Source organism: Hippocampus zosterae, chromosome 8 (assembly GCF_025434085.1).
Source record: "Hippocampus zosterae strain Florida chromosome 8, ASM2543408v3, whole genome shotgun sequence".
NCBI lineage: Eukaryota > Metazoa > Chordata > Actinopteri > Syngnathiformes > Syngnathidae > Hippocampus > Hippocampus zosterae.
In genome coordinates this window covers 24709420-24839619 of record NC_067458.1, presented here as the reverse complement: position 1 = coordinate 24839619, position 130200 = coordinate 24709420, and the positions used below count along the sequence as shown (strand labels likewise).

The window sequence follows — 130200 nt, the reverse complement described above, 5'->3', positions numbered from 1 at the left end:
ATGGATAACTCCGTTTGGCCGTGCCAGTGATAACTTGCCCCCCCCCCCCCCCCCCCCCTTGGAGCCAGGGGAGGACAGGGCGAGCGGACGCCTGGCTTTCGACCAGCGACCAAGCGCCGCTTTCCGGCTTCCGCGTCCACTTCCCATTCCATCACTTCCACCCTGGCGCCTGCGCTCGCCTGCGCTCTCCATCGGCAACCATCGCACCCGATCGCCCGCTTCCGTGCCCGCTCTTTGGGTATTTTAGTCAATCGTCCCGCTCCAATTTCTGCAGATGTTGGAATTTGTTCCTCATCCTCGATGCGCCCGAGAGGAATCTCACGGGCCGACCCTGGCTGACGCCAATGCTTAGCTAACGCGGCGGCGGTAATCCATCACGGCGGAGATCGCGCTTGTTCCGCCATTGTTTTACAAGCTGTTGAGGACTCGCCAAGATAAGCTTGATCCCGCCCTCGCTTTTCTGCGTGAGCCCTTGAAATCCGTCCGTCAATAAGATGGCAACTGCGGCTCATCGTTTGGACCCAACGCCAACGAGCCTTTTCAAGTGGACCCGTTTGATTTCTGCGCACGTGGCAGTCAAAGAGGGAACAAAATACACGAGGAATAGACATACGGCGTGTGTAACTCGCGGACACTCGGGGCTTATTTTTTCCGTCTGCGTACGAGCTGTGCGAATATTGAATGATTGCCAAACGACCATGTACGTAAGACAGCTGGGGGCGTCAAGCCGGTCCGAGTAAACACATTTCTCATCATTAGAGCGCTATCGGGGAGCCCGTCATGCTGAGGGAAGCACTCGGGTCGGCTTCCAACGCTCTGGAAGCGCCTTCACTCCACTCATAGTATCAAGTGCAATCAAAGAATCAAGACTGCGCTAGCAGTCCGTGCGCCGGTGCTTTGTTCACAGGCAGAAATCAGTGTCGCCCCCGCCGCCGCCGCCGCCAAACTCCGATTGGCTGACTGGCCGTTGATGTTTTTGCTTCCGGTGGCCGAGTGATATGAAGGAGCTGTCAGCCGAGGCTGCCCTTTGCTTGGCGCAAAGGCCAGAATTCGGAGGCTATGCAAATCAAAGCTGAGCTGTCAAAAATGAAGCAATGTCCAACACGAAGGGGACAAAAGGAGTCGGCTTCGATGCTGCCGTGTTGTGGCTTGTGAAAATCCCAATCATGACCCATATACAGTGTTGTGGGGGGGAAAAAAAGGTTCTGCCCCCTTCCTGATCTCTGTTCTTTGCAGACTTATCTCTCTCTCAAACACACACGCATTCGCGTTTTTATGTTTTCTGGGGACCGTTTTTTTTTTTTTTAAATTTCATCACTTGCGGGGACCACCCTTTCCAAATGACATGCAGCTACAAAAAAAAAACTCGCTGTTGGGAGTTGGCTCATCATTTTCCCTTCAATGTCATCCAGTGTTTCGCTCGCTGCCAAATGCCTCCCATTTACAATTCCCATGTTCCTTTTTTTTTTGTTCCTGTCCAATTAGCTCGACTTTCACAAAGCGCAAGACTAAAGCTGTCATATCGCGCAGAGCGCGGGCATTGTTCCGGCGATTCCCAAACAGATCGACTTGACGTTCGGGAAATGAGATTGGCCAGGTAAGACATTTCATCAGCGAGTCATCAACCGTCGGACCGGAACGTCACATTGCCACGCGGGAATGCAGGACGCGGCACGATTTTGAAAGCTGCCGCATGTCGGGATTCAAATTCGCTGCGAGGATCTTCATCCGGCTTTGACGGTTCTGTTTGTAAGTATCATCAGAGATCATTTTGGAGTCCTGCTCGTAGTCCAAAGTAGAAATAGGAGATCATGTGATCACAGATGCAGAAATATGGAGAGGCTGGAAATTATAGGTCGCTTCATCTCCAGTGGGGGCGCAATGAAGTCCAATCAATTTACTGTTTTGCAGAGTTTTTTTTAGTTGGAGTCACGCATCTGGTAGGAGGAGAGCTAATGTCTCAACCAAGGAGAGGGGGTGCAGGACAAAGGCTTTTGCAAGGACAGAAAGGAGATGTCGTCTGTGTGAGTTGCTGGTGTGCCAAAATGAAAAATGGAGACGAGGAGCGTCTCGGCACACCATCTGCAGTCATCCCACCGCTGGGATTACGTTTGATGAGAGAGTGAACGCGCGGGGATGGGCGTGGAGGCTTTACCTTACCCAACAAAAAGAAATTAAAACTTGAAATCTTCCTCACCTCCGTTTTATTTCATCCAGTGATTGCCCAAAATGAAGTCCCTTGAACGCAGATCCAGTTTTTCAGCGGACTACTTCAAAATGATTTGATTTGGGGGACAACCACTGAATGAAACAAAAAGGAGGCAATTTAACACCCCATTTCTTATCCAGTGTATCAGGCACAACCTGCACCCAAGTAGACTTCACCCCCCACCCCCTCCCTGCCCCCCCCCCCCATGTCCACTGCACCGAGCGATTGCCAAAAAGGATGAGGAGAGGCTAACGGTCTGTGGACGGCACCTGCCAAAACATTCCTTCATACTGCGCCAGTCCCGTCGTCGGAGGCGTTCACGCAACAGAAGGCGGAGGAATTGATTGATTGAATTGATTGGCTGCGAGGGGGGGGGTGTTCAACTCTTTATTTCCATTAGTTTAATTGCACTCAAAGAGAATTGATGTTTTCTTTTTCTAATTGATTTGCACAGTCAGCAGATTGTTTCCCTTGTGAAAGTAACTCTGTGACAGGATCTCCTGACTCACATGGAACCCCCCCCCCCCAAAAAAAAAAACATTTGACAACTATAATGGACCCTTTTTGTCTCCTCCTTTTTCTTTCTTAGCCCGATTTTCGTACACATCAACGGTTTGAATTTCGTTGTTATTTATCGTCATCATGTCACTTTTTTTTTACATGGTTTTGGACGGCTCACGCGCATGGAAAATGAGATGTTCCCCACGTTGCTAACTAACTACCTCATCAGCCCCGAGCCCAAACGTTGAGCGGCCTCCATTTAATCTATGGAGCAGATCGTTTGGATTCCTTTTGAGGATTTTTCATGTGCAATATGGCTTTCGGGCATACGCCGTGTCAAGCCACAATTCTTTCCTAGCTACGGCCATAATGTGTTTGCGGGACGCACTCAACCGAAGCGGAAGGCGGGCCGCCAAGGCCAACGAGGTCTGCCTTTTGGTCAAACCAGCAGTTTGCGTGGGAAGGCTTTTGAAGTTCATCATTGGCAGTCATGAGCGGAAAACGGCGTCTAATAGAATTGCCTGGTGAGCGAGCGTCCTGCGGGAGATCGTGCGCAGTGCAGCCTTTTAGTCCTGAGCAGCATCGTGCCACAATTACAGCAGCACTTAACATTTGCCCACCACTGGTAATGTGCGCATTCCCTTTTCTCATTAGCGGCAGCTACTTGCACAAATGTATATACATACATATATATATATACAAATATATACAAATACTCGACTCAATGGACGGAGCATTTTCTGTCCTTTTGCTCGAAACAGTGTGGCTGGGAATTCCCCCCCCCCCCCCCTCCATATTCAAGTCTTGCTAACTTTTGTCACGGTCTCTCGCGTATCCACGACTGGGGCTGCAGAGTCCCCGCGGCTCAAAGGCACACTCGTTTTCATCGGCAGTGAACCGCGGATGGCGGTGCGTCGCCTCCCGCCCGGTCACGCTCCGATGCCGTCCCTCACGTTTAGTCGAATGAAGCTCGTAGCCTGGCCTTTCCAGAATATGAATTTTCATTCAACTACTTCACTAATCCATCTTTTGCGCGCTGCGCTTGCATTCTCTCTCTCTCTCTGTCATGCATCAAATATTAGTAAACATAATCAAGTATGCCATGACGGCCACTTGAAGTGAATTAAACATAAAGGGCTACCTTTAGAAAAGTTCTTGGCATCTAAAATTACACGCGGGGTCCCCCAAGGCTGCATCCTGGGACCACTGCAGTTTAACATCGACATGCTTCCACTTACCCGAATAATGAAAAATAATAAGACAGATCACTGCAGCTATGCAACTCTACATTTGAAATGTCCCCAGGTGATCAGATCAATGGCTGAATGGATGGGACAAATAATTGACAGGATGTGCCAAAGTTTTCCACAGCTAGACAGAGGAAAAAAACTCAAGTAAGGATGAATGTCTTCCAATCTGCATGTCACTCCAGTCCCTTCAGATAAAGTCTAGGAATCCGGTCATTGTCTCAGACTGGAATTTCGTAAACCACATCAAAAAAATCACCAAGTCGGCCCACTATCGCATGTCAAATATTTCGCTCTCTATCATGCTAGAGAGGAACGAGTTTCTAAAATCAAGTGGTGAAATATTCATTTGAGCAGTGGGGTCTCTGTTGCTCGGGTCATCATTCTTTACGACTTTCTCCAAAATGGACGCCGTCGCGCCCCGCCGAGCCGACACGATGGGGTCGAGCAAAAGGTGCAATTTTCATTCATCTCCCGCAGCGCTGCGACTTGAACGTGAGCACTCGGCAATCGGTTGATTGTGAGTGATGGATACAACAAGCGCTTCAAGGGTTTCGTGAAAAAGGGAAGGGGGGACACTCCTGGCTGTCGGAGCCTTTTAATAAGTTCATGCGGTGGTAGAGCGCCGCGTCATCACAACCGCCGACTGGCCAGATCATTCAACTCGGATTCAATTAAGCCATCTACGGTGTATTACAACCCGACCGAGGGAGGCAACGGAAGGAGTCAACGAGCACGCACAAACGCACGAACGTCCCCTAACGTGAACTGAAAAGGAAATCACTTCCTAGCCGAGTGGGGGGGACTTGACGCGGAGGCACGGGGCGGACATTTGCAGTGTGTCGAGTGCAGAAATGCTTCTAATGCTTCTTTTGGCAATGCGGACATTCATTCTGAGAGAGAATGAAAAAAAGAGTAAAAGGGTAAAGAGTAAGAGTAAAAGTAAAAAAAAAAAAGAAAAGAAAAATATCGCCCAACAGCTGCAATCGCTGACTGCTCACAACTTGCGCTGATGGAGGTCACGCGACACCGTCGGATAAAGTCGCCATCTTGCGTGGGTCATATTTATTGCTAATACGCTTTTTGTGAAAGTAAGACTGACAGGATGCTTAGGGTGCAATGCACACAAACAAAAAATATACACAATATTCATCACACGCAGCCCTGTGATTGGCCGGCAACCGATTCAGGGTGCCCCCCGCCTACTGCCCAAAGTCAGCTGGGATAGGCTCCAGCACCCCCCCCCCGCGACCGTAGTGAGGATCAAGCAGCTCGCAAGATGAATGAATGAATGAATAATCACACGCACACAATTTCCCCCCCCCCGCACATTTTCCTGGACACTCCCCGCAGTCGACGTGGGACCGGTCGGCGAGCTACCCGTTCATCACCATCAGCCCCCCCCCCCCCACACGCACAAACAATATTAATAATAGCCACGTGGCTATCAATTGGCATTCTCCGTCTTTCTCCGAGCGGTGGTAGAGTAGATGCTTTTTGGGAGGGGGGAGACAACTCAGGAGGCTTTGCGTTAAGAATGAAACTGCCATTCTAGTGTATGTTCAGATGTATCACCGCTGTCACCTGGATCAAGATTTTCTGCTGATGCAGAAAATGCTTTTCCTGCGAAAAGTGCACGCAGCATTTCAAATCCTTTCATTTCTAAAACGCAGCTAACGATCTCGCCAGCCAATTATCCAAACGCCAAAATGAATCATTGCGAGACTTGCCGAGAACATGTTTGGCATCAGTCTTTGGGAATAGAAAAAAAAAAAAAAAAAGAGTGCAAATTGCATCCTTTTTTTTTTCCCTTCAAATTCAGAGTTTGGAAATTGCTGAAGCCGCTGCTGTCGTTTATCTTTTATGCTCGCTCATCTCCTGTTGTGAGGAGGGGAAATCATTTTGCAGCAGCGGTAGATTTATTGGGCGGGAAGACCGAGTAATGACACTCTACTAATGTGTGTGTGTGTGTGTTGGGGTGGTTGATCACACACCTTGAACAGAAAGCTGAAAAAATGAACTCGACAATCCAAACTCAAAAAAAAGAACTTTAGCATGTTTCAAAACGGAGAAAAAAAGTTTGGACACCCCCCCCCCCCCCCCCCCCCCCCCCCCGGGCTCAAGCTCACCCACTCACCCTCACTGCGACAAATGGACTAAAATGCACTCGACTGGGCAGAGCTGACGTTGAAGAACCGACTTTTCGTTTGAAAATGGCAGCGCCCGTGAACAATTGATAGACATCACATCCACACACACACACACACACTCTCTTGCCCTCCGTCGATCTCACTTGCTCTCTTTTCTGCTCTCCCATCGGTAATGAGCTAAGCAGGAGAGTGCAAGCAGCTTCTTCGGTAATGAGGAACAATTCTCGGGGGGGGGTCGAGCCGGGCGCGGCAAATACTTTATCTTGCAAGTGCAAGTCATGAAAATCCAGGGAAGGAGGAGGGCTGAGATATCGCTCCCCCGAATCGAGCTGCAACTCAAGCCACCGTGGATTGATTTATTTTGGGAAACATGGCGAGAAAAAGGAGTCAGACCCCTTTTTCACCCGTCTTGCCTGGGGGGAGAGGGGGTGGGGGGGGGGGCAGGAAAAGTGTGAATCTTCCATTTGGAAATGAAGTCGCTCCGGGAAAGGATGCGGTCATGAAGGCATTGGCTCATCTGCTGCTGCTGCACGCCAGCTGCTCCGCTTGGGCTAATGGGAGGAATTGGAGGCCCGCCGTGCACTTCCACGGCGCTGCGCTCTTCTCGTTTATCGGCCATTTCCTGCCACCTTTGCTCCAACAAGGCAGCGCCACTTGCCTGCCTCTCTGTCCATAACCTCAGTCCAGTCATCGCCACAATCGTCTTTGGACAGAGACGACGAGTATTGAGGGTCTTTTTTCGATCATTGGCCACGACATCGCAAGTATGAGGTGACATGGCATCAGAGAATAATTGGGGGGTGGGGGGGGGAGTGGCGGCGACACACCTGTCTCGACAAGCCTGATCTGATTTGCTCCCGCCGATTACCGCACGGCATTCTTGTTTGTCGCCCGTGTGTGTCATTTCATTGTGTCAAATTGTACTGCCCCCTACCTGTCACACCGTGTCGAGACAACTTTGATCCTGTGAGTCGATGGCACTGAAACATCCGATCCAATCTTCTTTGCTCAGGCAGGATTGTGCGCCTTGATGACGCTCCGCATCATTTACGCAGCCGTCAGTCACTCCTCCGGTGGCATCCTTACCTGAGGGACAAGCGCTTTTGTTTGATAAAATGCTCCATCACAAACAATTTCTAAGATTGAAAAAAAAAGAGAATCATCAAGAGGCCGAATTGATTTGCAAACACGATGAAAATTAAACATGAACACAAAAGGTGTCCGGTGTTAAAGCAACATCATAAACATTTTGATGTCACGAACATCAAGAACAAAACAAGTCGAGCGTTCATCATCTCAGCTGATATGACAAAATGCGTCGGCTATGTTGTCCTCCGCGTCACTTCCGAACAACTCCGAGTGGAACTTCCTCCTAGACGCGGAATCGATTCCAGTCGCAATGATTCCGACCTTTCGCAATCCAGGCCGTATGGTCTTGATGTACACTGAAGCCTGCATTTTGTTTTATTCATGCAAATGGCGCTCCGGAATCAAAATCGCAGAGGTAGACGAGCAATGAAAAAAAAAAGGGCCGACTTATAACTCGGAAAAGGTGCTGGGTTTTTTTTTTTTTTTTGTTTTGGAGCTGCTCGTCATCATAATACAAGTCTGGCAAAGGCGCTTTGTGTGTTTTTACATAATTGCCTCGGTCAGAAGAAGAAGGCCTACTTCATTGTTTCATTTGGAAAGCGTGCTGGCAGCAGCGGCAGCATTTCATGCCGACCTTTCCGGGAGAGATCGTCTTCCGCCAGAGACGAGTCAAAAGGTCAACTGCCAGCTGACAATACGACCTGCGCGGGCGTGGATTGATGATTGGCAAGTTCATAAATGGAACAAGCTGGAGTGGGAGGAGGCCACTCGGGTTCGTGTATTCAGGCACACTTGAGAATCGCAACGAACATTTTCAAAAATCAAGTCATTGACTTGTTGTTGTTGTTGTTGTTGTTGAAGGATTGGCCTTCAATTCCATTTGGGACGTCACCCTGGAATTAGGGTCCCGCAAGTCGATTCACATTGATTTCTATCACCCTTCATCACCAAAAGAGTCTCCGAGGGGGGGGTTCACAGTTGGCAAATAGGAATCCCCTGACCTGAACCCCCAAGAGGGAAAGGGAAAAAAAAATCCGGGGGGGGGGGGGGGAAGCTTTCTCATTTTCTCCAAATGATCAGGGCCGCCCCCGCGCGCGTATTACTCGGAAATGGGACCTATGATGTCAAATGGGCGCTTAATCCCGTCAGCGATGTCATCTGTCAAACGACACGCATCTGTGCTCTGTAGATGATGCCTTGGGGATTTCAAAATAAAATAAAAATCTCTCCCCAAAGTAGATGGAAGCGCCTTTTCGTGTCATGCCAGCTGAGCAGCTGCGCAGCCTGCGCGACACGCCAGATGCTGTGAGCTCAGCGCGCCGTGGCAAAACGCAACGCTGAGCCTTGTTTGGCGCCATGCCGATTTGGCTTCGCGTTTACGGCAATTTTAGTTGAAAATGCCGTCGGCTCTCAATTGCGGTTTGATGTCGTCTCGATGTCTCCAATTGTGGGTTAGGAAAAAAAAAACATGAATTCATCCCAGTGACAGAAAAATGAAAGCGCTGACACAAGGTGGCCGCTTTGGCTATTGGCGGCGATGGCGGTGGGGGTGACGCCGCAACTCCAGTGGCACAAAACAGCTGCTGTGGAGTGAGGGGGGGGGGGGGGGGGGGGGAGTGCAGAGTTAGTAACAACCATTAATATGATATGAAAACGAACAGATGGAGAAGGGGGCAGGGAGGCGATTCCAATGCATCATGGGAAATTGCCCATTTGCCATTCTACTAACCTCAACAAAAGACACATGCAGTACCTCTGCACCGTGGGTGGGTGGGTCTTATAAAAAAATTTAAAAATCGATATTCTTTTTTTCTTTTGTTCCCAGTCTCAAGAATTGTCTGTCAAGTAAAAGAAGGAGGAGTCACCAAATCACGGCGTTAATGATGCGCAACGCTTCACTTGTTGCGTCGGCTGCGACGGACAACGCCCGCGGCTGCGTCAGAGGGACCCAAAGAGTCACGGAAAGACGTCCTGCCGGATGTTTGGTGCCAAGCCCATCCAACTGTAATAATAATTAATTATTATTAATTAATAATTAATCCATCAATCAATTAATTACTTATTACTCTTAATTAATTAATTGATTAATTAATCATTAATTAATTTCGACTTCATGAATTTATCCCTGATCACATTATTCCTTGTGCTCTAAATCCACAAAGCCCTCCGCAGTGATCAGGTGAGAGTTTGTAAGGGGGGGTGGTGGGTGAGGGGGGGGGGGGGGAGATTGATTAATTAAAAGCCCCGAAATGTGACATCAGAAATCCGAAGCGTGTTTGCGCTTCTCCACGGTGAGCGACTCGGAGGCGCTTTGACAAAAGGCCTCCATTGATTTTGACACCGTGAAGCCGCGCACGTTCACATACTTTGGAAACTTTTACTCCCACCTCATGTCTTTGATGCTCTTGCATCAGATCCAATGCGGCAAAAAAAAAAAAAAAATAGCACACCAGCAGAGACGCCATGTCAAAAGTGATCCCCCCCCCCCCTTCTCCCCCCCACTCCGCTTGTCTGAGGCTCCACTCAAGCACCTCGGTAAAGGGAATGCTGCACACTTTGAGACGGAGTCAACTTGAGCGCATCGCTCATGCAATCAGGTCACGGACGTGAGCCTGCGCCTGCGCCTGCGCCTCTTTGATCACAAAGCTTGAAAAATCTCAAGTCGGTCTGTTGGTGCGCGTGTGTTGCAATATTCGTAGCTACTCAGAAGTGCTTTGATGCAGCCGCCCCTGTTCGATGCGGCCTGGCCTCGCCGCTGTCTTTGCTTTGTCGGGGTTATCCGAGCTACCTTGTCACCAGTCGCCGTTTTTGATTAGCCATCCGCAACGCACTCTCAGGCCACATCTGAGCTCAGCGCTACGCCGGCGTCTCGGGCAACAAACGGCGAAACGTTCCCTGCGGGCGAATACGTCATGGCGGCGCAATGACGCGATGGCTTCAGGACTGAGCTGGGTGCTCGCGGGTGGGCTGAGATGGCGGCGGCGCCGCCGCGCGCTGTCACCAGCTATTTGCTACGCTTCTCCTTGCGGCTGGATTCGGTAGGCGGTCCGCTCGTCGCCTTTGTGCATCTTCCGCTCGTTCCGATGGCGTCCGGAGGAGGAAATAGCAAGCGGAAGAAAGGGCCTCTTTCAACAAAGACACGCCGGTCATTGCGAAATTAACGTTGTGCATATTTGATGGGATGACCGCCGGCGTTTTCAATTAATGAAGAAGAATTGGGCCGGTAGCGTGACCCGCGAGCCCGGCCACGCGAAAGCATTTTTTGTTTGCTTGTTTTTGTCCCCCCCCCCCCTCCAAATGACAAATGAATAACAGAGGTGGAAATTGACTGTGGCCAAGTGCCGTGGAGATGCGATCATCCAGCCCGAACACATCACTTTGCTCTCGGGCGGTGTAATAACGCTTGGTAGACGGCCGCCATGATGACCTTTCCGCCCAACGGCGGAACACGGTGAGCCGCGTGAAATCAAATTACCGCCGCCGAAGAGCTTCACTCTTCTCGCTCCGCTCTTTCCGGCTGCCTTGCCTTTTCTCATTTGGCCCTTTCGCCGCCTACCCCCCCCCCCCCCCCACCCCGTCCTTCCGAGCTTCAATCTCTTCTCCCCGTGACTCTGAACAAAGCGATCAGGAAATTACACGCCAGGGAGGGGGGGGGGGGGGTAGAGAACCGTAGATCTCATCAATTCCATGTATAGAATTCATCTGGACCAAAAGTGCTCGCAGTGCATTCGGGCGACTCCATAAGTCACCAGGTTGTCACACGGGCGACGGTGATGCACGAGGACGGCGGCGCTCGGTTCAATTCCGCAGCAGGTACTCTTTGTCAGATAAGCGCAACGTGAAATCCGCCGCTCGGCCTGATGCCTTTTTAATGCGGCTCGCGTGACTGATGTCGCCTGGTCGCAACGCTCGGATGCTCGCGGGCGGCAGACGGGGGTGCGGCCAAGGCGCCGAAGATCAATCGCGCCCCGGCGCAAGCGCGCCGCCGCCTTTTATCAGAGCCACGCCGACGGCTGAAGGGGCCGCTTGTGCAAACGCCGAATCCAAAACGTCCGAAGCCAAAGAGGAATGAGCCCAATTAGCATTGCGCATCCACGCGGCATTGATTTTTTTTTTAGTTCTCATGTGTCCGGCACCAACCGGAGCTAAATCATTTCAAAGTGCTCGAAAGAGTCAGCAGATGGGACAAAAACATTTTGAAGCGCCACGCTGCAGGGACGCGACTCGACTCGAGTGCATTCTCCAGGACCGTGTGCTGGACGGGAGTGCAAACAAATTCATACAACAGCAAAAAAAAAAATGAATCACCAGGACGGACGGTAGAAAGCACAAAAGGAGTCCGACTCAAGTCTCGAGTCCAAAGCCAAAGAGTGAAAAGACGAGTTTGAAAAGATGTCCAGCGAGGGGTCCTCCATGAAGCCTTTCCAGTTGCTCCGCAATGCTGCCGCTGGCCTCTTGATGCTACTCGCAAGAGGCATCAGATTTATTTTCTTTTTTTGCACTAAGTCAAAAAGATGTCAAAGCAAATCATTTTTGCTGTTTCAGTCATTGTCGATTTTTGTCCGCTGGCGCTCAACGATGCGATATTGATCCGTCCAAATGCAAAAGGACACGCTGTCGTCGCAGAAGGGACCCCGACGTGGTAAACAACTTGTCCGTGTGACTTTGCTGGAGGCGCTACGCCGCCTTCGCAAAATAGCTCCTCGTTATTTCCGGTTTGGCCACAAATCACATCACAAGTGCCTGCCTGGTGGCGGGGGGGGGGACGAATTGTCATGCGATCGGCGTGTGAAAATCATCGGCGAGGGGGAAGCGACAGACGCAAGACAAGGTCAGTCACCGCTCTGATGATTTCTGCTTGCAATTAGGAGGCGGGCCTTCAACGGGGGGAGCTCATCGATGGCGTAACGCCGGCGCAAGAGCGATCGTACAAAGTCACTGCTGCGTGAAGACAAACGATCATTCGGACTCACAAACGCCGGAAAGGGGGAAGAAGCCGGAGTGCAAGAGGTCGACACTCAAGCATTGAGGCTCCTCATCTGGACAACATGGCGCCGTTTCGCAACAACAACAACAACAAAAAATTTTAAAGCCCATACGACAGAGATGAGATTGTGTTTTGGACGGAGGGCGCCACGAATGCTAATAAAGGCCGTTTCTGTGGCGCCCGCCACTTGCCGTCGCCCCCGTGTTCTTGCTAATAAAAAAAAAAAATAAATCCCCATGTTTTATTAGCGCCATTCAAAGCGAAACGTAATTAGCGCAGACCTGGTTTGATGTTGCAACTGGGGCGCGTTAAAGCCTTGCTGTGGAATCACTGAGAGCAAAAGCAACTGGCTTCAAACCTCGTCATTTATTCATGGGAGGCTCATCAGCAGCAAGTGCGGTAGCTCAAAACTTGGCTTCTTTCATCCCCGCGCGTCCTCACGTCTCAAATTTAGCTGTCCTGATTATGCACTTTGAAATTTGGAAGACGGCCAGACTGAAACGGGCAAAGAAAAGTCAGTTTGCGCTCTTATTTTGTTACACGTATGCAAGGGGATCATTAGCACTAGCTTCCTCGCCAGAGCTACGAGGCATCAAAGTGGGACTTCGAACTTGACTTGGACTCCTTGGCATTTGAAGGGGCGCGGGGGGCGGTACTTGCCCTTCTCGGAGTTAAGGTCAGGGGATGTTGTTGATATTTGTCAACTGTGGGCACGTGAGGCCCTTTGGTACTTTCTTCGGATCGCTTCCTTGTTGCAGCGGAAAAAAAAAACCTCCGCATACAAATTTAGAACTTTTTGTGTTAACCTTTAAAAAGAAAAAACTAAATGACCTCTCCGGATATCGGTCCTGCTCTCTCAACTCCAAGGAAACATTTTCAAGAAGCAAGAAAATCATTTGGTGCGGCGACCGGGTCAACTTAGTCGCTTTTCAATGGCTTATAGGACGACTGCCCCCCCCCCCCGCACCCCGCAAGCTATTTTGCGTCGCTCGGAGCGGCGGCGATGCCTTAAAAGTAAAAAATGGGTGCTGGTGAAACAGAGCGGCGACTCTGCAAATGACAAACTATCCACAGAAGCGAGTCCAACGGCCGCTAGTCTTCACATGAACGGCCCATTAGCTTTCATAGTTCAACCGGCCAATCAAGCGCGAGGCCTTGGGATCGGCTCTTAAACGGACCGAGGGGGCCGCCTTCGGATGAAGGTTGAGTTTAACGGCCGCGTTCTAGCGCAAGGATAACGAGGCGTTACCGCCGACGCGCTCGGAAAAGGGAGCGTCCGGAGACGAGGCTCGATCCAAAACGCGTCGCAAGACGAGGGAAAACGCCGATGAAGAAATGGCGTACGATAGGCTACGCCAGTGTCGCCATAACAAGCGACGGTGAGAAAAACATCAAGGTAGCAAAAGACTTTCCGTGGTGTTTGGGTGCCATGGGGCAGTCGCGGCACCAGATGGCGCCAAAGCCATCCAGCAGAGATCGAGAGTTGCAGCTACAATTTATTGCGACGGCGTGCCACTCGGAAAATACCAATTTTATTTTTCAAATGCCGCGGGACACATACGCGGCACGCTATATACCTCGCCGGGGAAAAAAAAAAGTGCCGGAGCCAATCCCGGCGGTCTTCGGGGCGGTAGGCGGGGGAGGGGCACCCTGAACCGCTTGCTAGCCAATCGCCGGGGCACGCATCGGCAGGCAACTTCAATCAAGTCGATTATAAAGAGAGGGTGGGGGGGGGGGGTTGAGTGAAAACGCTCCGTTTATTTATCTTAATTAAATCGTTAAACAATTACCTTCATTATGCAAGCTCGATTGGGATGCCGGAATGTCCTTTGGGAATGGACTTTTCTCTCTTTTTGTTTGTCTTCCTTCTCCTCATTTTGTTGACCTTGCGTGGAAAATGCCCGCTTGTCCATCATTTGCAGTTAGCAGCTGTGGCTTTTTGGTTTTAGTTTTTTTCTTTAACCTTTTCTCTGAAGCCAGAGAATTAGTTGCGCTGCCTTGGCCTGCATCCTCGCCGTGGCCGTCTGGGAGCCGCTGGAGTTCCTCTCATTCTTTGCGAGAGCACTTGAGAGGTCCCGTCGCTCGGAGATGAAGTCCAATATACTTGGCGGAATCGCTGTCGCCGCAATACGCTCCGACTATCGTTTGTGTCGGGACAGCGACAAGGAGAAGCTGACTTTTTAATACCCCCGCTTTTTATTGGCTCGCAATTTCAAACTAAGTCCCAAAGTGTCTCGTTTTGTTTTTTTCTTTAGTTACGCGCTGAGCACTATTTGTTCTACGATCCACCAGTTAGCGCAAGATGACTTTTGAATGTCTTTTTTTTTTCCCGGACCGTTTTTGTGCTTTCTACTGCCCTCGTTATTCATTTATGGTCGTATGAATTTTTTTTTGGGGGGGGGGGGCTTCACGCACGGCACTTTGCATACAGCGCCGGTTGTTTTCAAGTGCTGGGGAAATACACTCGAGTTCTAATTACATATCCTCCGTCGTGAATATTTCATGCGACGTTCTCACTCACTTTTGAAAGGAAGCTAATTTGCTCCGTAAATATTGGATGCGGGCCTTTCGTATCGCTTCCGCCCACGTGTCGATGAACTGCAGAATGTATATTTGGGTTCACAACACCTCTGCTCGTTACCGTGTAACCCGCTCGCCTCATCATCCTGCATCTTATTTCTATATACTAACGCAAAACGTTGAACTTGAAATAATGCCGTGACGAGTCACCGCGGTTTTCTGCGTACGTTGTTTTCACTTCCTGCGGTGCCACTCGTATTGCTCCGACTGCGGCACCGAAGAGCGGGCGGCAACGGCACCTCATCGATCACACCGCGAGTAATCACACACACACACACACGCATATATTGCAGCAAATTGCCAAGGAGGAGCGCGATCAATGTACAGCAAGTTTAACCAAGGGACTGAAATGACAAAGATGAAGCAAGCGGCGCACAATTGGATCTTCATTTCGCAGAGGATAAGACGGCCTGGTTGAAATATTCCGCCTGGACGCAACGTGGCTCCTTATTAAAATAAGGAGCCGACGGTGTCCAATTTTTTGCTGCGAAACTGGACCGCGATTCGAAACGGCACCGGCTAATTGGTGCAGCGTTTCTTTCATCTTAGGCAGCGGGCTGAAGTGAAAAGCCTCGACTTTCTCCAGTCCTTCATGCCTTGGCCACATCATGGCCGGATAACCGTCACGCACTTGACTTTAGAGTCGGCCGATCCTCCATGAAGTAATTGCAGTTGGTCCCGAATGCCGCCGTTCATTTTTTGACCGCTACTCGGGCATCCCTTCACTGCCTCCAGTTTGACTTTGGTCCTGTTTTGGGTTTTCTTGCAATGGCCTGGTCCCAGCTGACCTCTCTGAGGTCACTGCTTGCTGCCTGAGGTCTGCGGCCCAGACGCTAGTCCGGGTACCGAGAACCAAGCGGAGGCTCCGAGTGGGCGGAGCCTTTTACGAGCGGTCAAAGTGATCTTTTCTGGCGCTCCTATCGGAGGGGGGAGGGGGGGGGAGTCCGCTGATGGGACTGCGTGGCCCTAATGAAGTTGGGGCCGCAGACGGCTGTCTTAGTGAGTGAGTGATCGCCCGAGGCCCTCCGCCAACACTCTCATTCATCATTGCGATGATGGCTCGCTCCAACCCGTCCGCCCCCCTCCCCCTCCCCGCCCCCATCCGTCGCCCTCTTTCTCTACTCCCGATTGCTGTACGCTATTTGCATTCCGACGCTTTGGGCTGTTCATTAACACTGGATGAAAATGCCGCTGTGTACAAAAAGGTTTCCTTCAAGTCATTCAAGTCAAATTCCCCCCCCCCCCCCCACACACACACACACACACACAGGCCCAGGAATTGTCAAAGCAAGCGAGATGTCAGACATGAAGGATTCTACGCCTTGGTAAATGTGACAAGGGGCAGCGTAATGGTCACCTTTCAGCACGGAGCCATGAAAGATTGAAAGGGGCCCCCCGCGGTGTTGTCACGGAATCGTTTCCCCAGACGACGCTTGGGCTCCGCTTACGCCACCCCGCCGTCATGTTACCATTCGCTCTGTTCTTCGACCGCGTTTTCTTGCTCAAACAAGCACATTTTGCACTTTGCGGGAGAAATTTGATGGATTACCGGCTCGGATTACGCTCGAGCGTTCTGGCGGCGCGTTTTGGGACGCGGAGGCCGTGAGCCCTTTGCTTCGGGTCGTTCCCGTGCGGTGCTGTTGGCGTCGCGCCTCCATGGTTCCAATACGAAGCTGCCGCAGAGGGACCGCGATCCCTGAAAATTCACGTCCCCCGAGTCAGCCGCCATGACGAAAAGGACAAGGAGAAGCGTTTAAGCTAACAGTTAGCCTAGCTTCTTTCATGAGCAATTCCACAACGTTTTCTTTTTCTTGGCACGTCCTGGCAGTCTGGATCGTTTTATTTTGACTTTGACTCGGGTACGCGGTTTGAGAGGAGTTTCTCGTCAAAGCGCCCACATTTCCATACCGTCTGAAATGAAAGCGCGGCAGGCGTCAAATCCGAGACGCTTTTAGCGCGTGAGATGGCGGCTTCTGCCGACCAGGGCCTCACTTTGAAGTCTTCCTTCATCGCAGCATTTTCATCGACTCGCCGCAAACACTGCGCGGCCTCAACCGCGTACTTCATGGCTGACATAAGGTGCAGATTTCTAAGCGCTTGCGAGCGACGAGGTTTGTTTTTCCAGAGACTAAAAGAGTCTCCGAGCTCCCCGGAGGACATTCGGGCTTGCACTCTTCTTGCCTTGACAGTGATGCAACTTGATGTTCGCATCTGTGTGTCCGGAAGGCATTTTTTAACTTTTTTTTCTTTCCATAGCTGGTTCCTTCCAGCAGCGCGATAAACTGGATACTGTACTTCAGTTTTTCTTCAGGTGCACATGTTGTCCATCCTCGGCTTCAGGGGGACACTCCGTCACATCGCTTGGTCAAGTCGCAGAATGAACTCCGAGACGATTTTACAACTGGCGTCTCGTCGATGTTCCCATTCGTCCGTCTGCCATCTGCCATCATCATCTCTCGCACTTTTTTGGGCGGAGCTTTTGTCTCTGGGTATTTACATCTGATTGTTTAGGGATGAAGGCTCCCTGATGCTTTCTCATTATCCATATTTGGACTATGAAGGGGGGGGGAAAGCAAGGCTGAACTGTGAAGCGCCCCCCCCCTTCCATTTCATCTCTGAATCATTCATGAGAAGAAAGAAGCAGTGGGAGGGAAAGCCGCACGGAAACAGAGTCCGATTGGAATGGCGCGCAGCGGCCTGGTGTATCAACACGGCTTTGTTTTCGTGACAGGCAGCTGGAAGGAAGCGTTCGCTTCAACGTCAAAGAAGAAGAAGCGCGGGAAGAAAGGAGGCAGTGAGATGATGAGGGGAGCAAAACAAGGCTGGCTTATGGATTTGTTCACGCGGGGGGGTTGTTTGTTTTGACGATTCCCCGGTTTTCCCTTCCCTCCCCCCCGTTTTTTGGTGGAATATATTTTTAAATGACACCTATGTGTAAGCGAACAGAGCTCACCTTCCGGCCAGCCCGCCCCCCATCCAAGCAGTATGGTGCAGATTTCTTGTGCTTTGTATTTGAATTGTGGATGTTTCCGACGACCTCCAGCATTCCAAAACGATGCATGCTAAACAGCCAGAAGACAGAAAAAGACCAGACTAATTAATCAAAACAAACATCGTATTGGCAGCTTTTCCATTTGTTGGGGTTTTATTTTCCACCCCCCAACACATCTGGTATGGCGGGCGTTGCTCTGCATTCATTTCCCTCACTATTCAATCAAAGTCCAGTCGGTGAGCAAAATAGCTTCAAGTCAGTTAAAAAAAAAAAAAGATTGATATAAAATTCAAAGAAAACAGTTTCCCGTCCAGCATAGCCAATTAGGGAATGATTCTCTTCTTTCGAATCGTGTCTCTCATTGTAGGCTCGCCAATTTGGCAAGGAGCACTTCTGCCCTCTGGTGGAAGACATTGGAAATGAAGGACCCGTTCAAACCTTCCAAGAGGGAATGGGATACTTTTGTTTTGGGTTTTTTTTTTGGGGGGGGGGGGTGCCTGGCGACTCGCTTTTCTTGAAAATATTTGTTTGTACGGCTCACTGTCGTTGTGCCACACATCCTCCGGATGTAAGTTAGCAATCGCCTCCACTTTTGAACGGCGCATCACACGCGATGAAGACTCGATACAGAGGACACGTCGCATGAACAGGACCGGTGTCGTTCCAGCCCTGATTGACTTCTCAACAGTTTGCGGTTCAGTGGTGACGTTTGTGTCTAATAATAATCAAGAAACGAGAGACAGAAACGTGCGTTCCGGCATCACTCACCGTCTTGTTCCGCTTACGTCACGTAGCCAGCTCCTCCCACCTGCTACTGGGGCATACAAGAAGGGGGAGCAAAAGCAAGAGCGGAATCCTTCTTGACAAGTGGCGTCGCATGAGAGCTGCCGCTGCCGCTGCCGCCGTGTGTCAACTTGCCCATCGCCTTTCGGGCCCGACCCGTTCATCAACCCGCCTCGTGTGCTGATCAATTGCAGGTTATCATTGACACGCGTATCTTGAAGCTTGTAGCCGTGCCTCGAACGAGCACCTTTGCTTCGTGAAACTTTGCTAAGAATTGACAATGTGACAATGGAAAATATCCCGCGGCACACCGAATGATCTCTTACGGCGCGCGCCGAAGTGCTGCGGCAGAATGGTTCGGGAATTCGAGAGAGAGAGAGCCATTCAAGCAGTTCTGGACTTTTTTTGGACTATTTCTGGGGATGGCAAAGCAAAGGAGTGCGATATCGTCCACTCCAAGGCTTCGGTTTGTCTCGGCCATCCTCGTGCGATGACGTCACGCAGGTGTGTTTGCGGCAGGATCCGACCCGCCACGTCGCTTTATGTGGCCCGGCAAAGCAAATCGTCCGCGTCAATTTCTGCGATCCTCGCTATAAATCTGCACTGAAATATCAAATTATCATGTCTAATAAATGCGTTGAGATTTATTTAAGATAAGATCAGGAAAGCTTTCTTTGTCCCATAATGGAGAAGTTCCCAATTTACAGCAGCAAAAATGATGAGAGGGAGAAGTAGAACAACAAAAAGTATAGAAGTGAATATACATTACGAAATACACATATAAGCATATTCAGACCTGGACAGCAGTCGGCAGGAACCAGCGGCGCTCCCCCTCCTTCTTATGTATCGGTCTCCTGGCTGAAGGAGCTGCCCTGGAGGGGGGTGGGACGGTCTGCCCATCACAGCTTTTGTATTGGCTAGCATCATCCTGTTGCCCACCTCCTCCAGAGTGTCCAGGGAGCAGCCCAGGACAGAGCGGGCCCTCCGGAGCAAGTTGCAATCATTTTGTTTACACTCCCCCCCAACGATAAGTGAACCAAATACTTGAGCGGTTTCAAAAATAGTAATGCGTCACTTTGTTGTGTACAATTAATAACACGATGTGATGATGAAACATTTATTTGGTTTTGTTGTGGTAACTCGGGCTCTCCAAGGGTCACCCCAAGGTGGCCCGCGGCAAAAATCCGCTGCAGCCACACGAGCAACAAAATGCTCTCTCTCTTGATCTACGACAGAGCCGCACTCCAATTTTTTTTTTTTTTTTTATAGACGGTCTTCGAATTGTTACGGATCACAAATTTCGGGATCCAGTAAAAAAAAAAAAAAAAAACAGCACAGTTTGTGGACTTTAAACCGCTTCGGGCAAATGACCTGCTAAACTCCCTCCACTGGGGTGCACCAACCCGTTTGAAAGCAACAGCCACTTCTTTGAGAACTGGGTCTTGCCACTTTACATGTTTTCGCCGATTTAAAAAAAAACAACAATTCTTGGGAAAAAAAAATACATCTAGAAAAAGTATACATCTCAAATTGTGTGCACTTTTTGCCATTACGAAACATTTCATGTTCTCCCCCGTCCCACCGCGACCGCTGAGTCAACAAAGCCTCTTGTTTGTTGGTTTGTGTCCTCCTCGGATTGATTTTCCTGCAACGCTTCCCACATGTGTCGTTGAAGGTTCAGAGCGCCCGACCACCTGACTCATTCGCTCTCCCGTGATTGGTCGGCAGAGTCCACTCGGACAAGCCGGTGAAAGTCTATGTTTGTTCGCGCCCCGGTTGGCCCTTCCCCTTGGCCGTCCGCCGCCGCCTCCTCCTCGTCGGCGGCCATAAAAGCGCGGCGGTGACTGGCCTGAATTGTGCCCGCTCCCGGTGGTCGTCTTCATGGTCATGGTGGCTCAACTCTTGGCCGTTCTGCTGTGCTGCCTCCTCGGGGCGCCGTCTTCGGCGGCGGTCACGTGCGACTCGGACGACGCGACGGCGGCGGCCAACTTTGCCGTCCATCACATCAATGGCGTCCACAAGCACGGCTTCAAATTCAAGCTGCACGAGGTCCAGAGCAGCGCTTATGAACTGGTGAGCCGGCGGCGCTTTGGGCAAATCTTGCTGCCAAAAGATCTGCTGGTCTCCTTTTTGTTTTCTTTTCTCATTTTGTTTGTCCACGCACGCAGGGAGAGGGAGCTTGCAACATTGACATCAACATGAAGCTGATCCAGAGCAATTGTCACATCACCAACCCCAAACACGAAGACCAATGTGAAGTCATGATGGCGTCCGAGCGGGTAAATGCTGCTCTATTCAGATCAGATCATGTAGCGCTCACATGCTAAGGGTGTGTGTGTGTGTGTGTATGTGTGTGTGTGTGTGTGTGTGCGCGCGCGCCTTTTAGCGCGCGGTCGCCACCTGCAACGCCAAGCTGTCCGTGATGGGAGTCGAGGCCAGAGTCGTCTCTCACAATTGCATCACCAAACCAGGTCAACACTTTTGAGCTCCCTCTGTCGGCAACGTATGGAACTGCGCGTTTGATTTCCAATCCACATTTCTTTCCAAAAGGCCTTGTCGCAAACCATAAGAGGTGCATCAAGGCAGGAGAATCTCCGTCTCGGTTAGATAGTTCCAAGTAGAGCCAAGAAGCTGTGTGGGATAGGTCGCACGAGTACTCCCGAGCGGACTGCGAACACGACCACGCCTCGGGTCTCCCACGCGACCTCAATGGGGAGACGCCCATTTGACTCCTTTCTTCGTTCGGCTCTCGTCAACAGAACTCACCAATGCGGAGATGGCGCGGACCTGTCCCGACTGCCCCGTCTTGTTGCCTCTCAATGACATGACGAGCGTCCAGGTGGTCCGGGAGGCCGTGAAGAAGTTCAACCGGGAGAGCAACCACCAGAATTACTTTGCCCTGATGGAAATCTCTCGACTGACGAGCGGGGTGACCACCGTCTTCTTTTCCGCGTCAGCGCGTACCACCGCCAACGTCCTTCTCAACGCCTTTTTGTGTGTGTGTGTGTGTGTGTGTGTGTGTTCTTTCTTCCTTCCTTCCTGCCTTCCCGCCGCAGTACATTCCCAGCAGCGGCATGGTCACCTGGCCCAAATTTGTTCTGGTGGAGACCACCTGCCCAAAACATTCCAGGATCGTGCCTGAGGCCTGCAGCCCTCGCTGCCCGGACCGAGCTGTGAGTTTGCTACGCGCTCCAATGTCGGAGTTCTCTGAGCGCTTGACGTACCTTGTTTGTTTTTTTTTTTCTCTCAAGCATCACGCCTTTTGCGAAACCTCCTACTCGCAAGGCACCGCAGAAGTGGGCCAACTCCAGTGCGAGTTGTATCTGCCAAAGGTAAGTCCGGGGAAAAACGCCAAACATCTCCTCAACGTGCGTGTGCGCGCAGCGACTCCTTATCCCTCTCTTTTGTCGTCGACAGAATACCGAGCCGCTCCCGATCGGCGCGCAGGAGCCCACGTGCACGTCGTTCCACGACAGTCCGGAAGATGCCGCCTGCGCAGAGCAGCTGACCACCCACGAGCCCGCCATCCACCAGATTTGTCCTTTCCCGCTCGCCGTGCCGCTTCAGCAAGCCTAAAGGCTCGACGACGTCAGCGTCGGCGCTCTGCAACTCCACCGGAATCAAACATTAAAAAAAAAAAATTTTAAAGGAATATGAAAACTTTTGTTTGGGCTATCTTTACCCGCGCTCATGCACAATGCAAGAATCACAGCCGCCGTTTAGCTTCACCTTCCTTAATTTTGGAGTTGACTTTGACGCCAATATTAATGCCGTCTTTTCAAATGTGATCGCCCCCGCCCCCTCCCCCCAAAAAAACATGCAAATACAAAAACCTGTTTGGGGTTCTTGACTCTCACACATGTTGCCAAGAAGGCTGACTCTGTTTGAGTGAACACCAACTCCATTTTGGAACTTATGTCATCAGAGGCTGGTCTTATTGTTGGGGTTTGCCATATTTTTGCTTTTTTTGGGGGGGGGGGGCATAAACCATTTGACATCTGGCTCTTGGCTTGATTTTTGATGGGGGGGGGTTGTTCCTTCCAAATACAGTACATGGTTGAAAGCCGATCCTTGTCATTTGGTTCTTGCACCGGTTGGAGAGCAGAGAGAGAAGGTGTAAAGGTCCTTGACGTTTTTTTTTCCACACGACTCTTGACTTGGTTCTTGGCTTGTCGTTTTGGAAACAGAAAAAAAAAAAAAAACACGTGATGGAGCAGCGCTGGTTATTCGGAGCCACTTGAGATGAAACGGCCACCAAAACGGAAGCGGCGGATGATCAACGGGCCGTTTGTCAAAGCACTTGCGGGCATTCTTCCGATTGGTTTGTCAGAAAGCAAAACGGGTTCCAAGCACATTTTGGACGAGAAAAACGGGTCGGTCGTGATTTGAACGGATAGAATCGTCGGCATCTCAGGTGGCGAGTGTGCGATGATTTGAAGTGTTTTTCAGTCCCCCCGTACATTGCCCAACAATCATCATCATCATCATCATCATCCAGCTGTGATATAGCTTCTTTATTGACGGGTTGTTGTTTTTTTTGTTGTTGTCGTTTTTGCATAGGCAATCATATTTAAAGTAAAGAATCTATCAGACTTGACTGAATGCGAGCATTGTCCTTGTTGGGATGACATCATCATCATCATCATGGTGTCAAGTCCAAGCATCTCATTTCTTTCTTACAACTGACACGTCATGCAAATAAAGCTTGATATGAAAGTTTTTGCATTTCTTTTTGTTTTTTTGCTCGTTTGTTTGTTAAGAAAGCCACAAAAAAAAAAGCATTTAAACTGCAGCCCTTTTCTCCAGAAGCGTATTGCTGCCACACCAGAAAAAAAAAACAATTCAGACAATTTAAAGGGGGATCGGGCATCTCGTTTTTGAAATCATTTTGGCCTGGTTTTTTTTAACAGGATCATAGAGAGCAGCGGAAGTGACATGGCATGGGAATTTGATTCATCAAACACACACGCACACACACAAAGGACCGTTGAGCAGAACAGGAAGTCACACTTATCAAAATTTAACGTGAGAACTCATCCCATCAAAAGTTGAACTTGTCATGAAAAAAAAAACTGACGTTATGATGCAGGACATGACCAAAGTGCACGCTGAACCACAAACGCGTTAGAACGCCGCACTTTTCAGGCAAAGACGCGCGAAACCTTTCACATGAAACATATCACATTCAAGTGAACTTTGTCACCTTAAATTGTGACAGTGGTTTGCATTCAGTTTTGGGGGGGTGGGGTGGGGGCGTGGCAGCAATAAACGAGTGCGTACTTTTTACCTTCGAGCCTCTCTTTCGCCACCGCTTCGCCACCGCTTGCCTGTACTTTTGCCGGCAACTCAAACGAGAATCCTTTTTTTTTTGTGGTGTGGAAAACAGCTCTCGGTGTTTCGCTCATTTATAGCGACACGCCACCCCTCTTCCCCCGCCCCCTTTTTTTTTTCCAATTTCTCGAGCACGCCGGTGCGAAGCTAACCCCCAAAAATCTTTCAGCGTTACGTTTGTTAGCATTGCTAGCTCACAAGCTAGTATTAGCATGGAAACTAGGCTAACTGCTGTCTCCAATGGATCGTCGCATTGAAAATACCGTATTGCTCATCGCAAAAACGCTTCCAAGGATTATTCTTATTGCAACCGGCATGAGACGCAATCATTAAAAACAATCAATAGCGAATTAAGCGTGCCTTGAGAGATTGAGGACAAAATGGACATTCTCGCCATCAATATGTGACTGATATTCAGTTGTTGATTTAAAAAAAAAGGAGTAAAAAATACATTTTATGTAAAAATGAATTTTACAATTAATTGATAACAAAAAAGACTAAACTGACCATTTCACTGATCAGTAAAATGTTCACCTAATCAACGTTCTTTTTTTCAAATTCATCATCAAAAAAAATCATAGATTTTCTTTGTAATTTCAATTCATTTAAAAATATGAACTAATCATATCATAAATCGCTAATTTACCCAACTAATTAATTTTGACTCAGCCAATTGACAAAGAAAACAACGGGTTGTTAGCCAATCGCGGGCCACACAGAGAGCAACAACCATCCGCGCTCACAATCACACCCTGGGACAATTTTCAATTCACCGACGGTGCATGTTTTTGGAATGCGGGAGGAAAGCTGGGTACCCGGAGAAAAGCCACTCCGCCACGGGCAAACTCCACCCAGGTGGGCCCCCGGGGCGAGGCAGACGCCTACCGTGGCGCTCCCTCGCACAGACGTTGCGGAAAGCAAATGAAGAGCATTGGGCTAAACGAAGAAAACGGTCAGCTTTGGTTTTCTGCTTGGCAAAGAAAAAGTTTATCCTCCCGACAGAGGTTAGCGTTAGCATCATTAGCATCACAATTGCGCAGGTGTGGCTCGGCCACCAGTCAAACGCTTCGCATACATTCAGAGTATTTAGACACACGTGTGTTTTCGTTATAGGATAAACTTGAGAAACGTACATGCAAAATAACATCGGGGGGGTGGGGGGGGGCAGTTCAAAACGATTATCTTTTGAAGAACAGGCACGGGAGAGTTTTCAAAAGTGTTTTTTTTTTACGGAGCTGCTGAAGCGTTTTACGCGGCTGATGGCTAAAAGCATTTTTAAAAAAGAATTTTGTTGGATGTGTGGATGGCAGATTTTCACCTATTGCGGGTCGGCGTGGAAAGTCAACTGGGGTCCGGATTACAAAGGGACGGTGGAGATATTGGCTTGAGCACGGATACATGATCCATCGCCAATGCAAAAGTCTGTACCGGCTGGGCTACTAAGCGTCAAGCATTCTGGCATGCAACCTTTTTTGGGGGGTGCGGGGGGGGGGGGGGGGGCTCTTGAAGCGGTACCATGAAAAGTTTTTGTTACGTTTCCAAAAGGTGTCATTATTATTCTTAGTTGAAGTGAAGGCAAGGCACGTACTGTGGTTTAGGACATTTCGTGCAAAAGAGACTTTCCAAAAAAAGGTCCAGTGAGCGGGGCTGGACGGATGGGATGGATTCCGAGCACAATTCTTGGGGGGGGGGGGGGGCACATTCCACATTCCTTCTCTGCGGGCCGGCGCTCGCGTACTTCTGAGCGTCCAACTTCATGTTTTCACACCGACAGCGATTGTCAGCCCCGGTCTTTTTTGCTTTTCCTCTTTTTTTTGTTTTCACTCTCTTTGGGGACGATTGGAGAAAGGAGAGGCAGGGGGGTGGAGTGCAAAAATTAGGTTTGAATGAAAAGATGGTGCGTCTCACTCTCTCTCTAGTTGGGAGTCTTTGGGGAAATACAGAAAGAAAAAAGAGCAAGGCTTATTTGCATATATGGTAAGCAGCACCTGCAGGGAGGGGCGGCGTTGACGGACATCCTTTCCCGGGAAATCCTTGCGGCGACCAGTCCCGAGAGCCGTTTGGAGTCCTGGTGGCTCACGGCCCGCCGTGCGCCCACACCCGTGCACGTAAGCGCGTCGCGTGTCCCGACATCCTCCATCCGCGATCTGAAGCCGTCCTCCTCACTGGGGGGGTGGCTGATCTCAATGGTTTGCGTTTGGGTGTGAGCACACGCACAACAGATCCTGTCGCCTTTCAGTTGCCCAGATACCAAGACTGCAACGCACACGCAAACACATCGTTAAACATGACAAGAAATAGGACCGACTATAAACTGTACTCGGCTCACAGTCACAAAAGTCGATTCTGACTAGAGCGGTGCCTCGAGATACGCGTCGGGGGGGGGGGGGGTGCAGCCTCAGCATTTTCTTTTTCTTTTTTTTTTGCGGCGAGGTTTTCTAGATCAGATCGACTGCAATGCAGCAAATGGCACACCGAACGCCATCACCTACGGTTAGAGGACACATCACATTCCTATTCTCGAGCTCGCTACTAGAGTGCAGCACACATTTAGACTCAACAGCAGGGCCTTTCAATAGGCGGCCCGGGGGCCAGACCAGGCCAAACAAGCATGGTGGTCCGGCCCAAAAGAAAAAAAAAAAAACACAGACGTCGGCCACATGTACACATCCTTCTGCTATGGAAGGCAGGGGGCGCTGTGGAGTGGTGCAGTGCTTTGTCTCTCTAACGACAGTAAGTAGAAAAAGAACACAAAGAAGCGGCTTGACATCTCTTCTTCCTGCAGGTGAAATCCATTTTGTCCAATCCTACGACGTGCTGGTATCTGTGTGCAAATTAAAAAGATCGGGACCAACCTGGGCTTGGTAGAGTCCACCTGGGTCTCGAGGCGCAACGCCAACAAAGGAGGAGCGACTGGCAGGAGGGGTCCCTGGAGTCCCGGGGGCCGAGTACGCTGTTGTGACGACATCATCAGTCAGTCAGTCCACTTTGGCGCACTCTATGGAGCCGATTTACAAGTGGCCTCGGTCACGCAAATGCCGATGCCAGCAGGATTGCCAACCAACCAAATGGCCGCGCCGTTGGTTAGCCGCGTTTCCATGCGCAATAGTGAGGAATGCCAAAATAAGAGCAAAACTGCTGGAAAGGTTTCAAGTGTGGAAATCGGGGCAGGAAAAATGTGTATTCAAGGCTCTTATTTTGAAATGGGGATCGGAAATGCATTTGTGAGCTGCCGAGCACTTACTGGGCGACGTGGGCGAGTTTGCCGGCCCCTCGGATGAGGAGCTACTGGGCGGCTTGACGTCGGCGACCAGGGCGGGCCGGGGCAGGGGGGACGGGGGCGGCCCCAGGGCGGGGGCCAGCATCTGAGAGGAGAGGTAATGGCTGCTCACTTTGAGCTGGTTGCTGCCGTTGAGCTGGAAAGACAACAAAAAGTTTCTCAGGACGCAGCAGAAGGAAGAAGACAAAAAGAAGCGCTCGCTCACCGAGCTTTGGTTGGCGGGGTCGCAGGCCAAGGAGACCAGATCCTTCAGGGGGTCCTGGCCTAGGTGGGGAGGGTAACGGATCGCTCCGTGAGGGAAGTAAGATGAGGACGCAAAGTGCAAAGACGGCGACGGGTGCGGACGGGACAGACCTGAACACACGCACGCACGCACGCACAAACGCATGTCAGCGTGTCGCTTCCTTTGACATTTAGACGAAGGCTCGCAAAAACAACGCGTTTTTTAGCAACATGGTTTCTATTTGAGGTGGAGCGCGAGTTGGCTCCGTGGCCACTGACCGCTGTGCACCGCGATGACGGGCCGATGATGTTGCGTGAACGATCCCAGCCTGGGTGAGTTTTCCTGGGCTGAAGGACTGTCCAGCTCGGCCTTTTTCACCGGAGGAGACGCCCCTGACACACGCACGCACACTGAGAGACGAGAATAACGCACACCGCGGCCAAAGATTGGCTTTGTCGTGGCGTTACCTCCTTCCATGTCATCCGTCCAGTTTCTGGAGCTGCTGCCCGGAGAGGACGGCGAGTGGTAATATTCTCCACCTGGGCTGCCCACCTCCTCCTCCATGGAGCCCGACTTGTGCCGCTTACTCCTACATATGGATCGAAACGTCCTTCTTAATATGCCGTGGGTTTTTTTTTTTTTTTGCTTTTAGCAGTCTCATTGCACATCCATTCCAGTAGATGGCAGTGTCACTGCAATTGTCAGTATACTTTTACTTCCAACCATTTTAGAGACAAATGACCATCTTGAAGGCCGTTGGAGTTGTAGTTTGCGTTGCAGGTTGTGCTCTTTGCGGCCGTTTGACGGGTTTGCGTGCGCGTGCTTACCCACTGGAGGAGGCGCTAGCGAGCGTGCGCCGCATGTTGACGGGCTGGGGAAGCGCCTGGTTGAGATCATAGGCCAGGTGGCCTTGGAGCTCCCCGATGGAGAAACTTTGTCCCACCCCGGATACGACGGGAGCTGCAAACACACGATCGCACACGCAGATGCCAGGGACATGTTGACTTCGGGCCTTCTTCTCTATTAGCTTTCCTCATATCGCGTTCAGGTCTGCGTGATGTGACCTTCAAAGAAAATCTTCACCTTTCCCCCCCCCCCCCCTTGGGGGATGTGCTTAATTTCCCCTGATAACAAACGGCCGTTGAAGCTCATTTAAAGCCAACTCAAGTTAAAAATGTTCTTTCCAAAAATTTGCTAGCTCAAAAATAGCATATCACAAATTTAAGCTTCATGATCTATACCAGACGTGAGAGGAATGGAGCTAGTGATAAATGAGGTGGGCAGGTAGTCCGTGAGGTGACTACACCTTTGATGGCTATTCGTTTCACAGCAAAAAGCAAATTCGAGGCCGAAAGCCGCACGGGGTGACTTACTTCTCGACACCTGCACCAGCTCGGTGACGCTGAAAACTCCCGACGTCACAAAGGCATCTTGGAACTCGGGACCGTCTGCGACATGCGAGCCGGTAAGTGAAGGCCACCCCGCGCGCTCACGGCGCTACACGCTACACGCTTACCCATCGTGGCGGTGCGACTGTCCTCCTGATCGGACGCCGCCGCTGTCCGAGCGGGACTGCCGCCCTCCTCGGCCTCTGCGCGCACAAAGAAGAGGGAAAGGTGTGAGGATAGCCACGGAACAGGATGCGGATTTTCCATCTTCATGCTCTGCAAGATATGCAACCGCCCATCTTCGATAGCGCTTGTGAGCTGGAACCCATCCCAGCTGTTGTAGGGTGAGAAAGGGCGCGAGGACTGGTCGCCACTTCGGGTCAGGGCACAAATGACAAAGTTAATGAAAACTAAACAAACAAAACAAAATGACTAAAGCCAAAATTGTTTACGAAAAGACAGCAGACGTGTACTGGCCTTTGCGGTGGACGTAGTAGGCCAGGTAGAGGTCCAACTCCTTGACGGAGACGGAGATGTGCCTGGGCTGCACGCACAGCAGCGGGTTGGCGCAGTGGCGGCCCTTGACCAGACGCTCGCCGTCCGTGCTCTCCAGCGGGATCCCCTTGAACAGGATCACCATCACCAGGTCCAGCCGCCACACCTGCAAAAGCGCAAAAAGCACCCGCGCGTCAGCCCCGAGGGACGCCGTGGGCCCGCCCGCGCCCGCGCACGCTCCACCTTGTCGGCCTGTCTGAGGCAGTCGATGCGTCGCATTTTGCCTTTTTGGTCGGGATTGGACAGGACGCAGCAAGCCGTCTTCTTGCCCGTGACGGACATGACAAAGTCCTCTCGGCATTCCGGTCGGATGTCCTTTCGCAGTTTGGCCAGAAGCCGACTGGCCCACTTTTGCTTCACCTGCCACCAAAACAACAACACCCATGTGCTGAATAAGGATGTGACTTCATCAGGGATTTCATTTGGACCCGTAGCTTTCCACCAAGTTGCCTGACCAAAGAAAATAAAACGGGGGACAAATTCCATTTTTTCATGGAAAATGCTTTTTGCTTTTTGAAAACAAAAACTCAAGCCTTTTTCTTCCTTTGATCAATGCAATTATGATGGGTGGTGTCAATAACATGCGGACTTGGGCTATTTCCCCGCCCGGTTCTTTTCCTCGCCGAATAGCGGGGGTCCACCGTTCTAAAATAATTGGCGCAAGCAAGAGCAGCATGCTGCCGGTAAACTGAACCATGTAGTCAGGGCGCCCTCTGCTGGACATGATGGGCGCGATATGTCTAATTTGGAGCCTGGCAGTCCACCGTGGTGCCTGATCAAAAAAAAAAGAAAAAAAATTACGCCCCTTACAAAAGTCATTTTGATCGACTCTGTCACAGCTTGCTCACGTTCATTATAGTGCTTATATGTTATTATATTCGGAGGCATTTCCAGTATTTTCACCACCTTTCTTAGTTTGACGACAGGTTCAAAATAGTGGTGCCGAGTATGATGCAGTACATATTGTTGGCTTCTAAAATTCGAGTAGATGCACAGAAATGGATCATATAAGATCAGAGGTTGCACAACGTTTTACTCATTTTTTAAAATTCATTGATTTGGCTACAACTGATAGACAGGCCGGGTTATTCAAATATTAGGCAAACATTATATTATATATATATATATACTCTGTACTATCAGACACATACATGAATAATTAATGATCTGATATAATCCATCCACCCATCCATTTTCAACACCGTTCATCCCGAAGAGGGCACGGGGGTGGGAGGCTGCTGGAGCCTGTCCTAGCTAGCTTCGGGCGGAAGGCGGACTAGACACTCAACTGGTCACGAGTCAGTTGCAGGACACATAAAGCGACAGACAACATTCACACCCACATTCACACCGATCCCACGCCGCCCACGCACAAGTCAGGCAAGTGGACCACTCTGCCATCAGTGACTACTATTTGATATAATAAATGAGAAAGAAAAAATGCTGATCATACAAAGTAAAATGATCATACAAATTTTGATATTATTTCCAGTAAATCCTTGAACCAGTTACTCCATAACATGAACAGCAACAAATGTAAACGTGTATGAACATTGACGCACCTCCGCTTTCTCGCCGAGGAGCTCTTCCTTGACCACCCTCTCTTCTTCTTTGGTCATCCTCTTCTCGTGCTTCTTGAAGTACTTCCTCTTCCTGGCCTGCAGGTTGAACCACGTGTAGGCGAACGCGCGCACCTGCGGCAGAAGCGCCTCGATGAACGGATGGAACTCATCCTGAAAACCAAGACACAAGGGGACTGATGAGTACCATCGACCCATGAAGTCCAGACCCGTTTGCATGAGAATACTATTGCTCTCACTGGCACCAATGACATCACTTCCCGTCGCTCCTCTTTGTTATTGTTACCCACACACTTGACGTCCCCTGTATGACTCAGATACGTCTGAAGACGGGAAAGGCGTGATGGAAAAGAAAAGGAGAGTAGGAGGGAAAACTGGGAAAGCGCACACATTTTATTTAACTCCGGAAAGTCCTGTTTTTGCTCCTCCGGGCATTCAACAGTACATGTTTCTTATTCAAGTCCTACGTTAGCTCACGAAAGCCCCAATTTACCAGGCGGATGCTTATTCATTTATTTGTTTAGCTTTAAGTTACAATCCGCAGCTACGCCGAGATAAAACGGTGCGATTGAGGTACTCTAATGCCCTGACATGTGGGCAAGGAAAGCCACCTCAGGTTATTCGGCGCAGTAAAGCACACACTTACAAAATGACAGCACTCACAAGGAGCTGCTGCAGGTCACAATTCGGAAATTAACAGGCAGATTAACTAATGACAGACTCCGACATGGCACCCCAGGCCACGCCCTTTCAAGGCACACGTTGAATATGACGGTTTCATAATTAGTATTACACTCCATAACACTTCACTTTTGATACAATTCTTGAAGACAATGTTCCCGTCTTCATTATAAACCGGTCAGACCAATACTCGTTTTAGAACGTGACGCAATAAGTTAGTGCTGTCCGCTGTATCAGGAAAGGTTAAAAAGTTGTTTCAAATCAACACTTTGACTGGACTGCATCCAAGTCCTGAAACGTCACTTTGTTGCTTCTCGCCCATCAGTCATCGCAATGTAAACTGGGTACGGTCTCCTGTGCTACTTTTTTCTGAATTCATGGAGCGAGGGGCGAAGGACGGCCCGTGGCCGGCGGCTCTTAAATGTGCAGCTACTCGCCGGGACCGGAGGCCCTCTGTTGGCCACACTTTTGTCCCTCGGCCCGCTGTATCCGACTGCGGCCATTTTCTGCTGAGTAACACGCAAGCAGGGGCGCGCGCGTTCCGCCGCCGGCAGGAAGTTGAACTTGGCCTTGTCAGGCCGGCCACTGGCCCCGGGCAAAAGCCAGCCAGAAGGACGAGCCTTCGCGCGGCATTCGTCTCGCCGAGCCGCGGTGCGAAGGAGCCCGCCTGGCGACACAAGAGGTCCGCTTCCGCACCGTAGCGCTCTCACGCCAAAGTCCCTCGCGAAAAGCCACCGATCCAAGCAGAGCGACGTTCGTGGCAGTATGACGCGGCGAACGGCATTAAGCACCTCATGTTCTCCTATTAGGTGGCGTTCTGACCAATTCGGCCTCAACGCGAGATGCTATGAACGCCTGTTAAGGACGATATAACAAGTTGTACGTCGGTTTCGGAGGCTAACTTCCGCCCTGCGAAGGAAGCCCTTCGCTGGCGACCCAACTCTAAAAGTTCTTGTTTTTAAATACAAAGCGTTGCGTGTCGCTTAAGGTTACTCGACCGAATTGTAGTTTCGAGCGCGTAGGTTGAGAAAGCTCCAGTAGTCATGTTCTAAAAAACGCGACTATCCGCCAATGTCCGCATGTTGTTTAATCCGCCTGCTTTTGAATGAAGTTTGGCGAGGGACTCGTCAACGTCACACGTCATACTGAGACTGCTCAAGAACTAAACCTGGGACATTTGGAACGGAGAAAGGAAAACAAATTATTCTCCCAACTCGGCTCCATGGCCTTTTTTGGGCACGCCGCGTCTCGGGAATCCAAACGCTCGAGAACCCAACCGCTTTTGATTTGGCTTGTTGTTGTTGTTGTCCTACCATGTCCGAACCGAGCCGCCAGCCGAGGAAGTTGGAGCGGATGTCAAGGCCGGCCCATCTCCAGCCGCCTTCCCTTCTCATTCCATATTCACGGCCGACAGAGCTCCGTGCCAGCGGGGGGGAAATCCAGGAGCGCAACCGTCCCGCGTCGAGCCCCGGCCAGTCCCCCCTCCACCCCACCCCCGCCCCGCCACCTTCCCCCAGCTCGCCCCCTCCCTTTCCCGGCAGGCTGCGGCAGAATCCGACGGAGGGAGCCACGTTCACCTTTTGGGTTTACCTCCGCCAAGGAGGCCTCCTCCTCTCGTCCATTGATTAGCATACAACAACATTGACTCTCATTGCGTTGCATGAAAGGACCCCTCAGCCCCTCCTCCCCGCCCCCCTACATCAAAGGAAGCCCACTGGCATACTTTTCTACATCATTATTTACAGCGCCCCCCCCAATCCGCACACCAAGAAAGTGACCCAAACACCTGACAGTGACGTCATCAACTATCAACCACACGGCCCCTCTCTATTTGGAAAATGAACATTATTTTGCATCCAATGTATATAAAGAATCAAGTCACACAGAACAACAGAATGTTTGCCAATCAATGGTTGGGCACATATAGACAAACGGAAGTTTTTTTTCCCTTCATCCTGTGGGTGAGTTTAACGCACTCACCTCGTCGCAACACCCTAGGACGGTGTTTTTCAAAAAAAAATGTGCTTTGCGATCTTACCCGGAACAAATACAAAAGTTTACCGGTTTTGGCAAAGTCATGTATCCTGGTGAAAGAAAAAAAAATCGTGCGGAACCAAGGCAGCCCCACCCGCACCCCTGCATCATCCAGTCACGTCTCTTGGAAAGTTAGAAAAACCAAAATGAGTCTGTACATGTTGGAGCAAAACAGGACGTCGGCCATTTTGGTATGAAGCAGACATCATAAATTCAAGTCAATAGCAAGCAGGCGTCTGCAACAGTTTGAGGATTCGTCATGAGGATGAAAAAAAGGAATGTGGCACTGCTCCATATTTACTAAATGCGTCTACATGGTATTTCAACGAATGCGGACCACATATTTTCTCATATTTTCCTTTTGGTCATCATTTTGTGTTTTTGTCGAGGCCGCACTGGATTTGGCGGCTTCATGGTCGACACGCAGTGGGATGGCTGACTGACTCAGCCGCGACCCACACGCGCCTCTCTGGCTCCCCCTGCTGGTTGTCACACGGAAGGAACTCAGCACGCGAGGGACAACAAAGCGCGTGAGGAAAAAATGGCGCACAGCAGACTGACGAAGGCGAGAAAGTTTCTGGGGGGTTTTCTTTCCCCTCAAGCACAAAGGAGCACTTTGTTCCCAGCAGGCTCCGCAGGGGACCAGCATAGGCTTGGGGTCTGCCTTGCATCATAATGCCAGCTGTTTCTCATATTACGACCACCCGTTTCGCCTCATGAGAGGCGGGGAGGGGGGACTCGAGTCACGTGACTTGACTGGGGTCAATCTTAAATTGCCAGTTCAAGGACTTAGGACGAAAACGTCTGAAAGACTGCACCGGACTTGACTCATCTGTTGTGGTGGACTGTGAGGAAAGATGTTGATGCAGGAATTATCCTTTTTTTAAGATGGATTAGCCGCAGCGGTTTAGCAGAATCCTCAGCTTCTTCCTGCTCCATCCGCACTTGGACACTTGACGGAGATTTGATGGAGAAACTATTTTATGGGGTATGCTTCCTTTGGCACGGAAGCATACCAGCCCGCCATTTTATTTATTTGTTGTCCAGAAAGCATCCAATCTGTAGGCCACATAACGGCACACAGCTCCGGCGCAGTCAAGAAGAGGCGGCGTTTTATTGACCACATTTGGACACCCAAGGTGTCAGGATATGTTTAGCGTAGCGCACAGACTGAGATGCGATTGTTACGTGGACATTTGTGGCAAAAAAAAAAAGGAGACGAAACCAAAGCTGGGAAAACCGTCTTTTGTCCTACAAGCTGGTTTGGATCACTTCGTCTTCGCACATTTCCACCACCTTGTTCTCGTACCCAAACATGTCTTCCTCCTCCACCTCGTCCTTCCTGTGACACAAGGCAACAACCCGCATGTTGGTCACCACTAGAGAGCAATGCGCACTGATTCTTACTGCGTTTGTTACATGAAGTTCCATTTCGGGTTTTTTTTTGTTTGTTTGTTTTTTTTGCAATCGCAGTCTGCAGGTTTCTTTTGGTTGCGCTGCCTCCAGACTTTTGTCCAATCAGATTTCAGCCGCCGCGTGTTGCCACGTGGATCTGATTTCTGTCACGATTGGGTTCTGATCGTTGTTTGCCGACGACGGCGTGAGAGCGACCTGTCCTTTCCCAGGAGCCTGCTGAGGATGACGAAGACGAAGACGACGAAGAGGAAGACCACCACGGCCGTCAGCCCCGTCAACCACGGCTGAAGCGTCACCGAGCCGGAGGCGGACGCACGCACATCTGACAAACAATTCAAAAAGAAAGGAACGGATGGTTGTTTTTCATTCAAGTCAACAGCTGGACGTACTTTTACCCATTTCCAATTCGTCATTACTTTTCCAATTCATAGCGCAAAAAATCGTCGGTGGAGCGATGTGAAATAGAAGCTCGTTGCAAATGTTTTGTATGTTGGTTAGTAGGTCCACCTCACAGAACACCTTAAACCTTAAAATTTGGTCATGGGCTCCACGAAAATGAGACTGTGCTATTATTTTACAACTGAATTATTCATTTTGATGACCTATGACCCTGGTGAGGAAAAGACATTCTCATTCATTCATTAATATTTCTCATTAAATACTGACTCCAATCATTTGTTGTAAAAAAAAACAATAATTAGAAAAATGAACAATTTTACATGTGTTCTTAAAAATGACTCGGTTAATTATATTGAGTGATTGATGAATTGCTTGAGCGATTGATTGGTCTCAACTGTGAAAGTGCTGCACAAAAGTTCAGCCAACGCCAAGGTGGAAAACCAAACCAAACCAAACTTTACCTGTTTTACGAGTGGAGGCCTGGGCTGCGCTCTGCAGTGCGCAGAAAACGACAAAAGCCCAAAACATCCCGAAAGTGTCCGAGTAGCTTGTTCACACACAAAGACAGATGACGCGCTACACTCCTCAAGCCTTTCCTTTTACTGCGGTGATCAAAGGTCACCGATACTGTTGTGCTTTCCCTTCCAATCAGGGCGTGGAATCATCACGCTGCCTGCTGTGCGTGTTAGTCGCAAGCAGCGTGCGGGCCCTCGATAATACGCATCCAACAAGTATTACGGCAAGGACAAACGTCATTAGGTGGAAGAAAGATTATGATTTCAGACTGGCGGTCCCCATAGGCAAGGCCTGGCTTGTTAGGTGATGAACATCGTTCATGAGGAAAGCTGCAATGTCACAAGTAGGCCAGTTAGGTGACAAAAGTTATGTGATTGCAAATTGTCCATGAAGACAACATCTGACTTGATCGACAGAAGACTGATGAGTTGGCTGGGTCGATAGTTGATCAATTATGAGAAAACCTCTGATTTCAGACTGTCACTAAAGGCAACACCTGACACAGTAAAACGCGAAAACCCTCCGGAAATGTGTTTATTTTAGAGTTAAAACATTGTTATCGTTTTGTTTCTCACTGTTGTGTAAGCTTATGTTATATTATTAATTATGATTTTATGTTTGAGCATCATATTATTTCATGTTAAGCGTACCTAAATTATATTCTGTTGTTTAATAATTGCTTAGACATGTTTTTATGTTGATAGGTTCTGATTGGCTGTTAAAGTAAGAAGCAGGAAGTGATTTTAGTTAGGGGAGTTGTGTTCTCGGACGTGCTGCGGTGCAGACGTTTTTTTTTCTTTTTCTCCTTTTATCAAACTGCATTAAAGGATTCCATCCCTCCATCTGTCATTCGCAAAGAAGAGCCATCCACTGAAAAACAACGAACCCCTCAACTTACAGTTGTTTTAAATATGTCGTATGTTTGCATTGTAATTATGTACAGCACTTTTCTGCGGCAACGGTTGTTCTCAAGGTATCATACAAATAAGTTGAATTGAGTTAATACAGATAAAGTTGATCAAACGTGAGGAAAATTGTGATTTCGTACTCAAGCGACTTCAGGTCAGGCAAGTCGGTTTAATGTGAAAGAAACCAAACGGAAACTATGTGTTTTCGTTGCCATTTTTAACCTTAAAATTTGTGTTTCAGACAAAAGTATCGCTAAAAGACACACACACACACACACACACACGACTATAAAATGGGTGTTCTCTGTTAGTGGCTCGAATTTTAGCACCGTTCAGGTGCTAAAAAAAAGAACAAAATCAATCTATACGCTTTTATTGTGACGGATCTTGAGCAGAAGTGACGCAATGTAGCTACGTCAACGCTGGCGGGCGGAAGTGAGCGGCGTCCGGCCGTTGAAGAGCCAAACAAACGCCCGAGGAGGTTTCAAGCTTGAACATTTGAAGATCCCCAGCGTTCGAGGCGACATTTGCAGCTAACCGAGTGGCAAATGTCTCGCTTGAGAGGCGCGCAGCAGGTCGACTCACTGCGGGGCTTTAGGGCGCCCGAAAGTGAGCCCAGCGTCCCGTACGGACTCCTCAAGGCGGCCCGGCAGAGCGGAACGCTCAACCTGACCAATCGGAGTCTGACCGAAGGTGCTTTCACACGTCGGGAAGCTCCCCGAACCGCCATTCGCGCCTTCCAACTGAATCCACATCAAAGTGTCGAAATCGCTATTTGATCCAAATCACGTGGCAGCCAGCCTGAAGATCGCGTCGTTCGATCGGTGGCGTGATGACAGATCGTTCATGAAGGCACCCCGTGCCGTTGATTTGGGTGGACTGAAAATTGCTGACTTGGTCATCTCAAGTTCCCTTCTGCATTATTTTAAAAAAATACAATAAAAAGTGTCACGTGTTGATGTTTTTTTTTTCTCTCTCTCTCTTCCCCCACCGCCAGTCCCGGCGAGCGTGTACCGGCTGAATGTGGACACCCCCGAGGAGGCCCATCACAACGTGTCGTTCGGCGCGTCCGAGCGCTGGTGGGAGCAGACGGACCTCACCAAGCTGCTGCTGGCGTCCAACCGGCTGACGCGCTTGTCCGACGACATCCGACTGCTGCCGGCGCTCACCACGCTCGACGTATGCCGGCCACACGCTGACCGTAACCAAAACACCCGAGCGCCTGAACCAAAAGCAGAGAAAATGACTCGGACGCTCATGTTTATCGCTTTGATGACACTCCAAAGTCTACACTTTGTACTTGTGAGGGCAATAGAATTCATGGATACGTTAAAAGAAGTGCCGCCCGGCCGGAGTGGGTCTCCCCCTGCATCGACGGGTGGAGATGTGGTGACCGCCGCTTGTCGTTTGCCGTTTCAGCTGCACGACAACCAGCTTCAGGCGCTGCCGCCCGCCTTGGGGGAACTGCGAGAGCTTCAGCAGCTGCGACTCGGGTAAGGCGAGCGCCGCACCTCGCGTGGCCTTTTCGCCCACTCGATGTCGTACCGTCGCCGCAGTCACAACCGCTTGAGCTCGCTGCCGGCGGAGGTCTTCTCCCTGAAGAACCTGCGCAGCCTGACGCTGCAGCGCAACCTGCTGGACGCGCTACCCGAGGAGCTGGGCCAACTGGAGGCGCTCACTGAACTGGTAGCTACCCGGCCCGCGGTTGTCGCACTTGTCCGGAAAAGGTAACGAGTAGCGGCCGCCGTGACTTGAAATTGACGTCTGTCCGACGGGCGGCAGGACGTGTCGGACAACCGGCTGACGGAGCTCCCGTCCGGCCTGGGCCTGCTGGGCCGCCTGCAGAAGCTCCAGCTGTGCCGCAACAAGCTGACCCGCCTGCCCGACGACCTGCCGCTGCTCACCAGTAAGACCCCCCCGACGGCCGGACTTGCAATCCGGCTCCCTTTCCTGAAAAATGCGCGCTTGCTTTTGAAAAAGTGCCCCGCCCCCCTGCGCAGATGTGAAGCTGCTGGATTGCAGCGACAACCTTCTGAGCGAAGTTCCCGCCGGCCTGTCGCAGATGGCGGCCCTGGAGCAGCTGTACCTGCGCCGCAACAAGCTGCGGCGGCTCCCGCCGCTTGCCGCGCCCGCGCTCAAGGTAAAATGTGGGCGTCTCATGGTCGGGGGGGGGGGGGGGCGTGGCGCGGAGGCGCAGGGTTCCATTCTGGCACTGGCTTTCCCGTGTGGAGTTTGCGTGTGTGTCGTCGTCCACCCCCCCCCCCCCCCCACCTGACACGACCCCCCCCCCATCCATTTTTCGAGCCCCAGCTCCTCAGGAGGCTTGCGGGGCCTGCCCGAGCCCATCGCAGGGCACGTGACAATTTAGTGCATGACATTAACCTGCCGAGCATGTTTTCAGAAGGTGGGAAGAAACTGGAGTACCCGGAGAAAAGCGACACAGGCTCGGGGAGTACATGCAAACTCCACACGGGGACTCCAGAGCCGGAATCCAACCCTCTGCACTGTGAGGTCGATGCGCTAACCCCTCCCTTAAAGTACAATTCATCTCGATTTTCTTTTTTGGGGGGGGGGGGGAATAGACTTTCTAAAATATTGTCTTGGGTTTTCCTAGGATGGGTTTCAGAAACAGGAAGTAACATTTTAACAGCTGTGAAGTTCGTTTTTAAAGTTTTTTTTTTTTGGTGGGACACCATTTGAGAAAGTCATTGAGCTCGAAGCGCAAGCGTAGGCAGGCGCCCCCCAAGATGCAAATCGGACGTTACGTCGCCGCCGCGTTTGCTTAGGAGCTCTACGTGGGGAACAACCAGATCGCCAGCGTGTCTGGCGAGGACGTGTGGCGCTTGGGCGCCCTCTCCGTGCTGGAGCTGCGAGACAACAAGATCGCCGCGCTGCCCGAGCAGGTGGCCGCGCTGGGCGCGCTCACGCGTCTGGACCTCACCAACAACGACATCGGCACGTAAGTCCCGCCCCCGGCGTGGCTCGGCGCGCTTCGGAAAAGTGATTTTAACGGCGCTTGCCGTCCGCTCGCCAGACTTCCGGCGTCGCTCGGCCTGCTGCCCCAGCTCAAGATTCTGCTGCTGGAGGGAAATCCCCTGCGCGGGATCCGCAGGGACCTGCTGACCGTTCGTCCGCTCGTCTCGTCTTCGACCGGCTGCGCTCTCGGCTTGTTTGGTGGCCTCCAATTGGCGACAGTTGAAATGCAAAGAGTTTTTTTTTTTTGGTGTCTCTCGACCTTTTCAAACATTTCTGTAGTTGGTCATGATGACTTGGATATTTGTTGCAAATTGGCCCCAAACCTCTTCGAGAGTAACGGAAGCGCCCGCCTCAAATGAATGACGCTTGACTTTTCCTCGGCCGCAGAAAGGAACCAACGAGCTCCTCAAGTACCTCCGAGGAAGAATTGAAGGTAGAGAGCCGCGCGCCGCCGCTCTGCTCTCTTGACATGCGCTCGCCCACAAGCCTTTTCCAACTTTCAGAGGAGCCCGATGGTGCCGTCGACGCGCCGACCGCCATGACGCTGCCCGGCCAGGCCGCCGTCAACGTGCACAACATCAAAACGCTCAAGTCGCTGGCGTACAGGTGAGCGAGGACGAACTCGGACGGGCTGTTTTGAAAATTTGACTCTTTGACTCAGCAACATGCCACCACGTGGAAAGTCGGCCATTTTGTCGCCAAGGCGTTGTCGTGTTCCCGCTCAGTGACAAGAAGGCCGATCGCATCCCGGACGAGCTGTTCCAGGCCGCCGCCGAGCACGCCGTCACCTCGGCCGACTTCAGCAAGAACCTGCTGAGCGACGTGCCGCCACGGTGAGCGAGCGGGCCGCCTATCGGGTCCGACGCGGTGAGGCGTGCGCGTTTCGGCCATTTTGTGTGTGTGTGTGTGTTTGTGTGTAGGCTGTGCGAAACGCGGGCCTCGCTGACTGAGCTCAACATGGCCTTCAACAGGCTGAGCTGCTGCTCGCCGCTCTGCTCGCTGGTCAACCTGGCGCACCTCGACCTCCGGTACGCGCGGCCGGGCGGCCATTTTGGATTCGAGCGGCCATTTTAAGCCGGCTCTTTTGTTTGCGCGCGTCAGGAACAACCAGCTGAGGGATTTACCCGGCGAGCTGAAGAACTTGACAAAGCTTCACTCGGTCATCCTCAACTCCAACAAGTAATCCTCCTTGCAAGCTCGCACGGCAACGCGTGGGTTGGGGTGCTAAAACTTTGTGCCGCAGGTTCAAGTCCTTCCCGGAGGTTTTGTACGACATGGCGTCGCTGGAAACCATCCTGCTGGGGAACAACCAGGTGGGAGGCGTGGACCCGGCGCGCTTGCTGGGCCTGCCGCGCCTGTCCACGCTGGACCTGTCCAACAACGACCTGCTCAACGTGCCGCCTCAGCTGGGCCTGTGCACGACGCTCAGGTGGGCGCCCGTTGACATTTGTCGCTACGCTTGCTTACAAAGCGACTTTACGAGGAGCGTTGGCCATCTTCGTGCTTCCAGCCATTCACGTGCTCACGAAAATGAGCAAATCACAGCGTCCCGTCCCGTCTTTGTGTTGTTCAGGTGTCTGAGTCTGCAGGGAAATCCTTTCCGGACGCCGCGAGCCGCCATCGTGGCCAAGGGAACGGACGCCGTGCTGGAGTACCTGCGTAGCCGCATTCCCGCGTGAGCCCCGAATCCGAAAAAGCCCCAAATCGCGACGGGCCTTCTTTATTCATTAAAGAGATATTTCATGTGCCAACCGTTTGACTCCACTTCAAGGCGCCACTGAAGACAAGATTTCAATATACATTTGAACAAAATCAAAAGAAAATGCACGGTGCCTTACTGAAACGGCATCTTTTAAGTAATGAGGACGCTTCCAAACGGACAAAATCCAATGACTTTATTTTCCAACAACGTAACATGGACATGAAAACATTCTGACTAGGACATGACGCTACATCCTGCTCATCTACGACAAACTAGCACGAAAAAACATCAGCGGCAAAGTGCCGCAACGCCCCGGTGTACCTAAACGCATCCTTCGCCCCGCGTGGGCATTTTTGAATGTGTTTCTGCACAACGTGTGTGTGTGTGTGTGACAGGATGCTTGCGTACGCTGACGTTTTCCGGGTGTTGAAATTTCTTCGGAGCACCGCTTGATACTCGTCAAGATGGCCGACCTCCGTACAATATATACAAAAATATAAAATGTAAATAAAAATACAAACAAATTCTCTTTCGGATGTTTGGAATGGAGGACTGAGGTTTGGACGTCGCGGTGGTTGTCGTCTACTTGTCCGTCTTCTGCTTCTTCCGCTCCACTTCGTCCTGTTTATGACAAAAAAAAAAAACACAACTGTCTCAACTACGTGACGAACGCCGGCCAATCGGTTTCTGTCTCTGTATTCCATGTGTAGTAAGATGTTTTTAGCCGGAAAAAAAACGACCATATATATAGAAAGGCGTTTTTGGATGAAATTTTTAGCTGAAAAAAACGACCATGTATAGTAAGGCGTTTTTAGCCGAAAACCCACTTTCCTGCAAACCCTCCAAAGTGCATGTCAAATGTGCCTATTGTGCAGAGGAAATCACCGACACTGGTGGTGTAGTGGAATACACACCGGCGTTCCGCCCAGGCAACCGCAGTTCAAAACCAACTTTTTGACGTGAGAAAAAAAAACACAAAGTAATTTTTTTTTTCCTGCAAATCCTCCAGAGTGCATGTCAAATATGCCTTACGTGCAAAGTAACTCAGAGTAACTGGTGGTGTAGAGGTATACACACTGGCTTTGCTTCCAAGCGGCGCGGGTTCGAACCCCGTCCAGTGACAGCATATATACGTCGGTTCCAATGGCCTAAAGCTGGGATAGGCTTCTCATCTTCCCAGCGCTCGTCAGCCATGTAGAAAAAGGTGTTTTAGCCCAAACTTAATGACCGTGGAGAGTATGGCATTTTTCTTGCCCCCTCCAAAAAACGACCATGTAGTGTAAGGCGTTTTTCGCCGAAAAAAACGACCATCTATAGTAAGGCATTTTTGGATGAAATTTTTAGCCGAAAGAAACGACCATGTATAGTAAGGCGTTTTTAGTCGAAAAAAAAACGACCATGGACCATTTTTTTGGGCTAAAAAAGCCTTACTATACATGGTTGGGTTATTTTTTTGGCTAAAAACGCCTTAGGATACATGGTCGTTTTTTTCGGCGAAAAACGCCTTACTATATATGGTCGTTATTTTCGGCAAAAAACGCCTTTATACATGGTCGTTTTTTTTCGGACAAAAAAATGCCTTACTATACATGGTCGTTTTTTTTCGTCTAAAAACGCCTTACTATACATGGTCGTTTTTTTCGGCAAAAAAACGACCATGGTCGTTTTTTCGGCTAAAAATGCCTTACTATACATGGTCGTTGTTTTTTCGGACAAAAAAATGCCTTACTATACATGGTCGTTTTTTTTTTCCATCTAAAAACGGCTCATCGTTCACTTCAAACTTCTTTGTACCGGCTCGTTCGCGACCGACATCACTTGTGTCGGTCAATGTCGGTGATTGAACAGTCAGAGGTGCTGCCTAAAAGAACCTTTTCTGCACTGAAATACAATGAAATTAATTTTGATTCAGTTTGCTGCAATACAAACCGGATACTTCATACTTGACCGTAAAGTTAATTTAAAACTTAGTACCTCAATTCAAAAACAAAATCTGACGTCTTTGTAAGACTGAATATGAAAATAAACAGAATTTAATTTTCAGTGAGGATCAAATACAGTTTCAAAGTTAAAAAAAAGTCTATCACTTCCAATTCAGATTCAGTTATTCAATATGATTCAGAGTAAATTATACAAATCCATCCATTATCCGAGCCGCTGACCTTCAATTCACGTCATTCAAATTCCATATAAACTATTTAAAAGTTATTCATGCAGCAGGGACGTGGCCAACCCAAAACCCCCGATGGCATTCGGAATCAGGCTCGAGTCCAGCATGCGCTTGCTGCGAGCGGACGAAATCTGGTTCGGAAATAGAAACGGGCGCGCTCGCTATTTATTGGGGCACGTCGCTGCTAACTTGAAGCGTGTCTAAATGATGTGAAAACAATTGTAAATAGCACTGCGACTTATCCATAGTTGTATTTATATTGCACTTAATTGAACGGTGTTTGTGGGGGGTTTTTCTTCTTTCTACCCACAATCTTGCTGCTGGAGATTTCCCCAGTGTGGGACAAAGAAAGGAGATCTTATCTTATCTTATCTTATCATCTTATAATCTTGATCTTGCTCACCTCGTCATCTTCATCATCATCATCGTCATCCTCAGCTGTTCTCTTCCCTGTGGGTGTGACCAGGTCATCGTCCTCTTCGTCCTCTTCCTCACCTGGACACCCACACACACACCCACATGTTTCTGTCTGAAGAGTTTGTTTTTGTAACTGCGGATGTGAAATTGTGCGCAGTTTTTTTTTGTTGTTGTTGTTTGTGTGCTTGTCTTGTTTTGTGTGTGCAACAGTCAGTGTGTCATTTGGTCTGCATGTTTGCGCGCGTGTGCGATGCCGCGCACCCTCGCCGTCCTCTTCTTCCTCGTCCCCTACATCGTCGTCATCCTCCGCCTCGTTGTCCTGCTCCCCGTTCTCCTCGTCCTGGCACACAGGCACGCGCACACACCCGAGTTATGTTCCCACTGGGAGAGGAACATGATGATGATGATGAAGAGGAGCCGCCGTCTCACCGTTTTTCCGTTGGCGGTGGTGTCGTCGCCGTTCTTTTCCTCCACGGTTTTCTTCTCCTTCAACTCCTGAAAGGAAATAAAAACACAAACACACACAGTGAGCCTCGAATGTCCTCTTCTGTTACCGACACTTGAACACATCACAGATGTCCACAAACTCTTGAACACAAGCTTTTTTTCCCCCCACCCACACGTTAATGTGCACTTGAACGGAACACCAAGTGTCCACAGAATCTTAACGTCACTTGAACGCCACATAAATGTTGAGCAAACCCATCACGTCACTTGAATGCAACACATGCGGATCGAGCCGTTTATGTGCACTTGGAACAAAACAGTTGTGTTCACCGACGCCTTCTTGTCCACTTGAATGCATCATTCCTGTTTAGCAACATTCTCATCATGTTCTTGCACACAGCACACGTGGTCACAACTTGATGTCCACTTGAATGCAACACTCGCCTTCATCAACAACTTGATTTCGTGTACACGGTCACATCAAATATGCCATGTAGTTTGTAAGTGTATACAAGTAGTTTACAAACCTTGTTTGACTTAAAGTTATCCCAGTCTTCAGAATTTATACATCTGAACGGTCAATATTCTTTGATTTCTGGAGTGCTGCATGAAAGCGGGCTGATTTTTTTCCCCCAAAATACAAAATTTACAATCATCCGCTTCCCCATTGGAAAAAAAAATCCACATTTTTCCGACGTTCTTCTGAACAAACCATTAAGTGAATATTAAAATTGTGTGCGTGTATGTATATCATGCGGAAGGTAAACATGTGCTTCCTGGATGAGGAGGCAGGCCGGGAGTTTCCTTTTTCGGGGACAGGTTGGGCTCTCAGTCCCTGGGCTCCGATTGGCCGCATGCTCCCAAGTCCCGCCCACTGTGCTCTGGCTGCTGAAAGCTGATACCAGACCAGACTGGAGCAGAGCAGCAGACTGACTGGTGAGGTGGGCGGGGGGCACGACACACACACACACACACACACACACACACACACACACACACACACTACAGACACGCCCAGACTCCAACTCCCAGCAGTTCATAATGTCAGAGTGTATGTCACCCGACACCAACTCTGAACGCCACACGTCTGACTTGATTGTGAAAATCACATTTGTGACGTCACCTGACCGCTGCACAGTCACACTTGCGTCTCATAAGGTTTTTTTTTTTCATGCCGGCTTTCTTTTGCGCCTTTTCAGTCCGGCGTGAGAGTGAACGGCGCCCTCGTGTGGACTCAAAGGTAAAATATGCTTCGGAGACCCCAATCAAGTCTCTTGCGACTCCCAAAACACCCCCTGCACATCTTTATCCTCCAGACAGGATGCTGCTTCCTGTTGTGAGCGCGCGCACACACACACATGAGCGTGCGCGCGCGACTTGGTGAAGCTCCGCGGTGGCGCCGACGCTCCGGTGGCGGCTACACTCATGCCTGCTCGGGCGCCTGTGAGCCGAAGCCGCCGCCGCCGTGACGCGAGGGAGGGCGGAAGCACCAGCAGCGCAACACCACCCAAACACGCACGGAAGCCACATTTGGAGAAGCTTTGATTGTTGTTGTCAATCACGTTTACGGTTTGATTGGAAAAGGAAGAGAAGGCGTCGGGCGTCTTGTTTTTGCTCTTGTTCACTTTAAGAGGCTCTGAGCGCCAAATCCTCTCTCAATTCCCACGTAACGCGCGCCTCACACGCGCGCACGCACTTCGTCATCATCATCATCAACGGTGGGATTATTTACGACGACTCAAAATGCTGCACACATTTGCAAAAGATGCTGCAAGCGGTAAATGACGGACGCGCGTGTGTGCGCGCACGCGCTTGTCCTGCAGCATGTTCAATTCTTCATTATTCAAGGGTGCGCGTGCGCGTCTCACCTTGGCGCTCAACTCGCTGCCGCTCTCCACTTTGCTGTCCGCCATCTTCTTCGTCTTGTTTTTTTTGGCTAGCAAACAAGAAAAGCAGTCGAAGAGATTAGCAACAGGACGATGGCGAGGATGAAGGAGGAGGATGAAGATTCCGATTTCCACTTGAACTGCCTCGGTAGTCCCCCGGAGTTGCGCGTGCACCCTACCGCTCGTCTGCCGCGCGCGGTTTTATATGGCAGGTGGGCGGGGCGCGCAGAGCGGAGAACGCGCTCCTATTGGTCGAGCGCGCTCCGGCCAAACTCGACCGCCGATTGGTCTGCGCCAAACAATGGACGCGCCTCCCTTGTTGCCCAAAAAGTGTGCCACCTACGCACGCGCGCACGCACTGGCCCGCGCGTAGCCGCCGTGCAAAAACGTTGACATGTGTGCCAAAAAAAAAAATAGTCACGTGCATGCGTTTGGCTGCGCTAATCCCATAATAATCGCACAGACTGTAAACGTTTGTTCACACTACGGTGACTTTAATGACTCGCCGTGGGCGCATTTTTGCATGCATGCAAAATCAAGTGTGTTTTTGTTTCACGTGTTGCTGCTAGATTTGCGAAATAACGACTTTTTGGGTCACATGAACTCACTTGGCACGAGAGGAAACAAGCACACGTCTCAGGCCGCCCAAGAAATCCCGCTGCTCCGCCGTTGCAAGCTTTACGACAACCGCTGCACTTTTACTGACGACTTCGTTACTGTTACAGGCATGTAACGTGCTGCAGCACTACTGGCCCCATCACAACCACGCTAATACTGTCACGAGCGTATGTGCTCGACTCCAACTATTGACTTTCTATTCTTACACTTAAACGCGCTGCTTCTATTTGTATCTGGATTTATTTAACAAAAAGAGACTGCGTGTGTGTGTGCGCGCGCGCGCGCGCTCATGTGCGAGGCAAAGTAGGACAGACTTGAGGGCGGGGTGTATCGCAAAAGCCATAGTAACGCCAGATTCGGCAGTGTCCCAAAAAAAGCTCACGGGAAAGAGAAAATATCAGGTCAAGTGTGTAAATGTTGCCTGGTTGGAATTCAGCAAGAATGTATTGGCTGAGAAATGGCGACAGTTGCTTATGTCCCTCACCAAGGTGGCGGTTGTGGCGATTTCATTGTACCTCACCAAGATGGCCGCGCACCTCGGTCGTGTGGCGTTTGAAGCTTTCTCGAGCGGTTCGTGATTGGTCCGTCTACTGAAGCGAACGTAAAGCTGACGCTTTGCGCGCGGTGAGTGGCCAAAGCGGGTGTCAATCATCGGCACCGCGGTGGGCGGTGACTGTAGGTGAAAGGAAATACTGTACCGGGCGTACCGCGGATTCATGAGGACTTTCTACTTTTTCTTGGTTTTACGCGACAAACTCAAACATTGGCAGGTCATAGTAAATATTTCCACAAAGGTGAAGGAGAGAAAATGCACCTCGCAACGTATATAGACGGAACGAGACGCGCTAGAGTCGTCAAAGCTGATTCCAGCCTTTTTGCAGTCATACAGCAGGGGGCGGCAGACTTACTTTACCGCGACGAGATCGGTAGCACAAGATGACCATCAATCGAAAGGTTTCTTAAGTCAATTCGTTATTGTCAGAGCTCAAAACTGGCTTTCCAACTGTTGACCTGCATACACAGATAGGGGTACCTTGACTTATGAGATGAATTAGCTCCGTAACCGTAAAAAGTTTAATACTCAATTTACTCATCGCAAATCGGTCTTCCCCATCAAACCTTGCAAGCATCGCAAATTTTTGCTACAATTCTTCCATAACAAAAACAGCACTGCCCTTTAAAATGTATAAATAATGAAACTTGAAAATGTAAAGAGATAAGCGGTTTGTGTTCAAGAAGGCTTGGCTTTGAGTGACCACAGAAGCCTTGCGAGGGCTTTCATTTTGTATTTGCGGCTCTTCAATAAACGGATCAAAGTTCATCGGCAACTAGCTCTGCTACCCCCACCCCCGCCCCACTCCCAACCCCCTAATTAAAAGTATTTTTGCTACAACAAAAATAAACGGCGCAACCGAAGGCTCCGAACTGGAAACATAATGTAAGTTGGGGCACTTGTAAGTCAAGGCAGTCGTACTTTTAAATATACTCCGCAAAATGATTTTTCGAACGATTACTCGTTCCGAGCGGCAACATCAGAGTAGCTGGGAAGCGCTGTTCTTTGACCGCTTCATTTCACGACAAGCGGTCATGAACGCATGAGAGTATGTCACACGTGGGAGGGGAGAGCAGAGGAGAAAAGGGGGGAGTCGGACTTTTTCCCCCAAGCTGGAAAATGAAAAATGGAAAAAGTGGAGCAAAGCAAGGGTGAAAAAAGACAAGGAGGAGGAGAAGAAAAGTACTGCAGAGAGACAAGTCCAAAAGCCCGGAGCGGATCTCCAACGTGAACTGGCCCTGGACTCCTCGCCAGCAATTCAAAGTCCAACTTAACTTCACGCGACACTATTTCGGGTTCCAGACCGCCGGCCTTCTTTTAGTACCCGGTACTTGAAAGAGGTTCCGAAACGTAGTGCATGATGGGCAAGTTTTGATTAGCAATTGCAGAAACCACCCGCGGCCATCTGTTCAAAGACGGAAGAGATGAAGTCAAGCAGAACGTCTGAGAGGATCACATCCTCCAAGGTAAACGAGTTCCACGCACGTTCAGACACGCCGAACCAAATTCCAGGGGGACCCGCCGCGGACCTGCCGTGGCCTGCGCAGGCTCCACGCTGGGCGGCACTTTGAGGCGCGGCGCTTACTACTCGTTGCGCTTGAACAACCGGATCCAGGTTGGCCGAGCTGAGTCAGAAAATGTCTCCAAGAATCGAGTTAGCCAACGTTTAGCTACAGTCTCCGTCTCATTTTATTGCATTGGGGGGGTTGGGGAATCACCTTTTTTTTTTTTAATAAACTCTCGGAATCCTTGAATGAGCAGAAGGCACTTTGGCAGGTCTCCTGAGAGTCTGTTGAACTTTAGTTTTATTTATGTATTTTTATGACACTTTTTAATGCTTTGTCGTTGTTGGGGGGGGGTGTACGACTTAATCGTTTTTTTACTGTGGAAAGCCTGTATGTTAATGTATGAACATGGTTTTAAAATAACTTTCCCCCCCCCCAACGATGACATAAAACATGTTTTTCATGAAGCTTGTGTGCTCGAAAGGCACACGCGCAGGCCGAGACGAGCCCGTGGCTTCCGCGTCGCGACGGAAACAGGCGGCCGACGCGTTAAAATCATGATCCTCATCAACATTTAATTAATTTGCGCCGTCACCTTTGTAGCCGCACGCGACTACTCTTGAACAAGGTCACTTTCCATATCTGAGCGGCATCGATGAACAGACACGAGCGACTGATTTGCATTACGGCTCAACGCCGCCGGCGGAATCTTTGCTATTTTATCGACAAAGGTCACAATAAAACAAAAACAAAATCCAAAGTGACTTCCCGACTTTTGTGTTTGATGTCCCCCGGCTGGGCTGAATGCCCGTTGGTCAATTGTGACGAAGGCGAGGGCCTCTTCATCACTTCTTCTGGCCCAACGACAAACTGAAAGACAAAAGGGGGGAAGGAAAAGTCAAAGGAGGGAAAGCAGTTCTCTGCGGGGATCATGCCTGGACGCTCCAGAACGTCGGACTGAAACGATCCGCCATGGCGGCCGCTTCCTCAGACAATCGAGCTTGGGGTGGCGTGCAGTCACCAAAAAATAAAAATAAAAAACAAAACCACGCATGGCCCGAAGCCACAATGTTGAATCCTCAACATTCACGTTGGAAAGTATTTGTCACAATTTCTTTGCATTCGTGGCTGTAAATAGCGGCGGGTTTGTTCACTCACTTGTTGAACAAGGTCTTGTTCTGCAGGTCGAGCATCAGACTGTCAGCATCCAGATAGACTCTGTTCTGCGACGTCGACACCTGGAGGGCCACATCGGCGCCATCAACATCGGCACGGGAATCCACGACGTCACAAGTTCATCGCCGGAACCATCAGAAGCATGTACATTGAGCCGTCTGTCCACTAGATGGAGCTGTGACTCCATTCAATCCCATCGAGGCCTTTCCTGACCCTGTGACGTCATGGCCCAGTTTTGGCAGGGCTCTCTGCACAGCGCCACTTCGTGGCAGATCGGCGCGTCGCAACCGTTTCAGTTTCAGCTTGTGCGTGAGCGCGGACCAACATTTCTGGACGAAAAACGTGTGAAAAGCGAAAGATGCTTCAAAACGCAACCGGAGCGTCTTTGGATTCGCAAGCGGCCACTTCGCGGTGACGTCACTGCTTCGATACTGCCGACATTTAGGGATGGATAAGTGCATCCGTTTTGTCATGGTTTCCGACTTGAAAATTACTCCAGACGTTATTTTACTCGGTACGTTTTGATAATGGACGGATGTATATATTTTTTTAAATAAATCAGCTAATTGGTCGGAAATCCCCCCCCCCCCCCGCCCCCTCTGACAAGTATCGGAAACACACTCAGAAAATCCATATTGGTCAGCCCCTAACCCTCATCACTGTCGTCATCCCCCCCCTCCTCCTCACACTTATCCCCATCGTGGCCACCCTCCATACCAGTCAATCATCATCCCAATCTTAACAATCGTCGTTGACAACGTCACTCGTCAGGAGCACCTCCTTGTCAAAATCATCCAAAGTCTCGCCGTCTGAACGGCGTTGGGTTCAAAGGTTGGATAAAGGGTGAGTGACCCACCGTCTTGGCGATGGCCTGAGCAGCTCGGATGCGTCTCAGCTTCAGGTAGCCGGGATTTTTGGTGACGGCTTGACCCAGCTAAAAAATAAAAAAACAAATCACACACAAATTAACACAAATCACACATGGACACACAAATTAATAGGAAGCTGGCACAGACTTCCTTTTGGGAACGGGGGGGGGGGGGGGCGGTTGTCATCTCGACCACGTCACGGCAACAGGTGAACATGATTGTCTCCCCTTTATTTTGCGCTACAAAGTCATTGACAAGAGAAGACTTCACATGGCCACTCTCCAAAAATATTTGCGACCGAGTCGCCCGAACGGCTGCGATTGCGACATCGCCGGGCCACGATTGCCATTTCCAGTGTATTGGACAGACCAGTGAAAAGCAGATATTTCTCTGCACGTACGGGGGCCGAGAGACGAGCCTCCATGGTTTGTAACGACTGTACCATAGTTTATGGGTCCTGAAAAACGTTTGGTGATGGCTGCAGCTGTTGTGAAAGTGCTTTAAAAAAACAGAAACTGTGTAATGACACCACCTAGTGGCCGTAGAAAGGCAACGACACTTCCACGGCACAGCCAGGCCCATCCTGAGGCCTCTCAAAGTCATTCCACACGCGCTTCTGTTCACATATTAACGGCGGCAAACAGCTGTGGACCAACGTTCCCCCCAAATTTGACGATACAGCTGACTTGTATGACAACCTCAGAGCGCTGGAGAATAATTTGGGTTTTTTTGTGTGCTTCTTTTTTTCCCCCCCGGCAAAAACCTGCATGTTAGTCTTAGCCAATTACAGCATGTCAGGTCACCCTCCCTCCCCTCTGCGAGGCCACATCCCGTGTCTTACCATCCTGGCGGCCTCGGCTTCTCCTTCTGCTTGGATGATCTTCTGTCGTTGGTCCTGTTTGGCTTTCTCCACGTAGAACTGAGCCCTTTGCGCCTCTTGCTGAGCTGCACACGCGAGGAAAAGCAAGGTTCAGACGATTTTGCTTGATGTCAATTGGTAAACCTGTTGTTGAAGCTCTTGGCGAGTTTGCCGTGAACCTCCCCAGTGTTTTTTTTTTTTTAACTTTTGTGAAGCAAAGCGGATCCCTACCAACTTGCTTGGCCTCGACGGCGGCGGTGTACTGGCTGCTGAAGCTCAGCTCCGTGATGGACACGTCATCCAGGATGATGTTGAAGTCTTTGGCGCGCTCGAAAAGCTCCCTGCGCACCAACAGCGACACCTGCGGCGGCACAAGGGCGCTTTTGTGGAGGCGGGGCGGGCGGACGCCTGCGCAAATCAACTCGGCGAGACGGGCTCACCTGCGCTCTTTGCGTGATGAGCTGCGAGGCGTTGAACTTGGCCACCACCGACTTGAGGACCTCGTTGACGATGGAGGGCAGCACCCGCTCGTCATAGTCTTTGCCCAGACGCTGGTACATGATGGGAAGATTGGACGCCATCGGACGCGACAGCACCCTCACCGCAATGTTCACCATCTGCAGGTCTAGCCGGCGCAGGAACGGCTCTCAATGAGAATCGGACTTTGGTTGCTCATGCGCGTACGTGCGACGTGTCGCCCCCGCTGCGACGTAACAGTCGCTCTGCTTCCGGCCCCGCGCCGCGTGCGTCATCGTGTCTCGTTACCTTTGCTACCGGTCAGCGAGGAGATCTTTCTGGGCTTGGCTCTGATGTCATAGATGATGGGGTACTGGAACCACGGAATCCTAACACAGAAAGACAGTGAGGTGCAAGTTGCGCAGGCATCGCCCCGGCGACGCCGCGGACCGGGCAGCCGAGTGGCGGGCATCACCTGAAATGAAGGCCCTCGGCCAGCACCGTGTCCATCTGCATGCCACCGATCCTGTTGAACACCACCGCTCGGTGGCCGCCCTCCACTACACACAGAAACGGTGCGGACATTAGCAGAGCAGTGGCAATTTCTTTTGCTGAAAACAGAGGGGAAGCGTACTGCGTCTTCATTGAAGACTGCGAGTACTCGTCCCCTCATCTCAACAAAATTGACGCTTCATTCGAAAAAACACATGAAGGCGGACCGGTGTATGTGGCTTCTTTGACGCCGAATGCCAAGGCGCCGGCGCCGAGCAGCAGCTTGATTCCAAGTCCGGCGCCCCTGCCGCCCGACGAGCCCGCCATGCGACCCATCATGTCCCGGAGATTCTGGACCAACCGCTGCAACGGAACGGCAATCAGTACACAACATGAAATGGATTCAAATTAGTGGGGGGAAAAAAAAACATTGACAATGAGAGATGAAAAAAGTAACAACGTATTAGGTATAATTGAAAAATATGCTATACATATTGGGTGAATAGGAGAGACGGCAAACGCTTAAGGGAAGATAACTGTTTCAAATAAAAAAAACCTATCGCAACAAAATAACAGGACAAACAATGTTTAGAATTTTTCAACAACAAACAAATGGGGGTGGGATGAAAATGATACAAAAATAGGGGACATATTCGAATTGACAGAAGACAGAGTGTAGGAAAATAGAATGTAGTAGGAGACGCGTTCGGGTTTCGAGTTCTATGGAGGCTTGGAATTCATACGAGTGCGTTTAGAGGCAACTATTGACTATTTGCGATTAGAACATACATTCAAACTCCCAATAAATGTTTCTACAGAGACGACGACGCACATCTTCCACCGTGACAAATGTGAAAGCGCACCTTCCATCCCGAGCTCTTATGTCAGCTCGTCGGTAGACTAAACGCGCGGACGACGAGACAACACGAGAGCACATCTCAAACCCGAGAGGACAACATCGACACGGAGCGAGTCAAGACGCAGCCGAATGTCCTCTTTTACTCATTCGACTGTGTGATAAAAGTTTGACTTTTCATGATGAAATCGCAAGCAACGTGACCTTGATGAACAGCCCGCAGAAAGTTCGCGCATCGCGCCGCTTAGCAGAGCGGCATGCTAGCGAGCGAGCTAGCTAGCTAGCTAGCTCACCGACTGTTTCAGCGGAGCTTTTCGTCCCAACGCGCGTTAGTCACATCCACCCGAGACGCCCGCAACGTTTCAGGACCAATAAATGAAGTTAGCAAGCGAAAGTTGAAAGGTTTGACTGTCTTACGTTGGGCTCTTTGCTCGCCATGCTGCTTGAAGTCAATCAACCAAAAGAACGTAGAAGGTCGACACGCAGGAGACGCTTTACGGCAGCACCGCACAGGCTGCTGGGAAATGAAGTTCTTACCTTCGATTGCTTTTTTTCCCCGATTATATTATATTTACAACCATCCTAAATATAGGTGGGGGGGGGGGTAACTGGACCCTATCCCAGCTGGAAGGAGCGGAAGGTTTTCTTCTGCGAAAATAATTACGGGTGGGTGAGATGAGTTTATTTCAAATAAACAGAGAAAGAGCAAGAGATGACTTAATAAAACAAACCAAAGGAAGAAATTACGCATTGAATCAACTTCACTTCTCTATATTTTAACACTATTAAAATGACTCAATAATATCCATCCAGCCATTTTCTCATCAGCGTATCCTCATTTCATGCATTCATCTCAATGGGCAAATGATTTGGTCACAGCAGGAACCACAGCTAATTATCTTTAAACGCGTCAACTTTTGTTTTTTTTCATGTGTAAAATAAATCAACACACAGACACGCACGTATTACAACTTGATTTTAATCCACAAATTCAGTCTTATTAAAACAAGTCTATATTACACCGCTGACTAAAAAAAAACCAAAGCCAAATAAAAACGACCGGCTGGAAAAGTACCAGAACAACACTGCGGAATGTGCCATTTTGGTCCAGATGAGTCAAACACATGTGTCGTCACGACACCACCAATTCAAATCCACACCCGGCTGACAAAGCGGTTAGAAGACGCGTTACCTCCAACCTTTTGCGTTGTTCGCTCGGGTCCTCGAGGGCCACTTCCCTGCTCATTTTTCCAACTGCTCCAACACATCCGACTCAAAACGATCAGCTCATGACCGCCCTGATCATTTGAATTAGGTGTTGTCGGAGGAGGGAAACTCCTCCCAAAGACCGGGCAAAGCAGCCACCGAGGACAGGACTTTGACACCTGTCGGTTTATCGGGTGCCACCAAACATTTGTGTTTCACGGCCTCGCTGGCGCGTGGGGGTCTGCTCACTCATCGATGTAGAATAGAACCCAAAATCTGCAAATAATTGACGCTCCTTGTAAGTGCCCCACAGCTCCCCACAAAAAAAGTGTCCGGGTAGGGGTGAAAATAAAAACAAGCTGGGCGTTTTTACAAAATAACGGGGGAAAGTTTCCCCTTCGAAAGCCGTAGACGGCTTAATTTGCAAGTGACAAACCACAAATAGGCGCTGGCATTATGACTAGGTTCACTCTAACTAACCAATTACTTAAGACATGGCAAGGTCAGGTCATTAGTAGAAAAGGTTGGGTATGCAAGCTTTTAATGTTACAATTGACCCCCCCACCCACCCACCCACACACACACAATTTGCAAGGGATAAGGACCAGGGCTGCAAAAATCCGCACATGCATTGATGTTGATTGGCAGAAAATAAATAAGTAGGGGACGAGGTGCAAAACATCGGCTATTGGCTTCTTTTGGAAGAAGGGGTTAAGTGGCGTCATTTTCCTTTTTCACTTGATTACTTTTGACAAATGTACTTTTTTGTTTTGTTTTTCTTAATCAAATCGATTAAAAGCTATGAACTGGCCATGCACCGTCTCACGTTACTCGTTCAGTTTGCCGAGTTGCACATGTTGTCCTTTCCCTTTTGGGCCTCACAGAGACCATCAGAGGGAAAACAAAGCATGGACCTCCGAACGCCCGAAGAAGCGTTCCGCACAATGTCGAAAGAGCTCCCAAACCTTTTAATCGTGAGAAGGAAAAACATTTTGGGGCGGGGGTTCCTGAGTGAATGCAAGCCGAAAGAACACGTGGGTGGATCGTACGTTCAAAGCACAAAAGGAGCGTCGGGCTGACGGGATCGGCGCGTGTGTATTTACAGTCACAAAGAGACGCCGCATGCGCCCCCCCCCCCCCCGGCGCCGGGCGGGTGCGCGCGCGTCGCCTTCTTCCTCGGCGGCGAGACGGAACGATGATGGCGAGACGGCGGCGGACGTCAGACGTAGAAGAGGCGTACGCGCGACGTGCTCACGTGCAGGTCGTCGTCGAAGAACTTGGTTTCGATGATCACGTTGCCACTGCACCCCCCCAAAAAAAGTCAGAAAAATAGTGTTATCTGCCGTCCATTTCAAAGACGGACTCTGCTGCATATCTAAGCCAGCACTGTTCAGTTTTACGGGACAAAAGTATTGGCACGTGTGCAGAAAATGCAGATTTTGGACAAAAGTAACAGTACGGCGCTTCTTGGAATCCATCCAGCAATGGATGAAGGAACAACAAGTGCCCGTACGATGGCGGACTCACGTTAAGACGTTGGCGGGCATCATCTGCGACTCGGGCGCCGCTTCTATCAGCGACTGCCACGTGTTGGTCGAGTTGGGGATGACGAAGCCAAACTCAAAAAACCACTCTGGACACACACACACACACACACATACACGCACAGCATTGAGGTCTCCGTATCTGAAGTGGAAATGAGCACCCTGGGGGGGACATTCTGTCGCCCATCACCTTCTAGACACTGTCCCTTGAAGAAAACCTTCTGCTCCAGACGGAACTTCTCCAGCTTCTCCGAGGAGGAAAAGTTGAGCTCTCGAGAAACCGCTTTGCACTTGAGGATCTTTTTGGGGACGCGAGCTGGACGAGGGGGGGAGGACAAAGACAAAAGGTGAGCGCGCGAGAAGAGACGCGCGCCGACAAACCGTCGCACCTTCGTGTTCCACGCCGGGAACGGAGAGGTCCTCGGTTCCCTGCCACAGAACTTTGCCCGTCTCGGCATCTCGGAGGTTCATCCAGTTTCTGGCGGTGGCAAGTTAAGCACAAACAGGAAGTGTGGAGAACAACTGACCCGAGTACTGAGGAGACAATCACTTCATTAGAATTGGAAACTCCTTGCGAGCGTCAGCGATGGGCCACATGCCCCGATGGGCGTCCTGTCACCTTCAGACAGCACTTCATGTCACGCGCACGGCGGACTTGACCGCATCTGCCGGGCCCTTCACCGACCCTCAGCACCAACCTCGGCCAGAAAGCAAAAAAAAGCAAAGCGGTTGCCCGCCCGCTGGCTTTGACAGACGCACAAAAGCGTACGATGAGCCGCTCGGACATTTTGGCCATTTTGGTTCCGAATGTGGAAGTGGCAGAATGCAGAGCCGGATCGATTCTGTGAGATGGAGGGCTGTTGGCCACGCCCCCAAAAAATAATCTTCACAATTTGCCTTGATAGCTTTTGCTTTCTTCAGCGATTTTTTTTTGGGGGGGGGGGGTCAATGCTCACATTTAGTTTCTCACGGCCCCAAGACGCAGGCCCTTGGCAACTACATCTGTCAGCACCATTGCGTCTTCTTGCACCCGACCGGCCGCCAGGGCGTCAAATAAGCCCCCGCAACTTTGGTCCCTGAGAACGCCGGGTGTTCCTCAAGAACAACATCCTGCATCAAAGCGCAGCTCCTGGACGTGATTTTCAGGTTGAAGAAAGATGAGGAGGAGGTCTTTCAACGCCGCCAGCCGTGGTGGCTCGCCGGGGACTCATTAACGCAGCCGCCGTGCGCGCACTCTGGGGAGGCGACCGTGTCGGGACGCATACGCAAAGCTTGGAGGACGAAAATAAGCGCAGCTTTTGTTTTCAAGGAAAGAAGACCAAGAAGAAGGAGAAACAAAACACCGACATCCCCGCCTCGATTGTGTTCAAAGGGAATTGGGGGGGCCGAGCCATCGCACTCGGCGACAGCAAATTGGATTCACAGAAGGCCTTTTTGGGTCCCAAAATGATGTTCTTTGATTTCTCCAGTGCCTTCAACACCAGAACGCTGGTGTGGACCACCATCTCACAGTTGGTCATGGTTAACCATCTCCTGTTAACCATGACCTTGACCTTTGCCAGGGTTAATATGTTCAAAAACGATGTGAACTTTTTTTCCCCCCCCAGGTCATAATTTGGAGTACATGTAAGGTTCAACGAGGCATTTCTGGCCAAGGGTTGCAGGGCGTTAACCTTTCGCGGTTCTAAATGTGTCGTGAATGCTCGAGTGTTCTTGTAGGTGCTAAATCCTGTTCCAGTGGATTTAAGTATTACCTCACTGCCTCCACAGCCTGACCTCACTAATGCATACACGGGACACACACACACACACACACACACACACACACGCTTCCACTGATCCAGGATCAGCTGCTGTGCTTGTCGAAAGAGAGAGAGAGAGAAGGAAACGAATGTGACGGTTCATGCGAGGACTTGGTCCAATCGATAAACGGCAACAACGCAACGCGGCATCGGATGGGGAATTTTGGGCTCCGGGACAGTTGCGGCACAGCTACTTTGGATCAAGTAAAGTAGAATGACAGATGAGGAGTGGGTCAGCGGGTTTTGATTATGAAAACAGACTGATGGGTCACTTTATCTATCGGTGGGGGGGGGGGGAACACTCCAATGTAAAATAGCCATCCATCCATTTTCTGTTCCGCTTTATTCTCACAAGGGTCGCAACGGGGCTGGAGCCTCTCTTTGCTCTCTTTGGGCAGTCGGCGGGGGACACCCTGAACCGGTTGCCAGCCAATCGCAGGGCACACAGAAACGAATAACCATCCACGCCCAAACTCACAACTAGGGACCATTTTTGAGAGTTCAATCAGCCTGCCATGCATGTTTTGGGAATGTGGGAGGAAACCGCAGCACCCGGAGATAACCCACACATGCACGGGGAGAACTACGTTGGCAGAGGATCAGAGAAAAAAATAATTGCTTCTGAAATCGCAATTGTAATATTGGGGAATGGAAATGGGAATCTTTTTCACCATGGTTTAACCTGAGGCAAAAGTGGCAACGCAGCGCGGGAAAACAAAAACAAAAACACGAGAGGCCAAGTGCCATCGGTGACGAGACGCTCACGCGGGAGGACAACGCAGCTGGGCCGGACACCAAACGCAAGTTACCACCGCGACTGACCACCATCTTCATCTCAATTGTCATCCTCTTCCTCACTTAGCCACTTTAGCTTCGCGGCTAGCCGGCTAGTTAGCATGCGACGAATCAAATTCAAATCTCACATTGGCGAATCACCTCCAGCGGGTAAAAAAAAAAAGGATACAGTTTGAAACCCTTCAATATCTCCTTGGCTCTGTCTTCGTCCGAAGACATGACTCCCGCTTCTCGCGTCGTCCCGCGAAGGGCTCAGTCAAGCTCGGAGCACAGGCGCTGCCGTTCGCGTTAGCTCCCCGCGACGTCAGCTCGCCAGCCGGCCGCTCGCCTGCTAGCGGACGTGCGTGGAAATGTGCCCGAAAACGAGGCTGCACTCGAAAGGCGCTTTGGGCTTAAACGCGCATCGCCGCGGTCGCCGCAGGAGCAGCAGCAGCAGCAAGCTAACCCTGAGCCGATAATGGAATCAGCTAAATATAGCCCAGCCTTCATGACTGACGGCCAGCACGGCCAATCGCAGGTGGAGGAGACTTCGCTCAAGCCAATCGAGGCCCCGGTATCAACACGTGAGGCGGGGCTTAGCGGGATCCAGACGCGTCACTAGGGGCAACCGCACACGCACGCACACACAATACACACACGCAACATACGCGTGCCTCACGCGCACGGTCATACGCGCGTGCGCAGGAGTGCACACTCAGACTACTGCGCACGCGTTGGCCGCGGCGAAAACAAAAGGAAAAAACGCGATATTTCAACACCTTCCCAGCGGATTTGATCGCCAACACTTTGGAGGGACTGTTTACTGTCATCGATATTTTATAAATAAAATGTTTTTTGCCTTTATTGCTGCGATCTTTGATCATTTTGTTCGGATGACGCAGCAAGGAATGTGTTCAAAATAAAAGTTGAAAACGAGGGTGAAGCCACGCACTTCCCGGGACCCATGTAAATACAGTAGTCAGTTGCTTCTACTGTTTGATGTGAAACGTTGCTCTTCATTTGCTTCGTCGTCAGTGCGTTTCGGGACTTCTTTTGAGAGGGAAGAGAAACTCTTGCTCAAGAAACCTGGCCTTGCTCGAAAAAAAGAGGCGCACCTGCAAGTTAAAATCGTTCTTTTGTGAACAGAACGTCTCGGAGGTCTTCCGTGGCCTCTTACGAGTTTTTAATGACATCCTCCCGGCAAACGAGACTCCAGACGATTGTGTGTCAGCTTTTATTGGATTGAACGACAGCAATTAGCTTGGCTCTTTAGCAGCCCCCAGTGGCCATTGGCGGTAGCGCCCTTGAGTGCTTTCGCTCCGATTGAGCCGACAGAACCTTTTGTGTTAGCCTCGGTTGTTCTGAGTCACGAACTGCCCCACTGTCGGGTGGTGTTCCACAGGGCTTCCTGTAAAACGTGCAAGATCTCGAGTAAGTTTGTTTAAAAAAAAAAAAAGCATAGGGGGAGGCCTAGTAATAGAACTCTTATATTTTGTTTCCATCATACATTTGGTATTGCATTTATTCAAACATACACTGACAACAATATAAAATAAAAAATCTGACTAATGAGCAGAGACTTTGTCCACAGCCCAGTATCAAGGGAGCAACAGTCGACCAGCCTGGCTGCCAGCAAACCAGTGACATCACTTCCCGCGTTCATCGCAGCTTCCCATTCGTCCGTTGTCGGCACGTCAGTCGCGATGCCGCCCACCAAACTGGACTCGGTGGAGAAAAAAACAACAACACTCGGCCCAGAGGCAGCGCTTAGGACTGAGGGAAGACCACCGGGTAGATTTGACTGTAGTGGTCCACAAAGTGAACCTCCAAACCCTCCGTGATGTAGTCCGGCAAGTCCGAGAAGTCCTTCCTGTTCTCCGCCGGGAAGATGATGCACGTCACCCCGGCGCGTCGCGCCTGCCGGCAAACAAAATAAAAGATGGCTCAACATGACCGCGCCGTTGCACTACACGAGTAAATTTGTTTCAAATTCACTTCGGGTCACACCCACACACACACACACACACACACACTTTAGTGTATTAATGTGTTGAGGTGTGCCTTTAAGAGGCCATCAAGAATCAGTCTGGTTGGCTGTTGACCACACGGCCAGTTTGTTCAGCGTAAGCGCCGACTTCACGCTCCCTGCGAGTGTTTTTATATTGCCACTGCGCGTTTGACTTTGTGCGGACGTGCGGTTCAAAAGGCCAAAGTGGGCGTGAGCGTTTGGGCGCGAGACTCACTGCGATGGTTTTCTCCTTGATGCCTCCCACAGGAAGGATCTTGCCCGTCAGGGACACCTCTCCGGTCATGGCCACGTTCGGACGCACGGGCCGAGCGGTCGCCAGGGACAACAGGGCCGTGACGATGGTGCAGCCTGCGCTCGGGCCGTCCTTGGGGGTGGCCCCCTGGCGCGAGGACATCAAAGATGAAACCATGCAAGCGGGGGTGGGGTGGGGGGGATCTGAACGCTGCCCCTTGTTCGTTTGTTGCTCACCTCCGGAACATGAAGGTGCAGGTGAGAGTTGAGCAGGAAGTCGTTTTCTGGTTCTTGCTGCAGTAGGAAGGCTCTGGCAAAGGTCGAGGCGATTTTGGCGCTTTCTTTCATGACGTCGCCCAGCTGGCCTAAAGGAGGGTGGCGGGAAAATATCAACAAACATCAGCTGGTGGGCGCCATCAGAAAGAAATTTGCCGGAAAGCACGTCAACCAATCAAATGGCAACAAAACACCACCGAGTCAGTCGCGTGTCGACAAACATGTCACCAATCATGTCAAGAGTGAGGGCAGCGCAGCGAAAAGTGAAGGATGGCGAGAACTTGCGGCGGCGACGATTGAGCTTTTGTCTGACCTGTGAGCTCCAGAGAACCTTCTCCTTTGCCGTCTTTGGCGGAGGGACGACGCACCGACGTCTCGATGAACAGAGTTGAGCCTCCTGCACACACGACAACGTCTGTAGCGTGCGCGCGTGCGTGTGTGTGTGCACGCGTGTGTGCGGGTCTCACCCATGGCGGTCCAGGCCAGCCCCATGACCACTCCCGGCGGCGTGACGTCGTACATCCGGTCCACAGTAAAAAGTGGTTTGCCGACGTAGTCCTGAAGGTTGTCCGGGGAGACGCTGACCACTTCCTGCTGCCCGCTGACGATGGAGAAGGCCACCTTGCGGAAAACCTGCCCCGGCGACACACCGCAGCCACAAGGACGCTTTAGCCAAACGGCTCGGGAGACCCGATTCGGCCGAGCCGCGACTCCAAGCGCCGGTTGAGCGGACTTTGTTAAAGAAAAGGGCCACTCACCTTTTCCACCTGTTTCTGCAGGTTCCTGACGCCGGACTCTCTGCAGTACTGTCGGATCAGGAGACCGAGCGCTTCCGGCGAGATGGACGCCTTTTCCTCACTCAGACCGCACAGCGAGCGCAGCTGAGGGACGAGGTAACGCTGGACCGCGGCGGGAAGGAAGGAACGGCATCAACAACAACGCCGCCAGGGCTTTCCCAACCGGGGACATCCGACCATGCGTGAAGTTACCTCGGCGATAGCCAGTTTTTCCTGCGCCACGTATCCCGACACGTTAATCATCTCCATGCGGTCTCGGAGCGGTTCCGGGATGGTGTCGGTCACGTTGGCCGTGCATATGAAGAGAACCTTCAACGCGTTTGGAGCAAAGATGAGGACGGGTTTCACGCAGAGGCGAGGCGACGCCTTCCCACCTTGGAAAGATCCACGGGAACATCCAGGTAGTGGTCCAGGAAGTTGGCATTCTGCTCGGGGTCCAGAAGCTCCAGCAGAGCCGAGGAGGGGTCGCCCTGATACCCGCGGCCCATCTTATCAACCTGGTTGACGAAAACACGTGACGACAATACCACTCCGAGGACCAAGAACCCGACCACGGTTCCAGGTCGGGTTCTTGACCCACTTCCTGCTTTCCTTCCGTATTTAACACGCTTCTTGGCTTGTTCGCGGCAGTTTCCAAAGAAGTTCTCGACACTGTGAGTGACTCGGTCCTCACTAGTGTCCCACATGCTTCCCGACTTTTGGGTGAAAAGATATGAAAATATACTTGAGCAGCGCTGACCTCATCTATCAGAACCAGGGGGTTCTCCGTTTTGGTTTTCTTGAGGCACTGGATGATCTTCCCAGGCATGGCACCCACGTAGGTTCTCCTGAGGATGGACACGCATGAGAAAAGGGTCCGGGCGATAAGCGCGTAAGCAGCATCAACGGAGGTTTCCACCTGTGTCCTTTGATTTCGGCCACGTCCGTCATGCCGCCCACGCTGAACCTGAAGTACTCGCGGTTGAGGGCGCGGGCAATGGAGCGGGCGATGGACGTCTTGCCCACCCCCGGAGGGCCGTAGAAGCACAGGATCTTGCCCTGCGTGGACCCTCGCAGCTGACTGACCGCAATGAACTCCTGCACCAACCAATCAAGGAGCGGACGGAATCGATGTCAGGAGCCACGCGAACAAGACGCCAACTGTGGGCACTGACCAATATGCGCTTTTTCACATCGTCCATCCCATAATGATCTTCCTCCAGAACCTCCTTGGCTCTGTCCAACGCCAGGTTCTCCTCACTGTTGGTGCCCCAGGGCATGCTGGTGAGCCAGTCCAGGTAATTTCGGGTCACACTGAAAAGACGAGCGCACGCGTCGCACGTTAAGACGCGGCTCGTCTCGTTGTGCGCTCCAGACGGGAGGGATGCTGTCACTTGAACTCGGAGGAGTGGTTGTCGAGCAGCGCCATCTTGGTGAGTTCCTCGTTGATGACGTCCATGATGTGCTGAGGGACGGTCCTGTCCTTCAGGCGCTCGCGAAATTTCTCCTCGATGGCTTCCTTGTCCTCCTTCTCCAGACCCAGCTCCTGCACGCAACATTCGTCATCTGCGCGTCTGACGTATGGCTCAACTTTGGCCTGTTTTATTGCCGCTTCTCCCCTCTTTTCCCGTTCGAATCAAGACTTATTTCACCGGAGCACGCCGACGATGCAACTCGTCTGTCGCTTGGGGGGGCGGAACAGCATGAAAACGGACTCTGTCACCTTCTTGATAATCTTGAGTTGCTCCTGTAACAGGTACTTCCTGTGCGTCTGCTTGATCTTCTCCTCCACCTGCCAGACGTGACACACGACAACGGCGGAGGAGACCTTTAGCGCACGGACGACGCCCGGAGGAAAGAGACTCCTTGCTCGTGGGGCGCTCACCTCTCGGCCCAGACGCTGCTGCAACTTGCTGAGCTCAAACTCCTTCTTGAGCAGCGACAGAGCCTTGTAGAGACGCTTGGGGATCTGCACGCGCGCACAAACACCACGGGGGGGTCCCCTCACGCTATTCGGATACCACGTGGTAGCGTCGAGAGGGCGGAGGGCGGCTTACCTTGGTTTCCTCCAGGACGTCCTGCAGCTCGTGCGACTCGGCCCCCGTGAGCGCGGCGCCCATGTCGCTCAGGTAGATGGGGTTGTCCACCACGCGCTGGCCCGCCTGCATCATCTGCAGAACAGACTCCCTGAGGAGCACGCGTGCGCGTTAGGCGGGAGGCTCGGGCGACATTACAAGACGTACCGCACGCAATCGGGCGCATCAGGTGCAGATACAACAAACGCACACAACCACATCCATCCACACACTCACAAATAAACAAAACGAGTCCACACACACACAAAAGAGCCATGCCAACGATGTTCGCTCACACACCAACATGCACACAAAGTGACCTGTAGAGGGGGTTGAGCGCGATGATGTCACGGATGGTCTTGACAATCTCGGCTGTCAGCGCCTGCACAGAATATTGTTTCAGACTTGATCTTTCCGCCACTCCCGCACACACCCAATCGGGCGTTCGGATGAGTTTGATTGTATTTTTTGAATTGACATTTTCATCAGGATTGGATTTGTGCGCGCACGTCTACCTTGACTTCCTCGGTGACGGTGAAGTGCTCGTGGAGGACGTTGTCCACCTCCACCATGAGGACGCCGGACGAGGGCAGGGGCCGCAGTTCGGGCATCAGGTCGGCTTGGGCGATCTGGCCGCCCCCGAAAGCACAAATGACCGAAATGCGACATCAGCGACGACCGCAAAACAGAAAGCGCCTGCACGGGGGGGGGGGGGGGGGGGCTCACTTTGTCCTCCGTCTGCTCCTCCCGCCGGCCGCGCCTGGCCTTGCGTCCCGACGCGGCTTTGCCCTGCGACTCGGGTGACCCCGCCTCTTGATCCCCCTCCTCCTCCTCCTCCTCCGGCTCCACCTCCAGACGCCCGGTGATGCGGACTCTGTGAAGTGGCACGCGGCCCGTTAGCCGAGCTTACGCGGGAATGCCCCGTTCCGGTGTTTGTGCTCACAGCATAATTCCAATTGCGTTTGCCTACAAGGTCGCTCGTCTTTCACCTGACCTGCGGTGGCCCATGACGATCATCCTCAACTTGTCCCCGAGGTCCTGCATCTCGTGGATCTGTACAAAAGTCCCTGTAGTGTAGATGGCATCGAGGGATTCCACCACGTCTGACTCGTCACTGCGAGACAGACAGAGACACACACACATACATACACAGGTGAGCACGGGTGCCGAGGACGGGACGGGGTAGCCGGGAGTGGGACGTACTTGTCGTCTCTCTTGAGGAAAACTCCGGCATAGGGCTGTGCCAGTCGAACCTTCCTCCTCAGCAGCTCCATCAGGCTTTTGTTTTTCACCTGCCGGAAGCACAACGTCACGAGGTGAAATTTGTGAGTGACAAAGGGAGTAGGGGGCCCACCCTGCCAATTCCAGATAACAAGGGATGGCCTCACAAAAAGGTTTGGAGATTGTCAAAAGAAATCCACAAAATGGCGGCAAAGACTACTTTTGGCAGCATGAAGCTCCTCAACTCACTTCAGCAGAGAAGATGATAAACACCACACTGAAACGTCTGTTTTCATACTAGTACACTTTGACAAATGAATTCCATCAGTGAAACGTGCTGGCTATGCCGTTTGCTCTCCTTTTTCCACGTTGACAATGACAGCCGGTTCCCAAACAAACATTGGCTGACGCGGTCCTCGAAAGTTGAAAGCACCTCCTCCTCACCTCGATGATCTTGATGAATCGGGGGAACACGGGGTTCCTGTTCACGGCTATCAGCGGCACATTGGGGAAAACCTCCGGCACCGTCATGGGGGTCAGTGCAGTCATCTGAGCTCCGGCGTACGCCGCTCCTCCGTCCTCGCCGCCGCCGCCGCCGCCGGACTCCTCGCCGCTCGAGTCGCCGCCACCGCCGCTCTCCGCGCCGTCCTCCCCGGTAAATCCCGCGCCGCTCGCCCGGTTCCCAAAGGCTCTTGGGTGGCAGGGCGACGACCCGGACCCGAAGAGGCCGGAACGGAAGCCGGTCACGCGCGTCCAGCGACGAGGTCCGCTGTTGTACACGCGAACCGAGCGGAAGCCGCCCGGCCCCGGTGCGTCGGCCCGCCGTAAGCCGAACCTGAAGTGCCCGGGCCGGGTGACTTTGACGACGTGGGGTGCTTTTCTGTGGACAAGTCCCGCTGCTCTTAACATCACCATCATCACGCACGCCGCCATGTTTGCCTTTCGTTTTCCCCGGCGCTCGCGCAACCCCATTTCCGTCCACGCTTGATGACGTCACAGTTGTCATTGGCGAATACCGGACACGTCAACCCACGCGAACCGGGGTCAAGGTTGTTTAATGTTTACTGTGGCCCACTAAGCAGTTCCGAACGCCGCAGGTGGTAAATTCATTCCACTTCGTGTCCTCGTTGATATTGTAATCCTTATTTGTCTTTTGTGGTGCTCCACAAATACTCTTGCCAATATAAAGTCTCCGGTGGGTTACCGCTTTCGTAACACCATCTAAAAAAAATTCATGTGTACATTGTATTTTTTTCTGAACTGCTTGAGTTGTGTTGTGACGAATATACAGTGCTGAAATGTTATATTGTACAGGAATTATTTGGAATATGTTACATGTGTTTATTATTGTTTGCGGGTGTACTCTTCCTTAAGCCTGAAGATCAAATGTGACATTTTCCACACGTTATATGAAGAACTGCCACTGTATTGGGTAGACTTTATTCGTCGCCGACATTTCGGACCTCCACGTCGACACGCAACGGTTTGCACTGACTCGCAGTGAAATCAACATCAAATTCATCTTTGTTGCCATGAAATCGAGTCTTTTGGGCACTTTATCCAAAGAGGTTGACATTTGCCACGGCCTCAGTCGTCGTCCTCATCCTGCTCCTCGTCCGAGTCTCCCTCCTCGGCCTCCTCGGCAGCCTGCTTCTCGTCCAGGGCGTCCTGCAGGGCTTGCTCCTCCTCCACGGTGGGGTCCACGTCCTCGGTGATCTCGGGGGCGCTGGGGTACTCGCTCTGGGGCGGGGGCGGGAGGAGCGGGCTGTAGCCGTCGCCCGGGTACTTCAGCCCCCAGCCCACGTAGATGTTCTCAAACTTCCTGCGTGGGCGAGGGTGGCAAAAGTTTGGGCAGGCCCGATGCCGCTCGGTTCGTTGAACTTACTTTGCGTACGCGTAGGCGCACGCCCCGGGCCAGCAGTTGGAGCGCATGATGGCGATGGCGTGCTGCGAGGTGAGCGTGGACGACAGGCTGGAGCTCCACGGCACCGTCTCAAAGATTTCTGCCGGGACAAGCCGAGGTGAGGACCCGTTGCGGCCGCGCGCCGTCAACGGGGAGCGGAGTGGGCCGACCTGCGTCCTGGGAGAGCGGCGTGAGCAGCGGGGGGCCCACCTCGGGCTCGGGCTCGTCGGGGTCCTCCTCGATCTCCTCGGCCTCCTCCTCGTTGGACTCGTCTTCCGTCTTCACGGCCAAGTTCACCCAGGTGCAGCGGCCCTGAAACCCACGGCAAAACCTTGAGGACCGAAGGTCCCGGGATCACAATCGAACTAACCGCAGAGGATTGTGTCCGAGGGGAGCGAGGAACTGCGTGAAACCGGAGGAATCCAAACGCGTGTGGAAACTTGGCAAGGAGCTGCCAAGACCCAGCTTGTGCGACTACCTGCTGCAGGATGTGCTGCGTGTGGTGCACCCAGGAGGACAAGGAGTCCACCAGCTCCCCAACGGGGACGCCCTCATATTCGGGGTTCTCCTCGATGCCGTCCTCGGACGAGCCCTCCTCCTCGGCGCCTTCCTCCTCGATGGCCTGGTAAAAGCCCTGGGGGCTGATCTGCGTGCCGGCCGAGATGCGGGCGATCTGCGCCCGCAGGTAGTTGGCCTCGTTGCCCGGAAAGGGCGGGTAGCTGACGATGGGGGCGTCCAGCCGGCCCGTGAAGAACTTGCGGATCTGCCGGGCCACCGTGATCTGGGCCGGCGTGACCGACGGCAGCTTGGTCCAGGGCAGGCCCGCCTCGTTGCACACAAAGTACACAAATTTGTTGGCTCCGGTTCCTTTGGCCTCCTTGGGCACCACGGGGGGAGCTTTGTACGTCGACTGGGGGAGGGGGTCCATCTGACGACACCAAATATCATCGTCAAGCAGGCAAACATACACGGAGAAGGTGAAACTGAAGGGGTTCTAAAGCAGAACCTTGAGGCACCCCTGATGTGAAATATCAAAGGATTGCGGCGTTCTGAGCAGTTACGTGACCAAAGTAAACAATCGCCCGCCACCAAAAGTATCACAACAATCGATTTGAACGCCTGTCAAACACGATGTAAAAGGATTGACGGGTTTATCGGCCACAGCAGAGCATATTTTTTGACTCGCTGTTCGGATGTCGTCTTTCACGTCACACGACATCGTGCTCCGCATCCCCCGCAGCATCGGACGCTCGTCGGCCGCTCACCTCGCGCTCGGCTTTCTCCTTGGCGTCGACCTCGCGGGCCTCCTCGTCGGCCACCTCCTCGGGCCCGTCCTCGTCCTCCTCCTCGCCCTCGGCAAACTCGGCCTCGGCGATGATGTAGCTCCTCTCGACGCCCAAGATCTTGCCCCACAGGCGGCAGCGCTGCATGGTGTAGGACGACACCAGCTGCTTGAGGGCCAGGAAGACCCGCTGCATCTCCTCGCGGCCCAAGCCCACGCCGGCCTGCTCCAGGAAGTAGGCGATCTCGCTCACGTTGGGCAGGGCCGATTCCTGGTGGGCAAAAAAGTCACATTTGTCTCGATCAAGGCCAAGTTCACCGTCTCCATTTTGTGGCCTGGTCTTGTCAAACGCAAAGAGGAGCTCGCGCGGCGGTCGCACCAGCTCGAATTCGTGCTCGGGGGCGTCCTCGGGCCTGACGAAGAGAACCTTCTGCTGCTCGGCCAGCTCCTCGGCGGCGGTGGTCTGCTGGAGGTCCTGCAGGCTGCTCTGCGTGTCCTCGTAGAGACGCAGCTTCACGTCGTGACTTAAGTCCTCCATCACGTCCACCACATCGTGAGGACGCTCCTCGATCACGCGCATCAGCAGCCGAGAAAGGTGGTCGTACCTGCACAATTGGCCACACCTCCGCTCATCGTCATTCATTCAACGTGTTCATCACAGCAAACACATTTCAGTCGGGAAGTACGTCAATTTGTGCCTTCTGGCTTTTATTTTCTGAGTTTGAATTGGAATTTGTTCAGGGCAACGAGGTAGGAGGGAAAATGGGGGGGGGGGGGGTTCGAGTTGTAAACTTCATCGTGGATGATTCCTACTTCTCTTGTCTGACTGCTTATAGCCGCAAATGGCGACGCTTGCTAATGGTTGTCAAATTCGTGACGTCAGACTGCTTCCAGGTTGACCGTCGTGAAACCCCCCCCCCTCCCCGAACAACGGTTGCCGACAGGGGTCAATCCGTCAGAAAGGCAAACGTAAACGCTACGCCCCACATTTTTGACTGCTAATAGTCCGCCCGCCGCATTGTTCCAACTTTCTGCCGCTGAGGTTTCTCGCCCACCGTTGCGAAAAAACAGTTGGCGAGACTCAGTCGGGGGGGGGGGGGGGGGGGGCGCGCGCACTCGGTGTGGCAATTAGCAAAATGGAGCGCTTGAGCTTTCAACTCACAGGTTGAGGTTGCTTTTGCTGCTGCTCTTCATGAGGAACGCTTTGAAGGAAGCAGCCACCTGCAGGCTGACCTGCTGGGTTCCGTCCATCTCGGCTTCCTTCCTTCACCTTGGGCGCGAGCAGGGCAGACGGACGCTTAGTCTCTCCAAAGGAACTTGCTCGAGCACCCCCCCTCGCTCGCGATCGAAGACGCTCTCGTTCTTCCGCCGCGCACGACAAGTTCGCGGCGTGGCCGAGCGAGTCAAAGCAAACGAGGGCGTCGGAGGGAGCCGCCGCGGTTGCCCTGGAAACAGAAAACAACACAGCCGCTGCTCGGCACCGAGATGACGACGCGCACTTGCTCAAGTCTGACGGAACCGCGAATAAGGAGTCGCGAATCGCAAAACGGGGCAGCAAATTGGTTGACGTGAAGCATTCGAAACACCTCATCCGTGAGAATTTGTGATCGGCTTAGACGATGGAAAAAAGAAGCAAAGAATCCATCTTGAAAAATAAAATTTTAAAAATCCAACAACAGTCACGTCCCAAGTGAAGAACCAGTCTTAAAGTCTTGTCACAAGGACGGGTCAAGAGAACAGTCAAAAAACAAGAGCAAAAACCGGTTGAGAACCAACTAAAGATGTGTCACTTGAGGGGGAGCATTTTTTTTGGTTTTCAATAAAACTTTAATTTCCATACACCCACACACACACACATCCCTCCCCAGCATTTATCCTTGCAGTCTGGCAAGTGCGTCCGCATACTGGAACTCTCGGTTGTTCTCATAGTCCAGCATGTCCAAGGCCACTTCGCAGCTCTCCTTCACCACGCGCTCGCCGTCGGCACGGAAACGTCGCAGCACGGCCAGGCACTCGTCCCGGCCGATGGAGCCCAGGGCCTCGGCCGCCTCGTGGCGCACCATGGCGCTCTCGTCGCTGCGTTCCAGTGCGGCGCGCAGGGCCGGCACCGCCGCGGGGTCTTGCATCTGACCCAGGACGTAGCCGATCTCGTGACGGAACAGGGCGCTCGAACACTGCAGGCCTGAAAAACCACAACAAACGGCATCTAGTACTGCAGATCAAAGTTCCGCAAATGAAGAAGAATCAAGGAGCGCAAACCCCCCACCAAAAAAAGCATACCAGGAGTCTGGAAACGATCCACTCGCTAAGAAAATCAAGGCCGGGTCCCTACGACACGGTTGCCTCTCACCTTCCCCCAGGGCCAGGACGGCCTCCGGGCCGCCGAGGTTCCGCAGCGCGAACATGGCCCTGTAGCGCTCGAAGAGCGGCAGGCTCTCGTCCAGCAGGAGGCCGCGCAGCTCGTCTACGCTGGCGCGGGAGTGGGGGGGCGCCGGGTCCACCGAGCAGTACGGGTTCGCGTCCGCTTCGCCGTTGCGCCGTTTGTCGTCGTCGCCGCCGCTCTGAAGCCACTCCAGACGACGCACGGCCAGCTGGCACGTCTCCGCCACCTGCAAGGTCGTCGACACCGGCGATGTGGACCTCGTCTCAGAACCAAAAGGGACAATCGGGCCCAAAAGGGCCACTCTGAACTCAAATGGAAGACTTCCTGTGTCTTTTTGGCCAGGGCTCCAAAGTAGGGGGGGGGGGGAGGGGGGATAGAAAGATACTTTTTCAACCAATCAGTGGCTGCTGTGCGCTGATCCCCGTTGAACGCGAGTTTGAATCTGACTGGTTCGTTCTGTACACCTTCCCAGTTTTAAGAGGGTGTGCACACTTATGCAACCACATGATCTCAGTTTTTACTTTTTTTCTCTCTCCAATCAAGTTGAAAGGGGTACAATTAATGATGGGGGGAGAAAAACATTTTTTTCTCAGTCACCGCTCTTTAATTGGTGGGGGGGGGGGGGGCGCCTGGCATTCGAAGTGGGATCTGTAGAATTTTTCAATGGCTCGTACCTCGATGACGGGATCCTGGCAGTGGGCCTTCAGCAGGTCCAGAACGGATGGGTCACCGATGGCTCCCAGGGCTTCCCCTGCAGGCGCACGCAAAGCGTCCGCTCGGGTTCCAACGGAAATCGGGCGCAAGCGTTTGGGGGAAAAGGACGCGCGAGGCACTTACCCGCTTCGTGCCGTACCATGGGCTCCTGTCGGGTGTCCTTGAGAACGGCGCTGAGGACGGGTATGGCGCGCCCGTCCTGCATCTGACCCAAGCAGTAGGCCAGCTCGTGCTTGAGCAGCACCGAGTCGTCGCCGAACGCCTTGCCGATCCACTCCACCGCCTCGGCGCCTCGCAAAGGGGACGCGATCCGACATGAACACAAAGCCGTTTGGCTACGCAGCACGCGCTCTTGGCTCATTTTGTGCATTTCAAAAACAAATTCCCTCGGGGAAGGTCTCGTGTTAATGCAACAGAGTTTAAACCGCACACAAGACACTGAGATAAGTGATCTTAATTTATTGATTCATTTTTTGCTGTGTTTACTTTGGTTTTATCTCCAAATCCCTTGAAATGTACCTCCCAGGTTCTTGAGGGTGAACAGAGCTCGGAACCTCTTCGTCAGGTCCTGGCGGGGGTCCACCAGAACAGAACCCACCGCAGCCAGCTGCTCCACACTGGCCATTCTGCTCCCACACACACACACACACACATATATATATATATATAAAGCGTTATACAAACATACACAAATGTTAAGTGCAGAAAACATAGAACCAGACTCCTTACACATTATATTCCACATTCTTTCGGGCGTCACAGGAACACAAACGTAATCCCCAAAACACAGACGCACACATTGCAAGCGCGTTAAGATTTCACGCACGGGCCAGGTTGCCAGCTACACGGGGATATATCGGAGTGTGCTTCATATGTTTGCAAAGTTTATGAACGTGTAGTACCACGAGTTAGTCATCTGACGACTAAATCTCGTCTCTACTCGCTAAGCTGTACGTGCTGATTGGAAGCTAGGCTAGCGAGCCACGTTTCGGGTGGGCAGCCAAGACATCACAGACTGCCGCGAAGCGTTCGCTTCCTAACGTGACACTTTGAACGACACGCGGGGTGCCTACTCAACAACAACAACAACAACAACCCCTCACCTGACAATGAATTCTGATCGTCAAGTTGTCGAGCGGCGGCTTCACGGCCTCGTTTCGAACGTGTGTGTACTGTGTGCGCTTGCGAGCATTCCCAAACGTCACGTTCAGGACTTCCGCCTACCTCACGTTGTCGACGCGATGACGTCACGCGACGCAAGTGACGTCAACACGTCGACAACGAAATGAGAACTTTAGTCTATGTATTTTAACTAATATTTTGTACGTAGAGGAAGAAGGGTATTTCAAGTTTCGCGTTTGACTAGGATATTTAAATGTGTTATAATTTTGTGGGTCGACTGTTTCGCAAGTCCACCTGGCAGAAATTCAAAGTGCTGAAAAAAAAAAGAAAAAAGGAATCTGCGAAGTGGTGAATCCAGCTTTCTTTTATTGTGGAGAGACGGCGGGCGGAAGAGAACGGAGCGAGTCAGCGGGTGGCCGAAAAGAAGGGAGAGGGGGGGCGGAGAAAGGAGCCGTCGAGGAAACACCTGCGCTGGCTTGCGTGTTTTGGAAGAAGCCGTCCCGCCTGACGTTTTGTCGAAGCCGACCAAGGAGCAGCTTTGCACTCAGCCTCCTTCCTTCTCGCTCCATCCTTGGATTCCTCGGACGCCACCGGGGCCGCGCATCTTCCTCCTCCTCGGGGCCCCTTGCCGGTGAAAGCGTGTCGTCGTCCCTCTTCCTCCGTCTTCATCAGCAGGTAGCAACCACCTCGTCGCAATCGACGTCAAGGCGCGCTCGCGGCCTCCATTGTGCGAGATGGAGGATGGCGAAAGCGCCACGCGATTGCCATTTTGTTTGTTGCCTGCGCTCTTGCCCTCATGTCGGAGCCCAAGTAAAAGTATGATTTGGACGTCAACTTTGGTGAAATTCTTTGTCAGTATTTCATGGCCCTCACCACCAACGGGAGGATCGCTGTATCCAGCCTAGTGGGATGACGTGCGGGTGTACCTCCCGAAGCGTCTTTTGGGGCCCACGGGGGACGGTAGCCGCTTTGTTGAAAGCTTTTGCTTGGTTTCAGAGCGCGTCGCCATGTCGCCGCCGCCGCCGTTCCCCCCCGCCGTCCGGCTCCTCTTCCTCCTCCTCCTCCTCATCTTGCTGGTCCTTCCGCACGCCGCCGCCGTGGGCGTGAGCGCCCCCTGCCCCGCGAGCTGCCGATGTTACAGCCTGACGGTGGAGTGCGGATCCACCGGCCTCCTCGCCTTACCCGAGCGAGTGCCCGCATCCACGCAGGTGACCACCGAACAACAATATGCTTGTTGTCGTATAAAAAAATGCGGCGTTCATGTATTCAAAATAACTGAGAGGAAAATAAGTCCTGTTTTTCTACCAAAAGGGTATCTCATTATTTTCTTTTTTTCCCCAGAGAAAAATGTTGTCAAATGTTATCGGGTTTTTTTTTCCAAGTGAAATGTCTTTTCCAAAAGTTGTATTTTTTGAAGTCACAAAGTGCATTTGACCTGATAGGTGTTGGGGTTTTTTCTTCCTCCACAAAAAGTTTGGTGGAGGAAGAAAATCTCACCCAAAATAATAATTTCCTACAGTGGGAAAAGTGAGTAAAAAAAATCCATACCTCAGAAAAAAAAGACTAATTTGTCATTTTTTGCTGAGGATAAAGAATATGCGTCTGCTCGAAGTGTTCTATTGTCCGCGTGTCGATGCAGCAACTCCGCCACGTCGATGCCGTTCATGGGCCCGCCGTCTGTGACATTTCCAATGAGGCATCACTGTACTCGCACTAACCGAGTGTCCAACGTTGTTGACGCGCTGCCCTCGCAGACGCTGTTCCTGCAGGACAACGCGATCGGTCAGATCCGCCGGCAGGACCTGCGCCCGCTGGCGCAACTGCACTACCTCTACCTGCAGGTAACGCGCACAATTACGCAAATGAGACCTGATGGTTCAACAAGCCCCCCCACCCACCCGCACGCAGAACAACAGCATCTCGGCAGTGGAGCCGGGCTCGTTCCAGACGCAGGCGCAGCTCTTGGAGCTGGCGCTGGACGGGAACAGGATCCACTCGGTGACGGCCGACACCTTTCGGGGACTGCGCCACCTGCGCATTCTCTACCTGGCCGCCAACGACATCGCACGTCTGCCGGACTTCACCTTCCGCGGCCTGCAGGTGACGTACGCGCCGACCCTCGGGAGAGAGACAAAAATGAGTATTTTTTTTTCCCAATCAAACGAGACACGCTTGTTGTGGCAAACCTCAGCGGCTGCAGGAGCTGCACCTGCAGCGCAACGGCGTGGAGACGGTGGGCGAGCAGGCCATGGCCGGCCTGAGCTCGCTGGCGCTGCTGGACCTGAGCGGGAACCGCCTGCACACCTTGGCGGCCGCCGCGCTGCGCCCGCTGGTCAGCCTGCAGGTGCTGCGCGTCACCGGTGAGCTCGACGGCCGGCAGAACGGAGAAGGGGAAGACCGAGGCTCTAACGCCGCCTGTCCGCCGGCAGAAAACCCGTGGCGCTGCGACTGCGCCCTGCACTGGCTGAGGACTTGGATGGACGAGGAGGGCCGGCGGCTGCTCAGCTCGTCCGAGCGCCGGCGCCTGCGCTGCCGCGAGCCGCCGCGGCTCTCGCGGCTCGGCCTGGCGGAGGTGGCGCCCAACAGCCTGGTGTGCATCCCGCCCCTGGTGCAACTGGAGCCCCGACGCGCGGCCGTGCGCCTGGGCGACAGTCTGCGCGTCTCCTGCCACGCCTCGGGATACCCGCGCCCGCAGGTGAGCGCCACCTTTGATCGAGACTCAAAACGAGGGCAACCGTGCGGGTTTGAGGCAACCGGCGCCCCCGCAGGTGACCTGGAGGAAGGCGTCTTGGGGCGAGGCCTCGCCGGCACCCCGAGGGCTGGTGCAGGACCTGGGAGGCGGCGCCCGCTTGCCAAAGAGCGACCAGGGCGCCTCGCACTTTGACCCCGACACGGGCAGCGGGATGCTCTTCCTCAGCAACGTGACGGCGGCGCACGCCGGCCTCTACGAGTGCGAAGCCTGGAACGCGGGCGGCGCCGTGCGGCTCACCTTCCAGCTGGCCATCAACTCCTCGTCCTCGTCCGGCCGGGCGCGGGCGCCGTCCCCCGACTCGCCGGCGCGGCCGCGCCCGAGGGGCGGCGAGGTGAGCCGCGAGCCGCTGTACGCGCTGGGCAGCGTGGCCTTCGGCGCGCTGGGCGCCGCCACGCAGACGGCCGTGGCCGCCGGGATCTCGCTGCTGGCGCTCACCGCCCTGCTGCTGCTCGCCTTGATCTACAGCCGACGTCTGCGAGGCGACAAAGACGCGCTCGCCGCGCACAAGGTTCGCGCCCCATCTCATCGACTTATCGACTTGCTTGTTTTTCACCATGAAGAGAAAGGAAAGGTTATTTGGCCGATCGTTCCAGAAACGTTATGGAGAGAAAAGTCACATTTTTCCAGACAACTTGTTAGTTATGATATGATTTTTTTTTGCCCCCCCCTTCCCCCAAAAAGTTGTGGGAGAAGTATTTCTTTGAGGGTTCCCGTATTTTCCACACAATAAATCAAAGCACTCCATTTTCTCAAAAGATGACAGGGAAGTCTTGTAATGCGATGCGCCTTATATACGGATCGATATTCTGATTTCTTGGACAACGTGTTTTAAATGTTACGGCGAAGCGCTTTGGTACGGCTGCAGCGATTGTGAAAGCGCGATATCAATAAAGACGGATAGGATCGCGTAGCTCCATCTAGTGGACGCCATTGCAGCTTCTCTTCTATGCACCTTATAAGGCAGTGCGCCGCGTAGTTGAAGCGTTTTGGAAAATGAAGGTGCTCCTTATACTCTTCAGCAGCTGATTGTGTGGAAAATACGACAATTTGAAAAAAAAAATTTTTTCTTCTGGAAATCTGGAATTTTAAGCAAATGGCTTCTTTTTTGAAAGTATAATTTCAGCACGTAAGCGTTTGTACTTTTCCACCCAGGCAAGGCCCTTCCTTTCTTTTTTGTTCTGGAAACATTTTTTGTCCTGAAATATTGCAAGACTAATCCCGCTTCCCCCCCCCCGCTTGTTTTCAATGAATGCGGCGCTGTTGTTGCGCATCAGGAGGAGAGCAGCATCCTGTACGTGAACGACTACTCGGACGGGCCCACGACCTTCGCCCAGCTGGAGGAGTTCCGAGACGAGCGCGGCCACGAGATGTTCGTCCTGAACCGCGCCAAACCCGTGTCGGCGCCGGCCCCGCCCGCCACCACCCCGGCGGCCCACCGCCGCACCCCGTCCGACGCCGGGGGCCGCTCGGGGTCTTCGGCGGCCGACCCGCCCGCGTCCCACGGCCCCGCGCTCCCCCCCGGCGAAGCCGACGGCGACGTTGGCACCGCGAGAAGAACGGCGGGCGAGGGCGGCGAGGCGGACGCGACGTCCGAGGGCGAGGGGGCATTCGTCAACCGCGCCGGCTTGTTCGTGGATTCTCGGATGGGCTACGAGATCCACTGCTGAACGGCGTCGGACCGAGCGGCATTCTGGACTCGGCTCGTCTTCTGCCGCGCTCGCTTCTTCTTTGTACTTGGCAAGCGAGCGAGACAAATCCCGTGGCAAAAAACTCGAGGGACACTCTTTGACTTTTGAACGGTGCAGCCGCTCATTCGGTGCTCGTGTACGCACGAGTATTACGGCCGCGCTGGAAAGAAAATCTAATGAAATCGATGCCACTATGGTCGAGTGAACTTGGGTGACCTCGCACCTGAAAGGTCAGGTCGCGCGGCCCTGTCACGCAACTCGACGACAGCCTGGCTTCCTTTCGGGAAGGGGGCCCTTCTCGGCTCAGCGTGGATCCACGTCCCTGGCCTTTTTTTTTTTTTCACTCAGCGAAGACTCATTTGAGGGCAACATTTCAAATGGGGGGGTGGGGGCATTTTGGACTCAAAAGGTATGGTCTGGCGAGTGTCCGAGCAAATGTGGTCGTGCTCGTTAGCATGTAGCGCTTCTTGTTGTCTTCTTGTTTTCATTTGGAGTGGGTGGGCCGCAACGACGTTTCCCATGGTGAAACATTTTGTGCCGGCCAAAGTTGTGCCAATAAAACGGAGGGCGCTGCTCGCGTGCTCATTCACTCTCCATTTCACAAAGCAACACCCAAAAATGACAAATAAGAACGAGCAGAGACCTCCACCAAGGCCAAAAGGTGCCAACAGCAGCTACGCAGCTAACTGGTTGCCTTCCTGGGGGGGGAGCGAGCCTTCTCTGTTGCCGCCCCCCACCCTCTGGAACGTTCTAGCGCAACTGTACTGACCTCCAATCCTTCAAACTCAGCTGTTGCGCAATGCTTTGAGTAGCTTTTCATCTCTTTCAGCCATTTTTCTTTGTGTTCATCTAAATGTGCTTTTGTAAATCAGGTCTGCTTCTTTTAAATGCACTTTTTTTTTGAGCTCTTGTAAAGTGTCTGAGTGTGTTGAAAAGCGCTTTCAAATAAAATGTATGATTATTATTCCCTTGTCAAATGCGTGTGAATCTGACGAAAACAATTCCGACATAGTGCCAATGATTTATTGAAGGAAGTGAGAGCTACAACAACAACATGAACATTCGACAACCACAACGCAGGCGTGCAAACAAAAACATGGACGGCGGGCGCTGCGTGCGTGCGTTTCAACTGGGAAAGTAGGCTGAAGCCACGGGAGCTTTGTTGCGCGGCGGCGGCGACTCTGACGAGGAAAGAGAGGAATGGGCCCCACCCGCGTGGGATGGGGCCACGCGCTCCATTACGTTCTACACGTGTCTCGCATCGTCGTCGCGGTGCCATTGTGTCAAGTTACCTCTGGGAATGAGAGCGCCGGCAAGACCGTAGGCGGGGATGCCGTCGTCTCGCTTAAAGTATCTGGCATCCAGCCCGCCGGCAAAGTCGTTCGGTCTGCTCGCGGTGGCGTGCGGAGAAAACTGTGCCTGGTGGGAACAAAAGGCGTCGGGTGCTCAGTCCGGTACGCGGCGTCGACAAAGACGACGACGCTCTCGCTTACTCGGGGTGCCACCGACACGGGGGCGTTCGCCGACGTTTCCGGAAACTTCTCGTGCAGCTGCTTCTCGTTCAGCAGCTTGTTCAGCCAGTCGATCACTGACGACGACAAGCGGCAAGTCACGCCACCGCGCGCTCGGGATGGGACCGACGCTCCTCACCTCTTTCGTTCTTCTGCAAGGTCTCCTTGGCGTCCGACAGCTTGTTCACGCTCGACTCCAGCTGCTCCTTCAGACTTGTGATCTGTCCGTCAAAAAGCCACGCGCTCATGGACCACAACGCAAAAATCCACAGCGACGCCCACGCACGACACCGGAGGAAACGCCTGCGGCGCTCACCTGCCGGTCCCTGTCGTCGAGCTGCCGGCGAGCGTCCTGCGCTTCCCGCTGGGCTCGCTCCAGCTTGGCCGAGGTGTCGCGCACAATCTTCTCCTGCATCACCAGCACGGCGCTCTTGTCTTTGTTCTTGTCCTGCTGAACTTGCAGCTCGCACTGGAACTTCCTGATGATCTCGTTGGCCTGGCGACGGCGCCAGACGTCAACGGGCAAGCAGCTTTCAAAGCCTCTTTGCATCTTAATCGCGACATCGTTAGGTCGGGCGCGCCGTCCATTCATCCGATGTCGGCCCTTTTCTTTTCATGACAATTATTCTTGGGAGTTCCTCCAAATCATGTCGTTGCGCCGTTTGTCCACCAGATGGAGCTCTGAATCCACTCGAGATGACGCGGCTCTCGCGTGACGGGCCAACTTTTACAACCGCCTTAGCGGTTACCTAACGCGGCCAAGAAAAGGAGGCGGGGTGCGGGGGGGGGACCAACCTTTTTGACATCTGCTGCCAAAACCTCCACCTGGGCTTCAAATTGTCGCAGCTGAGCTTCTTTGCCGTCGACGCTCTTCCTGAGGGATCCCTGCAGAATAAATAGAGGGCGGCGTGACGCGACGCGACGCGGCCCCCCCCCGGCGTCCGAGTGGGCCGCCGCAAACCTGCTGCTGCTGCGCCGCCGTCAGCGCTTCCTGCGCTCGACTCATCTTCCACTCCTTGTCTTGGACTTCCTGCTCCAGGGCAGCCACGCGCGCCCGCAGCTGCTCGGCCAGCCGCTCCTTGGCGCGCAGCTCGCCGTCCGCCGAGTCCTTGTCGCGCCGCAGCGAGCCCACCCGCTGCTCCGAGCGCCGGCACTCCTGCGACACGCGGAGCACACTTTTCGCCGCCGTCTCCGCAGCCGCCGGCGCCGCCGCTATCGGTCGACGTACCTCCTCGGCGCCCGCCAGCTTGGACTTGAGGTCCCGGAGGGCGGCCTCGTTTTTGAAATTTTTGTCGGCGAGCTCCCCGCAGGAGGTCTCCAGTTGCGCCAGGCGGCTCTGCATCTGCTGGCTGTCTCGCTGGTGAGCGCTTTCCAGATCTCGGCGGACTTGCTCCTTCTCCTGTCGCAGGCGCTCCTGCAACTGGGACACGTGGCCGCCACGCCGTCGTCACTCGGACGTCGGCGGCGCCGGCTCGTTCGGGGGGGCCTAACCTCGGCCGCCCTCTCCCGCTCAGACCGCAACTCGTCGGCGTGCCGGCTGGAAAGGGAGCTCCTCTGAAGAGTCCATTCGGAATGCAGACGCTCCAACTCGGCGCTCTTTTGCGACAGCACCTGGTAAGACATCGCAACGGGGAACGGGACTCAATACGAACAATGGTTTGATGCCCGTCAATCGCCGGAGTTTGGTGCGTTTTCCGCTTGGAACAGGGCGGCAAAGCGACGAACCTGCTCGGCGTTGTGGAGCCGCTTGGTCAGATCATCTTGGGTCGTCTGCAGTTTGACCTCCAGCGCTTGTTTGTCGGCCTGAAAGGCGACGGGCTTTTTACACATGATCAAGTCACCGCTCGAGTGCTTCCCACGCCAAGAATTTCAAAGAGGAAAATACAAAAAGCGACGCCAGCGTGCCCGCCCGCCCGGAGTAGGCTCACCTTGAGAGAGGCCAGACAGGCGGCCAGGTAGTCTTTGACGCGCTTGTCCGAGGCCTGCGCCAGCTGCAGGGAGAGCTGGTTGAGGTGCTTGAAGGAGCTGCTCTCCATCACGTTGAGCTGGGCCGGGCCATCCAGTGACGGCGAGTCGCACGACAGCAGCAGCTGGAACCTGCGGAGCACAGGAGAGAAAGCAAACAACAGAAAGACGCCGCCGGCGGCCCGGGAAGAGAGACGGCGGCCGCCGATCTTGCGCTTTTCCGCAAAGAAAGCACCGAGGAGGAGGGGCCGGCGGAGTACCTGGGATGGCTGCAATTCTGCTCCGATTGACATTGACGAAGAAGCTGCGTCAGCATCTCGGGGAACGACGGGAATTCAATCAGGAGCGACTGCTGGACTTTCAAACTACATGCAAGATGATCCAAAAAAAAAAAAAAGCTTGGAAAAAAAAAGGCCACACCGACACAGAAAATGGCACTTCTTCTTCAGCAAACCTTTGGAAGTCTTCCTCAGATATTGTGAGGCTAAAGAGAAAATGTGGATCCGCGTCATTGGTTAGTCTCACCAGGAGATCCTGAAGAGCAGAGAAAACGGATTTCAAATCGCTTGATTGACACTTCCCGTCAAATTGACTCCGGGAAGAAGAGGCAGAGAAGATCCCCAACTCATCTCCGGTGATCATTACTCCCGCAGAACAAACGGAGACGACGGCAGACATGAATGCCTGGGAGCAGAGATGGGCAATCCGACCCCGGACTGAACGGTCCGTCTGTCCGGACGCCCATTTTGGGACGGAGGCCGAGAATATGCATACTCACTCGTTTGCAGATGGTGCTCGAATCAAGCTCAATCGTGACGCGGATGTGTTCTTTTCTGTCAAATGAAAACAGACGTCATTATACAGATCAAACCATCTCCCCGCATTCAATTATTTGGCGAAACGGATGAAATGAACGTCAAATTCCTTTCTTGCTACACAGGGAGGAAATTGCGAAGACGTTCGCTGGCGGTCAAAATATGTTGCGCGGTGAACCAGAACAACAATTAATCGGAATCGGCCGTCTTTGTTGTCCTCATTCGCCTTGAAGACTATGAAGTCGCAACCGGGCCAGATCGAATGGCATGAATGCGACTTCGAACGCAGCACTCTCAGAATCGGTTCGGCTTAGTTAGTAATTCGTATCCCTCTAATCAAGACACGAATCAATTCAATTGGCAATGAGCTTCCAGCTCAAATATTTCATTCCCAAACCAGGCACAGCAAAGGGCTTCTGATGGCAAACTGAAATCGGAACTTTATCGTGTTGAGTCACGTCTCGTCTGGAGTGACAGTTGCCATCGTGTACCTTTCATCGCAGTGTCGACATTTAATGACGACTTTGAGGACTTCGCTGAAAATCGCTTCCATGGCGGAGCGCCCAAACGAATCGTATTTCTTCTTCGTTGGCGAGATTTTCTTTTTCGTCGTGCTGCTTCCTCGGCGCTCTGTTGGCAAAGTGCGCGTTATCGCCCCCCTGAGGAGAGACCCGCAGGTGCGCCACTGTGTTGTGGCGAACCCCTTGGGAATGAGTGGAGCATTCGGGCTCTTTTCTTGCCAACTGAATGTAGAAAAAAATGATGTTTACGTGTGTCTTTGAGGAAAGGCACGTGTTGAGTGACTTGACATTCTTTTTAATAAAGTACTGTACACTCATTTTAATCCCTCGGGTAGAACTTCATCTCACATACTCAAATGAAGTTTGTGACTGATTAAAAGGCAGCCCAGCGCTAATGAGCAGCCAGGTGTCAGGCCTTCGTGCTCCTCTGCCATTGGTCGCCGGAGTGCCTCAGCCTGCTTTAAAGCCCGCGCGGGAGGTTCCATTGTCAACCCTTCGTCACCGGTTAGAATGGCGGCTCGTCTATTGGCTGCTGCGCTGTGGTGCGCTTTGGCCCTTCCCGGCTTGGCGTCGCCTCAGTCTTTGCCCGCTTCGGTCACGTGCGGCGAGGACAGCGTGAAGGCGGCGGCCGGCATGGCCGTCCGGCACGTCAACCGAAATCACAAGCACGGCTTCAAGTTCCGGCTGCACGAGGTGCAGAGCAGCGAATACCGGCAGGTGAGCAAGTCGGACGGCCGAGCCGCTCCCTGGGGGGGGGGATGATTGAGATATGCGCTCGTCCGGCGGCTGTGCCCGCGCAGGTCTCGGGAGGCTGCCATATCGACATCGACGTGAAGCTGCTGCAGACCAAATGTCACTTCAGCAACCCCAAAGCCGAGGCCCAGTGCGAGCTGTGGCGGCAGAATGAGCGGGTGAGCGTCCTCGGGGTCCTGCCGCTGGCTTCTGTCTGGGATGTGCTAACGGTGTTGTTTTTGGGTGGCTCAGGGCGCGGTGGCCATCTGCAGCGTGGAGTTTTGGGTCATGTGGGGCGCGGCCAAAGTCACCCGCCACGAATGCACCACCCGACCAGGTCGTGAGAGCCCCCGCAAGCTTTGGCGCTTGTCTGTGAAATGCTTTGTTGCGGTGAGAGCTGATGGCGACGCTCGGGCGCCGCCGCCGCCTTGTTTGCAGAGCCGTCCGACGAGGAGCTGCTGCTGATTTGTCCGTCGTGCCCCAAGCTGTTGCCACTGGACGACCCGACGGGCGTCGGCGCCGTGCGGGACGCGGTGCTCAAGTTCAACCGGGAGAGCGAGCGGCCCAATTACTTCGCCTTGCTGGAAGTGGCTCAGCTCACGAGCGTGGTGAAGATCCTTTTGTCAAGCGTTCGTTTGGCTTTCCGCCTGGCGTCTGCCTTCCTTCTAAACGCTCGCTGGCTCTCCTGTGACAGAACGTCGTCACCATCGGCACCATCACCCAGCTCAAGTTCGCCCTGGTGGAGACCACGTGTCCCCGGGAGGCCGCGGCCACTTTCGCCGCCTGCACGCCTCGCTGCCCCGACCGAGCTGTGAGTTGCGACTTGCTGCTTGACAGCTTTCTGGCAATTGATTCTTGACCCGGCTGGCACTTAATATTTTTTCCCTCTCTCCTTTAAGCATCACGTCTACTGCCGAACCTCCTACTACAATTCCCACAGACAAGTGGGAGAACTCGAGTGCGAAACGTACCCGCCCAAGGTAAGTCGGCATCTAAAGCGCCGCATCCGTTTAGGCGGCGGAGCGCCTTACCATTCCCCTCGGGTCTCCGCAGAATGTGGAGTCCCTCCCGGCTGGCGAGCCGGAGCCCGTTTGCAGGCCGCTGTTCCACCAAAGTCCGGAAGCTTGCGTTTGCAAGGGCAGGCTGAAGAGTCCCGAGCCGTCCCTCCACCACATTTGTCCCTTCCCGCTCAAGTGACTCCTGCAGAAATAAAAAAACCCACAAAAACTTGATGCTGCTCATCTTGTGTTTTTTGGGTATAAAGGTTGAGGTTGGGCAACCATTTCCAGACCAGCTCCGCCCTTATTTTTCTACTGGCATGGGGCTGAGAGTGTTTGAAACTTCAGGTTAATTTAGGCAGGGAAAGGAGGGGGTGCCAGGAAGTGTGCTGCGTTTGATGCCACCTGATTCTATCAGGAGTGTCAAATTTCATTTCCCCCTTTGAATTTGTGAATTACACTTTGCAATTTTTTTTTAACATCAAGTCATTTAAAAATGTTTGGGATCACTTGCAGGGTCAGTTTTTTTTTAGGTTTTAGAGACCATTAAGAGGGTGCATGAGTTATTTTCCAATTTGGGCTATTTTGTTGTTCAGGGCTGTCATTTCCTTCTGAAAAGAAAGTGGACCTTGATGCCGTCTTTACAAAAAAGGTTTCACTCGGAAAAGGTTCTTTTTCCTAATCTGAGCCCGGTTCATTTCCTTGGCTCAGCTGAGGCCAAAGAGGCGTCGCCACGGTGACCAATTGAAAGCCACCCCAGCGCCAATTAGCAGCCAGGTGTCAGTTGGTTATCCTCTGCGATTGGTCGCTGAGCTCCTCAGCCTGCTGAAGGCCTGCGCCGGAGATTTAGACTGACGTGTTCTGTTCGAGATGGCGGCTCACCTGTTGGCCGTGTTGCGCTTTGAGGAGCCACCAAGCCGGGAAGAGCCAATCTTTGCTTTCTTTGGTCACATGCGGCGAGGACGGCGTGAAGGTCGCGACAAGCCTGGCTGACCCCCACATTAATATATAAAATGTGAAAGGTTCATAATTAACTCGCATCAGTGCTCATATTATTGAGCATTTGGCAACGTATGATGGCTTCCCTTTGATTTCACCCCCAACGGGATGATTGTAAGCCCACATTTATCTGCGTGGTTGCTGGGGCACCTCTCCGCCTCCTGATTTTGTCATCACGTCGGCCTTCTTCTCAAAACGTGAAGCAGATTGTCAGTGAAGAATTAGTTGGGATTTATTTTCTATGTACATGATATGTGTTATAAATATCGTACAGGATAAACACGGAAGCCGCGTAGAGAACTTCTAAAAATAACCAAAGCTGATCGCCAGCTCCCTCGGCGCATTCTCTCAGAGTTCGCCGCGCTCGGATACGAGCGCTGAGCACGTGACTGCAGGTTCCATTTGGGAGTGTCAAACATTTAAGACATGCCTGGCTTGCATTTTCTTGACGGTTTTCTTCACCCTCCAACTTCCAAGATGCCAGCAGGAAGTCGAAAGCACCTTGAGGAGACCTGACGGGACTTCCGATGCTGCCCTCTGGTGGCGCCTCTGGCACACACATTCATCCACTGCCAAATGCAGCCGGGCACGTCAACCCGTACAGACTGTACACAGGCATACGCATACACGCGGGTGCTGCAGTTTGTGGTTTCTTGTAAACTAAGAAGCTCCAGATGAACATCCAGGAAGTCACGGTTCCTTCCCTGCCGCTTGCGTCACGTCGGTCTCTTCTTCTTTTGTCTTTGCGGCAAAGTCACTGGTCGCTGATGACAATGAGCGCCGGTCCAGCGTTGTTCTGCGCAACCTGCGCCTGGGCGTCGCCGTCTTGACGCGCAGCGGGCGCGGCGCACACGCCATGCGTGTTGATGTTGTAGACGCCGGGAGCGAGGAAGCAGGCTCGCAGCTCAAGGTGACGCGTCTGACGGGGACAAAGCGACAGCCGGTAGCGAGTCTGGCCCACCCAAGCGAAGCTACATGTGCACTCGCTCCACTCTGAACTACAAATGAGGGGGAGAAAAAAAATGCGCAGGTGACAAAGGAGGAGAGAAAGATTAGCCTGCACGTTCTTGTATGTTTGCACGCTCACCTGCTGCTTTTGTGCCTGAGGTCTACGGTGACGTCCACGTCGGTCCAGTAGCAGTTGGACAAAACCAAAGAAACGGGAACCACACAAACACTACACAAACAAATAAAGACGTAAATAATTTCCAACCGCACTCGTCTGCATTATCCGTGCGTGCAACCTGTCGCGCGTGAAGTCGTGTGCGTATGCCTCCGAGTAGTGCAGGTTACTCTTGATGAGTCGCGACAGTTGGGTGGGCGGCGACGCGGCGGCAGGAGGCGGCTCCGACTTGAACTTGAGTAGAACCATCTCCTGAGCTTCCTGACAACGCAACGGCGACACGAGACGTGGGCGTGGGCGACATCACTCCGTTGAAAGAGCGACTGCGGCATCAGGCTCGAGGCGGCAAGCAAAAAGCAAGCCAGACCCACTAGGCTCAAACTCGGGGGGGGGGGGGGGGGGGGTAACAGGCATCAAAATATGTCACCTGTTTTGGCGCGAGGGATGTGGCTTCCTTCCCCACCGTCTGCAGAGCCACGTGGAGTTGACCTTCCAGGATCAGCTGCTTGTTGTCCTCCACCACGTATGCCTGCACGCGCACACACACACACACACACACACACACACACACACACACACACACACACACACACACACACACACACACACACACACACACACACACACACTCGACGTCAACAACAAACGACACGTTCATTCGTACAAGCGCACACATTAACACAAGCACGGATGAGTTGACCTTCCAGATGACGATGATGTCGAGGTCCAGCCGGTCGCACTCGTGGAGCGCGCGGAGCAGCTCCTTGCCGGCGTCCGGACTGGGGTTCCTGGCGCCCGACGGCGTCCTCGGCCCCGAGGGGCAGGCGTCGGCTCGCCGAGACTCGGACGTCCGACGGCAGCGGAAGAAAAAGTCGCCGCACGGCGTGGCCGAACTGACGATCTGCGGCCACATCGACAACGCCGTTTGGCGTTCGAATAACGTTTTGCATTCTATCTGGATTGCCGGGCCAGGCGGCCCTACAACGGCGGCCTACACGAAGTTGCGTGTACGTGCGCCAAAGTCGGTCGGCATGCATACCCGCTCGCCGCCCAGGTGGACGTCGGCAAAAGTGAACATGTCGGCGTCCTCCGAGGTAGCTTCAGACACAAACGCAAGAAACAGTCAAATGACCCCCGAGCGTGTCGTCGGCCTCGCGCACGGCGGCGGTGGCGGCGCACCTTGGTGAGGTTTGCACGGCGTGGCTCTGAAACAAAGCTTGGCTCGTTCTCTGCTGCTCACTTTGCAGTCTGAAGGGTGAAAAAGTCAAGAATTTGGTCAAAGCCGCCCAACACGTTGACCAAATCTACCAGAGAAGCGCATCCAACACAAACCTTAACATGTACGCCAACAAGTATTTGAACCCAAGCCAACGTTTAGAACCGCGTGTAGAAATGTGAACATAAACTGGGAAGTGAGATCGGACGGCAGCTCCCCGATATTTTTTTTCAAATGGATTATTCGACCAATGAGCCAAACCAAATGAGGGGCGCGCATGCGCCAGCCGCCACTTCCTACCTTTCTCCTTGGCCGGGTTGACGCACTCGCTGAGGCTCCAGTGTCGGCTGCCGCTGGACACTTGGACAATGTGGAACTCGCGCACGCCAGCTTCGCTCTGGGAGGCCAAAGAAAGCCGAACGTGAGCGGCGGCGTCGCGGGGGTGAGCCGAGCCCGAGCGCCGCGGGCCGGGACGCTCACCGTATTGATGTTCTCCACGTCGACGAAGACCAGCGTGCCGCCGCCATTTTGATGGGATCCTCGCCGGGGCGCTGTGGCGCTGGCGCGGGCTGAAGCCTGAACGCTGAGCGAGCGACTGGCGCAGATGAACACCGAGTGGCGAACGACCCGGTGGCTGAGGAGAAAGGGCGCCGTGCACTCATTAGCACCACCACCACTAGCACTTTTGACTGAAGAAATAAAATAGGCCAAAGTCAACCAAATGAGAAAAAAAATTAAATTGGTGAATGTTCCAAAAGTGGATCGAGGAAATGCAAGGGGCGCGGGGGGTGCAAAGAATTCAATCGAGCGCACACGGTCAGAGTTATGAGGTGAACAATTTAGGCCTGACAAGATTGGACTGGACCAGACTAATTCTAGTTGCGTCTGGTCCAGTTTATTCTGCCGTCGCCTTGTTCTGGCCTCGGTTCGTTCGGAATTTGACAGACAAGGGCCCGATGAGCCCCTCTTCCACGTCGACGTGTTGAAAGTCGCGCTTGGCAGTCAACAGTTGACGACCAAACGTCCACCGGGGTCAATGAGTTAAGAACGGGATGAGACCGAGGATTGAGCCGTGGGGGACGCCAGAACAAAAGGACGGGGAGGTTGCCATGCGACTCCAATAATTCAAGTGCGGTCAGCGAGAGGTGACAAAGCGCGGAAGCAGACGGCCCGCAGATGAATGTCAATTATCAACCGAGGTCCCGAGCGCAAAGGCCGATGTGCGGTCTCTACCTGATCTTGGTTCCTTTCTCGGGGCTTTCATAGTAGAAGAGGAAGTTGATCTCGTGGACTCCTTCCCGGTCGGGTCCTCGCAGCCAGAGGGGAAGCTGCGCCGACTGTCCCGGCTGCAGCGCGCCGCCGACGGGGACGTCCACCACGTCCGACGCGGGCCCGAAGTCATCGGCCGACACCAGCGTCTGGCGGGCCGGGGCGGACCCGGGCGCCGCCGCCAGGGTTTTGTAGGCCGAGCAGTTCTCGGCCGAGGCGGGGCTGAGCGGCGTGCCAGCCGACGGGCTCCCAAAGGTGAAGAAGTCGGGGTGAGTGGACGCCACGCGCAGGCCGCACAGGGACACGTCGCTCACGTTGCAGAACTCCACGTACGCTTTACGGATCTCGCCGCACAGCAGGGCCGTCGGGAACTGCAGGAAGAACACCTGACGCCCGCAAAAGGCGGGACGCGCGTCAACGGGGGCTGGCGACCGCTTCCGCGTGCAGACAAATTACCTCCATAAGGGGCATCGGCGGCGTGATGATGGGCTGTAAGCGCCGGTCGGGTCCGTAGCGCACAAACATTTTGTCCTCTTTGGTGTGATTGAGTCGCGGGCCTCGAATCTTCAGGTCCTGTTTGCCACTGACGACCACGAGCTCGGCCTTCCCTGCGAGAGGAGCGGCGCGCCGGGCGTCAGGCCACCCACTGCGGGTGAGGGCGAGGGCGAGCCCGCTGGGGTTACCGTCGTCGTCGGGCATCTCCGGCGAGGACGCGGCGGCCAGGTCGTAGACCACGCCCGTGATGCTCAGGCAGCCCGTCCGGTGCGGCAGCAGCCTGAGCCGAGCCTGAGAGCAGACGGCGCAAACCGCGTGATGCTCCGGGCCTCGGCGAGAGTCGCGTGTTCGAGGCGCCGACGGCGATTGCTACCGTCGAGACGTTTCGTACACAAATGCTAGCGAAGACGCAACTGAAGATAATCGGTGTTTTGAGCCAGCGACTAACGCTGCGAAGCGGCTGGCGTCCGTCCACTCACCGTTTTGGTTTCTTCAGGAGCCAAGTGAAAGTCCGGGATGGTCTCGGTGGTGACCAGGTCGTCTCTCGGCGTCGTCTGGAAAGGCAAACGCGGCCAAACACAAACTGAGATCAATGTCAAGTGCATACACAGGAAGAAACAAACAAGGCAGAAAAACACAAAGCCGCAGCCCAAAACGCAAATAGACACGAAACAAACATCTTGTCCTGGCCCACCTCCTGCTCCTCGGCGTCCAGGTTGTTGCCGAGTTCCTCTCCGGCGGCATCCTCGCCGCCGTCAGCGGCGTGGCCGTCGTGCGAGAACTTCCAGAGCAGCGAGAGGCGGGAGAGTGCCAGGGGAACCTTCAGAGGGTTCCTGAACATCACCTCCACCACCACCGGCTCTGCGCAACGGCAAGCCGCAAGAGCGTCAGCACTTTTTCACCGAGCGGCGGAAAGTCAGCCGTGCGGTAAGCTCTCATCGGCACGCAACGGACGACTCGGAGCGAAACCAGGTTTTTCTCCGTTTATTGGTCCGATCGAGGTAGCCGTTTTCTTTCGTTAGCTCGCGGTGATGAAATCATTATTTCTACTGACGGCAACTGTGGGTGACCTGTCCAAAGTCAGACCTTCAAAACAAAAGTAGAAAAAGAGTTTGGGCGCACTTCCTGAGGCCACATGGCGGGGGCGGCATACTCGGCAGTCAGACCTGAAGAAGCACAGAATTGAGTGCGGCTGCTCCATCGACCAACAGGCGGCCAAATAAAAGTGAGGTCAAAGCGTGCTTTTATGTTGAAGGCATGACTTTTAGCAATGGGAAGCCGCTATTTCGCCAACTTGTCGATAGAACTCAGGGAAGCGCCCCCCCACCCCTCCCTGGCATCATTATTTCGAGTGAGGTTATTTCCTAGCCGCTTCCACCTTGAGCAATTCAACTGGCGAGTCAATGGATCCCTGCCGTACCTTCTACGACGGCCGGCGGGTGGCGCTGGTTGTCCGTCTGGCTGTTGAGGTAGCACTGGCTGGGCTGGAAGTTAGCGGGGACCCCCCCTCGATTGGCGGAGGCCACCAGCTGCTCCTCCAGCTTGCACCACATGGAGGCCTGCTCGGCGTCATACTCCTGGTCCAGCGACACGTGGGTGGCGGCCTGCTTCTCACCTGCGAACGCCGGGACGGCCCACATCACGAGCAGTCTGCCAGCTCCCACCGGTCCGCCGGGCGGCACTTTACCTTCGGCCAGGCGGCGCTCGTGTCCGAAGTAGACCCTGGTGGCGGCGCTGTGGATGCACGGCAGCGGCAGGTGAGGCAGGCGCACGCCACTCCGGCTGACCACGGTCTGCAAAACACACGCAAAGGCCAAGGGTCGTCAGATGACGTGCTTGTTGCACTTTGTAAAGCTACAAAGTTCTGTACATTGAAACAAAAAAAGTTCAAAAGCCGGCATGTGCGATGGGACGGGCCCGCGTGTGGTGCCGATGGCAGCGCTCGCTGTGGGGATAAAGAAGACGTGGCCGAGTGAGAGCGCTCACCTTGTAAACGTAGAGGTACTCCCTGAGGAAGGCGCCCTGCTGCGCGGCCGTCTGTCGCCCGTCGTTGGTCAGGATGTGCTTGAAGGCCTGCACGGCCTTCTCGGGCTGGCCCAGCGTGAAGGACTGCCGGCCGATGGTGAAGTTGATGTGGTCCTCGGCGAGGGACCACGACCTGCCCTTGTACACCTGCATGGCCTGGCAGTAGCAGCGCAGCGCGTGCCGCTTCTGGGGCCCCAGGCAAACGCAGCAGGAAGCACGGGGTGGGGGGGTGGGGTCAAGTTTGTAAAATAAGACAACCGAGATCAATCATTCCAAACTTTTTTTCATGGTGGCAGGTGTGAACATTGTCCTGTTTTACATGAATTTGGTGATTGGTTCATCCTGAATGCAACCGCGTGCCACTTTCCACACGAGGACAACCACACCATTCATTTCACACTGGTGTTAACCCTCACTTTGTTTCTGGAGAAGATCCCCCCCCCCCCTCCAAGGAATTTATGGACAGGAGAAAAAAAGTTGAATGGTTTTGGTCTCATTTAAGTTATTAAACTTAATCTAAAGTTTTTGGTTTATTTTAATGTTTATCATCCAAGTCAGGTGGAGTCCCCCCCCCACCCCCTACATTTGAAGGTTGTCTCCCAGTCTTGCCAAGCCACAACATTTATTGACACATTTGCGTCTTTGTCAGTCAAGTGAACGATCCGACGACAGATTTTCAAATGGATGCGAGACTCGCCTCGTCAATTAGCTCAAGCGGCACTCAAGCGCAGCCCTTGGGACCCCCTTTGGCCTAGCAAGTCCAAAGTCCCACAACTGGCGTCTCGAGTGGATTTCACGCGACTGCATGGGTGGCTCACCTGGCCCGCCTTGCTGAACCGGTGACCCGCCAGGATCATGTGGAAGGCAAACTTGCGCAGCATGCGCGTGCGCATGTTTATAAAGCAGTGGGCCGCCTGCTCCAACAGCAGGGCGCTGCGCAGGTCCGAGTCCTGGTCGGGAAGGACAAAGCGAACGTCAATCCCGCGTGAGACCGAAGCCCGTTTGGTTTTGCGACGCTACTCGATGACAACCTTGAGGATCCCTTACCTCGCTGGTCATTTTGATAAGAAGCGTGGCGGCTTCCGAATATTTCCCCTGACTCTTGAGAATCTCCGCGCTGACAAGAGCGCAGCGCTCGGCCAGCACCATGTTCCTGGCGGGGACACGGCCGTGAGATCATCCGGAGAGCACCGCTAATGCCAAAGTAAAAGCGGCCGGTGGCGCTTTGCTACCTGCAGACGTCTCTGTAGGTCTGGATGGCCGTGTCCATGTAGTGCGCCGGATACGGTCGCGCGGCTCCAGCCTGCAGAAAGGCAGACACCGCCGCCATTTCCTGGACGGAGCACAACGAACCAAGCTTGTGACGCATCAAGCCGACAGGACGTTCAAATAGCATCTCTTCTTTTTGCCTCTTGCCCTCATCTAAAAACTCTCCACCAACGACATGATTCAACCCCCCCCCCCCCCCCCCCCCCACTTGGACGTTGTGGCGCTCACCAGGGCACCGGCGGCGTAGAGCATGGCCTGGTCCGACAGGAAGTCCTTCTTGGCCGTATGGTAGCAGCTGTAGGCCAGCTCGTAGTGCTGCACCAGGAAGCACAAGTCGGCCATCTTCCTGATCTGCAGTTCGGGGGCCTCCGGGGGGTAGCTGCCATCACAGGTGGACAATCAGCAAGCAAAGCAAAAAGCCCGCAAGTTACCGACGGAGCGAGGCGGCGCTTACAGCAGCCCGCTGGTGCTCTTGGGCTCACTGACACTCTTCTCGGGAGCTTTGCCGCCGCCGAACCACTTCTTGGTGGCCGTGAACAGAGAGCGGCTCAAACCTTTTCTGGACACCAGCTGCGGACGCACAGGAAGACGGACGCTGAGCCTAAACCGCTGAGCCTATTCAGTACCCGAGAAGCAGCTCTCTGCTTTGACGTGTCGGTGAGCCCCGGGGGAGGGAATGCGGCCTACGCAATAGCCGAGGAACCGCGTCGAGCACCTGGTCATTGAGCTGCCTGATGTTCTTCTCGATGTGGGGCAGCAGGCCTCGGAAGGTGAACTCCTGGACGAACTGGCGGATGTGGTCGTGGTCGCCGAGGGTCAGACAGGCCCCGTGGGTCCCCGGCGTCACCTCCGCCGAGCCGGCGCCCTTCTTGGCGTCGGCGCCCGGGCTGCTCGCCGAGTCCGGGTCCGGACGGCCTCCTTCTATGGTGCACAGGAGAAGACGGGTCACGACTGCCTCTTGCTCTACTTTGAACTATTTCGAACTGTCAAGTGTGAAGGTGGCGCCCGTGTGTGGAAAAAACCACGACGAGATATCGTTGTTGAGAACAAAAAAGGGACCGTTGTCTGCAGAAACAGCCTCCTCCACCGCCTCGCCGCCGCTTTCATCAGCGCGGGAGTTCAAGGCGGGAACCGGATCGTCATCCAGCTGCTCCTGCAAATGCGCACACAAGACGAGACAAGGCGGGGTGGCGTTTGCCGGCACAGTTGGAGGTTGCCGAGGTTGCAGACGGACGGACGGACCGACCTGGCTGTGTGGGTCGCTCCTGTGCAGGTACTGACTCCACGGGTCGGGAATCTGCTCGTTCTGCTCGGCGGGAAGCGTGCGGGAGTTGATCTTCAGCAGGTAGCAGCCCTGAGGGCCGTACCTCTGCTTCATGTCCTCGTGGACCGCCTCGGCCCTGAAACGAGCGCAGTCGATCAAGCCTCGGCCCCGCAACCGAGGTGCCTTTGCCTCGGGCTCAAAGCCAAAGGTTGCGTTACCGTTGCTCGTCGCCTTGGCTGACGTCGTGCAGCAGCACGTAGTACTTGAGCGTGTTGGGGATGAACCACTTGGGTGTGGAGTAGTCTCCGCTGTGCTGTATGCGGTGCTGCTCCTGCGACAGCTTGACAAACTCTTCCACCGGGACCGCCTCGCTTGATGACACCACCAACAAGCCTTGAACGTTAACGGTCAAGGAAACTCAGCCGGCACCAAAAAAAAAAAGGGTAGCGACGGATGTCAAGGATACAGGCCAGGTAGTGGTTGAGGAACTCGTGGTCGGAGGACGGCATGGACTGAAGAAAGTTCTCCCTGTAGGCCTCGAACCAGGGCGTGGTCGCTGGGCAGACAAAAAGTGCCGACGTTGAACATGCGGCAGGAAAAAATGGCACGCTTGGTGACCTTCGCTATCGCCTCACATCTCACGTGACAGAACAGCAAGAACGTTACAACCGCAGAAGATGTTGAGCTCCGACGAAAATGGGGACGACATCGAACAAGATCATAGGAAGGTCGGATTTGGGAGAAGAGGACCAGAGTGTGAGAGGAGAAAATAAAAAGGGCCTGGGAGAAGAAGGTGTGGGGACTTGATGACTGAAAACGAGCTTTTCCAAAAGAGGGCCTGGTCAACAAAAAGCCATTTGGGCTCAGGATCTTGGGAGAGAGGCTCTTGATCCCAGAGAAGAAAAACAAGCAATATTCTTGAGATTTGCAGAATCTTGGATTGCCAAGAAGGGGGGGATTTTAGGAGAATATGAAATCTCCAGATCGCAGGAGAAGAGGCTCTTGGAGATGGGAAGAGACGTTTGCGATAATCAACGTGGAGCATCGGGAAAAGGAGCTCTTGGGAAAAAAATCTGGGGGAACACAAGCATCTTGGCAGAGAGAGAGCCACATCTGAGAGGGCCGATCTCGGCACAAAGGATCAGGACGGTCGGGCGACCGAACAGCGTCAAAAGCGGGCGTCTCCAAGCAAATCGGCAAAACGCCGATCGCCGGGTTTGTTTGCCAAGTTCCTTGACATCCGCAATCCGGTCTATGGTCGACTCACCGACCGCTCGGAAGAAGAACACCTCACAGACTCACCATGCACGACGAGTTCCACGCGTGAACAAGCTTCTAGTCTACAAAGAGGTGACGGGAGCGGGAGGAGCGGGAGCGCCGGGAGAGGAAGCGAGAGGAGCGGGTCGACGCGGAAGCCACACACACACGACGGGGGGGTACCTGTGAAGAGCTTGGAGGCGCACACCTCGCTCAGCGTGTCTCTCCATGAACTGAACCAGGGGGCGCTACATTTAAGAGCTTCATCTGACAGGTGGAAGCAGAGAGTGGCCAGAAGAAAGGGTCAAAGAGCAACATGCCAACCACCCACCCTGACTTCAAAGCCGACTTGGATGGTCAGATTTATTTCAAGCCCTCATCCTGGCTTTAAGCCTTCATTTTGAATCCCTACCCCCGAAATCCACATTTGACTGCCTGACTCCGGCTTGAAATTTCCATCCGGTCACGAAAATCCCACACACTGGCTTTTTCGGGGGCTACTTTCCCTAGCGAGCTCGAGAGGAATAATGTGATGATGATAACCGCGCAAGTGAAGCTTACTGATTGAGAAAGGACCGGCACGACAATGTCCCAAAAGTTACCGTTGAAGCTGAGGTCGTAGTCGCCCGCTGCAACGGCGGTGGAGAGAGCGCCCTCGAGTGGCTGGCAGGAGAGCACCACCTGGTTGAGGCGGCGGCGCTGTCCCGGGCTGAGGGCGGCGCCCGAAGGCTGCGGGGAAGCGCCCGGCGCCACCTTGGTCACGCAGATCCGAAAGTTCTTCACCACCTGAAGCTGGTTGTTGGGGTCCCGCAAATGACCTGAATGGAAACGGCACCGGCATTACCGTGAGCGGTCGCTCCCATCCAGCCATTTTCCATTGCCGGGACGGCCCTCGGGTCGGGGCAGGTACAGACAGACAATAACCGTTTATGGTTGAGGATGGAAAAACTCTACTTTGGCAGCACGGCACTTGTTTGAAACGGCTGGTAATCCTCACCGGGTTTGAAACCCTGACAGGAATATCTTTTTGTTTGAAACCACCATGATACTTGTTTGACCACATATGATGACGCCCACGTTCTAAAGCCTACATTCAAATCCTGAAAACTCAACTCCACTCAACTGTATCAAAAGAGATTGAAATTGACTTTGAAATGGTGACCAGGTTCGAAACTCTCATTCGAAACGCGGACGCAAACTCGAAACAACACGAATAAACCACTCAGGGAACCTTGAAACGGGCTTTTCCGACGACAACCGTCACAGAGCCCGATGGAAGCCCTTCTTTGGCGTGACATCGCCAACGCAGGGACGCGGGACGAGTGTTGAGAAGCAGTAACAACATGAACCGCAGTACCACGCTGACCGGGGCTGAAGTCGGGTCAACGAAGAACAAACTCGAAAGCCGATGGATGGACTCGTTCTTCCTATTCAATTGAAGCCACTTGCAGAGCGGGCCTGTTAGCAGACCCGCTAACTGCTGCCCAGGTCCCGCCGCTCAGGTGTCACGAAGCCCGGTCAGGTGTCGCTACGCCTCCGCGGGTGTCCGCCCGGTGCTTAGTCACGAGTTAGCCGCGGTGCTAACAACCCGAGGCAATGTCACCCGATCCGACGCGGACGCGCGCGGGTCCACCGGTCGCGTGTCCTTCTCAGACGGGGCGGCTAAGTGGCGCTCGCTCGTACCTTCGGAAGTCAGCCGACAGAAAGGCCTAAGCAGCTCGGCGAAGTTGAGCTTGTTTTTGCGGGTGAGCCTCTCCGCCTCGTCACTGCACAGTACGGCCACCATCGGCACGAACGAGTCCTGGACGAACTCCTGGACGGACTGCACGCACTGCGCCATGGCGGGGCTCCCTGGGGAGTGGACGTCGGAGGCTCGGTCGGAGTTCGGCGGCGGAGTCGACAGTCACATCCTGAGCAGGAACCGCGCAGAACTCGGCTGGGCGGCCTTGTTGGCTGGGAGCCTCTTCCGGTTTGTGGGACTGTTGGGTCATGTGACAAGCGCCAGTGGCTGTCCCACCATGTGCCGGAACAAAAAGCACAAAAAACGTCCAAGGACAACCGAGCTGCCTGGGCGAATTTGATTGTGGCCCCCCGTGAATGGTGGAATTCCACCAATAATTGACTCTCCCTATTACGGAGGAGGGCGGACCGATTTATTTCTGTGTGTATATACACTATACATATATATGTATATGTGTATATGAGGGACAAAAATACTGCCGTTAACGTCCCACTTAAAATGATGTTGCACAATAACACCGGAACTACTTTAGTGTGGTCATGCTCAAAAGGTACTGCTGATCTTGAATTAGTACATTCTAACGAGCCTGCACTACTTAGGAATTGTAAATAGTCATTTATTCCAGGACTGTGACATCATCCAACCTTTGTTAACAAGTGTACAAGCAAGCTTGACATCACATTTTTAGCCGCACAAATCAAAATAAGTCAATAAGAAAAAAAAGGCAGCGTTTAATGACAGAAGGGGTAAGGTGAAGGCGATTGACATGGTCACCTTTTGAACACATTTAAGAAATATTGCGTGCAGAACACCACTTCCTACGAGTCGCGGTTTAGGGGTACACACATTAAGATGCAAAAAACGATGCGCTAACATGAAAATCCACTTGCCAATGCCAATACTGTCGTCGTAAATCAGTGACTCCTCCTTCCTGCATTGCGCTTGGGCCAATGAAAAGCTACTCTTCTTCTGGTCATACTATTGAAGACAATCAGCTTACTATTTACATGGCCCTGAAGCTCGCTATCCAGCATGGTCCATATACTAGTAGGACAAAAAGGGCGCGAGTTGTGGAAAAATGTCACGAGTAAGGCACAGTTATTCTTCTGGTCTTGTTTTAAAAGTGAGGACGAAATAGTGTACTCGTACGCATTAATTGCGGGCGCTACTAGCATCTGGACCGCATTGTAGCGTGTGCGAGTCGTCATTTGATGTTTCGCAAGATGCGGCGCGCGTGCGTGCTCTTCAAGGTGCTTAGCGCCCCCTCCAGGATGGAGATAAGGTGCAGGAGGGTCCCCAGGTCCATGTGGAGAACCCGGCAGCTCCGCTCCGTGCCAGAACCGCGCCCGTGTGTCAGGTGCAGCTTGGTGGTCAAAGTGGGGGCCACCTGCTGGCGTAGGGAGCGACTGGCCAACTGGGAATGGGCGCAGTGTCCTATTAGCAGCACGTGTGTGCACTCACAAATACACACATACGTACACACATACACACATGCATACGCGTGCGCAGCCTCAGACATCCCCACAGACAAGTGGATCAGGCGCACCTGTACATCGAGCCTCCACTCCAGGTTGTGGTAAGCGGGCAAGCTGGTGGATACCAGACTCAAGACGCTGCGGATCTCGCTACGGTGCTGCTGGTACATCTGGCAAAGACATTTAATGACCGACCAGTCATTCAATTATTATGTTCGGCAAGCACATTCTCATACATGGACGTTTCTCTCTCACACACACACCACCGCCACCACCAATAACAACAACAAAAATCCAACATCACCTGTAGGAGGCGCTGGTTGAGCTCATCACCAAACTCTAATGACAACACTGAGTCCACAAAGTCCACCTCAGACAACTACACGCACAGAAACGGGGTAAAATGTTAGTGTCAAGCGATCGCAACATAATTCTTTTAACACTTGGGCAAACCTTTCGGCTAAATTCCCGCATGATGCTAACCTTCTTGGAAATTTTGGGAAGTATCTACAGGAATAATGGCAACACACGCTCATTAACAGTAATTGAGGGACTTTTAACGGGCAGGTATCACACTCAAGCAGAAACAGCCATATTTTCTTTGGCCATCAACAGATCGCGCCATAAAATGGACAGCTCTCCTTGCCGACTGGACCTAAAGTCATTCTCTGCTATCCATGGCGATTCTGGTCAGATCCAAACGTTAACTGCCGCTGACAAATCTAATCGTCAAGTTCAAGAGGGCCTCGCCTAGCTTCTCTGTGAAGATCGAGTTTGGCAAACCACTGGCACAGTGAGTGTGCTAGCCTGTGAGCGTGCTTGAAAAAGCGTGGCTCGGCAGGGAAATGTGAGAGTGGGAACCAAGAGCCTGCAAGAGTGATGTGTGAGAGTGGGCAGGGCACCATGTGTTTGGAGCTCTGGGTCATGAGATACATGAGTCCCTCCACGCCGTTCCGCACCACTTCCACAGGCACCGACAGCTTTCCTGCAAACGCACCGCAAATCACAACCGTGGCTCAATACACTGCAACGGCTCCGCACTTTGCTTACGTGGTCAAGAGAGCAATTTCATTTGAGGAAAAAGTCCTCGGATGATATCTTTCAACATTTGAACTTGGTGCACAACAACAACGGTCATCCGTGGACAAAATGACTTACTGGCGGCTCCCTCGTAGACTTTGGGGCTGGTTCCTCTCATGATGAATTCCAGTGCGATGCGCCCAAACTCTCCGACCACTGAAAAACACAAAAACACTTTCAGGATTTCACCGTCTTTGCTTACAATAGCGAGAAAGATTTAATGCAGTTCAAATTAGAGCTGTGCTATTGGGGACAACATTTTAGATACATATATATCTTTAGATAATATTTTGAAAGGCGGAGTCTGAAGGTAATAATGACCATCGCGACTGATATGATTGTGCTTTAATTTGGCGTGATAAAAGCGGCGGATCTCCCATCCATCCCCGTGACCGCCACTGGGGCAAGCGACGCAATTCGACGCTTTTTACCTGCCACGTCCACCTTGTTGAGAAAGTTGAGGTGTTCCTTATGTTCTTCGGACAATACCAGCAGCATGATGTCACAGTGATACTCCTCAGACCAAATAGAGCTCAAAAAATCTTCAACCTGGAAGTCTGATGGACAACTCCCCGCCCACTTTGCCGCTACGTCTTCTTCACCTCCTTTTCTTTCTAGATTGCGGCAGCGGCTACTCTCCCTTGCTTTGGCGCCATCTCTGGTCACGATATGAAATGCATGCCAAAATTATTCAAGACCATCCCATCCAAGTATTAATTTGAGTATATACTTCTCATAAACAATTAATCTTCTAGGGTATAGGTGTCAAACTCAGGACCTGGAGGGCCGCTGTTCTGCATGTTTTCCAAGTCTCCCTGTTGCAATCCACCTGATTCAATGTCCGGCTTCTGCAGAGCTTGCTGATGATCTGATCATTTGAATCAGTGTTGCAACGGGGAGACTTGGAAAACATGCAGAACAGCGGCCCTGAGTTTGACACCTATGTTCTAGACTAGAGAATGCCTTATTTAACAACTCAGACTTCCAGACCATCATCAACCAAAGCTCATAGCTTCTTCGTGTGTGTGTGTGTGTGTGTGTGTGTGTAGAGATGAGACACAAGTCATCAAGTAGTCAAGTTTGAGTAAATGTAAAACATTTATTGTGGGTACAAAAAAGTTCAGTTAAAATGACAAGCCCCCCACAATTAGCACCCCGACACACATCAAAACCGGTCTCGGAGGCACAGACTACAAGTTGGGTGCTTATGTTCAACATGTCATCACATTCTGTAATGTCACGAGTTCCGTTTGTGCATACAAATATTTGCTTATTGTTGTTGTTGTTCTTTCCAAGTGATGGGTGCGTGTCGCGAGACATCCAAACGTTAGCGCTGGCTAACAGACTTTGGCCAATCCAAGAGGGAAGAGATCGGCACTGAACGGACGCATTGACGCCTAGCTGGTACTTCTAATGAATGAATCGCAAATTCCAATATAGGTTTATAAACACCCAAAATAATCACCCGGAGATCCTTAAGACAAAATTAAAGTCATACTGAATGTAAACAAACTGATTACACTGCCAAAAAAACTAAAATATCTAGTGTAAAACATGGTATGAAAACACACACACACACAAAAACGCATTGTCACGGAAGGCGTGTTTGAAACTCGCGTCACGTGACATGCATTTTTCATGAAAAATAAAAAAAAGGTCAGTTTCAATATATATCTTTTTTTTGTCATCATTTGAGCAGCCGAAGTCAGATGACGGCGAGCGACTGCACCCAACGAGCAAAGAAGTGGAAATGACTCGTGCATGAAAAGATCAAACTCGGCTCCCAAATTCAAAGGACCGAGTCAGACGCCGGCCAACAGATACTCTTTAAACTGTGGCCAGTATGACAGAAACTGACAAACAAGCTTGCAGCATTCCGAGAACTTAATAATGGAACCCCCCCCCCCCCTAGTGGGACGAGAACGGGAACACAGAAACTTGAAGGTCTTCTCTTAACCCGTTCGCTGCCAGAGACGGTTCGAGGTGTCCAAGAGCCATCTGAAGTGGGCTGGCAGTAAATGAGTTGAATAGGCTGGACTCAAACAAGTCAGGTTTCAGACTGGTTCGTCAACCCCCTTCCCAAGTTGTGTTCAATAAGGGGATCCCCCCGCCCCTTTGTGCTGCAAGCACGGTCAAATATGCACAAAGATCAAATCAGCAAATTATTCATCAATGCAAAGAGAACATTTGACCCGATTCTTAGGTCGATCTACTATTTAAAAACAATCATTCATTGAGGCCCTGCTTGAGATTCACTCTTGATTTTGTAGCTTTCCATCAAATTACCCACAATTGCAAGGTCATTCCCATGGAAAGGTTTCCAGTTGGAATCTTTCTAAAATTCCCCATGTACATTTACTGGAAACCGTCAGCAAATTTTACACACCCACGAGTGAAATAATCTGGGGGGGGGGGGGGGGGGGGGGGTTTTGGTCTTTGTAGTGTTCGATACATCGGAACCGCTCAAAGGAACAAGGAATCAACCGACCAATCAATCGGGCTCAAGCAGTTTTAAAAAGTTGATAGAAACGAGGTGATCACATGGCATGGCCAGTTGACTTCATGCCAAAATCAAATGTTTATATATTTGGGGGGGGGGGGGGGGGCTGGGGGAGGAAGACAAAAACAACAAAAGCGAAGGAAATGTTTAAAATTTGTGGTTTTTTTTGTGATGGTATTGTGTCAACGGCGCAATGGAAGCCTTTAAGGAAAGTGATTGAAAAAAATCTGAGGAGTCTGGCGGTGACGCTGGCAGTGGGAATGTTGTTGGCCAACAACAAACCATACACATTGTCGTCGAACAAAGGAGGCCCGCTATCAACGTGTGGCGACTAAGACAAACTTGGAGGCGTTCGTCCAGATGCGACGGACAGGATCAGGATGAGGACGAAGGTAGAGAGGCTCCAACGCTCGCTGCTGAGGCCTCACATGACGGCGCACTCCCTGGACGCCATTTTGGCCTGCCGGGGGAAAACGGGCGGATCGCTTACTTCAAATGCGGCAAATCATTCACACGAAAGCCATTTTTGTCATCGGTCGACGCTCCAAAATTCGCTTATTGGTCAAATGCTTCGCCCATATCGGACGGCGTACACGTCGTCGTTTGGCATCCATGACAGCAGCCGCCAATTCCCAACTTGGTCGACGTCCAAACTGCCCCATGTCGCCCATCCCAAATAGGCGCACTAATGAAAAAGGGTGCGCTCACCTTCTTGTGTACCACCGGCTCCTCACCGTCCTCCTCCTCCTCCTCCTCTCCGTTCTCCACCTGCACCTTCTTGCTGACGCTGCGTCTGGCCACTTCCTGCAGGACACACGCAACAGGAGGAGTTAGACGTGAGGCCGACCGGCCGCCCGCCCGATTTGTCCGTCGCCCGATGAGCGGAAGCGTTACCTCGCCGTCAGAGTTGACCAAGCTGGTGATGATGTCACTTCCGGTACCCCAGGAAGACTGGCTTTTCCACAGGAGGTCAGTGGGCGGACTGTGGGCCACGCCGGCGTCTGCAGACCACACCTACACAAGCATGCACCCGTTCGTCTGAGTCACTCCCAAAAGCCACAAATATTTACAACTGCATATACGCGAGAATTGACAGCCGCTTGTGACATCAATCAATTACTATTTTTGATCATCAATGACTTGTTTGGACCCCCCCACCCTGTTTTAATTGGAATCTGCCCAAAAGCTCCGTATTTCAGCTTCTCAACAGTAAACATGCAATTTCTGTCATCCTCGATGTCTTTATGTTGCATGAACACACTCGTGTTTCACAGTCACGCGGCCACACAGCGAGATAGAGAAGGCGCCATCGTCTTACGGTGACGCTTTGTCCGGCCTTGAGAACAAACTTGGGCGAGAACTTGTAGACGATCTCGTCGGCGTCATCCACTTGTCTTCTCAGTCTCCAGCTCCCCAAAGGCTGATCCTGCGACGGCACGGCACGTTCTAAATAGGACAAAGCGGGCAACGCGGGGCGGGAGACGGGCAAAAGGCGCGAGCACGCACCTGATCCGTGTCGTTGGCCAGGGTGACCGAGTTGCCGTCCATGTCGGTGGGCGAGATGGAGACGGCGCCGCTGGCCGTGTCCTCCTCGGAGGCCAGCAGCAGCTCCTCGCCGCGCCCCGCGTCGGCCAGGTCGCCCGACTCCAGGTCGGCCCTCCTGCGCTTGGAGGTGCGGGACGAGGACGAGCCCGTCACCCTGGACACGGTCACGCGGGAAGAGGGACTGGGGGACAGCTTCAGCCTGCAAGCGGGAACAGAAACGTGGCCGACGTCAACTTCGTCTCACCTAACCGGAAGACGAGATCAACGCGGTCTTTTGGTTTTGCTTTGACTTGAGAGCACAAACCTGATAATTGAGGGTGGCAATCATTTCGCTCGTGGGCGGCCATTTTGCGTACTACTGCCACTTGGCGTCGACTGAAAATGACATCACAGTGCCTCAGGGCTCTGCTTGCGAATGTCACATGAACCCAGGCGGAAAAACGGGTGAGCCCGAATGGTCAACACCCGAGCCCTTAGGAACCGTGACATCATTTCTGTTGACAGCAAGTGGCAGTAGGCGGTAAAATGGCCACAAACGCAATCAGCATCGGAATGCCGCGTTTAGACGAACGAGCGGGGGAGCATAGAAACCATCGGTGTCAAGAAATATTTGGACTTGAACTCCCCGCTGAAGGGTCGTCAATCGTGTCCACCTCCAACGAGCCCACCTGTGCTCCTCGCCCTCCAGGAGCTTCCTGTAGGCGTTGATCTCCATGTCCAGCGTGAGCTTGACGTCCAACAGCTCCTGGTACTCGGAGAGCTGCGTGTTCATGCGCTCGCGGAGGTCGTTCATCTCAAGGTCCCTGGCCTCCATCACGCGCCGGTACTTGTCCCGCTCCGACGACAGGATGTCCTCCAATTCCCGCACGCGGTCCTCGGCGGCCGCCGCCTGCAGGCGCGCCAACATCGTTAGGACCGCGCCGGGCGAGGATCGGGCGGCCGAGAGGCGAAGCGCGGCGGAGGCTGGAGTACCTGTTTCTGCAGGGCGCTCAGCTGGTAGCTCAGACCCTCGATTCTCATGCGGGACTCCTGCAGCTCCTCTCTGGCCGTGCACACGGCCTTGTCGTTCATGGCTGACGACACCTTGGCGTTGTCCAGCTACAACAAAAGGTCTCGCTTTGAGGTGACCCAATCGGGAATTCGGAGCGGCTGAATGGGAGACAACGCGGCGCTGGCTAACCTTGGCCTGGAAGGTCTGCTCCAGTTCGTCCTTGTACAGAAACACCTGCTCGTCGTGCTGCTTCCGTAGGTCCTGCCGTGCACGTACGTATTGGCTCAATGGCGGAACTGCTCGCTGGCGGGCGCGCCCTCTGACTCTCACACATCACCTTCTGTCACTCATTCGCACACGCTGCCATCTGCCTACCTGTAAGGCTTGGGCCAGTTTGAACTCGTAGTCCTGTCTGGCTCCCGAGTCCACTTCCACAATTCTCTGCTCTTGTCTGCGGCGAGACTCCCGAACCTCCTAGACCGACATTTGAAGGAAAACAACCTTCGTAAACGTCGCCCTTCCCTTCCGCAGGTGGAGGCCTTTCCCGTTGCCACGAAATCATCTTCACCTCCTCAAACATGTTCTTCCTGAACTCCAGGTCCTCGCTGAGCGACTGGCAACGGTTTTCCAAGTCCACGCGCATCAAGGTCTCGGCCTCCAGCTGCCGCTTGGCCACGGCGTGGCTGTCCTCCGCCTGCAAAGCGTTCAAATCAATTTTCGCGCCGCGTCGGCGGGCTCATCTGCGTCGGACAATGCGGCAATTGAGGGGGGGGGGGGGGGTCGGCAAACAGGTGGCGACAAACTGTTGGCACGGCTGCAACGACGTTTGAGAAAACCACAACATACAGGCCGGGCCACGAGATGGCGACACATGTGCAGCAGCTGTGCCACCAATATTATTCCCCCCCCCCCCACCTCGTTATTTTCTCATGTCTGCCTTCAACGCTAAATAAGTCATCCAATTTACCACTGGGTAAATCTAGTTTGGAATATCCTCGGTCCAACTGAATTGGAAAATTGATGCTTCTTGGATTTGATGAATTGATCCTGCTAGGCTACACGGTTTGAAGTGCCCCCCGCCCGTCCCCGTATGACCCGACATCACCTTCCCCAAAAAAGAGAACTGCTTGTCACTTTCCGGACGCCGTGCAAATGAGAAAAGGGGCAGATCACCTTAGCCAGCAGGCCCTTGAGTTCAAGCAGGTCGGAGGTGAGCGCGGCGTTTTGGCTGAGCGCCGTGGACAGCGCCGCTTCGCTCTGGTTCAGCTGACTTTCCAGAGCCCCCGCCCGCGACATGGCCGCCGCCAGGTCGCCATCCTTCTTCTTGCCACTGGCACACCGAGGGAATAAAAGCAGCGCCGTCAGACATCGGCTGACCGGCGGCCCCCCTTTTTAGGCGTCACCTGCGTGTGGCCTCTTCCAAGTCGGCCTGGGCCTTGCCCAGATCGATCTGCAGCCGGGCGCGCTCCCTGGCGGTTTCGTCCAGAACCCGGCGGGCGTCCGCCAACTCGGCCTCGTACAGATGCTTCAGGCCGCTCACCTAAACACAAAGCAAAGGGATCATCATCCTGGAAGTCGGCCGACGAGATCCAGCGGTCAACGGGAGACGAGAAGCCAAGTTCCAGCGCTCGCGCCGGCGCAAGCGACTTTCTGGTTTGGCGCTCCCGTGCATTCCAATTCAATTTGGATGGCGGTTGCAATTCCTAGCGCCAAAAGTTAAGGACTCGAAGGGCTTGATTGAAAGGTTTGCAATTCTGTGATCATTTCGGTCATGTGAAATGTTCCTAGCTTCCTTTCCTGCCAGGCGTGGTGACGGCCGTCCAGAGCAAGCAAAGGAAGTCTTTTCGCTTTGACTACGACGGGCGTTCGCGATGGTATGTCCCAACGAGGAATGCGAAAAATGTGCTGAGCCGATTTTTACCGTGCTAACGCACAGCACATGCTCGCGCCGGTTTTGCGTCCGGAAGATGTGAATGATTTGTACATGTGGCAGCCTCCAAATCTCGAGGACTTGACCGTTTCCAGCGAGCGATGAAATAGCAGCGACATTCAACAAGCACACTTGGGAGAAAGACGCAATAAAGGGAGAACAAGAGTCGCTTGCTGTGTAAATGCGGTAACGCAAAACACTTGACGCACTTCTGACACCAATTGGGACGGCGTCTTTGTGGAAGCGGTCACGACGGGCTCAAAAAACCCCTGCTGGATTTTGCGAATCTGTGCCCCCCTCTCGTAACCACTAAGGTTTAAATAACAAATAGGTCGCAAAGGGTTATTTATATACCCTGCATGTAGATCGCTGACGGGCGACTTCCACTTACGGTACGCTTGTGTCCCACGTGTCATTCTTTATCATTGAAATATTTAAAAACGCCGCTGTTTGAATACAATGCGTGTGCAGCCACACTTGACTTATAAGTCAAGTACAAGTCGATGAAATTTCTTCCCTCTCAACCATTCATAAGACAAATACACTTCACTTTACTGTTGATCTACTTTGTTTGCTCAGAACTAACAAACATTACATTTTTGAGGATTTTAACATTTTAAATGACAATTTTATTATTTGATTTGTTTAACTTTTAATGGAGAAGGAATATATTATATACATACACACACACAAAACCGTTTCCATATAATAAATAGTATGTAGATGTATATATAAAAAGCAAGTAGATGTTGATTTCATTGTATTTATGAATTAAGTTTGTACCAGCACGGTGTCGGTGAACTTCAGGTGGCCCTCCACAATAACGGGCCACTGTTCATGTAAAGGCTGGCTAAATAATGAAGATCTGGGGCCCCTCGGAAATAATTAGCAGCATTATTCGTTGGAGTTTTCTGTGTTTGCCACTCTCGAAAAATGACACGAACCTTTTCAACCAAGTGAAAAAAGTTATTCAAGTCAGAAAGTACCTTGATCAAATAGGTCACACCTAACATAGAGTTCCACTTTGGACGATGGGGAATGAGAACAGAAAATGGGGAGGAACATCAGCGAAGCGGTTAAAAGATGGAGGGGGGCGTTGGTAGGAAATGGCGCGCATACTCAACTGCTCTCTATTCGAATTTGGAAGTCCCGGGCAACTTTTATCCGCTTCAAACGTAATCATATCGACGAGTTCCCCTTTTGTAAGTCAAAACTTTCTGAAGCAAGAGGTGGTTCCTCTGTATTTGTTTGTTTTGTTTTTTTTTTCTTGGGGGGAGGGGGCAAGAAAGAAAGAAGCGTTCCGGCCATTTGGCCGTATGCCACCCACGTTTCGTGTGAAATCATTTACGGACCGTTTGAAATCTTTTGCTCTGCTTTGGCGGGATACGACCAAAGAAAAGAGGCCAAGTGAAGACGATCGCGTCGAGGCGGCCCCGGTTTAACACTTTGCACTCACCTCCCTGGTGGTGACCTCCTCTTTCTCGGACACTTTCACGAGCAGCCGGTCGTTCTCTAGCTCCAGGGAGCGCACCCGCTCGATGTAGACGGCCAGCCGGTCGTTGAGATGCTGCAGGTCCTGCTTCTCCTGCAGGCGAGAGATGCGGGTGGGTGAGAGCGGCGTCGAGGAGGCGGCCGCGGTCGCCGCCGGCCGGCCAGCATCACGGCTTGGGGTTGCAGTCGCCATAACGGCTCGCTTTTCTTTCTTCGACGATTTCTTCGCTCGATCGGCGGCCAAGAGAGCACGCGGTGTCCGTCGTCCTCGTCGAATTGGGACGGAAAAAGATAAAGGGGCTCGGCGAGGGAAAGGACGACTGGCGATAGATCAATGGGAGGCGGGCAAGTTCTACGCGACGGCTGCGTCTCTCTCACTCGCTCGCTCGGGACTAGGGCGGAGTGGTCGAAGCGGACTCCAAAATGGCCGCCAGAGCTGCCTCCACCGCGCCAAAAGCATGGATCGCATCCGGTCGCGCAATGCAGGATGGGAAAATAACACCATTCGACTCCGAGCTGATGTCACGGCTCGAGAACGCAGTCAGTACTTGCCATTATGAAAAATGTATTGTTTGGTTCCTCGAACAGTGATAGAAAAGTCAACTTTTGTTTTCGATTTCATATTATTCTTCGCGACATTCCATATTCCCGAATCCAGATTTATGGTGTATTGGCTGAGGGTTCGGAAAATCGGATTTCTCCCACTCGGGTTGTCCCAGATCCGACCTGGAAGCGTTTAACGGGATTGAAAACAACAAAGACGGCTTATTCCGATCAATTATTTGTTCGTGACATCCAGCAAACTTTCATAAGTTACTTAATTTATATAAATAAGGGATTATCAAATATTTAAAGCGCTCATTCATTTCACTAAACTTCATGAAGGGAGATAACGGAATAACTTCCGTGTAAATCATATCGTGTTACGTCAGGTGCTGTTCGTGGAATGTTATCGTCTTGGCTCTCGTTTTTCTTTAATGTCTCTGTAAAAAATATTTACATATTACAACTTAATTTGCATAGATCAATGTATTTTATATGACTTAATCTTGTATCTGTTACAGCTCTATGACTGTTTGACATAGTGAAGTATTTTCTACAGTAGTTGCCACTTTGTTTTTACGTTGTACATAATTTAATAAATGAACAAGGAAAAAGTACATGAATTTCACTGCTTTGTCTTTTCTTATGAATAGAAAGAAGACCCATTATCCGAGCCGCTTATCGTCACAAGGGTCGCACCGTGGTGGAGCTTTTCCCACTAGGCGGGGTACACCCTGAACTGGTTGCCAGGCCATCGCAGGGCACACGGAGACAAACAACAATTCACACTCACACCTGGGGACAATTAAGCATATTCAATTCACCTACCAAACATGTTTTTGGAACGTGAGAGGAAACTGGGGCGAACCCATACAGGCACGGGGAAAACAGGCAAACTCCTAAGAGGAAGGCCGGAACCCAGAATGAAACCCATGACATCTGCGGACATGCTGACATAATTATTATACTACAGCTAAATGTGATTAAAATACATATACAAGATAATACAAAATGTGGAATATTTTTATGAATTTCACTAATATTTTGAGTTCTTGTATATCACTGGTCTATGGATTCCAGGTAATATAGTACGTACTTAGTACTTGAGTCGTGTAACCGTACTTCTCGAAAAGATAACTGAACAAGGCTTCATCCTCCAGCCTGACGGTGGCGCTGTCTCGTGGCCGTCATTGTCTTCCGAGTGAACCCTTCACTTGGCCGCCTGGTGCAGCCATCAGTCCTTCCGGCTTTGCCGCCATTACAGACAGCAGGTATGAATTCACCGGGATTATCTCCAAACCAAACCCGTTTAGAATCTCAGCCATCCATCGTTTCATCTTCGAGCAATTAAATTGACAACAACCGTCTGCCTTACCTCACCCCTTGCGTTGCGTATTGTGCGGAATCCGACCGAGGATATTCAAGTTGAGAGTGTCTCAACAGCCAGTATCGACTTCTGGAATGGTTTCGCTGTTACTTAGACAACACGCACGAGCTAGTACGCGAAATGGGATGTTGTTTTTAACATTAACCTGGTGTATTATACGCCGGCGAGGAGGTTTCGTCTCACTTCTTTGAACAAGCACCTTAGCGCTCAAGGTAAACCGAGCGTCTGTCTTCAAGCGCGGGGCAGTGGTCGATTGACCATCTGAAGAATTGAATGGAGCGGTTAACTGCAATGAAACGTCACCGCTACTTTGCAGCCATAATAGAATGAACGTAATGTGGCAACGCTGTGGTCGGGATGGGAATTGTCTCGTCCAAAGCTGAGATGCTGTGCTCAGAGGTTGAAAAAAAAATCACAGAATGCACGGCGTGATCCCAGCGGGTCGGGGATGATACTTGGTCGGAGTGGCTGAGTTCCAAGTACTGGGTTTTAGGTTTTTTATATATATATATATTGGACATAGATAGTTCCCCAATGATTACTGTGTATTTACTCGGGAGTGTGTTATTAGGGTTCAACTTAAAAAAACAACATTGACTGAGGTTGCACATAAATGGTGTACACCTGCTACAGCAGTGCATCATGAATTTGCACGGAAATGAACCTAAGTGTTGACTCATCATTCAAAGGGCAAATTGTTTTGGAACACTATTCAGGTGCCCCTCCATCTGGTCACATTATGACGACGTAGCGGATCGACATTCACTGATGCGTTCTTGTACTTTGCAGACATGGCTATTCGCTACCCGATGGCCGTCGGCCTCAATAAAGGCCACCGAGTCACCAAAAACGTCACCGCCCCCAAACACAGCCGCCGCCGCGGGGTAAGTTTCTCTCGATCCAAGATCGGACGTTGCGCCGCTGTCGCCGGTTCCAAATAATAACGCTCAGCTTGTGCGTGACGCCTGCTTTTGCCTTTTCATTTTTCCAGCGTCTGACCAAGCACAGCAAGTTTGTCCGAGACATGATCCGCGAGGTGTGCGGCTTTGCTCCGTACGAGAGGCGAGCCATGGAGTTGCTCAAAGTGTCCAAGGACAAGCGGGCACTCAAGTTCATCAAGAAAAGGGTGAGGTCCTGCTCCCGCCTCTGACTGAAAATCTTTCCAAGTCAAATCACCAACAAGTGGCTGACCTCCAATTGCCCCAAATTATTATTATTAATCAAAATTAAGTTGTTTGCTGTTATTTTAAGACTTGTTGAACTCTTGTGCAGATTGGCACCCACATCCGGGCCAAGAGAAAGCGTGAGGAGCTGAGCAACGTGCTGGCCGCCATGAGGAAGGCCGCTGCCAAGAAGGACTAATTTGTCTGAATAAATGTTTGACTATACCCACTGCCTCTTGTTTTTCGGGATGAGGGCTCGGGTTTGGTTGGTTTGTGCCCCGAGGCGATGTTCAAAGAAGGCCAGATACATGGCAAATTGTCAACGTGATTGTGCTCTGTCACGGAGTACGTTGACAATATTCTGAGAAAATTGCAACTGGCCTTCGGTGAGCAACTTCTCGTACTGGCTGGCATTTTACTCGTGTTGTCCTTTGTTGACCTGTTCTGTACTCTAGATCAGTGGACCCCAACCACCATTCTGCAAGTGGTTATAGTTCACATTTATAGTGCATATTACAGTAAATAGCCCCTCCTAAGTGTGATTGTGAGCCCTGCGATTGGCTGGCAACCGGTTCAGGGTGTCCCCCGCGTAATGGCCGGAGACGGCTGGGATAGGCTCCAGCACGCCGTGCGACCTGTGTGAGGATAACGCGCATCGGAAAAAAAGAGAAAAGGAATTCCTACCCTGTTGCCGTGTTCATTAGCATGTTCGGCTAACCTGGCAGCTGGACCTCGACATTTGGGATGTTTAGTTATTGTTGCTGTCTTGGTGCGCTTGTGTCCAGCGGCGACACGTGAGCCCTGCATTTGATTTGCCGCAGGCCAACGAGCCAGTCACCGACAAAGTGGCTTCACGTGATGATTGGTGAGTGTGGTTTTGGTCGGCGTCGAGCCCTCCACGTTAATGTTTGGGCGTCTGCGGTGGACTGGGTGAGCCTGTCAGTCTCAGGGGTGTTGTCCCCCACCCGCCCTCGACTGACACGTCACAAACGACAAGCGCACAATTCCCCTCTCACGTTTTTGTCGCCTTGTTGCCATTTTTATCATCACTAAGTCCTTAACTTTAACACCCTGTGTGGAATGCATATTTCGTGAATAATTCGATCGAAAACTGCGTGGATGTCATTGTGAATTTTACTGGGAGAACAAGATGTGCCAAATGGGGAGAGTCTAAAACGCCGAATGTGCGTGTGAAAACATGAACGTGGCTTAATGTTCGAAAACCACCACTCTCGAAGTATTACTTTTGTATATTTTAAAAAGAAGTAATGTATAGGAAAGGCCATAAAAGTGAAAGCACATAAAACTTTCTCTTGATGCGCCCTTTATAATTTATTGCTGTAGTGTAAGTTCCTCTCCTTTTCTCATTGTTATTACCCATTGCTATTGCATTTGTACGTCCTGGAGTCCTGAAAACAAAAAAATAAGAGAAATAATGAGAGAATGCGAGCTTTTGTTCGTAAGTCCACCACCGACCACTGTCGGTACCAGGGGCGCTGTAGGCACATTTGACTGCTCTCCTGTCCTCCGCTTCCGCTCCACGGCAGTGAGCTACAATGCGGGTGTTTTTCAAACGTTTTTACCCCTACCCGAAATGAGTTAGCAGGGCCGTTTTGTCGACATTTTGGACTCTACTGCACATTTTCATCAAAACTATTATAGGCGGCCTTGATTATGGAGACCCCCACGCCCCCGGAAGGTGAGGAATTGCGCCGGGGCTACCCTTTGCGTGCGCCATTGAGTTGGTGGCTAGCACGGATGCTAACCCGCGCTAGCCTACCCCGGGTGCTGTTTAGCTTTTCGACTGACGCGATTCAAACTCGTAACTCTTCCTAAATCGGACTCGTCAAAATCATATGAGCATAGGGACTGCATTCACCAGTTTGATCTCAATGGAGTATAGTTGTCGTAGAATAATTTGATAAGAAAGCGCCGTTCCAAATTAGCATTTTGTGTTTTTGCATAAATAATTCCAAGTTCCTATTTGGAACGTACTTGCACAAATTGCTTATCGTGCTGCAAATCTTGTTCCAAATCATATGAGCAATTTGAAATTTTAGTCACAAAAACGGTTTCAGTTCAAACAATATTTGGAACCTGCTGCATGAACCGTTGATGCAGCAAGTGAGAACTCGCTTTAATTCAATCCATTTCCTCAATCCTCTGTTCATTTTGACCCCTTCATCACGCCATCCAATGTGGAAAGTTTTCAGAATGAGGCCGCAACTGCCCCCCCAAAATTCCTCCACTGATGACATTTTCCAAGTCCCAGAGAATAAGCCTCCCTGTTTACTTTCGTCACAGATCAGGAGCTGCGGAACGTGATTGACAAGCTGGCCCAGTTCGTGGCCCGCAATGGTCCCGAATTCGAGAAGATGACCATGGACAAGCAGAAGGACAACCCCAAATTCTCCTTCCTGTTCGGCGGCGACTACTTCAGCTACTACAAGTGCAAGTTGGCTCTGGCGCAGCAGCAGCGTACGTGCTTCCGCAAAGGCCGTCCAAATATGGGCAATTTGCTCACGTGCGACGCGGTGAAACGTCGACCGTCTTGCGCGCCGTGTTTGTTGGCGTGCGGGTTTGCATTAAAATGTGCTTCTTCTCCACTTAGATCCCTTTTCCCGTGATGGGGAGGAGTATAAATCTGAAGGTATTTATTTGGATGCAAAGCTGCCAGGTCCATTCAGAGTTTCAGCTTTTTGCTTGTGCTTGGCGACTCTTAAGTTTGTTTTGAGTTGCTTCTTTTGTCCTCATGGCATGACATTGTATTTTGTGTTTTGCCATGCCGTCTGGTTCAAAGGGGACGCAGAGGGAGCTCTGTTGCTTGCTGCTGGTACGATGCAGATCCGCCCGAGAGAGGTGCGCAGATGTGCTGTAGGCGTCCGGTCAAACTGCTGTTTAAGTTTTAACCCCTACCACATGCTGTCAATACCGTTTGAAGTTTAAATGCAGCAGCTTGGTCGCGTCGGCATGGCCGGCCAACGTTAGATTTGATCGCACGGTGTGTCTTGAGATGCCAGGGACCCGATTTATGAGTTTCTCAAGGTACGAGCCGCCATCGGTGGAGATTGTTTGACTTTGACTTGAGGTACGAGCGGAGAATTCTAGAAAGGCCCCGCTAGCTGAATGCTGATGCTAGTTAGCATCTATGTCGAGGGGTTGTGATCCCGCTGGCAATGGCTTGAACGCAACTGGTTGGGCAGACACCAAAACAGGACTCGGTCAAATTATTTATCCTCCGCATTTAATGATTAATAATGCAGCTAGCTTGCGCATTACAAGTCAGGAATTTGTTTAGGAGAAATCGGTAAACAACCAACTCCTCCATCAACGTGCCTTTCGAGTCGGCAATATAGCCATGCCCCCCTTGTTTCCATCTCGCAGGCAGAGTTGGATGATAAAACGTGTTGACCGCGTCTGCAGGCATTTCATCCACGAGGTGGTCTCCTCGTTGACATTTTGGGTGAACGCGCGCGCTGACGCCGCGTGCGCTTCCCGTGTGTGCAGAGCTCTACAACCCGGGCGCTTTGGACGTGCCGGACATCCCGCCGCCGCCCATGGCCATGTTGGCGCCGCCGTCCTCTGCCACCGCCGCCGCTGCGACCACACCCGCCATGGATGACCTCATCCAGCAGAGTCTGTGGAACCTGCAGCAGCAGGAGCAACACCTGCACACGCTCAGACAGGTGCGCACCTCCAGTGTGCGGATGTGTGGAGTCGCGGCGATACCAACTATGCCTGGATGGCGTTTTGAGGTCAAGGAAGACGCGTGTGGCAACAGAAATAGGATAGGGCCTTGCCGTACGTTTTTACAACAAGCTCTGCTATTTCACCAGTCATGTTTGAAAACACAATCTGTGTGTAGCGTCCGTATCGCCTTGAGAGCGGGACGCAGAAGTGGATTTCTGGTCTAGGCAGCCACGGGTGTGCGTGTCCCTCCTGGGTTTGGCCCTCTGCAAGATGATTGTCATCAAACATAAGTTGATGATGATTGAGTGTCTGGTTTGCTCCCTAGCATCGGTCGGAAAATTGGTTAAAAAATGTTCCAAAATGAAATCCGATGTCTGCCAATGTTTTACTTTGATTCAAAGCACCGATAGTGCCCAAATATTTACTGTCGCGAGGCTGAGATGTCGAAGATTTGGACAAATTCTAATTAAAAAAAGGTCTCCAAACGATCACTCGATTATCATAATAATAAATTCTTTTGATCCTCAATTACTCGTTGCTAACTGATTGATTGCTGCACACTCGAGTGTAGATGCGGCATATTGATGCGACATCAATCCTTCATGTGTGCGCGTAGGAACAAATGAGCGCTGCCATCGCGGCGGCGGCCGAGCAGCAACTCCAGAAGTTGATCACGGAAACTCAGCTGGACATGGGCGAGATGGACAGCTTGCTGCAGCCCATCATCGACACCTGCACTAAAGATGCCATTTCAGTAAGCGGTCGGGAGCCACGTGCTACCGAGCCCCAACCATTAGCACGGCGCTAAATGTTGTTGTTGTGTCAGGCCGGTAAGAACTGGATGTTCAACAACGCCAAGACGCCGCAGCACTGCGAGCTGATGACGTCGCACCTTCGCAACCGCATCGCTGCCGAGGGAGCGCATTTTGAGCTCCGCCTACATCTCATCTACCTGACCAATGACGTGCTACATCACTGGTAGGCAATGTGCGAATGATGCAATCTTTGTTGTCGCAGCGTAAGGTAGCGTGGGCACGTGAGCGCAGAATGCTATCGTCGGCGCGCGAATGTCTACATGGAGGTATCGGCACACTCCCAATAGTAAAATAAAGCAAGTTGGAGGGGCGGGGGCTACTTCTTCTCTTTCGGCGGGAAGTTGTATGTCATCTCTGTGATATCTAGCGGCACGTAGCACAGCTCTAGCATGTGGTGACGTGTGGTGACGTGTGGCGTCTTGCCTTTGCAGTCAACGCAAGCAGCAGAAGGATTTGTTGGCAGCTCTGCAGAAGGTTGTAGTTCCCATCTACTGCACCAGCTTTTTGGCCGTGGAAGAGGAGAAGCAGCAGAAGATCACCCGGGTGAGGGCCTTTCTTTTTCATTTTCTTCTCCGTCCGAAACCAATGGCGACTTCACGTCAACTCGCCCACGTGAGTAGCTCGACCTCGCGGCTGAGCCGGTCCTTCTCGTCCTCAGCTGTTGCAGCTTTGGGAGAAAAACGGCTACTTTGACGAGGAGACGATTCAGCAACTCCAGAATCCAGCGCTCGGTCTGGGCCAGTACCAGGTGAGAACTACAAAACTTGACCTCAATATGAAACTGCAGATTTGTTTTCACAAGAATCCAAAGTTAGTCCCCCGTTTCTGGGGTTAAATCCACTGACCCCCCCTTTTTAAAAATTTTTTGTTTGGTCTCTGGCGTAAGGGCCCCCCCCCCGATCAAGGAGGGATTGTTTTATTGTGGCAGTGACGCGACACTGAGCCTCTCCCGCAGGCCTCGCTGATCACCGAGTACGCCAGCGTGGTGCAGCCCATCCAGTTGGCCTTCCAGCAGCAGGTCCAAGTCCTCAAGAGCCAGCACGAAGACTTTGTGGCCAGCCTTAAGCAGCAGCCCGCCCCCCAGCTGCCGCCGCCGCCGGCTGCTGATGCGGAAAAGCCCGTCGCCGCGCCAGCAGGTGACCCCTTTGCTGCCGGTGTTCTGTGAACTCCAGAACCCCCCGAGGAGAAGAGCAATCACATGGGCTGTACAAACCGGGTGCCCGCAAAAAAATAAATAGCCTCGGAGGGCTCAGAAGACAACAAACTTGTGAAATCCTTCTCCCATTTCTCATTTGTATAAACGCAACAGCGGCAATGAATCTCAGGATGCAAATCTTGCTGAAGCAAAAGTTTTATGACCAAATTTGTTCATTTTCAAAGCCTTGAGGCACACCAAGGAGTGTCAATTGACATTATTATTATTATTATTATTTGACATTTTCCATACATTTAATTTTGTCACGACATGTACGACCGTCACGCTTGTAGCTATTTTTATGATTATTATTATTATTTTTTTTTGCAGCCGAGGTGAAGCCCCCAATGTCGGGTCCTCCGCCCGGGGACTTTGACGAAGCTCCATCGAGACCCCAGGATCCCAGCAACTCCGGAGGACCCTCGGACCTCCCCCCCAAGCCCGCGTGGTACGACCCCCAGCACATGGGCCCGTGGAACCCCAGCCAACCGGTAAAAAAATGCCATCGACAGTCTGACGCCGGAACCGATCAAGTGGGTCAGGTCGTCCCCGCAGCCCCACCCCCTCAACTCATTTGTCCCCTCAGCCTCCTTTCGACCCCAACCAGCCGCCGCCTCCGTGTCCGCCCTGGAACAGCCACGAGGGGATGTGGAATGACCAGAGGGAGCCGGGCAACTGGAGCGGGGGTCCGCCCAGAGAAGGGGGCCCCTGGAGCGGTCCCGATCCGGGTCCCCCTTCTTGGAATTCGTACGACCAGCAGCCTCCGTGGGGGAACCAGCCCGAGCAGCCGCCCTGGGGTCAGAGGGAGCCGCCCTTTCCGCCCCGCATGCAGGCACGAGACGCACGGCCGCGCGGCCACGCGCACGCTTACTTTCCGTCGACGACAAACCTCCGACCGTTTTGTTTTGTGTCACAGAGGCCTCCCCACTTCAGAGGCCCCTTCCCACCCCACCAGCAGCCGCCGCCCTTCAACCAGCCCCCGCCGCCGCACTCTTTCGGACGCTTCCCGTCGCGCTTCATGCAGGACGACTTCCCGCCGCGACACCACTATGACCGGGCGCCCTACACGCCCCACCGTTTCGACTACTCTCAGGGGGACTTCCCCAGAGGTGGGTGGGCCGCCGCGCTTAATGCTAACAAATAATAGAAAATGAGCGTTGACGTTGCGCTAGCTGGGAACTTTCAAACGACTGCCGCTTGAGTCGCTTGGCTGAGAAGCCATTCTCATCTCGTTGGTCCGCTACCAGACATGCCGGGCCCGCCGCCGCCCCCTCCCCACCACTCCAGCCAGAGACCGCCTCCCTCCGGCATGGGGGGTGACCATCCTCCGTGGGGCGGGGGGCAGCACCCGGAATACGGGCCGCCGCCTCCCCCCCACGGCTTCAACGGCCACTCGCCGCACGTGCGCCACCGGCAGCCTCCGGTTCCCGTCCAGGACGATCCCAGCCTGGTGCCCAACGTGCCGTACTTCGACCTCCCCGCCGGCCTGATGGCGCCGCTGGTCAAAGTGAGTCCGGCAGAACGGCGGCGGAGTCGAGGTGGAAATGATTGCGTGTGACCGCGCCCCGTGGCCTTGCAAAATTCCCAGAAGGCGTCCTCTGAATTTGGCAAAATCCCTGACCGACTTTGTTCTCTGCAGCTGGAGGACTGCGACTATAAAGCTCTGGATCCAAAAGACATCCGCCTGCCGCCGCCCATGCCCCCCAGCGAACGCTTGCTGGCCGCCGTGGAAGCTTTCTACAGCCCCCCCTCCCACGACCGCCCACGCAACAGGTATGCGCGTCGCTCGATTGACTCGTCCGCGAGGTTCAGGACCCCCGTGAAGTCTTCCTTGTCTGCGCTCTGCCAGCGAAGGATGGGAACAGAACGGCCTCTACGAGTTCTTCCGGGCCAAGATGAGAGCGCGCAGGAAAAAAGGTCAAGAGAAACGCAACAGGTGCGTTTGCCACGTTCACGGAGTAGACTTTTTTTCGGGGAGGCGGACCAGTGACTGGTGCGGGTTCAACTTAGCTAGTTCTACTGTGTAATTCTCCTTTTGGCGTCGGGGACCCCAAACCAAACTGTTTTATTTTATTTATGTAGTCTGAGAAAGGAGCATATTAAAAAAAAAGGATAAGCGTCTGTGCCCCCCCCCCCCCCAAAAAAAACCCAGAACAAAAACCAAGATTTGCTATTGACTTGATGTTTTGTGGTCGTCGCTCAGCGTTCGCATGAGCAGTCGTTCCAGGAGTCGCTCGGGCAGCCGGGGCCGATCTTCCTCACGGTCCAGTTCTCGCTCCTCCAAGTCAAAGTCCAGGTCCAGGTCCAGATCTCGGTCCAGATCCCGGTCCTCGCGTTCCCGAAGCCGCTCACGATCCTACTCGCGCTCCAGGTTTGAGCGCCCGACCGCTACGTGCTCCCTGCCACCGTGCCGCGGGCTACATGTTGAGTGCAAACTGTATGTGTGCAGGTCCAGGAGTGGATCGAGGTCGTCTCGGAGTCGCTCTCGCTCCAGGTCGCGTTCACGCTCGCCCGCCAGGAGGCGCCGAGGACATAAGTCGCGCAGCTCCTCACCGCCGTGAGTACATGCTAGCTTGATCAGCGACACGTTGTACAGTAACTTCAATAATAACACATCGGGTTATTACACAGTAACTTTTAGCTGTCATTTTTTAATTAGCTAATAATTAATTTAATTCTTAGTAATTAAACGTATTGTAGAGATATTAGTGCATTAACTCCGAAGTCATTTTAACGAGCACTTGTGGCAGCTCCACGTCGTCCGCGGGCGCCGCCCCCTCCAAAGGTCCTCCAGACTCCCGCCTGGGTGAGGAAAACAAAGGACATCAGCTCCTCATGAAGATGGGTAAGACGCGGGTGCGCTTGTGGCCGCGGGTGCGCTTGTGGCCTCGCGTGCGCTTGTGGCCGCGCGTAGCCCGCCCTTCACCCATTTGCGTGCCCGGCTTCAGGCTGGAGTGGGTCCGGCGGTCTGGGTGCTAAGGAGCAGGGCATCCAGGACCCCATCAAAGGAGGCGACATCCGCGACAAGTGGGACCAGTACAAGGGCGTCGGCGTCTCCCTGGACGACCCCTACGAGAACTACCGCAGGAACAAGAGCTTCAACTTTGTGGCGCGCATGAAGGCTCGAGAGGAAGGTACGCATGCGCACGCACCGAAAGTGGCGATTCACGTCAACAGGGAGTGATTGCGAATACACAAAGTCCAACTCCTGTCCGCTTTTGCTTCAGTGAACCGAGACCCCCAGGAGGCTCCTCCCGCAGAATGAAGTCATCAAAGAGCGCCACGACACCATCACTGATTCTTACTTGTCACACTTACTGCTGACACTTTCTGTCTACTTTTCAGTGTGATGATTTTTTTTTCCTCATAATTTCAATGACATTTATTTGTAAAACAGTCATAGAGTGATAGCAAGTGTTGTCCATACCGAAGAAAAATAAACGACTTGTACTCGAAAATGTGACTTAGTTTTTATATTTCTATCTATAGATCCTTATATGGACTTGAATGCATTTTGCAACAGAAATGGAATAGTTTTTGCCATTTTGATTTGCTTTTGCGGGCCGCGTGAATGCAGTTGACCGCAAGGCAGCGATTGGATTTTTAATTTGACTTAAAAAGAAGACGATGCCTCAGAATTAAACGTTCAACTTAAGGAAAGGAAATAAAAATCAATCATCGAGCATCCATCCATTTTCTCATCGCTTTAGCTTCACAAGGCTCCCGTCTTAAGCTCAGCAAGTAAGATGGCTGATGGATCTCTGGTGGAGAGACTTGAGAGGCCCCCCCAAAAAGGTTGGGAACCACTGCCCCAAGTAAGCGCCGTGGAACAGGTTGCCCTACAATTTGACCCAATTTTCTTTTTGGGCGAGTGTTGTGCGGCAAGTGGAGTGTTTTGTGAATCGCTGTGATTTTCAAAGCTGCCGTTGCCGGAGCAACGGCAGCCATTTGTGATTGGTCATCTTTCGCTCTTAATGCGCAACCCGATTGGTTCCGGGCGCTGCCGTCTGCAAACGCTTGACGTCGAGCGGCTCTTCGATTGGCTGCGCTGGTCGCCGAGCGAGCGGCTCGTCGAGGTTTTTTCCGAGCTTGTGTTTGCAAAGTTTTGCTGGCTTCATCTACCGATGGCCCGTGGCTGAACCTTGAAGTTCGGGGAATGCAGAGAGCGTAAATCCGCCGCAGTTGTTGCTTGGCCATGGAGGAACGTCATCACGCGAGGCAAGTGGGGCTGCACTTTTCTGCTTTGTGCTCCTTTGTTGACAAGGTTCGAATGGCTGGCTGCTCAGTTTATCCCAAAAGGCTCCTCTGCCGTGTGTGTGTGTCATAGCGAGCCCGAGACGTCTCCGGTGCGGCGTGCCCTCAGCGATGATTCGGCCGGCAGCTCGTTGCCGTCTCCGGCGGAGGACGGCGGCCACACTGGAAGCATCCGAAAGGCGAGTTTCAAACGAGCGGGCGGCCGCTTTCGTAGTCGTCATCGGCTGCTCCCGATCATTTCTCGGGAGCAGGTCGGCAGCTGGCAACGGAGGCTAATCCTCCCCCCCGCAGCCACTCGGCGGATTACCCGTTGGAGCGGAGCAACATTTGAAGGGTGATGAGGGGACGAACAACATTGGGCAGAGTGCCCCGAGCGCCAGACGAGACCCGGTGTCGGTGCCCGTATCGCTTCGGAGAAGTAATCACGTGACCAGGAAGTGTGCCGTCCGCACGTGCGGCGCCAAGTTGCGTTTGGAAGGAAACCAAACTGTATCGACGCGCCGCGGGCTTGTTGGACGCAGATGATGTACCTGCGCCATCGCCCGTGTCTGTGTCGGAGTTTTGCATGACTTCTACATGGAATATTTTCTCTCCTTGGCAGGGATGCGAGCCTTTTGCCCAATCGCAACGCGGCCAGCTGCAGAACAGGCGAGCTCGCATCAATCAGCAAATCAACAAAGAAATGCGCATGCGGGCTGGAGCCGAGAACCTGTTCAGGTGAGCCGCCGCCGTGCCAAATTTTTGGCCGCCTCGGGTGAAAGACATTTTTGCTCACGTGCGCACCGTTTGGAAGCTCTTGTGCTTTTGTAGACCACATGATTGAAAACATGAACAACGTTAATGCGCGCGAGCCTTCGGGCGTCACCGTCTTTGCTTCCTCTGGTTGGATGCCGAGTCCATGGCCGCGTGTGGTTTTAATTTTTTTTTTTTAATTTAGGGCAACCACAAACGCCAAAGTCAAAGAGACGGTGGCTCTGGAACTCAGCTACGTGAACTCCAGTCTGCAGTTGCTCAAGGAAGAACTGGAAGATCTGAACAGCAACGTGGAAGTCTACCAGACGGAGAGGTCCGGACGTCCACACGCGCGGCCGCAGCGTTTCAAGTCGGACAATTGAGACCGGCGCTCTCTCCTCTCCGCAGTGAAGCCGCCAAGGCGCCCATGATCCCGTTGGGCTTGAAAGAAACCAAGGAAGCCGACTTCAGCGCCCCCATCCAGGTAAAGACGCCCCCGTCCGCCGCCGCTCTCCTTGGTGTCGGGCGATTTCATTCCGGCCGGCGTCGCCTGGCAGGACTTCATCTGCCAGCACTACGGCGAGGACGGCTCGCTCTATCGCCAGGAGATCCGAGAGCTGATGGACCTCAGGCAGGTGAAGAGACTTGAATGCGAGGCGCTCCACAAAGGAGCTTTTGCATTCATTGATTGATTTTGAGTTTTTTTGGGATTGCTTTTGGGTGTAGGCCATGCGCACTCCCACTCGCAACCAGACCGGGTTGGACTTACTGATGGAATACTACAACCAGCTGTACTACCTGGATCAGCGCTTCTTTCCCCCGCACAGGAACCTGGGCGTGCTCTTCCACTGGTACGAAGCGGCTTTCACTTTCAAAAAGGGTGGAGGGCTCCAACTTTCGCGGAAATTTGCGAGGGTGTTTTCTTACCTTTTGGTGGCCGAAAGTCAGACTCAAGTCGGTGCAAGCTCCCAAATGCAAATGAATGGACCTGTTTGAAGGGTAGCGCCCCAGTGACCAGCCACTGGAGCCTTCAGGGTCACAATTTCCTCACTTTTTTGGGGGGGGGGGCGGGGGCAGTGAACCGTACTTGGGCGGGGGGGTTGGAGACTTGTTGAAGTTCTTATTTCTGTACGGTACAGTTGTTTTGCATCATCGTATGAAATGTTGGCGTCTGTAAGGTCCGCTGCCGCGCAGGTCCGGAGCCACCGGGCCACCGTGAACTGTGCTTTGTGTCCCAGGTACGACTCGCTGACCGGCGTTCCCTCGTGTCAGCGTGCGTTAGCCTTTGAGAAGGCCAGCGTGTTGTTCAACCTCGGCGCTCTGTACACGCAAATTGGAGCCCGCCAGGATCGCACCACCGCCGCCGGCATCCAGCGAGCTATCCATGCATTTCAGAGAGCCGCAGGTAGTGCTCCCGTTCTCCGAGCAACCCTCGGACCGCCGTCTCACTTAGCCTAGCTTTTCTCCGGGTACTCCGCTTTCCTCCCGCGTTCCAAAAACATGCGGGGCAGGCTGGTTGAACACTCAAAAATTGTCCCTCGCTGCGAGCGCGGATGCTCATTGGTCTCTGTGTGCCCTGCGATCGGCTGGCGAGCGGTTCAGGGTGTCCTCTGCCCAAGTGCCCGAAGACGGCCGCGGACGGCTCCGGCACGCCCCGCGACCCTCTTGAGGATGAAGCGGTTTCAGATCACGGATGGACGCGGTTCAGAAATGTCGCGTGTGTGCACTTAGCGCCACCGTGTGCGCCCAGAGGGTCAGAGCGGAGCGCAATTGTTCACGCGAGCAGCTCAGAGGGAGCGCCGGTGCCCACGTGTTCCCCCCCCACCCCACAAAAGAGGAAAATGCTTCTGCTTGAGCAGCTTGCGGGGGGTGTTTGTTCATTCATTGCGTCCGTTTCCTTTTCCCTGCGTGTGTTTAGGCGCCTTGAATTATCTGAAAGAGAATTTCTCCAACGCTCCGAGTCTGGACATGAGCGGGCCGGCGCTCTGCATGCTGGTGCGCCTCATGGTGGCCCAAGTGCAGGAGTGCGCCTTCGAAAGCCTGGCACTGCCACTGGGACCGGGCCACGCCGCCCCCACGTCTTGGCTGCGCCTGGCGCAAGAGGCCGCGCGGGTGAGCGCGCTGCCCTCCGCAAAACCGACTTGCCGGGCGCGCGCGTTCACGCGTGCGGCCTGCGTCCCCCGCAGGTGTCGGACGTCTACCTGCTGGTGCAGCAGAGCATGTCGCGGCCGCTGACGCAGGACTACGTTCCCTTTTCCTGGACGTCAGTGGTTCAGGTCAAGGTGGAACATTTCCGCGCGCTTTGCCACCACTTTGCCGCCGTTGCGCTGTGCGGACGCGCGTGTAAGTAACGCCGGGCCTCCTTTTAAAAACATCCACCTCCAAAACAAGTTGACATTTGCGTCCCCGTGTGGACGTGATTTCCAATTGGCAGTGCAGAAAATGTCATTTGTCAGAAAGTGCTGATGATTTTTTTTTCCGGGGGCGGGATATGGCAATACGGGTCGACTTTTTATGCCCTCGTAGTGTCCGAAGACGTCGGCGAGGAAGCGGAAAGGGCCTTTCTTCACTTTTATGTGGGTGCGCGCGCGGGGCCGCCACTCGGCCGGCTTCTGAGAGACTCCCAGCAAAGACGAAAGTTGGGTGAGTTTACACACACCCGCGCGCGCACCGGTCCCGATCCAGACGTTCAACCGCCGAGAGAAAGAAAGAGTGAAAACAAATTGCACGTCCTTTGAAGGTAAAGCCCACCTGCGGCACGCGCTGATGAGACACGAAGAAGCCATGCGGCTGCACGGCGTGTGCAAGAGCTTCCGGAAGATGGACGTCCTGCAGGACGTGCTGGCGGCGGCGCACAAGCGCTCGCTGGACATGTACTCCGAGCTGGACCCGGAGGACGACTTTGACCCAACGCCCGAGGCGCCGGAGATTCGCTGTAAGTCGGCGCCGCGGCGCTCGCTCGGCTCGAAGTGCGCGCCGTCCTGAAACGGTGCGGCCCCTCTGCGTCGTCAGCTCAAAGCCGGCCGAAGCCGGACGTCGCCCCGCCCGACTTTGCCGCCGTCCGGGTGGCGGATATCTTCCGCAGATTGGTAAGCACCGAAGCCTTTGGACCACGGGCGCGGGCGGCCGCTTTCGAACGATGCCGACTCTTGTGCTTTGTGTGTCGGAGGGGCCCTTGTCGGTGTTTAGCGGGCACGCCCGGCGGGGGCCGGCGCGTTGCGTGTGCCTGCCGAGAACGCAGGGCGGCCTCGGCCTCACGCTGCGAGGCGACTCGCCTGTCCTGGTGGCCGGCGTGGCGCCCGGAGGCTGCGCGGCGGTGAGACGCCGACGCTCGGATCATTTCGAATGAAACAAGGTCGAAGACTGCTTGACTCTTAATGAAGAAATAACCGCCTTTGTCGCTCAGGAGGCGGGACTGCGGGAAGGCGACTACATCGTGTCCGTCGACGGGCGGGACTGCAAGTGGGCGAAGCACGCCGAGGTGGTGGCCTTGCTTCAGAACCGCCACGTCGAAGGAGCTCGGGTCGCCGTGGTGGCGCTGCTCTCGCACGACGCTCAGGTAACTGCGCAGGAGCGCATTTGTGCTTCCGGGGTTCCCGCGCGCCGCCGCTAACGCCGCGTCTTTGCGCGTCGACAGGGCGAGAAAAGGCCGAGCGGCAAAGAGAACGCCGAGCGAAGGCCGACGTCTCGCTTGGCCAAAGGGCGCGGCCCGGCCTCATTGCTCAACTGGAACGGGAAGAAGAGGGAAGGCGCCCGCGCTTGTCGGCGAGCGGGAAGCGCGCTCAATTTGCCCTTCGGAGACGCGGAGGCCACGTACTGAGACGGACGCAGGACTGCGCAGGAGCCGCTCGGGGCCGCCCGGTTACGGTTCCCGAGCGAGAATGGACGCCACAGAGAAATGCCGGCGAGCACTTTGTACGCATACGGTATCTGAGCGCCAGTGCGGCGAAAACTCACGGCTGAAAGGAGGCCTCGATGCTCTTTTGACCTTTGACCCGGAATCATGCTTTCAAATCCACAGGGGGTCGCCCGGCCTGCAAACTGGCTTTATCGTGCTCTTTCCCATTTGATCTCCAATGTACAAGAAGTCAAGCCCCAAAGCAAAGGCTCTTAACATGTCCGTCCGAATACGTTGACTTGTCGCCGCGAGAACAGCAAACTACTTCCAAGACGGCCTTACGGCCTCGACCGTTTCCGTGCTTGTCCATAACTTTCTCGTCTCGGACGACCCCTTCGCGTCCTGTGTTGTCAAAGTGTTTGCTGTGGTACGCCCCACCCCTCCCCTCCCCCCCATGTCGCCAATGAAAAAAAAACATTGGGGGCGCAAAAGGACCCTTCAATGACTTTTGGTTCCAAATAAAAAAGACTCAGACGGTGGCGTTTTGGCACGGAAAACTTCCAGAGCAGGTCATTTAAATCCACGCGGGTAAAATTCACAAAAAAGTTTCATTTCGGCGTTCTTGCAGAGGGCTCAAGAAATTCAGGAGCAGAGCGACCGGTCCGAACCCAAGCGCTGAACTGGACCGCATGAGAATGTCCGTGTCAAATGAGCTCCAAATGTCCCTCAGTCCCAAGTCAGGAATCGGGGGGAAGGGGGGGGGGGGGCGTCCTCAGTGGCCGCTTGAGGACGGAGGGCCGAGCGCGGGCCCGACGCCGCTCCGTTCCAGCTCGGCGATCACCGACGTGTGTTTGAAGTCTGCCGGCCAGCGGTTAAACGTCTCCACCAAGCCGAAGGTCCGCTGGCCGCCGGCGCCGTAGAAGAGCTGCACCTGATTGGCCAAACACTGAGCCTGCGGGACGGTCTGCCGCCAGGGGGAAGAAAAGACACGCGAGTCAGACGATCCTCCGTCGGGCGTCTCCAGTTGGTCCAGAATGCTGCCGCTACTCGGAAGAGGGAGCGCGTCACTCCTGCTTTTAAAAGCTTCGCTTATTTGCTTTCCGATCAGGAAATGGGCCGCCCCCACCTGAGCTCTCGGAGCTCCGTGCCTCGGGTCTCCGGACCGGACACCCACCGAGGACTCAAATGATCCTTTTTTCACAACATGGATGTTAGGAAGTGTCCTGGCTTATGAATCAGTTGTTTTCTTGTTTGAATTCTTTTTGTGCCGGCCGTACAGGACTTTGTATCCAGCGGTGGGGGTGCCGGAGAAATACACTTGAGATGAGTTCTCCTGCTTAACTCAAACTCCAGCAAAAAAAAAAAAAAAAAAGTTTCCAATTGGCGCTCTGCCGACTTACGATGCTCTTGGTCTCCAGATCGGCCGTCATGAGCACGATGCCCTTGTCCTCCCTCAAGTCCGGGAAGTGATGGAGGATCATCTGGCTGGGAGCGCTCTCGCCATGAGTCTGCGCGACGGGAGGAAAAAAAAAAACAAAACCCCATCAAGGCCACTGGACGGCCCGCCACTGAGGAAACGGGCGACTTTTGAGGGGCAAACATCGGCGCGGTTCACCTGGAAGTTGATGAGGGAGGTGAAATGGAGGCGGTGGGCGGACCACTGACCCACAAAGAACTCGTAGCCCTCCTCCCGCGGCAACGCGTACAAGAACTGGAGGACAAAATGGGAGAGCCAACAATCACGATGGGGAGCGGGTGGAGACGCCGTCACGACGCTCAACAGGAAACAGAAAAGCGGCGCCGCTCCCGCTTACCGTGGGACACGACTCGGCCCGAGCGCTCATGAGCTCGTACGTGCCACCCTGCGGAGACACGAACACAACACATTGGATCAAGTGGAGCGCGTTGAGCCTCGCCTGCGCCATGGGAAAACGACCCCCCCACCCTCCCCCACTTTGGAGATGCATTTGATGTTGTCACGTGCGGCGCTCACCGGGATAACGGCGCTGATGGTGTCCTTGCCGGCGTAATATTTCATCCAAAGCTGAGCGACGTCAAGGCAGCAGGAAGCACCGCCGTGAAAAAAATTGTGGATTGGCAGTCATGAGAAGAAGCACCTTTTCAACAACACCATCGTCGGATTCGGCAACATCCAAACACTCTGAGGAAACTTGCTCAGCACCAAAATAACAAAATCAAGCAAGAAGGCCGCGTGTCACCTCTGCAATCTCTTCGCCCGTCTTGTCCTGGATTAGCTCCATGTTGAGGATGGAGCCCAGCGACTGCAGAACAGAACGCAAGCGCCGTCATCCTCCTGACCAGCAGCAGCAGCAGCAAGATAAGCAAGAGGCCGCACCTTATTTTGGGCAAAAGCTCCAGACGCTCTCTCGGCAGCCGCCAACCCGCGGCGCTCCTCCGACTGCAAAGACGAGACAAAAAGGTTAGAGCGAGCGCCGCCGCGGACTTCTTTGCCGTCGGCGTTGGATTTTCGTCAACCTGCCGCTCCACTGCTCTGACAAACTGCGCTTGCTCGGAGCGTCCCAGCACTTCTTTCTTGGACTGGTGGCGTCGCTCCAGTCTGGCCTTGAACTCCTCAGGCTTGCAACTGAAAATGGAGACACAGAAACCGGGCGGTCGATTCGCCTGGATGACCCCAAAGATGGGCAATTTGGAGTTCGACTACATACAAGTGACTACTTTCAGCAACAGCTAAAAAGAAAAGCCACTCTGAGACTGACAGCGCCGCGCTGAATTTTAAACGGTATTCAAATATTGCCCGGACACCGACGCTCGGTAAAGGTTTGGCGATTGTGACGGTTTGGGTCCGGTACTCGAAAGGCAAGCGGCAGCACGGAGCGGACGGCGTTCCCTGGCCCATCTCGGAACGACACACGGGCAGCCGAAAGAGATTCGAACGGGAAACCGCTGACTGGGATGATACTGTCGTTGAGATGTTTCACATCGGCTATCCGACTGACCTGCGCATTTTCTGGATCTTTTCCTGGTATTTGTTGTAATAGGGGTTGTCTTCCAATTCCGGCTCTTTTCGCACCGCGAAGGCCCGAAAGTGAGCCGGGACGAGACCAGGTATCAGCGGCCCGATCCCTGTCGCCCTGACCGCTAACATTCCCCTGTACCTACAAGTCAACTGGAGCAAGGCGGCCGCCATCTTGACATCGCTTCTGTCCCACATCAATTTCGCTCCGGCGAGGAGGAGCACACCGCGGCCAAAGGTTCGGTGCCAAAGCACCAAAACCAAGTCAGGCGCGGCTCGACGACATTACACGTTTGACCTCACCCACTTTGGTTCCAATCGCTTTCTTTTTTCCTCTTTTTTTGCCGTTGAACTACTGTCCTTTACTTTAACGATGCGCCGTCTTATGACGTCACGCTAAATGTTGTTTTTTTACATTTCCTCTGACACCGAAACCGTGATTCCGCCCTCTGCTGGGGAAATACAGTACTGCGCCCCAACTCCCCCCACCTCCCTCATTTCTAAGCGGGGGAGGTCTTTTGACCGCAACATTTGAACCCTATGACACTTAGAACAGACGTCAACGCGCTTAGCGGGCTTCCGTGGCTCAAAAAACTCTGTTCACTCAGAACGGACGACAAAATGGCCGTTTCTACCACTGCCGTCAAACGCTTTAATAAGCTCCGCCCCGACCAAGAAAGTGTTCAAAAGGGAAGCGCGACTTCACTTAGAAAATATTAAAAATAAAAAAAAGTCTCCCAGAATCCGGGGTCAAACTTTTCTGTCCATCCTACGTTGAGCCACACCTCTCCGCAGCCGGGGCAAAGTACTCATGGCCATATTTCAAAAACAGATCGTCAATTAACGAATATGATCACCACGAAATCCTAAATTATGATGCGCGCATTATTATGATTTTTTAAAAATTCCACACACAACTGTGTGTGAGAGTGGCTGTCACTTCGGAACAGTCCGTTATTGTAGTACGGTATCGCGCCACGTGGTGGCGCCTGTTTAATTTATTGTATCACCTTTTTCCTGGAACCGACGTAAAACGGTCCGTACGTTTTTTTGTTAATCTTTTTGCGTGGGCTTGATCGGTTGTATCCGAATAGCGCGTGGTAAAAGTAAAAAAAAAAGCCAACATAGGTTAACAGTACTGTACTTGCATCATACTGAACCATAATATCCATGATCTCACCACTATGTATTGAGTGGTAAAAGAAGGAACCATTGCTAATGTTTTAATCACAACAAAGGCAAAAAGTACAAAGATGTTGACCCGATGCTCATCACATGACCAATGGCTTTCTGATATACATACATACAGTAGATATTTTTTGTTTGCTTCTCCTTGTGCTGGCCGCCGCCACCCTTCATTCTCTTGCTCTTTGTTCTTCCGTGTAGAAGATGCATATTTGATGTGCGACTCTGGAGGCTTTTACCATTAATTATAGAGAAACACTAAGCTCTCCATTTGCCGGACAGATGTTATTTTTTACTTAAGGAGAGAAAGGGGACTGTTCCATAATTCAGATGTCATCCCCTTCACGGGAGAACAAATAAATAAATGAATAAATGAAAAGTCAAAACCACAAACATTTGCTCCTGGGCTCGTGTAAGCTCGTGTAACGCAACGGCTAACGCGCACGCGCGGGCGCGCGCACTTCCTGTATTTCCTTTGCATTCTGCCACTTAAGTGCTCTGGCAGCAGCCGCCGCCGTGTTGTTCCATTTTTTATTGAGCCGCCTTTTCAAAAGTATTTCAACAAATCACTTCCATCCCCGA

At 52.7% G+C, this 130200-nt stretch overlaps 20 protein-coding genes and 1 long non-coding RNA gene across 31 annotated transcripts; 7 read left to right on the top strand and 14 right to left on the bottom strand.

Moving 5' to 3' along the window:
* Window positions 1–10484: 10484 nt before the first annotated feature.
* On the bottom strand, window positions 10485–18709 carry LOC127606063 (uncharacterized). Its single transcript, XR_007963724.1, has 3 exons — window positions 18524–18709; window positions 17717–17825; window positions 10485–10807 (listed from the first exon to the last, which is right to left on the bottom strand). It is a non-coding gene; the product is annotated as an uncharacterized LOC127606063 (long non-coding RNA).
* Window positions 18710–20288: 1579 nt separating this feature from the next.
* Window positions 20289–22331, top strand: LOC127606056 (alpha-2-HS-glycoprotein-like). Its single transcript, XM_052074052.1, has 7 exons — window positions 20289–20611; window positions 20707–20817; window positions 20925–21009; window positions 21298–21467; window positions 21595–21711; window positions 21790–21870; window positions 21956–22331. Exons 1-7 carry the CDS (start codon window positions 20420–20422, stop codon window positions 22112–22114), a joined length of 915 nt encoding a protein of 304 aa, XP_051930012.1. The 5' UTR covers window positions 20289–20419; the 3' UTR covers window positions 22115–22331.
* A 3023-nt stretch (window positions 22332–25354) lies between these two features.
* Window positions 25355–33089, bottom strand: nfic (nuclear factor I/C). 3 transcript variants are annotated; one of them, XM_052074042.1, is made up of 13 exons: window positions 32890–33088; window positions 30878–31048; window positions 29499–29675; window positions 29238–29421; window positions 28889–28963; window positions 28746–28820; window positions 28200–28332; window positions 27840–27961; window positions 27651–27764; window positions 27355–27503; window positions 27114–27285; window positions 26725–26822; window positions 25355–26125 (listed from the first exon to the last, which is right to left on the bottom strand). In XM_052074042.1, the coding sequence occupies exons 1-13, from the start codon at window positions 32968–32970 to the stop codon at window positions 26105–26107; spliced, it is 1572 nt and encodes a 523-aa protein (XP_051930002.1). In that variant the 5' UTR covers window positions 32971–33088; the 3' UTR covers window positions 25355–26104. The 3 variants fall into 3 exon arrangements, with proteins under 3 accessions (XP_051930002.1, XP_051930003.1, XP_051930001.1); XM_052074043.1 differs by lacking the exon at window positions 32890–33088 and adding an exon at window positions 32575–32875; XM_052074041.1 differs by having other exon boundaries at window positions 27114–27503; window positions 32890–33089.
* A 1616-nt stretch (window positions 33090–34705) lies between these two features.
* smim24 (small integral membrane protein 24) lies at window positions 34706–36092 on the bottom strand. The gene is made up of 3 exons (XM_052074064.1): window positions 35887–36092; window positions 35222–35348; window positions 34706–34952 (listed from the first exon to the last, which is right to left on the bottom strand). The coding sequence occupies exons 1-3, from the start codon at window positions 35951–35953 to the stop codon at window positions 34862–34864; spliced, it is 285 nt and encodes a 94-aa protein (XP_051930024.1). The 5' UTR covers window positions 35954–36092; the 3' UTR covers window positions 34706–34861.
* Window positions 36093–37247: 1155 nt separating this feature from the next.
* lrrc40 (leucine rich repeat containing 40) lies at window positions 37248–42029 on the top strand. Its single transcript, XM_052074040.1, has 15 exons — window positions 37248–37542; window positions 37847–38028; window positions 38269–38342; window positions 38406–38535; window positions 38632–38755; window positions 38850–38989; window positions 39636–39808; window positions 39884–39974; window positions 40213–40258; window positions 40329–40431; window positions 40551–40658; window positions 40746–40853; window positions 40927–41004; window positions 41069–41254; window positions 41399–42029. The coding sequence occupies exons 1-15, from the start codon at window positions 37398–37400 to the stop codon at window positions 41502–41504; spliced, it is 1794 nt and encodes a 597-aa protein (XP_051930000.1). The 5' UTR covers window positions 37248–37397; the 3' UTR covers window positions 41505–42029.
* Window positions 41703–46648, bottom strand: LOC127606061 (prothymosin alpha-B-like). The gene is made up of 5 exons (XM_052074062.1): window positions 46430–46648; window positions 44544–44609; window positions 44376–44454; window positions 44101–44192; window positions 41703–42148 (listed from the first exon to the last, which is right to left on the bottom strand). The coding sequence occupies exons 1-5, from the start codon at window positions 46472–46474 to the stop codon at window positions 42110–42112; spliced, it is 321 nt and encodes a 106-aa protein (XP_051930022.1). The 5' UTR covers window positions 46475–46648; the 3' UTR covers window positions 41703–42109.
* A 3030-nt stretch (window positions 46649–49678) lies between these two features.
* phb2b (prohibitin 2b) lies at window positions 49679–54369 on the bottom strand. 2 transcript variants are annotated; one of them, XM_052074050.1, is made up of 10 exons: window positions 54249–54369; window positions 53203–53338; window positions 52959–53043; window positions 52793–52872; window positions 52468–52652; window positions 52259–52388; window positions 52010–52113; window positions 51156–51233; window positions 50282–50361; window positions 49679–49993 (listed from the first exon to the last, which is right to left on the bottom strand). In XM_052074050.1, the coding sequence occupies exons 1-10, from the start codon at window positions 54267–54269 to the stop codon at window positions 49969–49971; spliced, it is 924 nt and encodes a 307-aa protein (XP_051930010.1). In that variant the 5' UTR covers window positions 54270–54369; the 3' UTR covers window positions 49679–49968. The 2 variants fall into 2 exon arrangements, with proteins under 2 accessions (XP_051930010.1, XP_051930011.1); XM_052074051.1 differs by lacking the exon at window positions 54249–54369 and adding an exon at window positions 53920–53949.
* Window positions 54370–54794: 425 nt separating this feature from the next.
* On the bottom strand, window positions 54795–59674 carry pde6d (phosphodiesterase 6D, cGMP-specific, rod, delta). Its single transcript, XM_052074061.1, has 5 exons — window positions 59348–59674; window positions 56971–57059; window positions 56772–56897; window positions 56565–56670; window positions 54795–56338 (listed from the first exon to the last, which is right to left on the bottom strand). Exons 1-5 carry the CDS (start codon window positions 59395–59397, stop codon window positions 56257–56259), a joined length of 453 nt encoding a protein of 150 aa, XP_051930021.1. The 5' UTR covers window positions 59398–59674; the 3' UTR covers window positions 54795–56256.
* A 931-nt stretch (window positions 59675–60605) lies between these two features.
* On the bottom strand, window positions 60606–66743 carry lonp1 (lon peptidase 1, mitochondrial). The gene is made up of 21 exons (XM_052074039.1): window positions 66210–66743; window positions 65748–65836; window positions 65539–65658; window positions 65271–65418; window positions 65060–65173; window positions 64865–64926; window positions 64527–64656; window positions 64355–64438; window positions 64193–64261; window positions 63864–64015; window positions 63645–63783; window positions 63389–63567; window positions 63230–63317; window positions 62865–62987; window positions 62683–62799; window positions 62452–62592; window positions 62161–62326; window positions 62007–62090; window positions 61655–61782; window positions 61401–61565; window positions 60606–61074 (listed from the first exon to the last, which is right to left on the bottom strand). The coding sequence occupies exons 1-21, from the start codon at window positions 66735–66737 to the stop codon at window positions 60925–60927; spliced, it is 2976 nt and encodes a 991-aa protein (XP_051929999.1). The 5' UTR covers window positions 66738–66743; the 3' UTR covers window positions 60606–60924.
* A 448-nt stretch (window positions 66744–67191) lies between these two features.
* On the bottom strand, window positions 67192–70626 carry rsph4a (radial spoke head component 4A). Its single transcript, XM_052074044.1, has 7 exons — window positions 70113–70626; window positions 69330–69555; window positions 68934–69221; window positions 68147–68596; window positions 67839–67980; window positions 67651–67768; window positions 67192–67587 (listed from the first exon to the last, which is right to left on the bottom strand). The coding sequence occupies exons 1-7, from the start codon at window positions 70199–70201 to the stop codon at window positions 67353–67355; spliced, it is 1548 nt and encodes a 515-aa protein (XP_051930004.1). The 5' UTR covers window positions 70202–70626; the 3' UTR covers window positions 67192–67352.
* Window positions 70627–70753: 127 nt separating this feature from the next.
* Window positions 70754–73276, bottom strand: dohh (deoxyhypusine hydroxylase/monooxygenase). Of its 2 annotated transcripts, none has more exons than XM_052074048.1 (6): window positions 73151–73276; window positions 72567–72673; window positions 72171–72338; window positions 72008–72108; window positions 71301–71559; window positions 70754–71132 (listed from the first exon to the last, which is right to left on the bottom strand). In XM_052074048.1, the coding sequence occupies exons 2-6, from the start codon at window positions 72670–72672 to the stop codon at window positions 70822–70824; spliced, it is 945 nt and encodes a 314-aa protein (XP_051930008.1). In that variant the 5' UTR covers window position 72673; window positions 73151–73276; the 3' UTR covers window positions 70754–70821. The 2 variants fall into 2 exon arrangements, with proteins under 2 accessions (XP_051930008.1, XP_051930009.1); XM_052074049.1 differs by having other exon boundaries at window positions 72008–72084; window positions 73151–73233.
* Window positions 73277–73551: 275 nt separating this feature from the next.
* On the top strand, window positions 73552–78488 carry LOC127605461 (leucine-rich repeat-containing protein 24-like). Of its 3 annotated transcripts, none has more exons than XM_052072956.1 (8): window positions 73552–73844; window positions 74166–74377; window positions 74924–75010; window positions 75078–75269; window positions 75361–75529; window positions 75599–75864; window positions 75938–76429; window positions 77196–78488. In XM_052072956.1, exons 2-8 carry the CDS (start codon window positions 74177–74179, stop codon window positions 77586–77588), a joined length of 1800 nt encoding a protein of 599 aa, XP_051928916.1. In that variant the 5' UTR covers window positions 73552–73844; window positions 74166–74176; the 3' UTR covers window positions 77589–78488. The 3 variants fall into 3 exon arrangements, with proteins under 3 accessions (XP_051928916.1, XP_051928917.1, XP_051928918.1); XM_052072957.1 differs by having other exon boundaries at window positions 73553–73844; window positions 77199–78488; XM_052072958.1 differs by lacking the exon at window positions 73552–73844 and having other exon boundaries at window positions 74231–74377; window positions 74809–75010.
* A 140-nt stretch (window positions 78489–78628) lies between these two features.
* On the bottom strand, window positions 78629–82596 carry LOC127605462 (spindle assembly abnormal protein 6 homolog). The gene is made up of 15 exons (XM_052072959.1): window positions 82392–82596; window positions 81864–81918; window positions 81540–81619; window positions 81346–81450; window positions 81049–81217; window positions 80846–80923; window positions 80612–80731; window positions 80349–80540; window positions 80082–80276; window positions 79916–80005; window positions 79437–79616; window positions 79260–79341; window positions 79103–79197; window positions 78902–79028; window positions 78629–78790 (listed from the first exon to the last, which is right to left on the bottom strand). Exons 1-15 carry the CDS (start codon window positions 82451–82453, stop codon window positions 78735–78737), a joined length of 1686 nt encoding a protein of 561 aa, XP_051928919.1. The 5' UTR covers window positions 82454–82596; the 3' UTR covers window positions 78629–78734.
* Window positions 82597–82896: 300 nt separating this feature from the next.
* Window positions 82897–84362, top strand: LOC127606386 (alpha-2-HS-glycoprotein-like). The gene is made up of 7 exons (XM_052074692.1): window positions 82897–83138; window positions 83222–83332; window positions 83406–83490; window positions 83592–83761; window positions 83848–83964; window positions 84053–84133; window positions 84207–84362. The coding sequence occupies exons 1-7, from the start codon at window positions 82932–82934 to the stop codon at window positions 84348–84350; spliced, it is 915 nt and encodes a 304-aa protein (XP_051930652.1). The 5' UTR covers window positions 82897–82931; the 3' UTR covers window positions 84351–84362.
* Window positions 84363–85357: 995 nt separating this feature from the next.
* trappc8 (trafficking protein particle complex subunit 8) lies at window positions 85358–97135 on the bottom strand. Of its 3 annotated transcripts, XM_052072749.1 has the most exons (30): window positions 96752–97134; window positions 95671–95886; window positions 95252–95335; window positions 94278–94367; window positions 94030–94204; window positions 93794–93947; window positions 93607–93700; window positions 93263–93468; window positions 93002–93117; window positions 92776–92926; window positions 92511–92611; window positions 92326–92431; window positions 92097–92228; window positions 91240–91464; window positions 90941–91046; window positions 90674–90868; window positions 89948–90114; window positions 89733–89807; window positions 89442–89544; window positions 89215–89366; window positions 88723–89144; window positions 87970–88123; window positions 87790–87886; window positions 87453–87521; window positions 87313–87371; window positions 86974–87174; window positions 86701–86802; window positions 86395–86534; window positions 86238–86327; window positions 85358–86148 (listed from the first exon to the last, which is right to left on the bottom strand). In XM_052072749.1, the coding sequence occupies exons 1-30, from the start codon at window positions 96906–96908 to the stop codon at window positions 85905–85907; spliced, it is 4383 nt and encodes a 1460-aa protein (XP_051928709.1). In that variant the 5' UTR covers window positions 96909–97134; the 3' UTR covers window positions 85358–85904. The 3 variants fall into 3 exon arrangements, with proteins under 3 accessions (XP_051928709.1, XP_051928708.1, XP_051928710.1); XM_052072748.1 differs by having other exon boundaries at window positions 89215–89544; window positions 96752–97135; XM_052072750.1 differs by lacking the exon at window positions 95252–95335 and having other exon boundaries at window positions 89215–89544; window positions 96752–97132.
* A 269-nt stretch (window positions 97136–97404) lies between these two features.
* Window positions 97405–99978, bottom strand: commd2 (COMM domain containing 2). Its single transcript, XM_052072751.1, has 6 exons — window positions 99796–99978; window positions 99443–99520; window positions 99187–99269; window positions 98589–98663; window positions 98356–98454; window positions 97405–98223 (listed from the first exon to the last, which is right to left on the bottom strand). Exons 1-6 carry the CDS (start codon window positions 99860–99862, stop codon window positions 98014–98016), a joined length of 612 nt encoding a protein of 203 aa, XP_051928711.1. The 5' UTR covers window positions 99863–99978; the 3' UTR covers window positions 97405–98013.
* Window positions 99979–101791: 1813 nt separating this feature from the next.
* On the bottom strand, window positions 101792–108282 carry lmnb2 (lamin B2). The gene is made up of 13 exons (XM_052074375.1): window positions 107787–108282; window positions 105804–105940; window positions 105574–105730; window positions 104969–105094; window positions 104776–104874; window positions 104590–104661; window positions 104382–104507; window positions 104078–104298; window positions 103371–103608; window positions 103183–103290; window positions 102759–102878; window positions 102573–102668; window positions 101792–102324 (listed from the first exon to the last, which is right to left on the bottom strand). The coding sequence occupies exons 1-13, from the start codon at window positions 108012–108014 to the stop codon at window positions 102289–102291; spliced, it is 1764 nt and encodes a 587-aa protein (XP_051930335.1). The 5' UTR covers window positions 108015–108282; the 3' UTR covers window positions 101792–102288.
* A 1226-nt stretch (window positions 108283–109508) lies between these two features.
* rpl36 (ribosomal protein L36) lies at window positions 109509–111139 on the top strand. Its single transcript, XM_052074376.1, has 4 exons — window positions 109509–109635; window positions 110541–110635; window positions 110743–110877; window positions 111024–111139. The coding sequence occupies exons 2-4, from the start codon at window positions 110543–110545 to the stop codon at window positions 111111–111113; spliced, it is 318 nt and encodes a 105-aa protein (XP_051930336.1). The 5' UTR covers window positions 109509–109635; window positions 110541–110542; the 3' UTR covers window positions 111114–111139.
* Window positions 111140–112411: 1272 nt separating this feature from the next.
* cherp (calcium homeostasis endoplasmic reticulum protein) lies at window positions 112412–120072 on the top strand. 2 transcript variants are annotated; one of them, XM_052074373.1, is made up of 20 exons: window positions 112412–112613; window positions 113219–113392; window positions 113526–113564; window positions 114422–114600; window positions 115221–115358; window positions 115431–115582; window positions 115851–115962; window positions 116078–116167; window positions 116375–116555; window positions 116945–117105; window positions 117201–117446; window positions 117531–117723; window positions 117862–118121; window positions 118254–118387; window positions 118464–118550; window positions 118818–118985; window positions 119064–119171; window positions 119365–119459; window positions 119563–119748; window positions 119842–120072. In XM_052074373.1, the coding sequence occupies exons 1-20, from the start codon at window positions 112589–112591 to the stop codon at window positions 119877–119879; spliced, it is 2766 nt and encodes a 921-aa protein (XP_051930333.1). In that variant the 5' UTR covers window positions 112412–112588; the 3' UTR covers window positions 119880–120072. The 2 variants fall into 2 exon arrangements, with proteins under 2 accessions (XP_051930333.1, XP_051930334.1); XM_052074374.1 differs by lacking the exon at window positions 113526–113564 and having other exon boundaries at window positions 112414–112613.
* Window positions 120073–120653: 581 nt separating this feature from the next.
* rhpn1 (rhophilin, Rho GTPase binding protein 1) lies at window positions 120654–125958 on the top strand. Of its 2 annotated transcripts, XM_052074371.1 has the most exons (16): window positions 120657–120836; window positions 120946–121047; window positions 121470–121585; window positions 121806–121934; window positions 122009–122084; window positions 122158–122235; window positions 122327–122451; window positions 122839–123005; window positions 123519–123712; window positions 123787–123943; window positions 124127–124243; window positions 124341–124535; window positions 124613–124689; window positions 124770–124916; window positions 125007–125159; window positions 125238–125580. In XM_052074371.1, the coding sequence occupies exons 1-16, from the start codon at window positions 120810–120812 to the stop codon at window positions 125418–125420; spliced, it is 2043 nt and encodes a 680-aa protein (XP_051930331.1). In that variant the 5' UTR covers window positions 120657–120809; the 3' UTR covers window positions 125421–125580. The 2 variants fall into 2 exon arrangements, with proteins under 2 accessions (XP_051930330.1, XP_051930331.1); XM_052074370.1 differs by having other exon boundaries at window positions 120654–120832; window positions 120942–121047; window positions 124613–124916; window positions 125238–125958.
* A 21-nt stretch (window positions 125959–125979) lies between these two features.
* Window positions 125980–128887, bottom strand: atpaf1 (ATP synthase mitochondrial F1 complex assembly factor 1). The gene is made up of 9 exons (XM_052074372.1): window positions 128417–128887; window positions 127935–128043; window positions 127795–127857; window positions 127658–127720; window positions 127432–127482; window positions 127253–127300; window positions 127054–127149; window positions 126839–126946; window positions 125980–126402 (listed from the first exon to the last, which is right to left on the bottom strand). Exons 1-9 carry the CDS (start codon window positions 128629–128631, stop codon window positions 126211–126213), a joined length of 945 nt encoding a protein of 314 aa, XP_051930332.1. The 5' UTR covers window positions 128632–128887; the 3' UTR covers window positions 125980–126210.
* Window positions 128888–130200: the final 1313 nt, after the last annotated feature.

Bases quoted from the DNA above. Each gene is read 5' to 3' on its own strand.
- LOC127606056 (XM_052074052.1), top strand. From the start codon at position 20,420: ATGGTCATGGTGGCTCAACTCTTGGCCGTTCTGCTGTGCTGCCTCCTC. The intron at 20,612-20,706 runs GTGAGCCGGCGG...CCACGCACGCAG, and splicing joins AGAGCAGCGCTTATGAACTG to GGAGAGGGAGCTTGCAACAT. The intron at 21,468-21,594 runs GTGACCACCGTC...TTCCCGCCGCAG, and splicing joins TCTCTCGACTGACGAGCGGG to TACATTCCCAGCAGCGGCAT.
- nfic (XM_052074041.1), bottom strand. From the start codon at position 32,970: ATGAGAAGGGAAGGCGGCTGGAGATGGGCCGGCCTTGACATCCGCTCC. The intron at 31,049-32,889 runs GTAGGACAACAA...CTTGGTTTTCAG, and splicing joins GGCGGCTCGGTTCGGACATG to GATGAGTTCCATCCGTTCAT. The intron at 27,765-27,839 runs GTAACGCCACGA...TGCGTGTGTCAG, and splicing joins GACGGATGACATGGAAGGAG to GGGCGTCTCCTCCGGTGAAA.
- smim24 (XM_052074064.1), bottom strand. From the start codon at position 35,953: ATGTTTTGGGCTTTTGTCGTTTTCTGCGCACTGCAGAGCGCAGCCCAG. The intron at 35,349-35,886 runs GTAAAGTTTGGT...ATTGTTTGTCAG, and splicing joins GGCCTCCACTCGTAAAACAG to ATGTGCGTGCGTCCGCCTCC. The intron at 34,953-35,221 runs GTCGCTCTCACG...CTTGTGTCACAG, and splicing joins AGGCTCCTGGGAAAGGACAG to GAAGGACGAGGTGGAGGAGG.
- lrrc40 (XM_052074040.1), top strand. From the start codon at position 37,398: ATGTCTCGCTTGAGAGGCGCGCAGCAGGTCGACTCACTGCGGGGCTTT. The intron at 40,854-40,926 runs GTACGCGCGGCC...TGCGCGCGTCAG, and splicing joins CTGGCGCACCTCGACCTCCG to GAACAACCAGCTGAGGGATT. The intron at 41,005-41,068 runs GTAATCCTCCTT...TTTGTGCCGCAG, and splicing joins GTCATCCTCAACTCCAACAA to GTTCAAGTCCTTCCCGGAGG.
- LOC127606061 (XM_052074062.1), bottom strand. From the start codon at position 46,474: ATGGCGGACAGCAAAGTGGAGAGCGGCAGCGAGTTGAGCGCCAAG. The intron at 44,455-44,543 runs GTGAGACGGCGG...CCTGTGTGCCAG, and splicing joins CCACCGCCAACGGAAAAACG to GACGAGGAGAACGGGGAGCA. The intron at 42,149-44,100 runs GTGAGCAAGATC...TGTCATAAACAG, and splicing joins ATGATGATGAAGATGACGAG to GACGAAGTGGAGCGGAAGAA.
- phb2b (XM_052074050.1), bottom strand. From the start codon at position 54,269: ATGGCGAGCAAAGAGCCCAAC. The intron at 52,653-52,792 runs GTAACGAGACAC...TGCGCCGGCTAG, and splicing joins CTCGCTGACCGGTAGCAAAG to ACCTGCAGATGGTGAACATT. The intron at 49,994-50,281 runs GTGAGTGAACAA...TTTGTCTTTCAG, and splicing joins AACAAGACCTTGTTCAACAA to TTTGTCGTTGGGCCAGAAGA.
- pde6d (XM_052074061.1), bottom strand. From the start codon at position 59,397: ATGTCTTCGGACGAAGACAGAGCCAAGGAGATATTGAAGGGTTTCAAA. The intron at 56,898-56,970 runs GTGCGACGGTTT...CCCCTCGTCCAG, and splicing joins TCCCGGCGTGGAACACGAAG to CTCGCGTCCCCAAAAAGATC. The intron at 56,671-56,771 runs GTGATGGGCGAC...GTGTGTGTCCAG, and splicing joins CAAGGGACAGTGTCTAGAAG to AGTGGTTTTTTGAGTTTGGC.
- lonp1 (XM_052074039.1), bottom strand. From the start codon at position 66,737: ATGGGGTTGCGCGAGCGCCGGGGAAAACGAAAGGCAAACATGGCGGCG. The intron at 62,593-62,682 runs GTAACTTCACGC...GCCGCGGTCCAG, and splicing joins AAAAACTGGCTATCGCCGAG to CGTTACCTCGTCCCTCAGCT. The intron at 61,075-61,400 runs GTGAGTCTCGCG...GTTTGCCGGCAG, and splicing joins TCAAGGAGAAAACCATCGCA to GCGCGACGCGCCGGGGTGAC.
- rsph4a (XM_052074044.1), bottom strand. From the start codon at position 70,201: ATGGACGGAACCCAGCAGGTCAGCCTGCAGGTGGCTGCTTCCTTCAAA. The intron at 69,556-70,112 runs GTGAGTTGAAAG...CCAATTGTGCAG, and splicing joins AGCAAAAGCAACCTCAACCT to GTACGACCACCTTTCTCGGC. The intron at 67,981-68,146 runs GTAGTCGCACAA...CGTGGGTTTCAG, and splicing joins CGCAGCACATCCTGCAGCAG to GGCCGCTGCACCTGGGTGAA.
- dohh (XM_052074048.1), bottom strand. From the start codon at position 72,672: ATGGCCAGTGTGGAGCAGCTGGCTGCGGTGGGTTCTGTTCTGGTGGAC. The intron at 71,560-72,007 runs GTACGAGCCATT...ACGACCTTGCAG, and splicing joins GCCAGGATCCCGTCATCGAG to GTGGCGGAGACGTGCCAGCT. The intron at 71,133-71,300 runs GTGAGAGGCAAC...GTGGTTTTTCAG, and splicing joins CGTCCTGGCCCTGGGGGAAG to GCCTGCAGTGTTCGAGCGCC.
- LOC127605461 (XM_052072956.1), top strand. From the start codon at position 74,177: ATGTCGCCGCCGCCGCCGTTCCCCCCCGCCGTCCGGCTCCTCTTCCTC. The intron at 75,530-75,598 runs GTGAGCTCGACG...GTCCGCCGGCAG, and splicing joins GCAGGTGCTGCGCGTCACCG to AAAACCCGTGGCGCTGCGAC. The intron at 76,430-77,195 runs GTTCGCGCCCCA...GTTGCGCATCAG, and splicing joins ACGCGCTCGCCGCGCACAAG to GAGGAGAGCAGCATCCTGTA.
- LOC127605462 (XM_052072959.1), bottom strand. From the start codon at position 82,453: ATGGAAGCGATTTTCAGCGAAGTCCTCAAAGTCGTCATTAAATGTCGA. The intron at 80,006-80,081 runs GTTTGCGGCGGC...TTTATTCTGCAG, and splicing joins CGGCGGCGCAGCAGCAGCAG to GGATCCCTCAGGAAGAGCGT. The intron at 78,791-78,901 runs GTAACTTGACAC...TTTCCTCGTCAG, and splicing joins CGGCGCTCTCATTCCCAGAG to AGTCGCCGCCGCCGCGCAAC.
- LOC127606386 (XM_052074692.1), top strand. From the start codon at position 82,932: ATGGCGGCTCGTCTATTGGCTGCTGCGCTGTGGTGCGCTTTGGCCCTT. The intron at 83,333-83,405 runs GTGAGCGTCCTC...TGGGTGGCTCAG, and splicing joins TGTGGCGGCAGAATGAGCGG to GGCGCGGTGGCCATCTGCAG. The intron at 83,965-84,052 runs GTGAGTTGCGAC...CTCTCCTTTAAG, and splicing joins CTCGCTGCCCCGACCGAGCT to CATCACGTCTACTGCCGAAC.
- trappc8 (XM_052072748.1), bottom strand. From the start codon at position 96,908: ATGGCGCAGTGCGTGCAGTCCGTCCAGGAGTTCGTCCAGGACTCGTTC. The intron at 94,205-94,277 runs GTATCCTTGACA...TTAACGTTCAAG, and splicing joins CCTCAACCACTACCTGGCCT to GCTTGTTGGTGGTGTCATCA. The intron at 92,432-92,510 runs GTAGCAAAGCGC...TGTCCCCGCCAG, and splicing joins ACCTACAGAGACGTCTGCAG to GAACATGGTGCTGGCCGAGC.
- commd2 (XM_052072751.1), bottom strand. From the start codon at position 99,862: ATGCTGCTGGTATTGTCCGAAGAACATAAGGAACACCTCAACTTTCTC. The intron at 99,270-99,442 runs GTAAGTCATTTT...GTGCGTTTGCAG, and splicing joins AGTCTACGAGGGAGCCGCCA to GAAAGCTGTCGGTGCCTGTG. The intron at 98,664-99,186 runs GTGCCCTGCCCA...CTGTGCGTGTAG, and splicing joins CCCAGAGCTCCAAACACATG to TTGTCTGAGGTGGACTTTGT.
- lmnb2 (XM_052074375.1), bottom strand. From the start codon at position 108,014: ATGGCGACTGCAACCCCAAGCCGTGATGCTGGCCGGCCGGCGGCGACC. The intron at 105,941-107,786 runs GTGAGTGCAAAG...CTTTGTGTTTAG, and splicing joins AGGAGGTCACCACCAGGGAG to GTGAGCGGCCTGAAGCATCT. The intron at 102,879-103,182 runs GTAAGACGATGG...ATGCTTGTGTAG, and splicing joins AGGCCGGACAAAGCGTCACC to GTGTGGTCTGCAGACGCCGG.
- rpl36 (XM_052074376.1), top strand. From the start codon at position 110,543: ATGGCTATTCGCTACCCGATGGCCGTCGGCCTCAATAAAGGCCACCGA. The intron at 110,636-110,742 runs GTAAGTTTCTCT...TCATTTTTCCAG, and splicing joins AACACAGCCGCCGCCGCGGG to CGTCTGACCAAGCACAGCAA. The intron at 110,878-111,023 runs GTGAGGTCCTGC...ACTCTTGTGCAG, and splicing joins TCAAGTTCATCAAGAAAAGG to ATTGGCACCCACATCCGGGC.
- cherp (XM_052074373.1), top strand. From the start codon at position 112,589: ATGGAGACCCCCACGCCCCCGGAAG. The intron at 112,614-113,218 runs GTGAGGAATTGC...CTTTCGTCACAG, and splicing joins GACCCCCACGCCCCCGGAAG to ATCAGGAGCTGCGGAACGTG. The intron at 113,565-114,421 runs GTATTTATTTGG...CCGTGTGTGCAG, and splicing joins GGAGGAGTATAAATCTGAAG to AGCTCTACAACCCGGGCGCT.
- rhpn1 (XM_052074370.1), top strand. From the start codon at position 120,810: ATGGAGGAACGTCATCACGCGAG. The intron at 122,236-122,326 runs GTGAAGAGACTT...TTTTGGGTGTAG, and splicing joins AGCTGATGGACCTCAGGCAG to GCCATGCGCACTCCCACTCG. The intron at 124,244-124,340 runs GTGAGTTTACAC...CGTCCTTTGAAG, and splicing joins CCAGCAAAGACGAAAGTTGG to GTAAAGCCCACCTGCGGCAC.
- atpaf1 (XM_052074372.1), bottom strand. From the start codon at position 128,631: ATGTGGGACAGAAGCGATGTCAAGATGGCGGCCGCCTTGCTCCAGTTG. The intron at 127,858-127,934 runs GTTGACGAAAAT...TCGTCTTTGCAG, and splicing joins TCAGAGCAGTGGAGCGGCAG to TCGGAGGAGCGCCGCGGGTT. The intron at 127,301-127,431 runs GTGAGCGCCGCA...GTGTCTCCGCAG, and splicing joins CCATCAGCGCCGTTATCCCG to GGTGGCACGTACGAGCTCAT.